Genomic DNA, 144,179 nt, shown 5'->3' with positions numbered 1-144,179 from the left:
TGCTATTGATGGATTTAATGACTCTGTAGGAATGAGTCAATAATGACTCTGAAGGAATGAAGCTGTGTGGCCAGATGGATAAATAATACATCATTTAAAGGTTTTTGAACTTTTACCATGTTTTGGAAGAAGCTATTCTTCAAAGAAATTAGGAAGAAGGATGTATCATGGACATGGAGAAAAATATACAAACAATCAATTATGATTAACCAAGCTAGAGGAAGGGTGATTTATCTCTTATTTCCCTTTATAGGAAATACTACAAAATCATCGTCATGGCAAGATGTGATTAAGCAGATCTTGACTAATAGTGCAGGTCTGGCTTGGCTCAACATAACCTCGGAATCCATTTCTTCTTTTTCAGCAAGGGCATTGCTGCAAATAGGATGGTACGTGGTTTCATGTAGATGATGCAAATAGCATATGGAAGTTATTACAAACACACCCAGGTCTCTGTGCATGCTGAATCTCACTCCCAGCTTTAGCTGTTTATAAGCATTAGGGAGAAATCAGTTCCTATGATGACAGATATGCTCCCTTGCCCTATGCATCCTATTTCCTACACCACTTTGAACAATCTCAGTATTTACAAAGCAGCATTTAAAAACTGTTCATTTAAATTCTCTGCTCCAAGTATTTTTCGTCATACCTTAGATTCATGGGATATTAATAGGTTTACTAAGAAGAAAACTGCAGCCATAAAAGTTTGGTAAACACTGGTTTATACAACATTGAACTGATTTCTTTACTATTTGCAGCAGGACTTCTTGGAGCTTTTAATAATGAATCTCTCAGTGCAGAGTATAGAAGAATGTAGTTTGCAATGCTTCCCAAATTATATGATCACAAAACCTTTTTTTTCTTTTAATGAGGAAAATGAGCTATAACATTGGGAAATGCTGCTTTGGACTAAAATAAAGGGAGATAATGGAAAGTAAATGCTTTATACAACATAAAAGCTAAATAAATTATATGATACTTTTATAATATCTATTATTACTATTATTATTATGACCACTATGCTTAAAGGAATCAATTAATTCTCTCATTTCTTTCTACAGGACCATTTAAGCTATCTATTTAGATGTGAGGAAAAGACAAACTAAGACAAATGTATTTACTTGCATAATCTTCCACTGTGACAGTTTTATTTTACAAAGAGGCTGAGAAAAATTATACAAGCTTCTAGTTATCAAGCTTCTGTCTGCTGCTTCAGTAGCTTTCACTACTTTTTTGAGATTTTCCATTACATTTATTAAAGAACAGTGACTGTCAATGCAATCCCTATCAAAATCCCAATGGCATTTTTCAAGAAATAAATTCATTCTAAAATTCATATGGGATCTAAAAGCACCCTGAATAACCAAAACAATTTTGAAAAATAAGAGCAAAGTTGGAGGTCCACATGTCTTGATTTCAAAATATATTACAAAGCTACAGTATTAAAAGCAGTGTGGTATTGGCATAAAGACAGACAAGTAGACCAATGGAATAGAATAAAGAGCCCAGGAGTAAATCCTCTCTTATATGGCCGAATGATCTTTGACAAAGGTGCCAAGACCAGCCAGTGGGGAAAGGACAGTCTCTTCAATAAATGGTGTTGGGAGAACTGGATATGCACATACAAAAGATAGAAGTTGGACCCTTATCTTGCACCATATACAAAATTAAATCAAAATGGATTAAAGCCCTAAACATAAGACCTAAAACTGTAAAAATCCTAGAAGAAGAAAGGGGAAAGCTTCATGACATTGGATGTAGCAATGATTTCTTGGATATGACACCAAAGCACAGGCAACAAAAGCATAATAGGTAAATGAAACTACATCAAACTTAAACCACGTCAAGCTATTGTGTACCAAATGACACAACCATAGCATGAAAAGGCAACCTATAATGAGAGTAAATACTTGCAAATCATATATCTGAAAAGGGATTAATATCCAGAATATATAAAGAACTTCTACAACTTAACAATAAAAATCAAATAACCCAGTTTAAAAATGGGCAAATGACTTGAATAGACATTTCTGCAAAGATGATATACAAATGGGCAACAAGCATATGAAAAGATGCTTAACATCACTAATTATTAGTGAAATGCAAATCAAAGCCACAATAATATATCACCTCATACCCATTAGAATGGCCACCATAAAAAAAAAAAGCAAAAACAGAAATTTCTACCATTAAAAAAAAGCAATAACAAGTATTGGTTATTATGTGGATGTGGAGAAATTGGAATTTTTTTTTTTTAACTATTTGAAATGCATCCTCTTTATTTATTTATTTATTTATGGCTGTGTTGGGTCTTCGTTTCTGTGCGAGGGCTTTCTCTAGTTGTGGCAAGCAGGGGCCACTCTTCATTGCGGTGCGCGAGCCTCTCACTATCGCGGCCTCTCTTGTTGCAGAGCACAGGCTCCAGACGCGCAGGCTCAGTAATTGTGGCTCACAGGCCCAGTTGCTCCACGGCATGTGGGATCTTCCCAGACCAGGGCTCAAACCCGTGTCCCCTGCATTGGCAGGCAGATTCTCAATCACTGCGCCACCAGGAAAGCCCAGAAATTGGAATTTTTGTGCACTGTTGGTGGGATTGTAAAGTGGAACAACTATGGAACACAAATTGTTTCCTCAAAAAATTAAAAATAAAACTACCATATGAGCCAGCAATCCTACTTCTGGGTATATATCTAAAGAATTGAAAGCAGAATCTTGAAGAGATGTTGCATCCCGATGTTCATAGTAGCACTATTCACAATGGCCAAGATGTAGAAGCAGCCCAAATGTCTACTGACAGATGAATAGACATACAAAATGTGGTTCACACATATAACAGAATATTACACAACCTTAAAAAGGATGGAAATCCTGACACAGGTTACAATATGGATGAACCCTGAGGACATTATGCTAAGTGAAATAGGTCAGTCACAAAAAGACATATACTATATGATTCCACTTGTATGAGGTATCTAAAGTTGTTAAATTCATAGAAATTCAAAGTACAATAGGGACTTCCCTGGTGATCCAATGGTTAAGACTCCATGCTCCCAATGCAGGAGGCCCTGGTTCAATCCCTGGTCAGGGAACTAGATCCCGCATGCCATAACTAAAAGATCCTGCACACCACAGTGAAGATCCTGAGTGCTGCAACTAAGACCCAGTGCAGCAAAATAAATAAATAAATATTTAAAAAAAAGTACAATAGAATGGTGGTTGCAAATGAAAATCAAAAGAAAGCCAGGGTAGCGATACTTATACTAGACAAAATAGACTTTTAAATAAAGACTGTTACAAGAGACAAAGAAGGACACTACATAATGATCAAGGGATCAATCCAAGAAGAAGATATAACAATTATAAATATATATGTACCCAACACAGAAGCACCTAAATACATAAAACAAATATTAACAGACATAAAGGGAGAAATCGACAGTAACACCATAATAGCAGGAGATTTTAACACCTCACTTACATCAATGGACAGATTATACAGACAGAGAAATCAATAAGGAAACACTGACCTTAAATGACACATTAGACCAGGTGAACTTAACTGATATATAGAGAGCATTCCATCCGAAAGCAACAGAATACACATTCTTTTCAAAAGCACATGGAATATTCTCCAGGATACATCACATGCTAGGACACAAAACAAACTCAGTAAATTTAAGATAATTGAAATCATATCAAGCATCTTTTCCAACCACAATGCTGTAAGACTAGAAATCAACTACAAGGTAAAAATGTGCAAAAAACACAAACATGTGGAGGCTAAACAATATGCTACTAAGCAACTGATGGATCACTGAAGAAATCAAAGAGGAAATAAAATACTTAGAGACAAATGAAAATGAAAACACACGACAAGCCAAAACCTATGGGATGCAGCAAAAGCAGTTCTAAGAGGGAAGTTTATAGCGAAACAAGCTTACCTCAGGAAACAAGGAAAGTCTCAAATAAGTGACCTAACCTTACACCTGAAGGAACTAGAGAAAGAGGAACAAACAAAACCCAAAGTTAGTAGAAGGAAAGAAATCATAAAGATCAGAGCAGAAACAAATAAAATAGACTAAAAAAACAAAAAAAAAAAAAAAAAGAAAGAAAAGCTCAATGAAACTAAAAGCTGGTTCCTTGAAAAAATAAATAAAATTGATAAACCTTTAGCCAGACTTACCAAGAAAAATAAGGAGAGGGCCAAAATCAATAAAATCAGAAATGAAAACAGAGAGGTTACAGTCAACACCACAGAAATACAAAAGATCATAAGAAACTACCATGAACAACTATATGCCAATAATATGGACAACCTAGAAGAAGTGGAAAAATTCTTAGAAATGTATAATCTCCTAAAACTGGACTAAATAGAAAATATAAACAAACTACCAGTAATGGAATTGAATCTGTAATTTAAAAACTCCCCTCCCAACATACAAAAGTCCAGGACCAGATGGCTTCACAGGTGAATTCTACCAAACATTTAGAGAAAAGTTAATACCTATCTTTCTCAAACTATTCCAAAAATTGCAGAGGAAGGAATGCTTCTGAACTCATTCTACTCATTCCAGGGTGACACCAGCATCACCCTGATATCCAAACCAGACAAAGATATCACAAGAAAAGAAAATTACAGCCCAATATCACAGATGAATAGAGATGCAAAAATCCTCAACAAAATATTAGCAAACCAAATCCAACAATACATTAAAAGGATCATACATCATGATCAAGTGGAATTTATCCTAGGGATGCAAGGATTTTTCAATATCTGCAAATCAATCAATGTGATACACCATATTAACAAACTGAAGAATAAAAACCATATGATCATCTCAATAGATGCAGAAAAAGCTTTAGACAATATTCAATATCCATTTATGATAAAAACTCTCCAGAAAGTGGGCATAGAGGGAACATGCCACAACATAATATAGGCCATATATATAACAAGCCCACAGCTAACATCATACTCAATGGTGAAAAGCTGAAAGCATATCCTCTAAGATCAGGAACAAGACAATGACACCCACTCTCACCACTTTTATTCAACATAGTGTTGGAAGTCCTAGCCACAGCCATCAGAGAAGAAAAAGAAATAAAAGGAATCCAAATTGGAAAGGAAGAAGTAAAACTGTCACTGTTTGCAGATGACATGATACTTACTACACATAGAAAATCCTAAAGACACCACTGGAAAACTACTAGAGCTCATCAATGAGATCAGTAAAGTTGCAGGACACAAAATTAATATACAGAAATTGGTTGTATTTCTATACACTAAAAATGAACTATCAAAAGAGAAATTAAGGACACAATTCCATTTACTATCACATCAAAAATAATAAGATACCTAGGAATAAACCTACCTAAGGAGGTAAAAGACCTGTATTTGAAAAACCATAAGACACTGATGAAAGAAATTGAAGATGACACAAACAGCTGGAAAGATATACCATGTTCTTGGATTGGAAAAATTATTATTGTTAAAATGGCCATACTACCCAAGGCAATCTACAGATTTAGTGCAATCCCTATCAAGATACCAATGGAGTTTTTCATAGAACTAGAACAAATAATCTTAAAATTTGTATGGAAACACAAAAGACCCCAAATAGACAAAACAACCTTGAGAAAGAAGAAGAGAGCTGGAGGAATCATGCTCTCTGACTTCAGACTATACTACAAAGCTACAGTCATCAAAACAGTATGGTACTGGTACACAAACAGACACATAGATTAATGGAACAAAAGAGAGAGCCCACAAATAAACCCATGCAGTTATGGTCAATTAATCTATAACAAAGGAGGCAAGAATATACAATGGAGAAAAGACAGTCTCTTCAATAAGTGGTGCTGGAAAAAAAAAAAAAAAAACCCAGATAGCTATATGTAAAAGAATGAAATTAGAACATTCTCTAACACCAAATACAAAAATAAACTCAAAATGGATTAAAAATCTAAATGAAAGACTGGAAACCATAAAACTCCTAGAAGAAAACATAGGCAGAACACTCTTTGATATAAATCATAGCAATATTCTTTTGGATCTGTCTCCTAAAGCAGTGAAAATAAAAGTGAAAAGACACAAATGGGATCTAATTAAATTTAAAAACTTTTACACAGCAAAGGAAACCATTGATGAAACAAAAAGGCAACCTATTGAATGGGAGAAAATATTTGCAAATGATATGACCAACAAGGGCTTAATATCCAAAATATGTAAACAGATCATACAACTCAACACAAAAAAAAGAAAAAAAAAACAATTAAAAATGGGCAGAAGACCTGAATAGACATTTCTCCAAACAGGACATGCAGATGTCAACAGGCACATGAAAAGATGCTCAACATTGCTAATCATCAGGGAAATGCAAATCAAAACTGCAAAGAGAAATCACCTCACACCTGTCAGAATGGCTATCATCAACAAGAAGACAAATAAGAAACATTGGCAAGGATGTGGAGAGAAGGGAACCCTTGTACACTGTTGGTGGGAATGTAAACTGGTGCAGTTAATGTGGAAAACAGTATGAAGATTTCTTACAAAACTAAAAATAGGGCTTCCTTGGTGGCGCAGTGGTTGAGAATCTGCCTGCCAATGCGGGGGACACGGGTTTGAGCCCTGGTCTGGGAAGATCCCACATGCCGTGGAGCAACTAGGCCCGTGAGCCACAGCTACTGAGCCTGCGTGTCTGGAGCTTGTGCTCCGCAACAAGAGAGGCCACGACAGTGAGAGGCCCACGCACCGTGATGAAGAGTGGCCCCCACTCACCGCAACTAGAGAAAGCCCTCGCACAGAAACCCGACTCGCACAGAAGACCCAACACAGCCAAAAATAAATAAATAAATATTTAAATATATATATATATATATATATATATAAATCTGTATTTAAAAAAGAAAACTAAAAATAGAACTACCAATACACAATGCACTACTACTCAGCCACAGAAAGAACAAAAATTTGCCATTTGGAACAACATGGATGGACTTGGAGGGTATTATTCTAAGTGAAATAAGTCAGACAGAGAAAGACAAATACTGTATGATATCACTTACACTATGTGGAATCTAAAAAATACAACAAACTAATGAATACTGAAAAAGGAATAGACTTGCAGATATAGAGAACAAACTAGTGGTTACCAGTGGGGAGATGAAAGGGGGGGAGGAGCAATAGTGGTAGAGGATTAAGAGGTACAATGTATAAAACAAACTATAAGGGGGCTTCCCTGGTGGCGCAGTGGTTGAGAATCTGCCTGCCAATGCAGGGGACACAGGTTCTAGCCCTGGTCTGGGAAGATCCCACATGCCGCAGAGCAACTAGGCCCGTGAGCCACAACTACTGAACCTGTGCGTATGGAGCCTGTGCTCCCAGCAAGAGAGACCGCGATAGTGAGAGGCCCGCGCACGGCGATGAAGTGTCCCCCACTTGCCGCAACTAGAGAAAGCCCTCGCACAGAAACGAAGACCCAACACAGCCAAAAATAAATTAATTAATAAATTAATTTTAAAAAAACAACTATAAGGATATATTGTACAAACGGGGAATATAGCCAATGTTTCATAATAACTATTAATGGAGTATACCTTTAAAAATTGTGAATCACTATATTGTGCACCTGTAACTTATATAATTTTGTATGTCAACTATACTTCAAAAAAAAAAAGTAAAATCGTGGTTACCAGGGGCGGGGGGTGTGGGGGTGTGGGGAAGAGTGGTTTATGGGTATAGAGTTTCAGTTTTGCAAGATGAAAAAGTTCTGGAGATCTGTTTCACAGCAATACTTAAAACTACTGAACTATACGCTTAAAAATGGTTAAGATGCTAAATTTTATATTATGTATTTTTTATCATAAATAAAAACAGTGACTGTCCTGGAGCTACTCAAAGATGAGTTGAAGTCATTTACATCTAGACCTTCTAGTACTACTTCTGTTCACCTTTGCTCTGACCAAATGTAGTTCTTTAAAAAAATTCCCCTTGGAGCCAGAATACTTAAGAGATTATAAAACAAGAGAGCTAAAGAGTGAGAATTTCACGATGGGTCTGAAATGTTCTTACTTGAAATTCCTTTCAAATTTCGCAATTGGTGATTAAACACATCAAGGACTTGCTTGGCCCATATAGCTCTGGGAAGCCTTTCATTACAAAGATCTTTGCAAAGTACCCAAAAGAGTTTCAGAGGCTGGGCCATCTCCTCACGCCCCACAATCCATGGGCACCTGTAATACCTCTTCTTTCAGTCAAAGGGTTGGTTATTGTGTGTATAGACTTATACCATCTTTGGCCTTTATTCTCCCTAGAGGTTAAGACAGTCCTGCTGTTAGGTTGGGAACTCAAATGCCTTTAATATTTCACAACATTCAGGCAGTCTTTAGCGTTTTGGGATTCATTGCTGTGTTAGAAGCGTCAGAACAAACCATAGTAAGAAATGCAACATGATTGCAGTTTCATTTACTCCTATTTGTGGCATCCAAGAAGCTGCTTTTCTTTTTATTAAAAATACTGTACCTGGGCTTCCCTGGTGGCGCAGTGGTTGAGAGTCTGCCTGCCAATGCAGGGCACACGGGTTCGAGCCCTGGTCTGGGGAGATCCCACATGCCGCGGAGCGACTAGGCCCGTGAGCCACAATTGCTGAGCCTGTGCGTCTGGAGCCTGTGCTCCGCAACAAGAGAGGCCGCGACAGTGAGAGGCCCGCGCACCGCGATGAAGAGCGGCCCCCGCTTGCCGCAACTGGACAAAGCCCTCGCACAGAAATGAAGACCTAACACAGCCATAAATAAATTAATTAATTTAAAAAAAAACTGTACCTTACTTTTGTTCTTCAAAGAGAAGATTCATAGCTCAAAGAGAAAGAGCTTTTATTTAACACATTTTCTACCTAAGTATTTTTTATAACATCTAATCAAAGGGCAGACTTGTCAGAGGAGAAAATTTTTTTTCTCTATCAACCATACAGACTTGATTAAAAGGGTCCCAGGCTGCAAAGACATTTTGGAGAAAAGTACGTTGCATGCATGTCCAGTTTACCTTGCCTTTGTCATACAAAGGTTGCCAAATGATAGGAGGGGGAAGAAGTTGTTTTAGAAGTGAGCCTGCAGTGGGTTGCTTGGAAGGCACAATCTCTTGAATGGCTTCCACTGGGGGCAATTTTAGCCTCATTGACTTCCCCAGGTGAGGAGAGGCCTCATCTCCAAGACCTGCATCTCTTTGAAAAGATCTGAGTAACAAAAAGCTTCACAGACCATGCATGGAGGAGAAGCAGGTCTTTAAATCCACTGCAAAGGACGCTCCTGTTTTCCCATTTTGCTCATAGAGCATTAATTGATAATCTCCTACCTCTCCTCTTCATCTCTCTTGATCCGCTCATTCTGGGTTTTGGAGCAATGTCTCACAGATGTCTGGAATGATAAGGATAGGACTCTGGGCTCTGACTTCTGAGCAGCGCCTGGAGAGAGAGACAGAAGGACTCCTAGGACTCAAACTGAAATCCTTTTCCTCCTTGTTTCCGAAGGAACCCCCTGGGCTCCCGGCCCACCCTTAGCTGTTCCTTGATTTTTTAAAGAAGTCTGAGAAAAAGAAAAGAGTAAAGAAAAAATAATGAATAAAAGAGCTGCATTCAAGATCATTTTATCCAATCCCTCAAAACTAAAGTGCTTAATGAGACCTTCAAAAATATAACCAGTATTAGTGCTATTTTTATAAGAATGATGCCAATTTGGAGTCTGTCTCTAGATTAACAACTGAAATGAACATTTTCGAAGATCACAGAGGAAAGCAGCATAACAAACAGCTGAATTCCTATCATTGAGCTTCGACAATTTTCATACATGTGACAATCTTATTTCTTCTCTCCCCCACTTTTAAATGTATTTATTTATCTATATATTTATGTTTGCTTGAGTATATTAAAGCAAATTCAATATATCACACTCTTTTCCTATAATACTTCAGGATACATTTATAGCAGATAAGAACATTTTCCCTAACCCCACTGCTATTACTATAACAAACAAAATCAACAATAATTCCTTCATATTGCCTAGTAAGTTCTGGAGCTCCACCTCACCTGCACAGGTTCTTTGGCAGGTGAAGGAACGGAGGAAGCCAGGACACAACACACCTGTGTGACACCCTACTCTTCCATACCCCTCCTCCCTTCAGACCCTTCCCAGGTAGGGCTAGTTTTACCTGCACTCCTCATGAGTCCATCTCTTTTCCAGGGTGGTACTCACCCTCCCACTTCCTTAGAGCCATAAAAGCACAGCAGCTCAGGGGAATGTTTGCACGCACGCACACGAGCACACCTGCACACACACGTGTGAAGATTGGAAAATACACTGGTTTCGATTTAACAGGTGTATGTTACTCCACATTATCCAATGAACCTATTGTTCCCTAGAGCTATATTCATGGCTCCATGTGAATGAATGGTGGACCAGTTAAAACAAATAATGGGAAATGAAATACCTTCTCTAATCGTGGGTGCAATATTTTATGCTCCCGATTTATAAGCATCCTCCTCCTCATTTTTCTTGAATAACAGCAAAAGAACAAACTTAATTTTGCCAACAACTCAGTCACCTCTCTTGCACTTTAAAAATCACCTTTTATGGCGGTAACTGCTCAGTCATGTCGGGATTGTGGTTCTCTTCCTCTTCCGCTTCCTTTCGCCCTGAATGGCATCCGGGTTCAAGGACGGCAGAGGCAGGAGGTGGGGAGGAGCAAGCGGGTCCTTCCTGGCCCCTGCTCAGGTGACTGTCATCCTTCCTTGCTCCCTGGTGCACATAATGCTGTGCTGCTGGGACTTCCGCTCTCAGGTCCACCTGCCCCCTCCCCCTCCCCACCAGGATCTGCCTCTGAACTCTCTCCGACACTTCCGCTCCCCCCTCAGGGCTCTGGAAGTTTCACGTGCTCTCCTGGAGCGCTTTGGAGCAGCAAGGAACTGGGTGGTGGGACGAGCTATGAGAGGCTCTCTGCACCGATCTGCCCTACCACCATCGTTACTCCCTTCTCTGGGCCTTTAGGGTTTGGAATCTCTCCAGGATACGTTCTGAAAATGAGACACAAACCTTCATGCCCTGGAATCCCCTAAAGTATATCTATGAGTTCCTATTACCTCCCCCTCCAGTTTGTACTTCAAGAGGGGTTCAACAAGGAAAGCTTTTGCAAATGTGTCTGAACATTCTTATTCTGCTCTCCCCCCCTTTCAAAGCTTATCCCCACATCTTAACTTGGGTTCCCCCAGAAGCAGACCCTGAGGTAAGAGGTGATCCCAAGGAAACCCCAGTAGGGGAGTAGGAACAGGAAGCAGGGAAGGAAACACACCCACTAAGGGGTGCACCGTCAAGCCAACCATCACTGTGAGTGTCTGGAGCTAAGTTCTGCTGGGGAGACTCTGAGAGCAGAGAGAGAACACATGTCCCAGAATTAACTCACCTGAGGGGAGAGGGAGTTGGGACACACCGACTCCCATTACTCAGTGGTGGAGGGCTGCTCCCCGGGTGGTGGTGGTGGGATGTGTGTGTGTGTGTGTGTGTGTGTGTGTGTGTGTGTGTGAATTCCTCAGCACTCCAGACAGCAAAGGAGACTTTTGGCTGCAGGAGAAAATTGTCAGGAAAATAAATGCAGGTGCTGGCAGTCCCTGTGACAAGAAATCTGCTTATACATTATTTTACATTGTATGGTAAAGTTTCCCAACTGGTGTACTGCAGCCCACTGGAGGACCATAAAGGACTGGGAGATACGGAGCCTCTCAGCCGTCTTGCAGCTAAGTGGGGCCTGGGACAGCTGCAATCTAAGGGCCAGTCACCAACTGCGAGCAGCCTTTTTGGGGCTGCAGAGCTGGTGTGGTCAAGACAATAATGGCCCCTAAAGATGTTCACATCCTCATCCCAGGATTAGTGTCCTTACAAGGGAGACAGGAGGGTCAGAGTCAGAGTGAAAGGGGATGTGATCTCAGAGTGATGTGGCCACAAGCCAAGGAATGCAGGCAGCATCTAGAAGCTGGAAAAGGCAAGGAAACACATTTCCCCCTAGAGGCTTCAGAAGGAACACAGCTTTTGACTTTAGCTAAATTTACCAGATGGCCCTGGGTAAGCAAGTTGGACCTTTGTGTTCTGTATTAGCACCTTCATCATAAAATGGGAGTAGAAAAACAAAGGCATTGCAAAATACTGCTGCAAAGATCTGCAAATTTAAGAGCATAAAAGCCATTTTCAAATTTCTTATATAAAAAATGTTGACACAAGAGTTTGTGAGTTTCTTACCTATCTCCCATCTTGTTTAGACTTGATTCTGTTTAGCTCTGGTATGTAGACACTTGATCAGCCTTAGTGACTGTCAGCTGACACAAAACCCAACCGTAGTACCAGTCAATCTGCCAGCTGGTATAAGCTCTGGGGCATTAAACACTTCACAGGTCCGCATAAGTAATGACAAATACACAGGATTATGAACAACTGGAGCCTCCGGCTTTTCTCTTTTGGTGGTACCTCTAATAATTACACTTACAAAGAGCTGAAATTTTTAAAATGCAACTTCTAATAGTCCCTGGGAGGAGCAACAGACATGTATTTTCTTGCATAAACTACAGTTTAAGCAGCAAAACACAAAGTAGTCACAAAGTATTGAAACATCAAAAGTCCAGTGAAACAAGAAAACCTTTGAGAAAATGCAATGAATTTATTATATGAAGTATAAAATTGACCTAATTATTCTTTTTTTAACTGATATCTCACTGAAACAAAATTAAAACAAGCAATAGGTAGAGGAATGGTTTCAATACTTACAATGACATTCTTGAGGAGAAAAAAATTCTTCTTTTTTAAAAAATTTATTCCTTCATAAACATGAAAGTTAACAGACCAAAAGCACTCTCCTGGGTGATAAAATGTGTTCTTAAATAAAAAACACAAATTGTCAAAGGCTAAGTAGTGCTTAATATGATGTGAAGTCATCAGCTAATAGTATTTTGTAAATTATATTTTTTGAGGACAATGGCCTACAAAAATTCTGAGAGGAGCTGCCCTGGTGGTGCAGTGGTTGAGAATCTGCCTGCCAATGCAGAGGACACGGGTTCGAGCCCTGGTCTGGGAAGATCCCACATGCCACGGAGCAACTGGGCCCGTGAGCCACAACTACTGAGCCTGCGCGTCTGGAGCCTGTGCTCTGCAACAACAGAGGCCTCGATAGTGAGAGGCCTGCACACCGCGATCAAGAGTGGCCCCCGCTCGCCGCAACTAGAGAAAGCCCTCCCACAGAAATGAAGACCCAACACAGCCAAAAGTAAATAAATAAATTAAAAAAAAAAAAATTCTGAGAACTGGCTTTGTGGAATTAATCCAAAATATAGAAAAGGCTATGTGATGAAAATTTTAATTGCCACATGATTTGTAGTAACCAAATATTTTACCCAAATATCCATTGATGGAAGAATGCTTAAGGAAATTATGGTAGGGTAGTTGGATAAAAAGTTAATCAGCCATTAAAAATCATTTATTTATCCAAAAGTATTTATTGAGTGTCTACTATATGCTAGGTACTACTCTAGGTGTTAGGGATATGGAAGGGAAGAAAACACAAAAATCCCTACCTCCATAGGCTTACATGAATATGAGGAGGGATACACAGTAAATAAATCGGTTAATTAAATATATGGCATGCGTATGCAGGGTTGGCTTCATGGGCTTGTGACAGGGCCCTGTTCTTATCAGGGCCTCCCTCTTGTTTTAATGCTCTGCTGGCAACCTTCTTAAAATTCTTAATAATTTTTAAACAAGATTCCCACATTTTCAATTTGCACTGGACCCCACCAATTAAGGATAAGAGAGACATCAGGTGGGGAGGAGATTGAAATTTTTTAGATCAGATGGTCAGAATAAGCATCCCTGATGTGATATTTGAGCAAGAAAATGAAAGATGTCATGGTTATAAAGATTATTATAATTATGGGAAAATGCTTATTATATATTTGTTAAATTAATGATTGCTATTGACTAAAAAATATAAGCTTGGGGTTTTTGGATTCAGGACAAAAGCCTTGGAACATGCTTCCTCTCCCTCTCTCCCCACACCAGCAAATCCTGTCAGCCTCACCCTCACATATAGAATCCAACCAGTCTCATCCAATCCAAGCACCTTTCTCTCTGTGGTTTGTTAACTGGAGCCACCTACCCAGGTTTCCCATTTCTAAACTTGTCCCCTCTAAGCTATTCTTCACACAGCACTAACAGTGATTCTTTTCAGACCTAAATCGATTATGTACCTCTCTGCTCTAAACACTTCAATGGCTTCTCATTTTACTCTAATTAAAAATTTAAAAAAACATTAAAATGATCTTCAAGTCCCTATATGATCATCCCTGACCCGACCCCCTCTGTGGCCCCATCTCCTGTCGTTTCCCCTAGCTCACCCTGCTTCTGCCATTGGCTTCCTTGCTGTTCCTGGAACACATCGACTATGCTCCCACCTCAGGACCTTTGCACAGGTTGTTCACTTTACTTAGGGTATTCTTCCTTGAAGAGCCACATGGCTCTGTCCCTCACTTCCTTAAGGTCTTTGCTCACATGTTACTTTATTAGATGGGCCTTCCTGGCCACCTTATTTAAAAAAGCAAACCATCCGTTCCACACCCCAATACTCCCTGTCTTCCTATCCTACTATATTTTTCTTCGTAGGACTTTAGACTTACTATCATATTATATATTCATTAATTTTTTTTATATCACCCACATACACATACACTTGAATATAAGCTCCATGAGGACAAGCATTTTGTTTTGTCATTGTCTGTTTTATATCACCAACCTCAAAAACACTGTCTGGGGGGCTTCCCTGGTGGCACAGTGGTTGAGAATCTGCCTGCCAATGCAGGGGACATGGGTTCAAGCCCTGGTCTGGGAAGATCCCACATGCCGCGGAGCAACTGGGCCCGTGAGCCACAATTACTGAGCCTGTGCGTCTGGAGCCTGTGCTCCGCAACAAGAGAGGCCGCGATAGTGAGAGGCCTGCGCACCGCGATGAAGAGTGGCCCCCACTCGCCGCAACTAGAGAAAGCCCTTGCACAGAAACGAAGACCCAACACAGCCAAAAATAAATAAATAAATAATTTTTTTAAAAACAAACAAACAAAAAAAACACTGTCTGGCACATGGTAGACACCATAAATAGTAATTTGAATGAATAAATCAAATTAAAGTGAAGCAAATACATGCATTACTATTACAACTATGTAAAAACATTTGCAAATAAGAATAAATTCAGTGATGGTAATAGCTATGTCGAAGTGCTGGGTTATAGGAGATTTAAAAATTCTCTTTTCTGAATTTTCTTTAAAGTAGTTGCACTATTTCTATATACATTTAAAAATCACCATGATCTGCACATTGTAATAAGTATTAATGCAATACCCTAATGCAATAACTACTAAATCACATGTCTCTTTGGAAGGTTTTTTCAACTTTGCTTAATGGATTTTACTTGAAGTGATACAAATGTATAGTGAGCAGATATGTCTTTTTTTAAAAATAAATTTATTTATTTATTTATTTTTGGCTGCATTGGGTCTTCATTGCTGCGCGCAGGCTTTCTCTAGTTGCGGTGAGCAGGGGCTACTGTTCGTTGCGGTGCGCAGGCTTCTCATCGCGGTGGCTTCTCTTGTTGTGGAGCACGGGCTCTAGGTGCGCGGGCTTCAGTAGTTGTGGCTCACGGGCTCTAGAGCACAGGCTCAGTAGTTGTGGTGCACCGGCTTAGTTGCTCTGCGGCATGTGGGATATTCCCGGACCAGGGCTCGAACCCGTGTCCCCTGCATTGGCAGGGGGATTCTTAACCACTGAGCCACCAGGGAAGCCCAGAGCAGATATGTCTTAATCCCAGGGAATTTTAGTGGCTTGTGATTGCAAATCCCCGTAAACTGACCCTATTAAAAAAAATAAACGTTTAATTCTAGAAGAGTTTTAGATTTACAGAAAAATTGCAAAGATAGCACAGAGAATTCCTATCTACTCCACCCTGTTCTGCCTATTAATAACATCTTTCATTAATATGCCACATTTATCGTAACTTATGAACCAACATTGATACATGATTATTCACTCAAGTCCATGCCTTATTCAGATTTCCTCAGTCTTTACCTAATGTCTCTTTTTTGGTTCCAGTCTCCCCTCCAGGATGTCATATAACATTTAGTCATCCTATCTACTTAGGCTGTGACAGTTTCTCAGACTTTCCCTCTTTTTGATGATCTTGACAGTTTTGAGGGGTACTTGTTAGCTATTTTGTAGAATGTCCTTCTATTGGGATTTGCCTTGTGTTTTATCCCATGATTAGATGGCTATGGGTTTCTGAGAGGAATATCACAGAAAGTGTCATTCTCAACACATCATATCAAGGGTATGTATGATCAACTGGAGTTATCACTGTTGATGTTAACTTTGATCATCTGGTCAAGATAGGTTTTGTTCTGAATTATTTTTATTTACCAGTAAAGAAATAACAATCTCCCTAGAATAAGCATCTTTTGAATCACTGCAATTTAGGCCTGTTTGGGTAGCTTCTTTTTTGACATTTTTATGGTACTTACCATGCACTAAGCGCAGTTTGAAGCGTAACATCTATCAACTCATTTTAACTCCACAACAACACTATGAAGTAGATACTACTCTCCCATTTTACAGAGGAGAAAACTGAGGCAACAGAAAAGTTAAGCAACTTGTCCAGGTACGGCACAGCTAGTAAGTGGCACAGGCAGTGTGGCAGCAGACTACTTGTTGTTAACCATTAGACCGCACTGCCTCTACATGAGGAGCCAGAACTTATTGCCATAAACAGAGCACATTAATTCTTTTTTCATTTGCTCTTTATTTATTTTACTGAAGTATATTTGATGTACAGTATTATAAGTCACAGATGTTCAATAGTGATTCACAATTTTTAAAGTTTATACACCTTTTATAATATTTACAGTTTTATTGTAAAATAGTGGCTATATTCTCCATATTATACAATATATCCTTGTAGCTTATTTTATACATAATAGTTTGTACCTCTTAATTCCCTACCCCTACCTTGCCCCTCTCCTCTGCCTTCTCCCCATTGGTAACCACTAGTTCGTTTTCTATATCCGTGAGTCTGTTTCTTTTTTGTTATATTCATTCGTTTGTTGTATTTTTTAGATTCCACATAGTATAAGTGATATCATACAGTATTTGTCTTTCTCTAACTAATTTCACTTAGAATAATACCCTCCAAGTCCATCCATGTTGTTGCAAATGGCAAAATTTCATTCTTTTTATGGCTGAGTAGTATTCCATCATATATATAATCTCACAGCTTCTTTCTCTATTCACCTGTTGATGAACACTTAGGTTGCTCCCATAGCTTGGCAATTGTGAATAATGCTGCTATGAACACTGGGGTACAAGTACCTTTTTGAAACAGTGTTTTTGTTTTTTTGGATATATACCCAGGAGTGGAATTCCTGGGTCATATGGTAGTTCTATTGCATTAATTCTTTTAAAAGTTTTATCTTTGTGGTATATAGCAGTGAGATCCAGCTCCTAAAGTAACCTCTTAATTGCCATGCTTTCTCTTGATGAGGACGATTCCAATCCCAGCCAACCCAGCACTCCCACAGGCCCTCCTGCCACGGCCCTGACGTGGAGCATCCAGTTGTCTACAGAATTAAGTCCAGCCCTGCTACCATGGTTCTGAGCTTTCCTGGATGGCAAGTCACTGCTGAAGCAGGCTACTTACCATGTCCTCCACACACCTGCTTTCCCTGCTGCTGCCCTGAACGTCTTTCTGTCTTCATCTTCCTAAATCCCCAGTTCACTGTCTGTGAATCTGTGCAAACTTCCCACATTTCACGGCAGAAATAACTTCTCTCTCCTCTTTATTCCCACCAGAGCCTTACCCCTGGACCACAGACTTGCTTCCTTCTGCCTCCCAGTTTTGCACACATGATTAATATCCTCTATTAAATTCTTGGTTTCTGGAGGCCAGGTTACCTTATCACACAGCAATAATGCCTTCCAGAATAGGACCTCAATAAATGTCAGATTGAATCAATCCAGCTTCTATTTGAAAATGTCAGCTGTTTGATTGACTCATTTACTACCTGCTTCTAAGTGGCATTATCTGTCTATACATCTATTCTTTCAACATTACCAATGAGATTTCACTTTATCCTCATATTTTATACAGAGCTTTATTACAGCTGACAGATCAATAATGTGTGAGATTTAGAGGTCAGGCCTCCTCCTGGCCTTTCTGGGGAGATGCTACCTGTATCTCTAACTTTGAAATAATGGAAGAGTTTGACCACTCTGTCACTATCAGCTGTGTCACCTTGGGCTGGTTACAATAACCCTCTGGGCCTCTCTCACAGGGCGTTAGAGAGGATTATTGAGATCAGAAATAGAAAATCCTAACATAAACAGTAATGAGTGTTAACAGGGGCTGGGGACTCTTCTGTGTGTGTTATATGTATAGCACGTTCACTCTTCACAACAGACTTACGAGGTAACTATTCTTATCCCCATTTTACAGTTTGGGAAACTGAGGCACAGAGAAGCTAACTAGGAATCCAATGCTACAGAGAGGGTAAGGAGCAGATCTCGAACTCAGGCTCAGGGCAGTCAATCCCCACTCTCTGTGAACATCTGTTCCCCACTAAGTCCTTTGTGAAACAGCTGTCCCCAAAACTTAAACATTCGTTTTATTTAGATGGTAGATGGAGGGAAGGTATACAAGAGACTACCTGAAACCTCTGCTGTCTCCCATTTACTCAGGTCCTCAAAAAGAAAACAATTCAGCAAATATTGAGTGTCTAATATATTCAAGGCATGAGCAGGATTCTTGCAAAGCCAATTCAAATCCTAACGTAAATACTGAGTTCCTTGTTACTGACTTAAGATCTCTTTCAACAGACCCTTCACCACAGTGGAAACCTAATTCCTACTTGAATGACCAAACTTCACTACACACTGCTAAGGGCAACACTATGAGCACCGGGCCTTACAGTCTGTTGAGGTCGATGCCTGTGGCCTGCGTCACGCAAACTCACACTCTTCAAGAACAGCCCCTCCTTCCACTGATGGAAACTCCACGTGACACCCTGTGAGTCCTAAAAGTGAGGGACTGGTCCTAGGATATAAAATAATTGGAGATGCTGGCTAACGTACTAGCCAGACACAGAGTAAATTCCAGCATTGTTAACCAAATTCTGGCAATTGTTTATGACCCCATCAACAGAACGTATTGTATTATCAACAGAAACCAAACCTGGACCTCTCAAAGGGTCCATGGTATCTAAGCGACCGTGAGCCACGGAAGAAATGCCCATAACTACTAAATAATTACTTTGAATGGTAATGCTCACTTTGCGCCGTTAAGAGTTGGGAGATATTTCTGCTGTTGGTTTCATGTTAGCCAAACCAGTGACTTTGGTGTAGATCCTCAACCAGGGGTGACTGTGCCCCGAGGGGACATTTTTGGCTGTCACCGCTAGGGAGGGTTGCTACTAACATCAAGTTCGTGGAGGCAAGCAAGGGATGTTGCAAAACATCTGACAATGCACATGACAGCACCTCCAGCAAAGAATTCTCCAGCTCAAAAGGTCAACAGGGCTGAGGTTTTGAGAAACCCTGGTGTGGCCCGGTGCGCCATCTCTCAATTCTTCCATTCAATGGTGAGAATGCATACTAGAGTGGAATTCCAAAATCTTAAATGTTTTGCCCAAACGCACACCACATGCAAACACTTTCAGTCCTCTTTGGCATGGAGGTTGCACGTGTCCTAGGAACTGGGTGCGTGGGATGGACAAGGACATAAATGCACACCGGCCCTTCCTGTCTCTGAACTTCTCTCCTCTCCATGCCCTGCTTAAAATTTTTTCCTATATCAGCATTATCTCTCTTCTCAGCACAGAGTTACTCAGGACTTCAAGTAGAAGAGCCAGTTTAAAATTTTGCCTAAAATGCAGTTCCAGGCTCTTCACAATCAAACAGCTAAAGGGGGGAAAGAGAAGGGAGGACAGGAAGAGGACAGGAACTTAACTCCCTCCAGGTTAGTTTGGTTTGTGAAACTTTGTGATATTCCAAGGCCAGACTAGGACCTTCTTCTGACGTCCCATCACCCCGCCCTCTGCTCGTCACAGTCTCCGTCACAAAATGATATACTTTTTCAAAAAAAGTATCACCCTAAACCACACTTATAAAATGTGAAACAAGGAAATGGAAAGCTCGTGGTTTTTAATGAGCTTCACCTAAGGTCTCTCAAACTTAAGACATCAATCACATACAGTAAAAAGTACATTTACTTTCCAATGTCATAGAAACCTAATAACTGTTTATGACAATTCCTCCTCTGGTCTGTACATTGGTGGTTTATTGGTATCTTTCTTTCCTTCTTTCTCTTCCTTCAGCTTGATTCCCATTCATTCACCCCTTCCACAAATATCCCCTGGGTTATCTTGCTGTCTTCTGCAGAGAATCCAGATAGAAAGTGGGAACATTCCCACCTCATGGGAACCCAGAGAGCCATCCTCTTTCTCTTCCTTTTTGGGGCTGGGGAGGCTCTCTCTTCATAGGGTGAGGACCAACCTGGAGAAACAGGGGAACAGAACTTTCTTACTAGGAATATCTAAACATCACCTCTCAGTCCCCAAACCCACCACTCCTGTACCCTACTGAGTGTTTCTTCAAGAAGTGCTACTTCTTGCTAACTTGCTCAGATGGGCTTCTCTTGGTTTTAATAAAATCAAGAAGATCTGTCTCATGTTACTCAGGGAGCTTCCAGCTCTCTACATTTGTGTATTAAAAGTTTAAGTAGACCAAGGGGGTGAGTGATGCCAGGGACTAGATTTAAGCTGGACTGAAATTCTGTGAACCTCTTTGACAATAACATTTCCCCTCTCTGGCTCTGGAACCGCATGCGCACCCACGAAGTACTGATAGCTACCACCATCCCCTACAGTCAGCGTCAGGAAATCAGCAAGATCTGGCTATGAGTTTGCGTTTTCATGCCTCCTTCAATCTCAGGAAGCAATATTTCGGGGTGGGGGGGTGGGAAACACACTGTTCAGCTCGAAAATTTCCTCTAGATGGTGAAAGGAAAATGCCATCCCTCGGCTTCCACCCCGAGAAGAACGCGGCAGGCCTGCCTGGGCTTTGCTAATAAAAGCGGAAAGTGTAAATGGCTTGGTGGTGAGTGGCTTTCGCCCTTGGCCGGAGCAATGAGATCACGATTTTCACAAAGGACAAGAACCGCCGCTGCCGCCACTGCTAAGGCTGCTGCTTCCCCTTCCTGCGCGGGTCCCGCATGACATCACCGGTGAGCTCCTGCCGGGGGGGGGGAGAGAAGGCTTTGCCAGGGACTCAGCCCCAGCCCAAGGAGGATAAACACGGAATAACAAGGATACGGGGGTATGGGGGGGTGGGGGGGAGGGAGAGGGAGAAGGAAAAAGCAGGACCAAGTTTCCTACCACCACCCTGAACGTGTGTATGGGGTGGGGTGTTGCACCGAGTCCTTAAGCAGCCGCACCCCAAATTCCGTTCCCGCATCGCACACCCCACCCTCCTTCAACTCCCAATTCCAAGTCCAACAAAAACCGACATCCAAAGCAGCCTGGGAAGTCGCCTTGAGAGGCCCAAGGGGGACGGCAGAGAGGATCCCGGGGACTGGGAGGGACCACGACGCCCGCGCCTCCTTGGGGGAGTGGGGGGAAGGCGGTCGCCGCTGCGCCCCCGCCCGGCCCAGCCAGCGGTGCCTCCCCCGCCAGGCAACAGCGGCCAGAGGGGGGAGGCAGAAGCGCCTCCTCCGTGCCAAGAGCCGAGACGGCGGCGCAGGGGGAGGAAGGCGCCTCACCTTACCCCCGATGAGGGGCGGGTCACGCCATGGCAGCGCCCGCGAGCCATAGCGGCGGCGGCGGCGAGCGGAGCCCAACCAGCAGCCCCCGGAGCTCGACAGTGGCCGGGGACGCCGCGGCGGGAGCCCGGGACGGCCGGGACGTGGGAGCCAGGAGTGCATCGGTGACGGTCCCCGGCCTCCCTCCGCTTGAGGACTACGAGTGCAAAATCTGCTACAACTACTTCGACGCAGACCGGCGCGCGCCCAAGCTGCTGGCGTGCCTGCACACCTTCTGCCAGGAGTGCCTGAGCCGGCTGCAGCTCCGCGCCGCCGCCGCCGCCACCGCCGCGCCCGAGCGCCCGCTGCGCCCGCCGCCCTGGCACGGGCCGCCCAGCGCCATCGCTTGCCCCGTGTGCCGCCACCGCACGCCGCTGCCCGACAGCCGCGTGTACGGCCTTCCCAACAACACCAAGCTCGCCGAGGCCTTCCCGCTGGCCCTACGCGCCGCGCACGACCCGCTGCCCCAGGACCGCCTCCCGCCGCTGCCCGCGCGCCGCCCAGCGCCCGCCGCGGCCCCGTCGCCCGCCCCGGCCCCGCCGCCGCCGCCGGCGTCCGCCGAGGACGCAGCCCGAGGACCAAGCGCCAGCGCCGGCCTGCGCGCCCCGGGCGCCTACGAGAGCTGCCAGAACTGCAAGCGCGCCGCGCTCACCGCCGGCTGCGTGTGCGTCGTCTTCTCCTTCCTCTCCATGGTGGTGCTGCTCTTCACCGGCCTCATCTTCGTCAACCACTACGGCGGCGGCGGGCCCCCCCCGGGGGGCGGGACGTCCCCTGATGCGGCCCCGGCAGCCGGTTTGCCTTTGCCTTCGCCCGTGGGGCCCATCTGCCTGTCGGTGGCCAGCATCCTGGCGCTCTTCTCGGTCGTCGTCACTTGGGTTATCTGCTGGCTCAAGTACCGGCCCGAGGGCGCGGCCACGGGCTCGGCTGCGGGCGGCGGCGGCCCGAGGGCGCGGGCGGCGGCGGAGGCGGGCGGCGCACGGAGGAGCGACACGTAGTGGGGCCGCACGCCTGGCCTCCCTCCCGTACCTCCAGCGCGGTCCGAGAGGAGGGGGCCTCGGGCCCGGTGCGCTCGAGCTTCTCCGCCCTCTGCGGAGGGCGGCCCCCGGCCGCTCACCCCCTCACCGCCCGGTCACGGCAGAGCTTCGGTTTTCCGCGTCTCTGGCCTTTCAGGCCCACGCTTCCGCGCTGGGCCAGAGAGGGAAACCGAGGAGGCTGGGATGCCGGTGGCAGTCCCATCTCCCTGGACTGTGCAAGGTCAACTTCCGCTTCATGCACCACCCTCATCCTCGCCAGAGTGCACAACCATCCCTCCCTGGGGTCCGAGGATTTGCAAAAAGAAGAGGAAGGAGGAGTGGGATGCCCGCTGCCCCGCCTGGAAGCTGGTTTTCTGGCTGCTGTGACTTGAGAGTTTCTTTAAGGGTATAGGTGCGTGCTCACGTCTGCAGCAGTTGTGAATGGACCTGAATTGTCCAGAGGAAGCATGAATGAGATGTAAACGTGAAAGGTTTCCCTGCTTCCTGGAAGCCCTGGAGAGTGAGTGAGCCAGAGTGCAGAGAGCGACGTTCAACCCCCGGGGGCACGGCGCTGGCGTGAGTTGGGAGGCTGCACGGACCAACAGTCCGCATCAGTGCGCGATTGGGCAGGTGCTCAGCGCGCGTGCGCGCTCACATGTGCCGCTGGAGTCTCCGGAGCAGAGCAGGGGTGGCGCGCACAGGGCGGTGGATCCGTCTGCTAGCGGCCCGACGGAGTCCAGAAGTTCCATCTCCTGGAGACTTGTGATTGTTTTATTCACGGTGTTGCTACCAGAAGTCATTTCATCTTCTGTAACTGGGCTCAGGGAGCTTAACGAGCCCGTTCTCTCTTCTCTTCTCAAAACTGACTTACTGTTGCCCCCACCTGGAAGATATTGAAAGCTATTCACGCGGAAAAGAAACTGTAGGCTCCCCCTGCCATTTTTCTTAATTTCATTTTTAAAATAATTTATTTTAGAATATATAAATCTGGAAATTTTGTGCATTAAGATTTCTGGAAAAGTTGTTTGATAAGCAGTAATATTTCTCCCGTACCTCTAGTCCAAATACATTTCAAAAGTCGGGGAGGCAGTAAAGGCGTGTTGGTAATTGATTCAAGATTTTATACTGTGAAACAACTGACTTTCAATTATCTGATCAAATAGAAAATACTGCTCAAAAAACGAAACTGACAAATCAACTGACAGGTCTTTCTTCCTTTGATTACAAATATATATTATACTTATCAGAAAAATATTATTTTGAATTCAGCTGTTTGATATTATTAGAAATCACTGAAATGTTCACATCTGATCACATTAGATGAAAAAGAATACGTACCTACCCGATTTTGTAACTAAAAAGATGAATTGGGAGTATATGTTGCAGGTGGATTGAATGTTTTTTAAAGAAAAATAAAACCTGAATTGTTCCAAATGTATTTTATATGAAAACATTCTTTATTCCATCTTTTGAAATTTGGAATAAGACAAAGTTTTCATGCCTAAAAATCACAGAAGCTACTGAGGGTATGCTATTATTCCTCATGTATTTATGCAAGCTGTCTGCATGATATCTTGACACTATTAACTGAACTTGAATGGAGCATTTGTATCTATCATAGAGTGAAGTAATTTATGGGCCATTGATAAGTGGTATGGCTGCAGTTTAGGAAGTGCAATATGGTATGTTTTGTGTCTGCACTGTCAATAAAAACAAGAAGCATTTATAGAAAAAACCTGTTTTCATGAAACTTATTTCATGGGGAAATTGTTCTGAGTTATTTTGGTGGCACTTCTTTTCCTGAAATACACATCCTCATCCAAATTCTATCAATAATTTCACATTTTGAATAGGGCTGAGAGAGAAATAACTCACATGTGGGAGTACATTGCAAAGGCATTTCATGGAATTACTTCTAGGGTTTAACGGAATTCCTGAAGGCCAAGTGAGATCTGTTGTATTTTAAAGACTTACCCAATCCACTACTATAACATTCCCCTAAAACTTAACTCTGTTGTCAGATTTTGTTCTGTTTCTGCAAAATGTTTTCAGTTTCCTAATACTAAGAGTCACATTTCAGAGATTGGTTTTAATTTACTTTTACCTCCAACAAATAACGTGTTATTTTTATTTCTGTATTCATTTTAATCTTTTATCCTTTGTTTACCTCCAGTGCCAAGATTCTGCTAGTATTCACAACTGTTTAGTTGTACAAGTGCAATTACACATATATATGTGTAGTTACTAGAATGTACATGCTAGTAACAGAACTTGGCTATGTGGATGTAACCCTGTGTACATGTGGGCACACACATGTGTTTGTTATTTCATTCCCTTAAATTGGCAACCTAGAAGTTTGTCTAAAGTTACCTGGGGACCAGCTTGCTTCTTACAGAGTTTGTTTATGTTCCACAGAGGAAGGTACAACAATGACATAAACTGAATTATTCCTCATAAATGAGAAAGATATCTTTGAATTGCCTGAGTCACAACACAAGCCACATTTTGCTTCTTTCATAGGTTGCAGATGTAAATCTCTTGTAATGAGAAATTTGAATAGTTTAAAATCAAATATATATAATTAGTAGCTCAGTACCTGAACATGGAGAGATTATTTTTTCTTGGCTAACTTGGTTTTATTGCTAATTTCTGACTTCTTTATCAGGAATTGAGTGGCAGGATGAGGCGATGGAAAACATTTTTCCAATTTCTAGTGGTTTTCTGGCATGCAGCTGTTCCCCCATTTTGCAGATGTGATTTCACCGTTCCTGCATCACAGGGAAAGTCCTGGTATACCAGCATCTTAGAGCATGAATTTAGCAGAAATTGTTTAAAAGACCAGTGAGTTGTCTGGAGGGCTCCTGTGACAGTGGAGTACTTTTCTCTCTTCTCATGGAAATTCTCATCTTCTCGGAAGAGCGTGACTCAACCCTGGGCACATCTCCAGCTCATGAGTATGAACTACTAGTAAAATCACTGCAAAAAGCCCGACCTTGTCTGGCCTGAATACCTGCTCAAGAACTCGTGGTTTCCATGGCCCAGATTCTGCTTAGGTTCTGAGACGGCTGGTTAGAATTATCTTGAGGCTTTTATAAAATCTAAATTTCAAGTGAAAGAAACTCATCTTGTCGGTGACAGATTAAATACTTGGCCTCTAAATGTAATATGATTTGGTGAACTGTGTCCACATCCATAAAGAGCCTTGGTTTGGGTTCTAAAGACCAGTCATTTTACCCAGCAGATATGAGTCTGAATAATGGCTCTCTCCTTTCTTGGAAGGACCTTGGCAAGTTATTTAACCTCTTTGAGCCTCAGATTCCTCATCTGCAAAACGGGAACAAAAAGAATCAGCCCTGCTTTCCTTCTGGGGTTGGCATAAGGATCTGTATACATAGGAGGGTATATGGGTGAAAATGCTTTGGAAACAAGCCCTATGTGGATCTTTAGTTTTGTTTTCATTCAGGTTTGCGAGGGTCTAATATCACCTCCTCAGAGAGGTTTGTCCTCACCACTCTATCCCCAAGAGAATATCTATTGAAGTTTTATTTTCTTCTTAACACTACTATCTGCAGTGGTCTTATTTATTTGTTATATGCTTTATCTCAATCTCCTGCAACCAGAATGTAAAAACAAGGGCAGAAACCTTGTCTGGTCACCCACTCTATCCACAAAGCCTTAGCCAGTTTTTGGCATATGCTAAGTGGCAGATAACTAGTCTGTTGACTTGGCTTAATGGGAAACCCTGGTCTGAGTGTTAAGTGACTTGGCTCCCTTTTCTCACACTTCCCCTCAATAACTCCTGAGACCCTGGGGCACTTAGGTAAACAATTGCTTTCCCCCGACTTCATAAGGAATTTTGAAAGGTGAAAAAATATACCAAAAAGCACCTTGAGTTATGAGAAAAATCAGTTCAATTACAGCAAAACTCTAACTGCAATATAGTCAGTGAAAGGAGACAGTGGAGAGACTAAAAGACATTTGGCCTCCATTTCCGATCATTTCCTGCATTGTAAGATTTCAAGGTATGAATCCTTTTGGCTACCTTCTTTATAAGCACGTCTGCCCCATCCCCTCCAAAGCTAGCAGCACCTGCGTAGTTGGGATAAGCTTACAATGCAGTGAAATTTCCCCACAACATTGAGAGCAAGATCTATTAAATTTCTCATTATGTGTTACTCCCCGTTTTACTAATTCTTCAATCTTTGCCACTTTAAATAAATTATCCTTCAGAGACTTGCTAAATTTATCATCTCAGTAGCTGAGTAATCCCCTATTAATCTGTGATCCAACTCATCCTCTTTAATCATTTAATTCCCATTAGCTAATATTTGTATTTTAAATTTCTGTTATGATACAAAGGTGATTACCTTCATGCCATGGGCATTGAACTGCATCCCTGTTAAAGGTAAATAGCATACTTCTTCCTTTGAAACAATACGTTTTTATTGTATATGTTATAGCATAAGTTTGTGGAATATCAAGTATTTACTACAGTAAATATTTATGAAATGAGTACTAGAAATGACTGTAGCCGGATCTTGGTTCCAAGTTATGTGAATGAAGAAATTATGAGAGAGATTTTATCTATCTTTTGCTAGATCTCTTTTCATTGTGCATTTAAGAAAAGCTTTGTAATACATACCATTAGCATTGTTTCTATCCATTGATCAAACTCGCAGCTTCCCTTCTCTTACACAAAACTAAAACATGCCAAAGAGAGGCAAGTTTGCTTCTGTGATAAATTCCCCATCATGCTTGGTTATAAAATACATTCAGGGAAGTAAGAGTGTTCAACTTCCAAGAATATTCCTAGGAGCTCAGGAAGAATGTGCACACTTCCTTTAGAAAAAATTGTCTTTGCATGTAAAATTGGATTATCTTTGGCTTAGAAATACCACATCTCCATGGGGTGGAAGAGGGGGTAGTGCTGAAGTAGGAAGAAAGAAGGTAGAGAAGATGTGCAAAAAAGTTCTCCTAACCCCTAGTATTACAAACACACATTCCGAAATAAACGGGAGAGAAAGTGTTTAATCGCTGCAAGAAGAGAACACTTTTATTTCAGCAGTTATTATTTCAAGAACCATGGTAATAATTGAGTGGCTCAGCTATCTCTTACCACAATGACAGTACTCTCTATCATATGGAAATGATACTTTGATAAGATTTATATGTCTACTGTGTGTGCATTTAAAAATAGTTTCTAGTCAAACTTGGGAGGTGGAGAGCACTTGCACCTGACTTGCAGCTTGGGGCGGGGGCGGTGGGTGAGGTGGGGAGGGGAAGGATTAACTTCAAGTTGTCAAGCAGACAGTTTTTGCTTGGAAGAAAATTTGGGACTGAACTCTGCAAGGAAAAGATTTGTCCCTAGAGTCAATTTCTTATTAAATTCACACACAGCAAACTTATTTCCTGATTGGAGCCTTAGCAGAGGTTCTCAACTCTGGCTGCAGTTTAGAATTACCTGGAGCGCTTAAGAAAAAAAAAACAAAAAAAAAACCACCAAAACGCGGAAGCACCCGTCCCGCCCCCGGAGACATTTATTTAATTGGTCTGCGAGTAGGGGTGGGGGTGGGGAGGGGAGGCGCAGCAGTAGTTTTTAAAAGGCGCCCCAGGTGATTGTACTGAGCAGCAAGATTTGAAAGCCATTCTACTTCACAGCGTTTTTTATTGAAATGCGACGTTCTCCCCAATCCCACTTTAATGAACTAAACGCCGCCAGGTTTCTTAGAAAATGGGATTGTGGACTAATGCTTGGATTTTGGAAATGGCCATAATTTGGATAACTATTTGTTGCTCTGACTGTTCCCTCTGACTCTCCACACACACGCACACACTCACACTGTTGACTTTGTGTTCCCAGGAAAGTTAGGTAAATATTTGCCTCCTAATCGCGCGCGCTCGTGATCTTTCCTAATGTGGCGGGGATGACGGCTGCGCCTCCGCACCTTACAGGGCTTTTCCGTGGGCTCCCCTCGGTCCCTCAAAATAGGGGTGTGCTTTCCAAGTCAAAATTCAGTGACAACGTGGGGATTTGAGGGTGGATTATGTGGATAACCAGGAAAGTCTAGAGGTTAAATTAACAAAACCTCGCCAGTTGACAGCTGTGGGTGTCATCGCCCGTGACAGCGGAAGGGGAAGCTGCTGGTCACCAACAGGTGTGGACGTGCGAGCAGATCCAGAGCAGAGAGTAGTGTTTCAAGATATTCGCTACGAGAGTTATTACATTCTTTCCAAAGACCCTTCCGAGTAGCCGTTCAGCGTGCAAATTAATTCCACACTCTTGGATCCAGGTGTAAAGGGATTTGCGCTGAGACCCAGCGGCCAGCGGGCGGTGGGAGGAGGGGGATTACCTCGATTTCTCTGCGTTTGAACGCGGACGCCCGAGGTGGCTCGGAGCTGAGCGCAAGGACTATCCGGAGAGAAGTGCGGGCGCGGGGACCGCCGAGGGCAGCCAGCGCGGCAGGTCCCCGGGGAGGCTCCTGGGCGGGCGGGGTGAAATCCGCATCCTGCGGCTGGCCTGTGCCCGCCCCCGCGCAGCCTCCTGGGCTGGAGGGAACTCGAGGCCGCCCGGGGCGACAGGCTAGTCCCCGCACAACTGGGCCAACGACAACGACTTAAGCGTGTCCCTTTCGCAGCCCCCGACCCCAAACCCCAGCCCAGTAACCCCCAAGCTTGCGATCCCGAAGGGCAGGCCGGGGAGAAGTCGAAGACACAAAGACGCTGTCACCAGCCCATTCGTCGCGCGCGGGGGAACCAGCTGGCACAGCACCTTGCAAACCCAGCCACTCGACATCGCTGCTTAGCTTGTTTATTTGTTTTGTCTTTGTATGGAAACTGGTCTTCAGCCCTAACTCTCTGGATTCTGTGACGTCCCGATTTCAGGGTCTGAAGGTCTATGATCCAGTCGTGTCCTTACCATCTTTGGATGTCCACCGCCCCCCCCCCCCCCCAGCGCCCGCCCCATAGCTCTCGGTTCGCATCTATCTTCCTTCCTCCCTCCCTCCCTTCCTTCTTTCCTTCCCTCCCTCCCTTCTTTCCTTCCTTCCCTCCCTCCCTTCTTTCCTTCCTTCCCTCCCTCCCTCCCTCCCTTCCTCTTGTCCCCGCTGCGGGGCTTGCGCGATCTTAGTTCCCCCACCGGGGACTCAACCCATCCCCGCAGTGAAAGCGCGGAGTCCTAACCACTGGACCGCCAGGGAATTTCCCGCATCTATTCTTAAAAAGAGCAGAGAAGCCCCAAATATGTAGGTTAAGAAGAAAGAGACACCGAGTGCGGTGGCTGCGGGGCGCGGAGTCGCTTGTCTGTCCGTCATTTCTCTGCTGCTTTTTGGTCCACAGCCCGGCTTCTCCCCCAGTCCTAGCCCCGCGGGGCTCCGAAACCCGCTCCCGCCTCCCGCCGCCTTCCGCATTGTCCCCACGGCTTTCAAAGACGCAAAAGGTGTCCTGACAAACCTTCCCATTGTCCGGGGGGCGGGTCAGTGGGACGTGGACGCGAAGGGTTGGGGGCTTGGAAATACCTTAGGCATCTTCGGGTTTCCTCTTGGAAATTCCTCGCAGTTCCCCGCGGGGGCGGCGCTGGCATCCTACCCCAGACCTTCCACCACCACGAGGCGGTCCACAAGACCGAGAGGCTCGCCACACGGCTAGGGGCCTAGGAGAACTTCAAGAAGCCCGGCCCACGCCACGTTCCAAATATAGCGCTGATCCGCAGGGAGCAGGAAGATTTGGATTCTTTCTGCCAATACTCACCAGCTGCCTGCCACTTGTCCGGCCCGAATTAGGAGCGGCTGGATGGTGCTAAGTGTCTCAGGTTCTTCTCCGCATGGAAATATAGGCTAATAAACTCTGGGAGTAAGAAAACGGGTTGTTTAAAATAAGCAAAAATTTTAAAGTGGGATTGTTTCATTGGAAGGTTTTAAAAAGGGAACTGAAAGGGAGTAAATTTCCAAATTATTTTCAATCGAGATAAGATAGATCAGTGCCTCCCAGAGGCATTAAAGGTAACTTTGTTGAAATTTATTTACAACCAGAACAGGGCAAACAATGAGAGGTAAAGTATTTAACCAGCTCCCAGATTCCATCCCTTTGGGGTTCGATGCCAGTGTTAGAAACCTGTAGGGCTTTCTAACTGAACAGGAGTGGCAACACCACATTGTCGGGGGTTTAAATCTTAGTTTTGTTGCTTCCTAGCTGTGTGACCTAGAGCAAGTTAAGTAATGTCTCTGGTCCTTTCTTTTTTCTCATTTTAATTGGATACAATCTAGGTTTTTTTAAGCAGTAAGTAAATTAATCTTCGTAAATGGCTGAGGATAATGCCAATACCTATGAAGTGCTCGATACATATATGCTATTACTCTTATATAATGTTTTATTACTATTATATAATTATACAATGATAATGCGCCAGTATGATTAAGTGCTATTGTTGCCGCACAATTTCCCCAGTTCTCCCAAGATGGGGAGCCCAAGCCTCTAGACCAAGGAGTGCCAGGCTTTCTGAGGACTCATGCTGCCAACTCCAGGACACCGGGCATGTTCTGAGAAGTCTCCTGGAAAGTGTGGTCTGATTCCTGGGAGGGAGCCTGGGACAGGTGATGGAGAGATGGCTTAGCAGCCTGTAGTGGTGGGGAGAGTTTGGTGGCACCAGAAAAGCCTGACCTCCCTACCCTGGTACTTTGATAACTGGTACCTTAAAAGCGTTTGTTCCAAGTGTTGATTTTATCCATCCTTTCTCCCATCACCCTGAACTTCTGTAATGTGTGAGTGGGCAAAGTCCTATCTCTATTTCTTGTTTTTAACATAAATGAATTCTAAAACCTTGGGAGCAAACTAAATGACTTATTCTTAAGTCAACTCTCTGTATCCTGGTAGCCCTTAGTATACAAGTATCTCCCCCATGACCACATATTCTGGAACAGTGAAATTGGAGATTCAGACCACTTTTCCCAGTGCAAATGTGTCCTTCAAATTAGAAACAGTCATTCCTTGTTGTCTACAATGAACCCACCTTGACTAACATCAATTAGGATTTTTTAAATCAGCAATATCTTAGTCATAATGTTTCTTCAGTATTTTGTTATTCTCGCTCCCCCTCCCCTTTTCAGTCTTCAAGCAATCCTCTTTCCTTCCAGGACTTTTCATTTTCTTCTCTTTTGTCTGTCTCTGAAAACTTCTGTTTTTAGGGTACTTTCCTGCTTTTTGAGCTCAGGAATCTTCTTTGATTTCTCCCTCCTGGAGTGACTTGCCAATCTCTCCACAGAGTTCACAATGCTCCAGGATCTAGCTCCTGCCTTCCTGGGTCATCCTGCCCAAATGAAACCACACCATTTGCTCCTTTCTGAAACTGGGGCTTCCTCACCAATCAGAGGAGGAGAGTGCATGCCTCCTCCCCTACCTGGAAATGTGACCTTGTTTTGGGGGACCTTTGATTATCGTTTCTATTACAGGGATGACTCTTATGATCTCATTGTAACAGGACAGCCTGGGCTTTCTGAGAACCTCCTCAGCCTGCTTTGGAGATAGAAAACATAGGTCTGGGCTTCCCTGGTGGCGCAGTGGTTGAGAATGTGCCTGCTAATGCAGGGGACACGGGTTCGAGCCCTGGTCTGGGAAGATCCCACATGCCGCGGAGCAACTAGGCCCGTGAGCCACAACTACTGAGCCTGCACGTCTGGAGCCTGTGCTCCGCAACAAGAGAGGCCGCGATAGTGAGAGGCCTGCGCACCGCGATGAAGAGTGGCCCCCGCTTGCCACAACTAGAGAAAGCCCTCGCACAGAAACGAAGACCCAACACAGGCAAAAATAAATAAATAAATAAAAAGTGCTTAAGTAAAAGACTATGAAAATCATGCATAAAAAATGTTGTTTAAAAAAAAAAAAGAAAACATAGGTCTGAGGTGCTACAGGGATTCCCTTTCCACATGGGCCTTCTTACCTCTGCTGCAGGTACACACTATTTCTCTTTTTCTCCCTTACTAAGGAGCTCCAAAATCTAGTGAGACTTTATCAGTAGTTTTCTGACAAGTAAGAACTGCTCCCTTTTGCTGAGTAGTATTTCTGCTACCATTCTGAGAAAGCCATGGCCTCCTTTCAAGCCCCCACTGCAGGGCTGCATGCTGTTGTCTCTACTTTATCTGCTGGTTCCCTTGATCCCAGACTTTCACAGGGAAAGGTGTTTTCAAAGCCTTCCTATTAATAACGTGTGAAGCCTTGTGAAGACATTCTCTCCTGAATGGTCCTGCTGGTATCTTTCGCGTTTACCTCACAAGGCCATCAGCTGGGGAAGGATGACTGCTTCACTAGGGTCTAGGGATCTTCTGGAGGAGTCCTTCCTTTCCCCTTCCCCTCAGAGTGGTGGCAGCTGCTGGGAACCATTCAGGAGGGACACGCACGTTAGCCCCACCCTGTGGAGCAGGGCATTTCTAGTCTGCCCAACTTTTCTCCTGCCTGGAAGGACTTTTCTCCGGTTTGGGGAATGGGAATGACAGGTCCCGGTGACTGGGGGGTCTGGATACCAAGAAGTTGGGCCTTCATTTTCTTTCAAATAGTAATGCAATTTTCAGACAATGGGCACTGAGAGGAAGACTCCCAAGCTCCTGCTGGATTTTTGAGCCACAGACGTGGGAAGGGAGGCGACAGGGAAATCTCGATCTCCCGACCCTCAACGGTGACGTCTGCCTTACTCCCAGAGATGGGGTGAGGGATGGCTTCAAGGAAGCCTCCGTCTGTTGCTGGGAAGATTCAGTCCCCTGTCACCCCTTTAGTAGCCTGAATGAAGTGTCTTCAGAAAGAGGACAGTGGGAAACATCTGGAGAGACTTCAAGCCGCAAGAGGACCCAACAGCTGCCTCTTTCCAGGCAGAGCACCTCTGCAGGTTTGGCTGCCCAGGCCCGGGCCCCGAGTATGCCAGGACTTCAGGATGCTCCACCCACTGGCAGTAGTAACTCCTTAAGGTGTTTTCCATCTACACGGTTTTTTCACTTTCTCCCTTCACCCTTTTCCTTCCTTCAGCAATCACTCCTTCCTACCTCCCTTCTCTGCAGGAATCTACCTCTTCTGAACCTGCCCAGGCCTTTTCCGCTGAAATAGCAATGCCCCCGCCCCACTCCACCCCACTCCAAGGTTGAACACCCCTTCTCCCCCTAAAGTCCTTCGAGCTTCGCCGAGCTGAGCTGCATTCTTACAGTCAATCTCCTGACAAGTTACATTTATATTCTCTTTGGTTATTTTCTGGCACATCGGCTCTGCCAGGATGAGGATTGTGGTTTGTTTTCATCACAAGGGTAGCCCCAGCCCTCGGAAAAGCACGTAGTAGACGCTCAAGAAGTATATGTGGAATAAATGCGAAGCTCTGAGACGGCTCTGGGAACACAGCCAGAAGACAGGCCGACCATTGGGGGTGGGGGGTGGGGGGAGGGTGGTGGGGAGGCAGGGGGAGAGTAAGGTAATCAAAACTGCCCCAGGGAAAGGCTTCAAAGGCCAGGCTTGCAAGTGTCTCAGGCCCTGGAGATGACCAGTGAGTAAAGGAGCCTGAACATTTAGTGAAAATTTTCGGAGGGGGAATGAATGATTGAGAGAGTGTCGGACACGGAGTATGCCCAGCCCCCGCACGGAGGAAGCCTCAGGAAAGAGGGCGACGCTCCAGGCGCTGCTAAAGCCAGGAGGGTGGTGCTAGCCGGCCACCGCCTCGCTCACCTCTGGGCTCCGCCAGCGCGGCCCGAAGCAGGGCAGCAGGTGCCGCTTCTCCTCAGGCCATCGGGTCCCCAGGGCGTGCGCCAAAGCAGGCTGCTCCTGGCACCGCGCTCATGAGAGAAGCTCAGATTGCGCGTTGAGACCTTCCGCCTCCTGGGAAGGCTACGAAAAGCCCGCCCGCCAAGGACGCGGAAGGAGGCAAGGGCGGGCAGACCAGTCCTTTAGGGTACAGTAGGCTGAAGGCCCAACCTCCGACGCCAGGCTGGAGGTTGCAAAACCAAGAGGGGCACCTAGGAGCGCCCCCTACGTCCTTCGGGGCCGGATCCTCGCTGTCCGATCTCAGAGAGGCCACGAAGAGGGCTTGCGTAGCACCCACCTCTTCCGCTATGGCCTCGGAAATAATTACCCTATTAGGTTTGTGCCCTGAATTGCCCCCCCCCCTTTTTTTAAAATCCGGCAGAATCTCTTTATGGGGCTCCAGCGGAAGCATCTCAGCTCCGATGCTCCAGGTTCAAGGTGCAGAGAGGACGGGACCTGCTAGGATGGCGTAGGAGGGGTGGGGGGAGGGTGAGAAGGAGCTCAGGCCGAGGGAATAATGCTGGCCAGGTTGAGAGGGGTGGTCTCACAGACACCCTACCGCAGGACGCTTTCCGGAGTGAGCTCAAGGGTCCCTGCCCTCAGCGGACACAGTGCAGTGGGGCTGCCTGGGAGGAAGCTGAATTTGGCGGCCCCATCTCCAGCCAGCTTTCCCACACGGGACCTGGAGGCTTGGAGCTTTCCTGGGTTTCTCTGCCAAGAACTAGAGCCCCACCCCTCCCACGCTCTCCTGCCCAGTGCAGGCGTCCTCTTGCACCCTCCAGCGCCTCGGAGGGTTTGGCCTCCTGGACAGCTTCTAAGGTCCTCCCCGCCCCGCCCCCCAGGGCAGCTCTCAGGGGCGTCCTCGGGGCGACAGGACTGGGTTTTCTTCTCTCCACCCCTGTCTCATTCGGGCTCCGCAGAATCGAGTTTTGTCCGGCTCTTTCTGCGAGCCTCCGAGGGAAGAGGAGGGTGGGGCGCTGGGTGGGGAGCAGGGGGCCGAAGAAACTGGCCGTGGGGTGTGTTCGAACGAGTCTGCTTGTGAGTTGCTGTGTGAGTAAACGAGCGAGTGCCCAGATGCGGGAGGGACCTGCGTGGGGGGCACGGGGCTCTGTCGGGGCTCCGGGAACCGTCGGGGGGGCGCGCAGCAGGCTCTGGGCTCGGGGAGAGGCCTGGCGTGGCCCGGAGAGCCCCGTCCCCCCCGGCCGCCACTGCGGCGCCAGCCGGGAAAGGTGGACACGATGCGGACACCGCTGGCTTCTCGGCTCCTTCCCCAAAGGCGCTCCGGGAAGGGATTAGGCGCCCGCTGTACTTTCGCTTTGGGCCTGATTGATGCGCCCCGCGCACTGAGGGCTGCGTAATTAATAAAGATTACGCCCGTTTTGTCGAAACGTCCCTCTTAATGAATGGAGAGGAGGACGCGAAGGGTGATTTATTTGCATTTGGAAAATTCGCTCGGCGGTGCGGGCTTTGCACTGTGGAGGCGGCCGCTGGGACCCAGGCCACCACCGGACTGAGGCGTTCTCGTTCCGGATCGAGGTGTCCCCCATCCTGTTCTCCTCGCCTCGCTGTCTCGGGGACCTACTCCCTGGAACTCAACACCCCCTCCCCCAGTCTGCCATCACTCTAGCTCGGGTGGCCCTCCCTTTCCTCAAAGGACGCTGGGGGACCTGGCGGGCACTCCCGTCTCTCGCGCCTCCCGGCTCGCTCCCCGCTTCACCTCCTTACCGCTCCCCCTCCCGTCCAGAGGGGGCTTTCAGGAGCAGGGATCACTGATCCCTGGGCTCGGCCGGGGCTCCCGTCTGTGCTCTCAGGGAGGGGCCTGCGGGAAGAAAAGAGGCCAGCCCCGCATCCCTAAGGCCAAAGGCGCGCAGGAAAGGCTGGGAAGCCACCCCCGCGTGGGCATGTGCGTGTGTGCGAGTGTGTCCGTGTGTGAACCCATCTCGGGATGGATGTTTGTGTGTCTGTGTGGCTATGTATGCCTGTGCGTGGATTTCTATGTGCCTGTGCGTGTGCGAACACGTGTGTGAACGTGTGTGACTGTGTATGTCCCCGTGTGAGTCTTCTGTGTCTGTTTCTAAGCATCTTAGCGGTGCGTTTTGCTAAAATACCACCCTCTCTCCCGCCTTACTGTCCACCTGCTACAGCCTAGGAAAAAAAGGCCGTCTCTCTTGGGCTTCGCTGCATTAAAACACTCCCGCTTTAGCCGGAAACATTTCCTCCGGGTGTGGGGACCGAGTGCTTCCCACCCAGCAGGGGCTGGGGGCGGGCGGGTGGGGGACGCCGCGAGTGGCCGGCAGCGTGGAGGGCCCAGGAGCCGGGAAGCGGCTTCAAAGGTTTTGGTAACGACTCTTCGGCCTTTATTTATGCCCCTATTAATACAATATCCATCATGTAGATATTGATCTTTATCCTTTAAACTGATACACTGGGAATCAATTAGCCATGCAGATTACATTTCCTACATATCCAAATGTTCATCTTTCAGACTCTGGTCCAGTGACATATATTTTTGCGGCCAGATAGTATTAGATTTCGTTTAGAAATGAAAAGAAGAAGAAAGGCTTTCTGAAGCTCATTCCTCTCGGGGCTACTTGTCTTAACTCTTGGCCGGGGCTGGGCGTTGGGGGTCTGGGGACCAGGATGCCTCTCTCAGGGTCTTCTGGGGGGGAAAAAAAAGAAAGGCCACGAGGGTGACCTGCACGTGGGACCACCGAGGGGACCCGGGACAGCTTTCTGTAACAGGGCCCTGGGCAGCCGGTTAGGGCCGGGTCTGCACTTCTGTCCAACGCTCGCTCCAGCTCAGACTTCTCCTGGCCGCTCCTTCCCATAACTTTGAGTTCGAGATGGTCAGTTTTCATCTCTTCAGGGTTTTCCCTTGGGATTCTCCTTACTCTAAACTTCTAAATCAAAAGTTTTCTTCCACTCCTCGTCCCCAAACCCAAGGTTAAAGGTTCATCCCCCAAAAGAGAAACTTTGTTTAGATGAGGAAATAGGTGTTTTCCTGGGGGAAGGGAGATGGAGAAAAAGTTTAAGAACTAGGAAGGATCCTAGCGTAAGTCCTATCTAGAGACTGGAAGGGCTGAGGCAGCCTATTTTGGTTGTGGTGACCTCTTTTCTTCTTTCCTTTCTTTCTTTCCTTCCTTCCTTCCTTTCTTTCTCCCTCCTCCTTTCCTCCTCCTCTTCCTCCTTCTCCTTCTCTCTTCTTCCTCCCCTCCACCTTTGAAAGGGTGGAGGGCGTCAGGAAATGACGTATCCCAGGGCAAGGGACCCCTCCTCTCCCCCGTACCAGGTGAGCTCCCAGGGGCCGCCCCGAAGTGGGTGGGCGTGGCCGGGAGGCAGACTGCGCACAACACTTCCTAATCATCTTCTTCCGTCCCTGCCAGCCCTCCTCAGGCTTTAGCCAAATCGCGCCCGGACTCCGCTCACGGAAACCTGGTCTCTTCCAGCTCCCCGCACTTGTTGCGTTTACTCCTCCGAGTTGGCTGTGCAGTCCCCGCTCCCGACCCGCTTTTAAAACCTGGGAACCGCAGGTCAGGGACTCACTCACAGCTCTCCTGCCTTAGGCTTCCGGGACCTCAGTGTGGCTCAGCTAGATACCCTGGGTTTGAACAGCCTCCCAGATCTTTCTTGCTCCTTGTGTCACCCGCCTCCCATTCCTCCCTCTAAAATCCACCTGGCAGAGAAACTTGCTTCGGGGGTTGAAGGGATTCCGGCCGAGAGGCGATGGCGGCTCGTGGCGCTGGCTCAGTCACCGGGGCCGCGGCGGAGTCCGAGAGAGACCTGGCCTGATCAAAGCGAAAGGCCTGTCAGTCCACCCCCTTCACTCCTTCCCCTTCCGCCCCCTCCACGTCTCTCCCGCCCCACACCAGCGGAACACACAGTCCGGGCACTTCGTGTCCAGAAGCGCCCCCAGGCACCCTGGGGCAGGAGTTCCTGGCGTGGTCATTTGCTCTTCGTTCTGCTCCAGACGTCAAGGAAACCCAGAAGACCTCCCGCTTCCCCCAGCCCTCACGTCCACGTCCCCAGGTCTGCTCCCACCCCACTTCAGATCTGGCCTGTGCACCGCCTCTCCTCCTCAAGGCCCAGACTGCCCCCAGTGCCAGCCAGTACCCCCTTTCCAAGACCCCTAATCTTTACCTCCCCTCTCTCCCACCCCAGGATCCCTTCAAACGCGGCCCTGTGTGCTGGCATCTCATACACACACCAGCAGAGCAGTTACCGAATTTCTCTTGTAAACTTCAACACACACACACACACACGCACACGCACACGCACACGCACACACACACACACACACACACACATACCCTTTCCGAGTTGGGCAAAACACTTTTTGAAGGTTAGAGGGTATGTATTCTATTTTTTATGAGACACCTCTCCCCCCTCTCCCAGACTCTAGCATCTTGTCTTCCTTATTTGCATAAAAATAATTTTTGCAGAACCAAATGAACATCTGTAGGAGACAAGCTGCTGTGAGATTCATTCTCTCCCTCCCTCACTGCCTTTCAAAAAATATTTTTTTACACCTCACTTCTTCCTCTCCCTTCTTTTTCCTTTCCTCTTTTTCCTTCTTCCTTCTTTTCTCACAAACCATATGTTCTTTATTGAGAACCCGCTCACACGTTCTGGGGCCGCTTCCCTAGCTACAGGGGCACCGCAGGGACAAAACCACTGCGGCTGGCCCACACCACATTTCAGTGCGATGCGCAGATCCCCATCCAGTCCCTAAATCCGACCCCATCCCGACTAATTTTCCACTGGGGGAGAATAGCGGCGCCAAAGCTTTTGACAAACAACAGCTGGGGGCCTGATCACGGTCGCTAAGCCAGGCGCTGCGATGGGCCACGGGTTTTACCCGAGCAATCACCAACCTGGTATCCGGCCAAGAAGCGTGTGGTCAGGATCTGGTGTTTTGATTTCCTCCCCGTGAAAGCGGGAAAGCCTTTCTGTGGAATTGAGGGTTTCCCGTCGCGTTTGCTCAAACCTCGGACTGCATCCTGAGTGATGCCTGCAACCCTGGGATGCGTCCCCGTGAGGCTACACCCTCCAGATAAGGCAAAAAAGGTGTGGGTGGCAGGCACCACCCCCTCCAGTTCAGGGACATTATTTTACACAGCTCATAATTTCCTCCTAAGGCCTGTGTCCGGCTAGAATGAAGTGGTCTCTCTCCTCTCGGAGGCCCAAGAAGTCCGTGGGCCATGAAACGCTTGTGGCCTGGGGTCCACAAGTGCGGGGCTGTGGGCTGAAGGGTGTCACTTGGCCCAAAGCAGATTCCACTCAACCTGACTGGACTGTGGGTCAACGCATCCAAGCTGGCGGGGAGGGAGAGCCTTCTAGTGAACCGGCCATTCTCCCCACAGGCTTGGAGGGGCAGCTGCTGTCTATTTCACCTGAAGTGCCTCTGAAACTGGGGGCAGAGGAAGCAGCTGCAAGTTATTTTCCTTTTGGGGTCGAATTATCCTACTATTGTCCTCAGGGCTCCAGTTTCATTTTGCACGTGCGTGTGCGGGTGGACACCACAGTTCCTTCACAGAACTGTGCTAGAGACTCTCCTGGCTGCTTTCTGGGTAATCTGTCAGTCTGAGGAAATGAAATTGCCTCCCAAACCTGGGCTCAGGGCTGCAGGGCCAGGCGCCCGCCTTCCAAACCCCACTGCAGGGTTACTCCTTTGCCCGTGAGTGGAATGGGGACTCGGTGGCCCACAGGTTCCCGGCAGGGGAGGTGCCCTGGTGGAGACCCCCTTCCTGCTCTGGGGAGTCAGGTGTGGGTGTAGCTTCGGCTTCCAGAGAGACTTTGGAAAGAAGTAAGGGGAGGCCCAAGCTTCCGAGAAGGAGTGGCTGGCGTGTAGAATCGGGTGCTTTCTTTAGAAACCAGTCTGGGAAACTGGGAACCACCCCACCCTCCGGTGACCTATTGGTCACCCCGCCTCCCCCTCCCCACCCCGCCTGGTCTGGCCTGACTGCAAGTGGGCACCACCGGCCAGGGAGTCTCAGCCAACATCGCTGTCCTGGCCCTCCCAAGTCAGACCTCGGGGATACCAACCTCAGGGAATTTGGACTCTGGGGAATTCGGAAATGACCCTGCAGCCCGACCGGCCCAGCTGCCAGGAGCCTGAGGATGCCCTCCCGCCCGTCTCTGGGTCTCCAGGGTCCTCTGGCTGCTGCCAGGGTGAGGAAGAGCCGAGTTAATCTTCTGGCTACATATATACCTCAGAGCGGTCTGGCAGGGGAGAGGCCAGCAAAGAGACTCCTGGGCTGCAGGCCGCCAGCGCCCCCTCCCCGCCACCCACCCCGCCGCGTCTCCATTTGTACATTTTTAAAGCAAGTGGTGGTCGGTTTATGGATGTGCCTACTGGACGGGCACCTATGGGCCCTCGAAAGAAATCTGTTTCAACCTGCAGCACCTCCATTCAAAGGTCCTCCCGACTCTACAATTGGGAGGACACGAAACCCGGGAGAGCGAGTCTGCGGCAAGCGCATCCCTCCACGGATCTGAGGGCTCTCGAGAGAGAGCACGCCCCGCGGGAGAGCACCCGGTCCACCGGGAGGGCTTGAAGACGTAGCCCTCGGCTCCAAAACCAATGAGACTCAGTCCTGGACGTTCTTTAACCCCTCGTTGCCGCGGGTCCCAGGGTTCCTTTTAACTGTGAGTTGAGTCTGCCTTTGCCCTCTTGAAACACACTTTGGGATCTCCCTCCTCCAAGGACGGGTGACCCTAGAACGTGCTCTGGCTGCTCCACTCAAGCTTTGGAGACAGAAAACTTGGAAAAAGTCTAGCTCGAGAAGTAGCTTAGGAAACAGGACACAGGCTTTTGTGGCCCCCAAGTGTGCAAAAAGGAACTGAGAAAGTTGTCCCCTTGACAAATTGAATCATTTTATGTAAAACCAGGTTGAACAGGGCTGCATTCTAAGCAGCGTCCCTCCTGTGTACTATGAACGCACGTGGGGCCCTCCCCACTTGGGTGGGTGAGGGAATGTCCAGACTTTTTCTGGTGTCTCCAGAGGCTGGTCTCCCCTTGCTCAGAGGGTCAACCAAACCTTTTGACTTTGGGCAGAGCGAAAGCTGCCTGCTTTTCCCACTTGCGAGTGGATTTTTGAAGAGCCAACTCGCAGACGGTTGAGCAGCTATACTCCCCCCTCCATCTTGCCTTCTTAGTTTGCCTTAATTAGGGGGTGGGGAGTTGGGTTTGGGGGCCCGAGTTCATGTAAAAACTGTCAAGTGAGTTAAGGGAAAGGGGAAGGAGAGAGAGGGTGGAGAACTCCAGTGCAGAAAAAATTCAAAAATCGTAAAAGGAAAAGGGGGAACTTGAAGCCCAGAAGTCATTGTTTCCTTTATTTCAAAGGGAAAAACCTGCCTGATTCTCATCCTTTTGATTGATTAAGGCCCTGAATACCTCGCAGGCCCGGAGTGACAGTCCTTGAATAGACTCGAGCGAATAAAGCGCAGTGCAGAGCGCGGGGCTGGCACTCGGGGGTGTAAAGGAGGCGAGTTCGCTGGCACTTACCAAGTTATAAATAAAAGGCTATGCACAATAGCACCTTCTCTAAGGACAGACAGTCTTTACAACACTCCTGGCGTCATATCCTGCTGGGGACACTTCAGCTCCTAGCCAAGACTTTGCTCCTTTTATTTTTCCAGCAGTTTAGTCTGAATACCATAATAAATTCCTGAGAACAAATGCTGCAGCCGGGCAAAACTTTAACATATAGATGCATCTCTGCCAAAGCATTGGAGAATCTATACCTCCAGATTTAGAGCTGGGGCTTCCTAGAGAGGGTTTTTTAATCAAGAAGAGGAGACCTTTTTCTTTCTCCTCCCTTCCCCAGCCTTCAACTAACCAGTAGTGGGGCCTCCGGCCACTACCTAAGCTTCACACTATCCCTGCCCCCAGACTGTGAAGACAAAAGAACTTATCAGCACACTCTGGACTCTTCCTGGGAGGAACCCCATAGGGAAGACCCTCATAATAAGCCTATGCCAAGGGGCATGGACCAGAGGAAGGAAGACTACAGATGTCTGGGGGCTCCAATGCCTTCTTATTGTAATTGCACCCCCTTCACTGGCAAGTAAGCCAAGAAAAATGGGCGCGAGGCAGAGCCGCAGGTAGAAGAACAGAGACATAGAGACACACAGAGAGATGGAATGAGAGGAAGAGTCAGAGACAGAGAAAGACACACAGAGATACACACCGAGAGATAAGGAGACGGAGAAATAGAAAGTCAAGGAGAGAGACACACATAGAGTGACAGACAGACAGACGCGGACCCCTCTCCAGTCTCAGCAGCTGCCATCTCCCTCGGACTGTCTCTCCCTGTTTCCGTGGGTGTACCCTTGTCTTCCCCGAGGAAGAGGCGCAGCGCAGGTTCCTCTCCGGGCCTGCCGAGGCTTCGGCGCCGCCGGGGATGGGAAGAGAAAGTGGCCGCTGTCGCCCAATCAGCGCGTGTCTCCGCCACCCGGGACGGTCTCCCCGTCGGCCAATCGCAGCTCAGGGCTCCTGACCAAGCTTTGGGCGAAAGAACTAATAAATGCTCCCGAGCCCGGATCCCCGCACTCGGTGTCACGACGGGAGGAGACTCAGGCCGGCCGCGCACCCGCCCCCGGCCCCCCCCCTCGGCTCGTCGCGGCGCTCCGAGCTCCCTCCCCAGCGCTCCCAGCCGCGGCGCCGCTCGCCCAGCTTCGCACCAAACTTTTCCGCCCTGGGCTCGGGATCCTGGACTCCGGGGCCTCCCTGCCCGCCCCTTTCCCCGGTTCCACCTCGAGCCTCTCTTTGGACTAGGAGCGAGCAGCCCCCTCCCCGTGTCCCTCCTCTCTCTCCAGTCTTTTTGGGGAGGGGCTCTCCACGCTCGGGGGAGTTGCCGAGGGTCACCAGCGCCTCTCTCGTCTTTCTATTTCGCCTTCACCTGGATATAATTTCCAAGCGGCGCTGTCCCCAGGATGACCACACTGGCCGGAGCTGTGCCCAGGATGATGCGGCCGGGCCCGGGGCAGAACTACCCGCGCAGCGGGTTCCCGCTGGAAGGTAAGAAAGGGCCTCAGCGCCGCCCAGACCCCGGGGCCGCGGCGGGGCTGCTCCACTCAGCCCCGGGTCTCCACTGGCTCCTTTGGCGCGTCCAGGATCCCATTCCCGGGGTACCCCCGCCCCAGGAGGGAACAGTCGGGAGAGATCCCGACTCGATTTTCTCTGGGCAAACGAAGCGCCCTTCTCTCCTCAACTCCGCGGAGCTTGGCCGTCAGGCCTGTTCCTGGGCCGTTCCGCTTTGCTCTGTTGTTTTGGAAATGCCGTGGTGGGGAAAGGATCAGCGGCTTCTGAGTACCAGAAAGCAACTTCTCAGCATTTTGTCCACCCGAAGGCATCTCAGAACTGTCCCGGTTGCTCCCATGTTTGCTAAACTTTTGTTAATTCTGGAAGGATTTTCTTGCCGCTACAAAGTTGTGGTGGTGTTTGGAAAATTTAGTATTAATTGATTCATTAATTAGAGTTCCATTCATCTCCAGCGGCATCTCGAAGTTTCCACAACCCGTTTGGGGAACTGCCTTTCAGTTAGCCTGAAGGTTCTGGAATCCCAGGGAGGCAAGAGGATTTGCAAGCCCGAAACTTTCTAGGCAATTTGCGAGGTTGAGGCGCCCGAGCCGGGATGCTGGCAGGGTGGCGCCTAGCCTTGGCCCTCAGTGCAGAATAGGATGTGATATCCAGGGCACCAGCGGAGGCGAGGGGACCTGCGAGCATACCCGACTGGCATCTCTGTCCCGAGGTGTAACAGGTGACACGCACTGACACCTGCGACTTGCTTTCAGGACCCTCTTTGACCTTTGCCTGCGGCCCTCTCAGCCAGAAACCCGAAGGGCTGCCAGCTCCTCCAAGTCCCTTAGAAAGAAAGCTGCCCCAATTAGACAGAGTTTAGTGCGACTTCGAGAAGGCCTGGGTGAACATCTTTCTGCCAGGAGGCTGTTCCAGCCTCAGAGTCTCCCCCCACAAGTTGTCCCCTTTCCTGGGCCCAAAGGGAAGACAGTTTCACTGGAGCGAGTTATTTTGCCCTGGTTGTTCCCTTCACAAAAGATTATGTGCCCCTGAATTGCTTAATAATTTGAACAAGTGTAGTTGAAACAGGGTCTGCGGCTGGGAGCCTGAATGGAGCAGTTTCAGTGTTGAGGCTGTAACATGGCGATTGGCCAGAGGAGTGAGAAATTAGGTGGGTTCACCTTTTGGGCTGCTCTCTGCTCTCCCGAAATGACGTTCTGTGCGTCTCTCTCTTCGCCTTGTGCTCTCAGTGTCCACCCCCCTCGGCCAGGGCCGGGTCAACCAGCTCGGCGGTGTATTTATCAACGGCAGGCCGCTACCCAACCACATCCGTCACAAGATCGTGGAGATGGCCCACCACGGCATCCGGCCCTGTGTCATCTCCCGCCAGCTGCGTGTGTCCCACGGCTGCGTCTCTAAGATCCTGTGCAGATATCAGGAGACGGGCTCCATCCGCCCCGGCGCCATCGGTGGCAGCAAGCCCAAGGTGAGCGCGTGGGCCTGGCCCTGGAGGCCTCCTGCCTGCAGTGTCCCGAGTTAGGGAAGAATGGGCAGGGGGCAAGGACTGACATCTGGGGCTTTCTGAGGAGTTTATCCAAATCTGAGAAGGTGTGTGTGTGTGTGTATTGGGGGTTGAAGGGAAGTGGCTAGAGTGGTGTCTTAGCTGGAGCTCCTTGATAAACGCTAAGGAAAAACTCCAGCCTTTTTGCACAGGTGATAAAGCATTTGTTTTTTATGCCTCAGAGTCCTGGAATCCTCATCAAATTATTTTAATAGGCAAACACCCAAAGTGTGCAAACTGTATGTGCCCACCTGTTGCTGGTTTCTTCCCCAAGTATCATCCCAGCTCCCAGACACTGCACTGCCTTTTCCAAAACTAATCCAAGGAACCACTTTTGGTTTTTAATGGTTTCTCTCCCAACTCCCATCCCCAGTCGCCTCCAGTCCAAATTGTCTTCAAGGAGTCAAAAGCCAGGGTGATTTGTATTCTTTGCAATGAGCCAATGACTTGGCTTTTAAAAGGTAGTTCGGTGCTATCCTCAAATTATTTTGGTTCTCCTTAAAAAAGGAAAGAGAATCACACTGGCTGTGGCTGAGTGGGAGGGGACTGTATACGGTCTGCCTTTTCTTCTGGACGTGGGGAAAATCCAATATAATTTTCTAGTTGCCACAGGGCAAAACCAACAGGAGGGTTCTGGTAAACTGAAGACTTCCAGACAACCGCCTCTCCTCCTGCCATGCCAGCCCCCCTTGCAACCTCTCTAAGAATCTCTGGAAACGCTTTTTATTGGGAAGAAAAGAGCCAGTCTCTAAAATTATCCATATTTGCTATCCTCTCTAATTTTTAAAAAATCTGGACACTCACCTTTTGCATTTCATTTTGGTCTTCACCTTAGCTAAAATCTTGTGCTCCTTTGGAAAGGCCCAAGTTGCAGGTCTAACTTGATTTTTCTGCTCCTCTTTCAAGCATTCCTTTTTTAGTTTCGTTTTCGTGTTGATTCAGTGTAAGGGGCTGCCTTTCTTTATTTCCACGGATCTGAAAGTACACCCCTTCCAATATGTCATACCTCTTCTTATTTTAAGCCGACTGAGGGACTGATCTGGGGAGGAGAGTACCCAGGCTGCTTCCGGGTGGGATGGTTTCCTCTCTGCCCCTTTCTAAAGTACACTGCCTCAGAGAGCAGGGGTCCTTTTGCTAAGCAGAGGGACCTTCCCGGGGGCGCACGAAGGAGCGTCCCTCTAGGCCCGAGGCGGTGCGGCCGCCACATCTGGCCCAGAGGACTGGGTACCAACGCCTGCCTGCCTGTTCTCTTAAAGCAGGTGACAACGCCTGACGTGGAGAAGAAAATTGAGGAATACAAAAGAGAGAACCCAGGCATGTTCAGCTGGGAAATTCGAGACAAATTACTCAAGGACGCGGTCTGTGATCGAAACACCGTACCCTCAGGTACCAGGCTCATTAACGTCTTCCTGGGGCGAGGCGTCAGTCGCTATTACCCGGGCGGGCCATCTGAACCATAATCACCCCAATGATCGATCTGGGCGATCGGACGACGGCCCCTCCCAGGGCTCTGAAATATTTACGAGCTAGACGTTTTTGGCGTTTTATGGAGGGAGTGGTGAGCTGCTTGTCCTGGGGTTGAGAGCCCGCCGCTGAGGGCTCCCCAAAGAGGATTTCTGTCGAAGAGGCAGGGCAGGAAACGCGAGGCGGAGGCCAGGCGTTTATTAATATTGATGTTCCCTTTTAAAGAGAAACAAATGTTTTGGTAATCCTAACCGAAGGGAGATGGGGCCGCGCCAACCGAGACTTCACCGTGCGAGCCAAGGAGGGGAGGCTTCGGCAACGGCCGGGATTTTTTCCCGAGTCCCAGGGCCCATCCGGCGCCCCCGGCGGCCAGGGGGAGGCGGAGGGAGAAGAGGGGCGAGCGCAGGCGAGGGCGAGGGCGCGCGGGTTTGTTTTTAATTAAAAGGAAACTCCCTTTTCCCCCCTGCGAGAACGAGATATTTCGGAGCATGGATTTGTTTACCAGACTGGAATCTGGAAAAAATAAATGGGGGAGAGTGCATTTTCTTTTGACTTTTACAATAGGAAACGATTCTGCAGTTGAAATTTAAACCCTTTATGGCCTCAAAGAAAAAAAAAAAAAGAAGAAAAAAGTTGAATTGCAGGGGACGGGTCCGCTCTGGTTCTTCCTGCTTTACCGCGAACCGCGGGGCGCAATGCCTTCAGGTTGAGGCGGTGCAGTGTGGCTGGCGGGAGAAATCTCTTAGATTGGAGATCTAGAGACCCGTCTGTGGAGTCTAGGAGGGAAACTTCCTACTGGGGAGAGCGGACCGAGACCGCGGTTCCCGGCCCTAACCTGGAGGTGCGAGCTTTCCAGGCTCCCGGCTCGCTGTTTCTAGAGGCCGATTATGGGATGGGGGGTATGAGTGGGAGGGTGAGGCGGGGTGTAGAAGGACGAGGATGCCCAAAGACGCTGGAGGAGACGGAAGCAAGCTGTGCAGGGTAGGCCTTCTAGGCCCCCCACCCGTACCCCGACTGGGGGCCGGGGGGCCCCTTGCAGCGCGGCCCTGCAGGTCTCAGTCGTAAGCGCCCCCTTCCTCCTTCCGCCCCCAGTGAGTTCCATCAGCCGCATCCTGAGGAGTAAATTCGGGAAAGGCGAGGAGGAGGAGGCCGACCTGGAGAGGAAGGAGGCAGAGGAGAGTGAGAAGAAGGCGAAACACAGCATCGACGGCATCCTGAGCGAACGAGGTAAGCGGCGGCGCGCTGGGCGGCGCCTTGGGGGGCCTGCGCCTCCCCGAACTCCGCGCTCTGACGCTGGGGTCCTGAGGGCGGCGCAGCCCCGCTCGTGTCAAGGTCCCTTCTCGCTCATATCCCCTGCACCCGGGTAAGAGCGTTCAAGTGAAAGACCAGAGACGCACTTACAGTGAACACAAAAATCTTTTCTTCTTTTTTTTTTTCTTTCTATTTTTAAACCTTTCCTCCACACCACTCGCAGCCCCACGGAAGGCAGAACTGCAAAGTGCGGTCTGGGTGCGGGGCCACCCTCCTGCCCTCTGGGGTACCGGACTGGGCGTCTCTGAGAGGTTGTGAGGCTGGGGGCAGTCCGTGAGCCTCCGGAGGTTAAAGGAACTTTTTCCGCCCTTAGGAAAGGCCCGGGTCTCCAAAGGGGTTTCCACATCAGAGCAGGGGGGCGCGGAGAGGGAGAGAGGGAGAGGGACGGGAACGAGGACAAGAGAGAGAGAGAGGCTCAAAACTGTTTAAGGCAGTGGGGTCCCAAGGTTGCACCACATTGATTGCCTTATAAAGGTACATCTGTAAGTTGGCTGTTTTTTTGTTTGTTTTAAATTGGTTTTCAAATGCGGTAGGGTTTGAGCTGTGCGTGTCTGGGAAGTAAAACAAGCCTAAGCTCTGGGTTACAAACCGAGGGGGTCTGGGTTCTTGGGCTCGCAGTGCCGGCACCCTTTCTCCGCCCAGGGGTGCGGACCATTGTCTTCTTGTTGGCTGCGATCTGTCAGCCTCAAGAGGGAATCTCCCCCGCGGAGTCATAAGTGCAGCCTGCGGGTTGTCTTCAGACTCTAAAGGTACGCCCACTCCCACAAAAGAAAGTCAACCCTGTGGGAGTTGAACCTGGAAGGGTTCATGGCAGCAGGAGAGTCTCAGCCGTTTTGCATCTCAGCACTTTTGGCCTTGGGGGTGGTTGCACCTCTTCCAAAGCACAAAGGGCCGGGAGTTGCCAGGTGCCCCCCTCCCCCAGGCGTGGCCTTCCCTCGCCGGGGGGCCGGGACTTCGTTGGGCTGAGTTGACTTTTGAGTTGCCCTAGAAGGGTAGGCGGCTCTCCAGGTGGGCTTGGAGCGATCACCCACTTCGACCAGCTGGGTCTGGGCCGTCAGCCGGTGGCATCCAGGGTAGGACTGTGGGTCGGGAAAGTGGTCGCTTCTTTTACCTTCATTGCTCAACTCCGGGGCGGACCGCTGGCCCTCCGGAGCGGCAGCTTTACAAATCAATGCAAACTCTGTACACAACCTCGAAGGGACCCAGATTTCAATGTTGTAAATCCGAGCCACAGATTTCAGCGATAAACAGGTGCCTAGATGCCCTGGCGCACACAGGCAATCAAGAAAAGACACCAAAACCACAGCAGGTTGGGCAGGAGATACACGTGCTGTTGCTTCCCTCCTTCTAAAGCAGGGGCCTCCCATGGACTCAGTTTAAGCCCTTCCTTTTGGAGGGGTGCGCTTCTGCCCTGGTCTCTGAGAACAGACCCCAGCTTTTATTCTAGGTCTAGATGCATCACGGAGATGCTGGGGAGGGGAAAAAGGCAAGAAACCAGCCAACCCCAAACCTAACGGGCCCCTGCAGGCAGCGGGGCAATGAGCCCAGAGGGTAGGAGAGGCTTGGGAAGGGGGGGGGGGTGAAGGGTGGCAAGGCTTTGCTACTTGTTGCTGGAGGCGCCCGCTCAGCAGCTCGACAGCTTCCTCGCAGCACCGGCAACCGAGGCCCAGGAGACAAAACGCCCCAAATGAGCTGGTCAAACATTTGTACAACTTTTCCAGCTTTTACAAAGAAGGCCTTCTCTACACAATCTACACTTGGAGATGAACTTGGGAGACAAAGCCTGGAGAGTCCATTGAAACTCACACTTTAGCTCGGCCCAGACAAAGCTCCGGCTCGCAGCAGCTTGATGTGAACAAAGGAAGGCAACCTTTTTATAATTCAAGGAGAAAAGAAGAGAAAACAGCCCCACAAAGGGCCGAGAATAGACATTATGGGCTTGCAATGAGGGATGAATTATTCAATGAGCCCCAATAGCTGCTGCGCCAGGAAGTTTTATGGACTTTCCAGCGTGGAAAAAGTGGCCATTTCACCTACAAAATGTTTCTAGTCTTTTGGGCCGTCTAGCTGGGCCCGCTGCCATTCAAGGGCAATTGCTACCAGTTTTAAAATCAGAGTATTCTCCCCAGAGGGGGCTGAACCGTTGAAAACACACACGTACACACAACTCGGAGACTGAAGTCTAATTTAATTTGGGGTTGTCAGGGAAGATGCAGCGTCAGTCTCTTCAGTGCCTCTAGCTCCCTTTCCGGATGAGCCCTGGAGGACAAGAGGGGCCCAGAGAAAGGACAGAGTGGAGTGTAGTTTGAAGGGAAGTTTCAAAACCTCAAAAAAACCTCCCAAAATTCCCTCCATCCTTTGGGCCGCAAAAGTCCCAGGCTGCCCCGCTTGGAAAATAGACTGAATGTTGATAAAGGGCTCTGAGCTCCCAGGCGGGGCAGGAGGAGCCGGGCTGAGGAGGGACGTTTGGGTGTCATGATCAGGGCGGCGCGCTCTCTCTGGAGGTTCCAGCTTCCTTTCCGGCCTGCCGGATGTTTCTGAGACTGGCTTTCCCGAGTACCTCTCTCTACTTGTTAGAGACTGGGACACAGGGAGAGAGGTACCCTGAAAGAGGTCAGAACGGCCCTCGTTTTTCTCTCTAGGGTCTTGTCCTTTCTTCTGGATGGCCTCTTTCACCTTCCCAACTTTGCCCTGTCCCTCGCCCAATGCAAGAGCAGCGCTTCGGACCGACGCGGGGCGCTCAGGCCCGTGCGCCCTAGGCGCGCAACAGACGCTGTGCGCCCCTCCTGGATCTTTGCTTCCAGCTCTTTTGCCAGGATGGAAAGAGAGGGTAGGGCAGCCAGGAACACCCCCCCAGCACCCTTCTCATCTCCCCCCACACCCCCCTCCCCACACACCCTTCCCCTCCCCAAGAGCCGAGCAGGCGCAGCGGTAGGAACCTAGCCCCGGTCGCGGCAACTGGGGCTGTGGGCACAGCCCGCGCTGCGGCCACTCAATAGGCGTCTCTGTTCCTCCCCCGGCGCTGCGGAGCTGGCCCGCGGGCGCCGCCACAATGGGCCGGCCCCCACTCCTGCGCCCTGCGCCAAAGCGCCGCGCCGCCCCCTCCCCTGCGCTCCGGCCGGCTCGAAGCTTAGCTCGCCGGGCTGCAGCCGACTCAATTGCCTCCTTTATGTCCTTCTCACTTTCATCTAGACACAGCCCGCCTCCCCCGCCCTCTTCTTCTCCTCTTTTTTCCCCCTTCCTTGCCTGAGGCTCACATTAGTGAAATTTCTGCAACCTCCCCCCATTTTTTTCTTATTTTAAAGAAAGCCCTTAACACAAAAGCAGTGACTAATCAATAGAAACTGCTCCTTCATCAACTCCTCCTCCTCCTCCTTCTCCAGCGGCAGCAGCAGCAGGGTGACGCTTTTCCTGTTTGTGAGTTTTGGGAAACATTTTTGCTTTGTGCCGTAATGGAATTACAGCACAGATGAGGACTGTAAATGGACACGCGACTGCAAGACTCTCGCTTAAATATTTAGATGCAAAGTTACAATTACTGACTTGTTGCTGCGGCTTTGAAGTGGCAGCTCGGGAGTGCAGGGGGAGAGAGGCCAGATTGCCAAATTGATGTTTTGATTGGGGCTGGAGATACACTTTCATAGGACTTTACCCCTTTTAAGAATCACCAGTGAGCGTGGGAGGTTTGCAACAATTTCAAAGATTGAGCCAAGAGACCCCAAGCATAGGTAGGGTGGAGCTTACCCTCCTTTTTTTTAACGCTCCCTTTCAATTTGACGTTTATGAAAAACAGTGCTTTTTTTCTTTTTTTAATTTGAGAAAGTAAAGGTGACAAAAGTTTTGCTTGAGTTTGTAAACTTAGGAGCTTTTCTAAAATTAACGAGGACGACATCAGCTTTTCAGCGGGACATAAGATAAAGCAATTAAAAATGTACAAGTTTTAAAAGTCCTGCAACTATTTCATTTCCAGTGGAATCATGAAAAGAACATTTTATCATTAACGGGAGTGCTACTGACATCGAGGGGAGCGGAAGGCCGTTTCTTCCCTCACCCGCCCCCCCGGACCCCCCCAGCCTTGAAGTTAGCAGGGAAGGACATTTTGGCGCGAGGCAAAGGGCGGGGGGGGGGGGCGGTGCGGGGAACAGGCGGGGGCGGGGGAGGGAGGAACTTTCCCACAGATTAAAATCACGGGCTATAAGATCTTAGGTTTGTGGCATCGGAACCTTTATTAAAGTGGACGGCCCACTCTCCGAGTCCATTTGTCAGAATCACGAATTTGACCCCAATGTCGTCTCAGGTCTTTGGGGTAAATTTCATGTTTTCTGAAGCCCTTACAATACTCAACAAGGAAATATCACCCGTTTAAAAATGTATTGGAAATATCAAAACTTGAATTAAATTAAAACACCTCGCTGTGTTCTTTTCAAGGAGATAACGGTAACGATTTTCCTGTTGGACCGATTTGAAAGGAAACACCCGAGTTCGGATCGTAGTTTTATTTTTTGAGGGTTTGTTTTGTTTGGTTGACTGCTGTAGGCTCACTTTCTAGCCTTATTGAAAACATGCAGATTTTCTAACCAATGCTTGAAATTGTATGTTGATTTTGAAGTTTGATTTGCTTGTTGATAGCACCGGAGCGGGGACGTAGGGGCTTCACGTGGGTAATAATTACTGAAGGGTCATTTAAGAGTCCCCAGGGCTGTGCAGTAAAACTCATCGGCGCGGTGAGGTGGAACCAGCAAGTGCGCCTCGGTTCAGGGAGTGGAATATGCGGAAATTAATCAGGTGAATACAAGCGTTGCCACCGAACTCAGGTTCAACATTCATGAATACATATATTTTTAAGGGAAAAAAAATTCCTTCCTAACTATGAGGTTAAATGCTCACATTGTACGTAAATAAATAGCCAATGAATATTAAAAGCCTCAACAACAGCAATAAACGGTGAGAGAGTTTGGCCAGGGCTGGGGCAGAGAAGGTTGGTTCAGTTCGGTGGAGTCCTTTGGCAGGTAACTTATTTATGTGGGTAAATAAAGATTAAAGAACCATTAAGAATGTACATATATAACTAACAAGACAGTAAAAGGCAATTAAGCAGTCAGTTTAATGCCTTATCTCACTGGCTGCTCTGGGGTTGTTTTACAACTAGGAATTAAAATCTGAAAAGGAAGTTTTCAGCAGCTCTGGCCAAATATTGATTAAGTAGCTGTTTGTTGATACCATTGTTACGCATTAAAAGGCCGGGATCCCGGCCTCTCAGTGGCCATCTTCCATTGTGAGGGAGTCTTAACCACTGAGATCAAAGCAGGATCATTTCAACTTATCTGTCTTGGAAAATCCTCCTTTTCCTCTGAAACCTCTAAGGAGGATTGACTGAATTCTCTTTAAGAAATAGGAACCGAAACCAGTTACGTGTCCTAGGTTTGCAGAGAAGAGATTCATGGGGTGTTTTTAATTATCCTATGGTGATTTCTTGTTTAGAACTTAGGCTAAGATGGTGAATTTATCATCAAATAACTTCTCGTTTGGGGGGAGGTGACGAGAGGCATGGAAACTAAGATCCTGAATGTCACTAAATTTCTAAATATGGAAGTTTTACTGAAGTTACCTGCCAAGCTGGAATGACGTAAAGGCAAGATGTCAGAGTTTTGTGTAAAACTAGCTGGAGAACAATTAAATACACAGGAAACTGGGAATTAGATTGACTGCATTTCTCTACATATGTTTTCACAATTTTTGTGTTTATGGATGGTTAGATGAATCCCATGCATGTTTTTAAACCTCCTACAATGTAGGAGCAGATACGTGTTTGTTTGTGTGTATAGTTTGTGTATTGTTAGAGTTTATTTGTAAGTCGGTCACTATGAGTTATGTTGGCAGTAAACTATACCCAGTTGCGCACACACACAAAAAGATTTATTTCTCCTGTAGGTTACACTTTCTAGAGTCATCGGAATTTGAGGTAACAGCACAGCTTCCCAATTCACATTCAGCACTGCTGTTGAATGCTAGGAAAAATATTTCCTTGAATAATTTTATGACTTTTTTGGCTGTTGATTTTTCGATGAACTGTTAGGCTTTTTTTGTTTTGTTTTGTTTTGTTTAAGAGTTCAATATATTTGGATAGATTTTTCTTTTATTATGAGAGCTAAAATGCATGCAAAGGCTCTTTTGGAAATACCATCTCTGTGCTTAATTTGCAAATTCCGAGTCACTCTAACTGAGGTTGTGAAATTTATGCCAGATTCAGTTTTGAATATTCAACTGAGCATCATAGATCTGCCTGTGTGCGGGATTTTCTGAATCCCTTTCTCTGTGTTCATTTCACTACTAAATAACTGTGCTTAGGGTTTTATTTTTATTTCATTTATTTTATTTTACTCTTATTCACTCTTGAACAAGATGAATCTTGACATACAGAGTCAGAATCATTAGTGGGTATTTTCTAATATTTTGTATTATAATCTCCCAATTAATTAATAATCTATCTGTGCTCAAATGTCCTTTGCAATAGTCCCAATCATTGCAGTGTGAGACAACTGCCTGAAACAGATTAAGCTGGAAGTATGAGTCAGTGCAGATCTATTATGACTACCTTGTCCTGGGTCCAGATGCAGTGCTAGAGAGTTCTTTGCTGCATTTTCCATGTATATGTATATTTCATGTTTCATTTACATGTGGAGTTAAAGTGACTTTCCCCCCTTGGATATCAGGCTATGTATTCATATACTGCCAGGGGGACAGCAGAGTCATACTCTGAGTGGGGCCTGATGTCAGTACCAAGGCAGAATTACTGACTCAGTGACGGGCTATGTCAGTTATATCTCAATAAGGCTGGAAAAAATCAACATTTGATATTATTGTTAAAAAAAAAAAGCACTAGCTGCCTTAGTGGGGAATTGTGATCAGAGAAAGTGAAAGGGAATTTCAGAAGTTGCCATTCTCTTGGAAGATGCACACCAAAGTGGGAACAGAGGACCATCCTCTGCTCTGTTGGGAAAGGTTTTCTCGCCCCGTTCATGCCAGTCTCGGGTAGAGAGTGGCACAGCTCAGCTTTCAGCTCTATCTTGCAGTGTTGGGCCAAACGCTGAGCTCCAACAGTGTTGAACTTTTGCTGGAATCGGAACGTCTCTCCTTTTAGAAAGCTTCCCCCACATTTCTGTGATGGTCTCAAAGGAACAGAATATATGTACTTTCCAGTTTGTAACTGGAAAATGAGCAGTTATCAAAATGGCCATTAACGTTATAAAACATTTATTTAAGAGAGATGAGTTAGAAGCTTCACCATTGTCAAAGGGAGCTATGAAAACCATGGAAAATAGTTGTTGAAGACACTTGAGCAATAAAAGGCCTTATAAATTCATATCTTTAATGTCTGTTTTCCTTCCTTCCTGATAAAAACTGAGAAGAGACTAACAGATAATTTCTGCCATGGAAATGGCCACTTTTCTTCAAAGAAGTAGTTGCATTTTAATAAAGAACAATGGTGTAACATTTCGAATTTGATTTGGTGCACATTTCTCCTGGAAAAAAAAAAAATCCTGAGAAAGAGTTTTACCTTGCCCATTGCATATAACAAAGTTCGTAGCATTTAAATTTTAGCTGCAGGATTTTAAGTTGAAAAAACCCAAAACAACAAAGAACCCCTTCTCTTTGTGGTGAAGCAACTCAATCAAAGTAAGTAGTCTGAGTTTTTATGTCCTCCTTCTTACTGCAGTGATTGGGAAATGAATCTTCCCCAGTAAAACAAACTAGAACTCATGACAGGCAATAGCAAACTAGCCGTATATTTGTCTCCTTAAACCCATTTAGTGATTTGATTCTTATGTACTTTTAGCCCCTTAACCCCTAACTTAGCCCCCAGTAAAGGCCAGCTTTACTGTATCTACAATAGCATATTAATATAAACTCTTGATTCTAGGAGCAATTTCCCATTCATTCTGGATCCGATTCCATTGGATTCTATTTTAAAATAGCTGATCAAAATGCTTTGTGACAAGGATGGGAGACTCTTCTTGGCTGACTAACATAGGATTGAGGGAGAGGAAATACCACTGATTTTTCAGCATTAAAAATTTCCAGGATCATATTGAGAATTCAAATAGTATAGTTTTAAGGAGGCTTAAATGTAAATTTTAAAAAATTTTATAATCAGATGGTAGGCATATTTCTGGAAACAACTACAGAATTAAATGTACTTGGCTTTATGTCATTACATGCAAACAATAAGTAAGTTAGGGTAGAATAGCTAAGAAAGGAAAGTTAATGGCTGTGTGCAATTTATCTTGCAACATGGAATTGGTTTTTGTATACTTTCATAGTCAATGCTTGTATGGTCACATACAAATTTACATTTTTAACAGAAAGCCTACATTTGTAGGCTTGTGATTTTTATAGGTACACAGATAAACTAAGAGCACAGCCACCATACCCCTCATCTTTTATCTTTTTTTTTTTTTTTTTGGCAAACCGTAATATAGGCATTAACTTACTTTGGCATTGTCTGGGGGTATTAACATCATTTTTGTTTCCTTTATAGGGTCTATCTTCTTTTTGAAAAAAATCTTGTTTTTAAACAATTATAGACTCATAGAGTCTATCTTCAAACACATATTTTAAAATTCTTCCAGTATTCAAACATATTATCATGATTAAGAAAATCTTGGCCACAGGGTATGGGGATGTGTGTGTGTGTATGTGTGTGTGTGTGTGTGTGTGTCTCCCAATTACCATGGTTGAGCTTAACCTGAACTAAAGAAAATTAATTGGTCCAATTCATTTTATTATAAGAAAAGCAACAGGTTCCTTCTTTCTGAATCCCCACTTGGCTGGTTTCCTGACTGAGGTTCACAAATACAAATGAATGTTTCTTGTCTGACTTAAACACACCCCAAAGTCCTTTTTCATGTCTTTGCTTGCCTTATAAGAGCGTAGCACCCAAGGTAAAAGTAGTCTGTCTTGCATCACTGATTTTGCTCTAAAATTGAGACCAACACATTTTGGGTGTGAACCCCTTGAGTTCTGATGTCTGGTAAGATGGGGGCACATTATACCAATTTCCCAGGGTGATATGAGAATAAAATGAGAAGATACAAGTTATGTGCAAGTTACACTTATCTCACAGGAAAACTCAAAATCTTGTGGGGAAAAAAGCCCTCTGAACATGCAGAAAGTGACTAGCCTACTGGCAGATGGGCTCTGCCCAAGGGCAAATAAAAGCTTAATTCAGGCTTAGGAGCGACAATGAAGACCAGCACACATACATGCACACAAGCACACACACACTCACCAAAAAATTCACTTTCACTGAGTCCAAAAAATTGAGTTTATAAGAAACTCTTTAATGTAATAGACTATATTGATTTAATAGTTTGAAAAATAATAAAATTTGAAAACCATTTGCTGAGATGTCAAAAGATATTTCTTAATTACTTTTTCTCCTGTTCTGTAGTTTACTTTTCTCTCTTAGACTAACTTGGCTGTTTAAAACTCTTCCAAATCAAACTTTGTTTTGTTTGTGTATTTGCACAAGTTTTTTTTCCTCCACTGGACTGACAAATAAGTTGCTTTTTGAAAATGCATCTCACACACACGTTTTTATTCCTGAAATCCTGGTGCAGTCCTTCATTATGTGGAATCGTGTTTGTATGATTTCTCATTGCGTCCCTTCTTCAGCCTGCTTCCTTGTTCTTAAATGTCTTTATGGCTCCGCACGTGAGATTGTGTGCATTCTTCTTTCTTTCTGCATGATTCTTCTTAATCCCTCTCCTTTAAAATTGGAGTTCAGAAATATTAAGGAAACTTTCCAAAATAGCGTTTGTTAAGCTGGAGGATACATTTCAATGACCTCTCTATTCAGTTTCCCTCTCTATCCAGACCCCAAAGCTTGGGACTTCTGTATGAGTAGGGTGCAATGCGAGGGTAAAAAGAAAGTAGCCTGGCTTGTAAGACTTGTGGGGGGCTGGAGAGCTCCTGCCCTGTGGTTCTCCTGCTGGAGCAGCTTGCCAGTGCAGCCACTGGAGAGAAGGAAGGTTGTTTTCTTATCCCTGCATGCACTGGGCTGACCTGTCTCTGAAATAGGTCAGGCTGGGGCACCGCCAGTTTACGCAGCTGTCACGGCTTAGGCGTCTCAGCGGGCAGCCCGGCTCCTTGGCCGGTCGACCCCCAGTGAATTGATAAAAATTCGCTGGTGAGCCCTGGGCCTTCCTTCTGGACTGTGCTAGCCCCCTGAAGGCTTTTAGAGGCAAGGGGACTCCTGGATTATGGGGGCCAACTCTCAGCCTAAAAAAGGAAAGTGTTCTTTTATTCCGAGGATTGCCCTCTTGTCCATCCACTCAAGTGAAAAATACATGCGTTGTCAGATTGTATTTTTAAATCATATTTATTTTTGACCGGGTAAAACCTACACTCTGTACACAATTCAAAATATAGAAAAGGGCGTACAGTGACAAGTCTTCTTCCCACTCAGGACCCTCAGTATCTTGGCTGTCTTTCTAGAGAGTCTGCATAAACAAGCAATTGTATTTCTCTCCTACAAATATTCTCTCCTCTTTTGTTTGCACAAATGGTAGCCCACTGTAGAAACTGTTCTGCGCTTTGCTTTTTTTTTTTTTTTTTTTCCACCTTAGACTATATCTCTGCAATCACTCCTCATCAGAGGCTGAGGGTCTCCTCAGCCTGTTTGTATAGCTGCATAGTATTCCATCCTATTGACAAGTGATGATTTATTTAACAGCATTTAGAGTGTTTCCAATCCAACAGCACCATTTGGCACATGTGTGACTTTATTTGTAAAATAATTCCTCTGTGGTAGAGACAAAGGGAACGGCATTTGTGATTTTGATAGCTTTGGTGGAATTTGGGTTCTGCATTGAGAACAAATGGTGAAGGAATGCTCACTAAACATGGAGTGTGTGCGTGTTTGCCTGTGGCCACTTGTACAAGAAAAAAGAGACACTTCCTTCTACAACTGTACGTAGGTAGGAGCACAGGTTTTGAAATTTCTGCTTAGGAAATTCCTCCAATATTTTGGTATTTCTCCAAATGTAACATTCTCTAAATCCAAGGAAAGCTTTTTGCTTTGACTTACTGGTTCCCCTTTTTATTCTCTTTTTCTTATCTACTGTTTATTTCACTTCGCCACCATCAAAAATGGTACACTTATGTTAAGCATTCTTATTTTTCTTTCTGCGCTGGAAAAATCATGGATAGTTTTTAGAACAATTCAGAGACAACTTAACTTATTCTGATTGTTTAGTTACAAAAGAGAAATTGTCTTTCAAGGTTACCAGATCAGGTTTGAACTAGTAAGAGAGCAGATTATGTCTAATAAAACATGGTCTTGTATTTCTAATTTTTGAAAAGTGCTGGCCTGATTCTCTAGGGGTTTCTTGAGTTTGGTAAAGGTTAGTTTTTAATTTTATGAACTTTTAAGGGGTATGTATCCATTCCCTTCTAGGCACAGAAGACTTTTTCTGTTTGTGCACATACCTTGCCTCCCTCAAATCATTTCAGCCCATTTTCCCTTAAATCCGATGCTCAGGAATTCAGTTGTTGGTGCTGCTGAGTACCTGGCTTACCTAAGCTGGAAGTTCAAGTCTGCAGGATGAACCAGAAAGAACTGAGCTCCAACTGTATGAGAAAACAACACTCTCCAAAGCCCCCTGAGAAAACTGGAGATGTGAACACCAATACATATTTTAAAGTCAATATTTCAAGTCATTCCTTCTTAGGAGTGGGCCTTTTGGAAACAGGAGAACAAGTTAGGGGCTAAGGATTTATTTTTGAAAATCAAAATCTTGATTCGGTTTTTTTCAAAATAACAGAAAAACAAAAACAAGTCTTCTCTCTTGACTGTTCCTGCAGCCAGCCCCACAGCATGTAGCACTATTCAGCCAGACACGAGGCAGGAAGGTGTGTTTTCCTAATGCTAGAACTTTTGTTTGTGCTTCGATAGAAACAGCCAGCTGGGAACCCTGGTTCTCTTTCTGTTTCCCCTCTGACTGCCTTATGGAACTCCAGAGGAGTCAGTTGGGGATGTAAACAGGCCTGGCATTTAGAGCATCTGCAAAGAGCTGAGAAGAATCAAAAGCAGCTTTTTTTTCCCCCCTCTCCTGGCTCTGTGCATAATTTGGATTGAATCAGGCCCATAATTTGTGACATCTGATTACTACCTGCAAAAGTATGCAGCTCTCCATGTAGGAAGGAGGGTCTTGGGAGGATTAATCCCAACGAGGAAAATTGTGATTTGTTTGTCAGGTTGCTGGGAGGTTCTCAACAGAAATTTAGACCGCATAAAATCAGTGATGTTCAGGTCCACATCAGCAGAATAACCACTCTTTAGATTCTCAGCACACCCTCACAGTGTTCTCATCACACAGGTGAAGGAGGTAGCAGGCTGAGGCGTTCTCTGGGGAACTGGCTCAACATCAGGGAGCAGGGGTTCCGGTGGGAGAGCTGCCCCTTCTCTTCTGAGTTTTAGATTTGTAACTTTTCAAAATAAAAAGAGACCCATGAATTCATCTGGGGAAACACTTCAACTTTCCGTTGCATGATTCCCAAGTGAATGGGATCTCAGTGTCTGGAATTATTGGTTATATTTTGGAATCTTTTTTTTTAAAATAAATTTATTTATTTATTTATTTTGGGCTGTATTGGGTCTTCGTTGCTGCGCGCGGGTTTTCTCTAGTTGCGGCGAGCTGGAGCCACTCTTCGTTGGGGTGCGCGGGCTTCTCATTGCGGTGGCTTCTCTTGTTGCGGAGCACGGGCTCTAGGCACACGGGCTTCAGTAGTTGTGGCACGTGGGCTCAGTAGTTGTGGCTCACGGGCTCTAGAGCGCAGGCTCAGTAGTTGTGGCGCACGGGCATAGTTGCTCCGCGGCATGTGGGATCTTCCCGGACCAGGGCTCAAACCCGTGTCCCCTGCATTGGCAGGCGGATTCTTAACCGCTGCGCCACCAGGGAAGCCCTGGAAATTTTTAAGACATAAAATCCTCTCAGCCCATTTCTAAAGGGGGCTGGGAGTCCATTGCAGGAGGTCGAGCGAATAAACTGGGTCTCCTCCCAGTGCATCCAGGGAACCTGCAATATGCCAGGGCAGAATACGATTTGGGAAGCTGTCCAGGGTGGAAACTTTCCAGGTGGTAGATTTGCTTGACTTTTACGCAGATGGGACACACCCGGGGCTTGTATGCAGGCAACACACATTTATCAGAGGGCAGTAGAAAGGCAACTTCTATAGCTTCTTACCAGAAGCCAATGTCTGCTTGTGGTCACTGGCTCTGCCAAGCTCTGAATACTGCTGAATTTTTGTCTGAAAGAAGAAGGCAAATGGAGCACTGGGAATTTAGCATCAGGTCAGAAACTGCAAAGAGCCTGGCTTAAGAGTGCAGGGGCAAGAGGGGTGCCTGGGTAGTGGAATGTCCCCCATTCTGCAGGGAATCAGCTCCAGGTAAAAGGCCAGGATGGAAACTCAAGGCCTGGCTTATTTTGAATTAGCTTCCAGGCTTTTGTCAGTGAACTTTTTGGGCCTCAACTTCTGTCTGTCTTCTTCCCTCCTGTGGAAAGTGTCAGCTGGGGTTTCTCGGGGCATCCTGAGTACAAAGCCAGTTGGAGGCTGGGAAGGCCACCTCATCTCGTTTTCATCAGAGGCTCAAGAAGTGGGTGTGGAGACAAACAGATCTTGTGTAAGTCAAGTACTCATTCCCTGGCACAGCTTTGTGTCATGTGGTTTGTCCTTTTTAGACAAATTGAAACCAACGGTCACTATACAGGCTTGCATTCCCTGTGGAGTACTAGCACATACCTGGGGCAGATAAGGAGAGGAATACTTTCCTTACTACAAAATACAAATGACATAGAGAGCCGAATTTGGTCTGAATCTTTGCTGGCTGGCGAACTTTCATCGTTTTATTGAATTACTATAATTTAATGTTACTTGTTTAAAGTAATGATTTTTCCCCTGAAATGAATCCTTTTTACTTATTTATTTTTAAAATTGAAAGCTCAAATTAAATTCATTAGGAAAGACAATGACTATCTTTCACATTGACATTTCTGGTACTTGGAAAATCCTTTTGGGAAGACTTTAGGAGACGGTCACTCAGACTGTAGTTTATAGGAAATGATGTTCCCGGAACAAGTTTGGGTTTTGTACAGGGATGTTTGATGATCTCCCTGCCCCCAGTCTTCCATTCCCAAACCCTGTGGAAATGTTTCTCTCACTTTCTTTTCACAAAGGACTCTATGGGCTGACCTTGGGTGAAAAGAGGGCAGTCTCAGCTGCCGTTCCCTCTTCTTTCCTGTCTACCCGACCCCTGTCCTGCTTCTACCTGGCTTACCCTCCCCTTGTGCACTCCAACTCCACACACACATACCATTGCTTCCACCGAGCTCTACCTCATTCACATTGACTCAACCAATTGCCCTTCCTAAGGATGCAGTTTCCAAAAGGCCCCTGGGAGCAGATTGCCTGGCATGGAGGAATGACCCCCAACGGCAGAATTCCAGGTACCCGTGTAGGAAAGCTTTCTGGTTGGGGCAAGGTATAGGTTTCTGTTGCCGCTCAAATCACACTCCAGCAGATCCCAACTTCACTGTGAATGGGCAGGACTAGTTCTGCTATGAGGAAGCTCTTTGTGGGTGAGCACGGCCTTCCAGGGTGTGGTACCCCATTGAGCTATCTGGGGGGAGGCAGAGGCAGGTGGGGACCAAGAGCATTTCTCCTGCAGGTGGATTTTCCACACTTCCTGGATGCCAGGGAAGGGACTTGGCTTGTGTCCTTTGGGATTCTTGGCAAAAAGCAGGGCCAGAGGAAGGACATACAGCGTCTGTTCTGGCTTAGAGCCATAGACAGGGAGGGCACTTTGGGGCCCATCTTGCCTCTGAGCCTAAAACCTTCTAAGGAGCAGATATCTGATCTGAATATTCATGCTTCTAGTGGAGCCTGGACCATTGTCAGAAGTCAGAAGAAGTGAGGTTCTCCTCTTCAGAAGGAGTAGGGCCCAAGGGGCATCCATGATGGATCTACTGGCTAGGAGAGCTTCTGGAAAGTGTTCTGAAGCACTTCCAGGAGTCTTCTGGAAGGCCAGAGGCTCTTGGACTCTCAGTGCTGGGGTCCTGGAGAGCCTCAGAAACACATTGCTTTGGAGGATGTAAGCCACGAGGGTCCCAGAGGGACAGCTGGCATTTATTCCACCTGTGATATATGGGGTTCAGAAACAGCCCGCTGTGTTTGTGGACTCTGATGATCTTGGATTCCTGCTGAGACCCCGTAGTTGGCATTTAGACTTGATCGATGTTTTGTAAGTCTTAGTTAATGACAGTAGATACAAGCATCTAGAAACAGCCCACATCTCCCCCAGGCCCTCTCGAGTGGAGGATGAAAGAGGAGTCCTGGGCAGAGGTGGGTTTACCATAGAGCTGAGGAACCTTCAGTTCCAGGGCCCCTCACCTGTGTGTATCCCTTCCAGGGGACCCCTAAATGATAAAAGCTTTAGGTCCCACAAAAATGCATCTACCCTTGTCCTCATTCAGTTTAAGGTGGGAAAGGTAGAGGCTAAGACACATGGGCTCCTTGTGCATGGAGTATGGGCCTGGCACAGCTATGTGTGAGAGCATAAAGATAATAATAATAATAATAATAAAATAATAATAATACTGATACTCAGTTACCCTCCACTTGTATCTTGGGCTCTAGAGTTCCTAGGATACCTCCTCATTTCTTATGCCTTACCTTGTTTACTTATGGAGCCGAAGTGTGGGTCTGGCAATCCAGAGCTGCTGAGAATTTACCCACGTGGCCCTTAGGCTCCACGGCATCCTCAGTCCTTGCAAGGAGCCCCTTAGAGGGATCGTGGACCAACTCCTCACAGGAAGCTGAGGAACCTCCATCCTCTCACTGGTTACGGGCAGGTGGGTAAGACCCTAATTCTGGGGGGCCTTGGTCCCCTCAGCTGTAAAGGTTGTATTAGGCAATTTTTAGGTGTTTCTTGTAGGTCTCTGAAACTGTCATTGTGACCAGGTTGCTTTCCCTCTCCGGACCTCATTCTCTTCCTTTGAAAAATGGAAGCGTTGGCCAGGTGAAGGCAACAGTCTCTCCCAGCTCTGGCAGGTTGTGGCAGCTGCGGCCATGTCCAGCTCTTGGTAGACATTGGGAAGCCCCAGGCAGCTGTTTGAGGAAACAGTGGGGCCTCCAGGCAGTTGGGGAATCAGAGCAAGAATGGAGAGGCCCCTGGTGGCCCCTCGATGTCTTAGAAGGTGAGCAACTCCTACTTGTCTTATCTCTGGGGGGAAGGATGCCCTTAGGTGCCGGAATAGTGAGGGTGGGGACTTGCTGCGCCATTGAACAGGTAGACACCCTGGCTTTTCCCCATCCACACAGGGAAATGCATGCTTTTTTGTACCTCCTGTCATAGCTGTGGCTTCCAGATGAGGCTGGAAAGGCCTCGGGGTATTGGTTAGAGAACGTCTCCTTAAGTTAGAGTTGCTTAAGCAGGACGGTAACATTCCTTCTTTCAAATCATCTGTGCCTAGACATTTTTTCCTGTGCCCAGAGAGGAATACACGAGATTTCTGGCAACCGATGAAGTCAAAGCTAGGAACTGTCTGGGCTTGAGGAGAGAGAATCAGACAATGGTGCATTCACTTAATCGGATTCTGCTGTCATATCTTAAACTTAAATTAGCTCCCTCACTAGTAGTTCTCAGAAACTCAATTGGATATAAACAAGATTTGCTTTTTTTTTTGCCTCTGAGTTAAAATACATGCAATATACACTTAAAAATAAAAAAAATCATATTTGAATCAATCAAAAATTTCCACTCGAAACAGAGTTTATGAGAAAATGTGTAGATTAAATGGGAGATAATTTCAAATCTGAAAACTTTTATTGTTTTTTCAAGGACTTTGCTATGAAGCATTTTAGAAACTTGAGGAGAATGTAAGAAATATTTTTAGTTACATTGAAAACAATTCAAAGCAAGATGTTGTAGCCTAACAAGGGAAGATTTTAATAAATTTTTCCCCTTGCTTATTTATTTTTGTGGCGGAAAATTATTTCAGAAATCAGCATCTACTATATATCAAGTTTTTAATATATATTTTGAGAATAGAGAATGGTTCAAATGCTACAGTCCTTAATTACAAAGACTAAATGATAAAATTAACAATGTAAAATGTTTTGTGAAAAGTCATTTTTTGTTTGAGGAATTTTTAGAGCATATAAAATATCCAATCTAATATATGCATGCATAATTTTTCTTATGTATCTGATATCTGTGGCTTAAATTTTGTTGTAGTTTTCTTTATCTTAAACAAACAGATTTTGTAAGCAAATACTGCTAAAAAATATCTACCAATCTTTAAAAATAGAAGCAGAACATTATAAAATGAGAACATCAGGAAGAGAAACTATACCCCTTTATACATTCAGAAGAATAAGTATACTACTGTTTACCATATGAAAGAGTTTGTTTCTATATTTTTTAGTGATTATCCTGTACTCAGATCAAATGTATTGCAATTTTGAACTTTGAATCGCAAATTAAAATTTTTATTTGATAAGAGAGAAAGTCACTACTTGACCTATAGATTAAAGAAGAAATCTGATCTCAGCTACTTTTGGTCAACATTAGAATTTTTGTTGAGTAACTCCATACAAATCAAAACAATTTAAGTTATTGACTCCCTTTCCGTATCCATAAGCAGACGTCTGACTTATACTCCACATGAATTGGGTTCCAACAGGTATGAAGAAGTCGAATTTGTGAGAGTTATGGCATTCATTTGTTTAATATAGTTTGAATAGCAAGATAACCGTATAACTTTTAAAATGGCAGGCATTTATAATGCTTTGCCAAGTTTGGGGTGGTGAGCAGTAGTCGATCTGAGTATTTGATTTCCTTTACTTATTTTTTTTTCATGTTTTCTTAGGGAAGTGCTAGTTGAGATTTGAAGAAGAGTTGTTATTCTGTTTAACTATATAAAAACATTAAAATATTTTAGAGAATGCAAAAATACATATGCTTCAGGTTAAAATAGTGAGACATCTTGGATATTTTAATAACGTTTCCACTATAAAGTAGCAAAAGTAGACTTTTTAAAACTTTATTCGTGAGGTTACATTTGCTGATTAAAGTAATTTGAACACTTTGGAAGGACACTAACTTTCTAGTGGTAAGACATTTACTGTTTTCCATGCTACTATTAAAAGAAGTGTTTTTTTATTTATAGGTAGAGTACCATTATGATTATTTTTGTAATTGTTCAATTACAAAACAATTTTGTAATTGTTTTTAAAAATCAACGTTAAAGTAAATTTATACAATTTAAAGAAAATGAAATCAACAAATGCTAAAACTAAGCTGTAGAATGACATTCTATAATATAAAGTAAATATACATTCCACTAAAAGTATTTATATTAATAATACTTAAAGACTTTGTTGTACAATTCAGTTTGGATGTTTGAGATTAAAAATATCCCTTTAGAATCTGGAGAAATTGAAACTGTTGCTATTTGCCAGGAGAGGGACCAGCAGAGCAGAACACGTTCTAGAGAGTACTTATTCCAACCATTCTTCAAACGCTAAGGATTCTGTATATTTTATTTCATAAGTCCTTTGTGACGTCTATTTCTCACATTAAGATTACAAAGGTAATTTCCCTGGAAACCAAACCAAACCAAACCCCACCAAACTCCAAATTCACTTGCAGAGCACATTACAATTTAGACTTGCTTTTATTAGAATGATGGGAATTTTCTAATGAAGGAAGTGAACTGAGGAACAAATTCAAGAAATTACAGCACCTACTTTGTTATACTGTGGTTGAATTTTTATTCTATTATAGTCCCAAGAGCTGTCAAATTACCTAAAGGGAACAATGAGTTTCTCAACAGAAAAAAAAAAAAAAAAAAAAAAGAAGGAAAAAGAAATTACCCAGAGATGCTGCAACTTACAAAACAATCTTTCCTGCTAGGCTTCCTTCAGTTTTAAATACAATTGAATGTTAATTCTATCAGACCTAGTTGATTTAAAAGCTAGGATGGATCAGTACTGATTTTTGGCATTCATTCATTTTTCCACTCTTTTGTTCACTTGACACACAGCTTTTATACACTGGCTTTGCAGGAACCACTGGCGTGATCTCTGAACAATCTGTTGGAGGAGGAAAGGGCTCCTCCAACCAGCAGCCAGGGATTTAATTAAATACTGTGCATCCTGTCTATCTCAAACAGCTGAAGAAATAGCTGTTGGCGTAAAGGTACCAATGAACTTATGTTCTCTGGTGTTAATAGGGCAAGGAACCTTCTTGGTGGTTAAAAAAAAACAAAACAAAAAACTCCAAAATACCCCCAATCACGTGATTATTATTTTTTAAGTTAAGAAGAATCATATCGAAGCAACAGTCCCGTTCTGTGGAGCTAGACTCAGTATCATGTTGAAAGGGACATGCAGGTTGAAGAAATTATTTTGTTTATTAATTCAGGTTACATGTCCTGCCAGGCTGGCTGGAAGAGAAAGGAAAGAGAGGTGTAACTTTTAAGCACACACTGATTTGTTCTTATTACATAACAAAAGTCTATTTCTTTATCATGTTATCATTCAGTTAATAAAAATTAGCTACAATAACAGCATCAACTTAAAAACCCCTCAAAGTCCAGGGGATTTTCTTTCACAATGAACATGAATACTGTTCAGAAATACAAACAGTCAAAGGATAACTTTAGGTCTGAAAGAGAAACCTGGCAAGGGTAATTGAATAAGCCTGGGTCCCTTGACTGTGTCATGGTGAGGGCAGTCAACATGTCATAATTAGGTTTATTGAGGGCCATTCCAACAATCTGCTTCTATTCTTCCTGCCTTATTGTCCACAGCTAGGCAAATAGCCAAGGGACAAAAGGAATCAAGTGCTGACAAAACATGAAAGAGGAAAAAGATTTAGCTGCTTTTATCAAAGAAACTGAGAGGGACTTTGTGTAAATAAAATAAGTGACTGGCCATCCTGCATTTAGGCAATGCCGTTTTCATTAGAATTAATTCTTGACATATTGGAAGAGTTCCAAGGGAAGGATTTCTACTTCTGACAAGTTTAATTTGTAAATTAAAAACAGTTGGTTAAACATGAGCCTCCATCAACAAAACTTAACCAAAGCCATACATGGCAAAGGGCTAAGCAGGTGAAAAATAGAATTACTTTGAAAACAAAGTCTTCCCCAAAATTATGCAAATTCTTATTACTTCATAACAAATGTTTCCCATTGAAGCCTACAGCAGGATGTCTGCTCAGGGAGGTTTGTTTAGATCACATTTTCTTCCCCTTTAAGCCTCTTTAGTTGACATAACACTTACGCCGTGCTTGGGCACCGTGCTGGTTCTTGGGAGAAGTGGCAGCAAGAACAGAAGAGGTAGACTGACATTTTTAAAGAAGTCAAGCTAATACCGCTTTTGTAAGTCTACAAATTTCAGGACGGCTTGTTCTGCTTTTTTCTTCATGGAAGGTGAGAGATCCTTGCAAGTGTGCTTTCGATTCCTAACGGGGATAAACAGTGGAGGCTACTAGGCACTGTTTCCTAAACTAAATAATCATCAGATCCCAGGTCAATGTTATCTGCTTGAAGGGTTGCATGCAACGCCGGCTGCGTTGTTCGTTATGACTTGGTGACACAGAGAAAGTGAAAACCTTCAGGAGAGAGATTTAGCCAGCATCTGGACAAAGCTTTCTTTTAAGTCTAGAAAGCCCCTTAATAAAACAGCTATTTGTAAAGTTGCAATACCTTTCCTGTTGCATTTTTTCAGCTTGCAAAGTAAGTTTCAGATAGGGGTTTTTCACATGGACCTGAATTTCAGAAGCTGCAAGTGAGACGGTATCTAGAAAAGAGAATCCTATCATGAAAGATGTGTCCCTTGGGAATACAAATTTTACTTGGGTATCAAGTGCCCCTTAGTTTCATTGAGAGTTACACAGGCAATAAGAAACCTATTACTTGGGTAGCTTCAGTGACTAGCTGTTTAGATTTTTAAAATTCACATTGCTTTACTTCACCCGGCATCAAGGCATATTAGAGACTTACATTGCTGTATTTCTTGGCACTTGAAATTAAAGTGCAAAAAAATTTTTCTCATCTGAAGGAATCATTTAATTCCATCAGTTAGTGGCTATGAAAAACACTCTGAGAAGAGTGACGCCCTAGAGAAATGCAAGATATAATTGTTAATCATCAGCAGTACCATTATCATCAGCATCAGTACCAACACGATTGCTATGTTTGAATGGAGCTTATCAATGGTTGTATTTATATGACTGTAGCATCCTGGGGAAGCATTGAAATATGTATGGTCCGAACAATTTTCTTGTGGCTCATTAAGCTGGATCTGCGGCATCTTGAAGTTTATTTCACTTGAGTATTTTGGTTAAAAAAACCCCCCAAAACAAAACCAACCCCACAGCACACTGGACTGCTGATCTAGCTCTGCACCAGATGTAACTGTGGACTTATGAAGGGTTTTTTGCTTAAAAGATTTTGCTTTTGGTCCCAGTTCAATGTCTAGCTAGCTGTGTGATGAAGGGAAACTCACTAGCCGTTCTGAGCTGGATTCCTCCAAAGCGGGGGTGACAATAACATGCTCCACTATCTCAAAGGATTGTTGTGATGCGTTAGTGGCCCTGAACACATCTGAAGTTCTGAACAAGTATAAAGTATTATTTACTTATAATCTGCCCATTGCTTTTGTACTCAGTGAAATAAGATTTGGTAGCTGATTTGCCTTAATGCTTTCCTAGAGTACAGTTTAACAAGAATTAAGGGCGTCTTCCTGCGGTCAGTCCAGAATACCCTGAAATAATTCTGTATCCAGGACACATGGGACTTGGTTGCTGGAATAACATTGCTTTATTGCAGAGCAGCACACTGGTGCACATCTAGTGGAAAAGTGGTATGGGAGAAACTGCTTTTAAGGGTTTGGATTTGTGCAAAATAAGTCTTTTGATTTCCACATTGTTCCAATGCCTGTTGGCTCATGTCACAAAATTGGAAGGTCCAGCAGGCCAGGAAGGAGTTTCTCTGGAAGGAGTTGGAGATTTATGCAGATTGGCTGCCTCTCTGACATTTATTTGCTGCCCTTTTCTCACTCTGTTTTGGCAACTCTGAACCAGATGGACAAGCTCATGGAAAATAAGGCCAGTGAAGAGAAGATGCTTTTGATTTCTTCAAAGATAAGGGAGAACGCTTTCTTTCCCTCTTTCTTTTAACACAGCAGTGGCAATTTTTTTGTGCACGAATTCAAAACTGGCAAGTCACTTTTGGCGACTGATTGAAACATTTGAACAAGGACTTTCCTTGTTACGTCACTGAGAGTAACATAAACTCTGTTTACCAAGGCATCCACTGAAGAGAAATGTCCAGGCGCTGGTCCAAATATTATGTCTACCAGAAGCCAACCATCTCATCTACTTTGTAGCTGTGCACCGGGAATGTTGTCTGAGCTTTAGCTAAGATGATAATTCGCCAGGACTGAAATCCTTCCCTAATCACCAACCTCTCGGAAAGGAGAATGATGCAGAGGGGAAGTATGGCTTACTGTTTCACTCTGCAATCATTTATGATTTGAGCTGTATTTTACCTTACAATGACCTCTGGTGCCGTTAGTGTATCATTCTATACTTGCAGCTACCACGAAGACATTGGGCACTAAATGGTGATTTCTCTGGGAGAAATGGAAAATGTGGCTTTGGTGAATAAAAAGATACACAGACATGTTTTACTATTTTTAGATTCAAACGACATTCTCTGTGCTGAAAGAGTTAGTGAAGACAATAATTTAAGCACAAATGTTCATATCAAAAGTAATTATGTCCTGAGCACTGGGACATTTATTTTGAAAGTTCCATTTCTTTCCTGCATTTTAAAGTCATAATATTGTCCCTCTGTGTTACCCACGGTACAAAATTTCAGACTGAAAATACTTCATCTCAGGCATGTTGCTGAACCCCATCCTTGGAATTTCAGTGTTGAAATGTGGGATTAAAAATGGTGAATGAATTTGCTAATTAGGTGCAGCTTTTCTTTCTTTGCTTTTTTTTAAAGGGAAGTATGTGGGGATGGGGATGTACAGCTCCCGATTTTCGTCTTATTATTTATTGTACGTTGTCGCTGTCTGTAGACTTTTTCTTTTATTTGTTTACTCTTGTTTGTTTGAACTAATCACTACTTAAGGAAAAGTCCTCTCCGGGACGGCCCCCTCTTCCCGAAGCCTGTAGCCGTGGTGACCGTTCAGGCATAAAAACGTGCTTATCTGCAAATGAATGGTAGCTCTTTGCTTCATTAAAGCCCCTTTCTCTTTTGGCACTCGCATTGTGACCCTTTGATATTAATTCAAAGGGCAATTAAAGAATGCGGCCCATCTTTGAAGTAAGGCATTCAGGGCAAGGGTAGGGATGAACCTGGGCCTCTGATGGACTGTGTGTATTCAACAGGCCTTTTCAAGACAGTTTGAAGTGAGTCAAAGAAAATGGGCAGGAGAAGGTCAAAGAGAAAAAAAGGGCTAAAGAAACAGTCTGTATTTGTTCGGAGTATTAGCCAAGCAAACTGCAAATAGCAACAAAATGAAACAGTTAATAGAGCCAGCCAGACAGAGCCATGTCAATCACTTAACTTGAACAGCATTAGGCTTGCGAAGCTCTCTCCACTGTGTTACCTAATTATCTTGGGAAAGGCAGTAACTGGAAGTAATGGTATTGTATTTCTTTCTGCTTACTGCCCAGAAAAAGGTGATAAATACTCACTGCTCCATAATTATGCAACATATATACATAAAGGAGTAGGAAGGGGTGGGAGGGAGCTGGATGGGGGCGGAGGCTGATTGAAGTTGCTGTTCCTGGTAAAAGGACCAAATATGGCACAAATACAGCATTTTCAGACATTAGCATGCTGGAGAATCACTTAACACGTTTCATCTGGAGCTGCCTGGAATATGCGTAATTTCTCCTTTAACAACCCTTAAAGACAAACACGTTTAGTCATCCAAGAAAGTTCTTTTTCAGGAAAAAAAAAAAGAAAAATTAACCTGCAAAAGCTGTGCTCAAATAATATGACGGATTGGGCTAAGAGTCCCTGCTGCCTCCGTGGAAACTGAATGAAGCCGGCACTTGGATCCTAGCTTTCCCCATCGTGCCTGACTGTTGACACACCCTTGCGGGGAGGTGGCCAGAAAATCCTCAACAGCGAGGGAAGGAGGAAGGACTGATTGGAGGCAGGATGGGTTTTTATTCTTGCGGTTAGGACGGATATTTTTGGATTCCACTTTTATCGGTCATTATAAAAAACAAAAGAACAGCGTCAACCGCAAGCTTCTTTGAACGCTGAGCAAACTGATTTTAAAAAGATTTCTAACTCTCTCAGGGGTGTATGGGTAAGAGAGGAGGAAACCCCAAGCACCCGTTGGAATGTCTGCAGATAGGTCGAACTTGTCTCTGAATTGCAAAACGTGGCCGCCTTTTAAAGGGCCCCTGAGGACTCTATATAGATCATTTGCAACGTGGGCTGTTGCAGATCGTTGTTTGATGTTGGGTTTGTGCATAATGGGTTTTGTTTGGAGGGACAGTAATAGATGTGAAGGATCTGTTATGCAGCTTTTGGACATACTGTTCCAGAACGTATCTATTAATTTAAAAGTTTTTGCCTTTGTAAAAAGTCCATTATTGAACTAATTAGTTGCTCTGCATTTTAACACACCAATCATGCACTGGCACTTGAAAACTTCCTTCTTTAAAAAAAAAAACAAACCTGATTTGAGGGTCACCCAGGGTGAATTGTATACAAAGCTAGGAAAACAAATTATATGGTTAATTTTTGAACAGATAAATCGCTTCAGCTATTTAGTAGAGCCAACGCATAAATTCTCTCCTGTCCTGTTTAATGCTACATATGACAGAACAATGTTTGAGGGACTAGGAGGCATTTCCACTTGGAAACAAAGTTAGTGGAGAGTAGTAGCTGCTTAAGAAACTGGAATTCAGTGAAATTTACAAATTTCCTTAGGTGTCCTGGGAGAAAAGTACCACAAAATACCCTAAATAATAATAGAAACGTAGTTAAATAGTAATTGTCAAATAAGGGGAAACTCAGGGAATAGAAATAGAATAATCTAGGACATTTTCATCAGTAATAACTATGGAAACTTTTCCACTTTTAGAAAGAGGACTTTTTTTCAGACTAATTTTGAAAACTTGTTTTATTTTAGTTTTAAAATTACAGAGCTCATTTTTATGTTCTTTTTCAGGATGACTAAAAATCATAGTATCTGGAAATATTAGGAAATGACCGTGGTCTTAGAATACTGAAACATTGACATAACTTTCAGATCAAAATCAGCTCGAAGTCGAAAGAAAGACTGGGAACATTTTCATTATTCTTTGTGTTTTTCCTAATCCTGGGTGATTTGCAAATTTCCACCAACTTTTACCTTTTTAGCCTCCTTTTCCCCACACAAACCCCTGATTTTTGTTGCCAGAAATGAAGGCTGTGGAACAGTGGAGGGGAAGAACAATTTGGGTTCCCTTTTGTCTCCAGTGTTAACTTTGCCCCCCTTCCTGAACTCAGAATCGTGTGCAATCTTTAGGTGAGACTGGTTCTGAAGTCAAGATACATTTTATCATTTGCTCTGCCTGTACCTTGGAGAATTTGAATCCAAATGGCTGAATCTAGAGCAGTGTTACAGTTATTACACTTGTAGCTCCTGCTATATTCAGGTTCAATGCCATATCCTTTCATAGGTTTACAATGCAAAGGACCCCATTCTATCATCCCTTCAGCTGCTTCTTAGAGGTACACAAAGAATTCCTGGAATCTGTATGATCTTTGGGATCTAGTGGTTTTCGTGATTCCCCCAAATCAGAATGTATCCTTGGATCAACAATCAGTCCTTCAAGGGCCAGACAGATTACAACAAAGCAACAATATAATGTACTTTCTATTTTCTATCTAAGGACACAGAAGTAACACAGCTTGTAAAGGCAGAACTGGGCTTGGAATCCAGGTTTGTTGGATTCCAGAACATGCACTTGTAACTGCCACACTATGTAACTGGCTTGTAGCTTCTGGGAAGGCAAGTGACATTAAGAAAGTATTGAGAAGGGGGTCTGTTCTCAGGGACTGTGCCAGGCAACTCTGCAGCTAGTAGGTCTATGAAATGGGGCCAATAATAGTATTTGCCTTATAAAATTGTGATAAAAATTATATGAGAGAATACACAGGGGCACAAGTGCCCCTCAATAAACATCAAGTATTGTCTTTGTTAATCTTATTTGCGGGGCGGGGCTCAGAGGTGGATTTCCCAGGAAGGTGATAAAGCTTCAACTTTAGGACTTTTGCATGCGTGAACCCTTGGGAGTTTGCTGGGTGCTGTAGAGTGTTCTGGGTGGGGAGAGGAAATCAGGATGTGTTTCCGTGTACGAATTCCTACTAAATTGCCTTGAGAGATAAACACAAAAGGTAGCTCCAGTAACTTAGTGTACTTTTTTCCCCATTCTAAACAAATATTCACTTTGTACCTGGCTTTTGTAATTGTAAATTTATATTCTTCTTAAGAAGGTCCCCCCAAACCTGGACCAGCTACTGGCTGCTGCCACACTATTGGGTTGGCTGTGCTTTAAAACCCTTGGAGAGATGCCCTCTCCAGACACTGGTGAGCCAGGTTCTGGTGTCAGGTAGGAGATGGTTGCTTTACTGATTGGTTAGTTAAGAGTTCGATTCATTCATAGGCATTAACTGAGAATTCTATCTGTTCCTTCAGATTCTATGTGCATGAACTAGAGAAGTCAAAACCACCGTCCTATGCTGGTATTGTTTGAAATCTGGTTTGCTTAGCGTTGTAATTGCCAGTATCCTGAGAGGGTTGGAGGAAAAATCTTGCTCCAAGTATTAAGAATCCACAGAAGGCTAACTTAGAACAACTGGGAAAGTATACAACGTAGGGAATTATAATTCATTTTAAAACAAGGGTGACAGATCCTGTATGAATAAGGAGAGACCAGCACTTGCTCAGAGACCAATTCAGACTATTTTGTGAGAAACATACAACAACCAGCAAATCAGCTACACTCATCAAATGCCTACTATATGCTAAGTTACTGGAGAGAATAATGATTAATAAGATGCCCCTCGCCTCTCCACGAGCGTATAGCCTGGAAGGGAAGACAGTCGCATGAGCAGATCATGCCAATCTAAGATGTCAAAGTGCTTTTAAAGTCCAGGGCACCGAAAGAATGCAGGGAAATTTGTCTGGCCATCTCCAGGTTCAGAGGTGCTTCCTGGAGGAGAAGATCTCAGAGCTAAGCGTTAGAGGATGACCAGGAGTTGATTAGCACGAGAAGGACGTGAGGAAAGGTGTTACAGGTAGAGGGAACAGCATGGGCAGCAAAGGCATGGAGCAATCAAACACATGTTGTATGTGGGGATTGGCAAGCAGCTGAGGACAACCAGGGGTCCTGTCACCTCAGTCTTAAAAGGAAAAATAAGCACTCCCTTTTCATCTTTCTTCTGTTATAAATGAACAAGCGATATACTCTACAACATAACCATATTTTCAAAAGGCTAGGTAGGCTGCTTTCCCCCGCCCCCAGCTTTATTGAGATATAATTCACATATAACATGATGTGAATTTAAGGTGTTCAATGTGTTGATTTGATACACTTGTATATTGCAAAATGATTACCACCAAAGCGTTAGCTAACACCTGCATCACATCACATAATGAATATTTCTTTTTCTGTGGTGAGAACATTGAAGATCTACTCTCTTAGCAACTTTCAAGTATATAATACAGTATTATTAACTATAATCACTGTGCTATACATTAGATCTCCAGAACTTATTTTTCTTATAAATGGAAGTTTGTACCCTTTAGCCAAGATCTCCCCTTACCGCCCCCCCCCCCCCCCCACTCCACAGCTCCTGGTAACTACCATTTGGGTCTCTGTTTGTATGAGTTTGGCTTTTTTAGATTCCACATATAAGGGAGATCATACAATATTTGCTTTCTCTATCTCACTTATTTCACTCAGCGTAATCCTTTCAAGCCTCCATCCATGTCAAAATAGGTCTCTTTAATATTTGTTATTAAGTAAGTGTTGTTTGAAAAGAAATTGGATTCCATACACTTGAGTTCTTTTTTTTAAATGGGACAAAAATTCTCCCACTATGAGTCAGCACTTTGAGGAGCATTTTTTAAAAATGGGACAAGAAGTTCTCCCACTATGAGTGACCATTTTGCGGGAGCATTTTGGGGAAGAACAGAGCCTGATACACGGAAGTGGGAAGCTCCTGGGAATGTAACAACCTAACTCTAACTCTTCCTGTATGCTGTGTTCGAGGAGGTGATCTGAGCATGGAGTTACAGACTCTTACTATTTTTTTCTAGATTCCTTCGTTTTGTGACTTAAATTTGTATCTTGAAATTATCATATAGTAAAATAGACTTAATTTTTGTTTTTTGTATTGAGGTGAAGTTCATACGAACCACTTTAAAGTGAACAATTCAGTGGCATTTAGTACATTCTCAATGTAATGCAACCACCAACTCTACCTAGTTCTAAGGTATTTAGAACTATTTCATTACCCTGAAAGGAAACCCTGTACCCATTAAGCAACCACCAATCTGTGTTCTGTCTCTATAGATTTAAATATTCTGGTTATTTCATATAAATAGAATCATACAATATGTGACCTTTTCTGTTTGTCTCTGTCACTTAGCATAATGTTTTAGAGGTTCATTCGCGTTGTAACAGGTATCAGAACTTCATTCCTTTTTATGACTGGATAATACTCCATTGTATACCCACCGTTTGTTTATCTGTTCATCCACTGGTGGACCTTTGGGCTGTTTCCACCTTTTGGCTATCACGAATAGTGCTGCTATGAACATGTGTGTACATATATTTGTTCTTTTTTGAAATTTTAACACATGGATGGATTCATGTAATGACCATCACAATCAGGATACAGTATAGTTCCATCACTCCCCAAATCTCTTCATGCTGTCCCTTTGAGCTGACACCCTCCTACCACTCCCAGCTCCTGGCAACCACTGATATGTTCTCCAGTTTTGTTCTCTTAAGAATATCGTATAAATTGAATCATACGGTATGTAACTCTTTGAGACTGGCTTCATTTACTCCGTATAGTTACTCTGAGATTCGTCCAAGCCATTGAATGTGTCAATATTTCATTCCTTTTTAAAAAATGGATGTATTTATTTATTTTAATTTTAATTTTATATTGGAGCATAGTTGATTAACAATGTGTTAGTTTCAGGTGTACAGCAAAGTGATTCAGTTATACCTATGCCTGTATCTATTTTTTTCAAATTCTTTTCCCGTTTAGGTTATTACAGAATACCGAGCACAGTTCCCTGTGCTATACAGTGGGTCCTTATTGGTTATCTATTTTAAATATAGTAGTGTGTACACGTCAATCCCAAATTCCCAATCTATCCCTCCCCTCACCTTCTCCCCTGGTAACTATAAGTTCATCTGTGAGTCTGTTTATGTTTTATAAATAAGTTCATTTGTGTCATTTTTTTATGATTCTGTGTATAAGCAATATCATATGGTATTTGTCTTTCTCTGTGTGGCTTACTTCACTTAGTATGATAATCTCCAGGTTCATCCATGTTGCTGCAAATGGCATTATTTCATTCTTTTTTTATGGCTGAGTAATATTCCACTGTATAGATGTACCACATCTTCTTTATACGTTCATCTGTCAATGGACATTTAGGTTGCTTCCGTGTGTTGGCTATCATAAACAGCGCTGCAGTGAACATTGGGGTGCGTGTATCACTTCAAGCCATATTGACGAATACTATTCTATCGAATGGATGTGCTACAGTTTGTATATTCATTCACCTGCTGAGGAACATTTAGGTGATATCTAGTTTCTGTTCATTATGAATAGAGCTGGCATAGACATTTGTGTAAAATTTTTGTTCGAACACAAAATTTCATTTCTCTAGAGTAAATGCCTGGGAGTGGGATGGCTAGGTCATATGTTAAATGTATGTTTAACTTTATAAGAAACTGCCAAACTATTTTCCATAGTGGCTGTACCATTCTGCACTCCACCAGCAGTGGATGAGGGTTCTGGTTGCTCTGCATTGGTGCCAGCCTTGATTTTGTCAGTATTTTAAATTTTTTCCTATTCTTAATAGATGTGTAGAGATATCTAATCATGGTTTAATTCACATTTCCCTAATGATTAAGGATATTGAACATCTTTTTATGTGTTTATTTATCATCCATATATCCTCTTGGGTGAAATATCTGTTCAGTTGTTTTGCTCATTTTAAAATTATTTATATTGTTTTCTTATTGTTGAATTTTGAGAGTTCTTTTTATGTTCTGGATTCAACTCCTTTGTCAAATATGTGATTTGCAAATATTTGCTCTCAATCATTAGCTTGTCTTTTCATTCTTCTAACAGTGTCTCTTGCAGAACAAAAGATTTTGATTTCAATGAAGTCCAATTTATTGATTTTTTTATTTTATGGTTGTGCTTTTTAGTATCATGTCTAAGAACTTTGTGCATAGCCCCAGTCATGAGGATTTTCTCCTATAAAAGATAGATTTTACATTTAGGTCTGTGGTCCGTTTTCAGTTAATTTTTGTACCTGGTTTTACGTTTAGGGCAAGGTTTATTTATTTTTGTGTATGGGTGTCCAATTGTTTCAACACCATTTGTTGAAAAGGTTATCCTTTCTCTGTTGAATCACATTTGCACTTTTGTCAAAATCAACTGGTGGTGTTTGTGTGGGTCTGTTTCTGAACTCCCTATTCTGTTCCATTGATTTATAAGCCAATTCCTTTGCCAATACCACATCTTCATCACCATAGTTTTGTGGTAATTCTTAAAATCCAGTAATGTGATTCCTCCGAACTTCTTTTTCAAAATTGTTTTTGGCTATTCTAATGGTTTACCACATACATTTTAGAATCAGCCTATATCTACAAAAATTCCTGCTGGGAAGAGTTTATTTTCTGAAAGATGTTTTGTTTTGGTTTTGAAGAGTTTTGGAAATCAGAGAGTGATAATAAAATGAATCTATTTCTATGACATGCAAAATTAATGAAATCATCTACCAAATTGGGGATGTCATTCTATTACGAATTCTTCCTCTATATAAGTGCTCAGTTTTAGTGAAATGGTTGGCTATACTTCAGAGAGATGGAGCAAAGTCATGTCTACACCAGAGATAAATTTTGAATCACCACACACGTTTAACCTGCTTTCTGAATTGGTCACGCAACACTCAAAATCAGTCTCAGAGACCAAGGAAGGCATGCATAAAACATTTAATGTATGTTCATGAAAAACAAGTATCATTTATTTAATTTATACAGATTTAGGCCTTTGGGTCCTTTCAGAAACATTTGCAAATGTGCAGTATTATAGGGTTTCCAGACCAATGTTCTGTCCCATGAATTAAAAACTAGAACATCAGTAACTCAGGGAGGAAAATAGAAAGTAGGAAGTTTTGCTTTCTTTTTCTGCTTTGAGGGAAGAAAGAAATTCATCCCCTGCTCTGCTTCAGAAGGGGATACTTAGAAAGATATTACACTCTTCTTGGTACCTTCTCCTCTGAGCCTAGAATTTCATTGCAAAGTTCCAATGAACTTTGACTGCCATGTTCTAATGTTTTATACAAATTGACATGTATGCCAGGTATTTAGCATGTTTTTCCTACCCATTTTCTAACATTTAGAATAGAATGAACATTTAACACTTACAAAGTCAATGTGAACATTATGAAAATGAGCTTAAACTATAATTAAGTACGCAACAAGTAAATCTTAAATTTGGCAGAGGTTGCCTATGAAACTCTTGGTTTTTTGAAGGATGCTGTTAAAATCGGTCATCTTGGACCTCTTGGCACCTTGTTATGTGCATACCACGTCTGCCAGAATAGTTCAGTTTGTTGATCTAAATTTTGGAAACTTTGGGTTAGATAAAGTCTGCTTATCTCAGGTTACTCCTTAAAAACTGTATATTGAGATGAATATCCAAGGTTAAAGTTTGTCAGTTAAGTAATTTTAGGAATTTTGCATTGAGACTGCACTGCATTGAAGGATGTGATGCTGAACGGTTGTGGCTACTTGAATTTATTTTAATTATACAGAGTCTAGGTGGCTCTAGGTAATTCTTCTATGGTTACAAGGAGAGCATCATTTTTTAAATTTTGTGTTTTCAGAAATACTTTTTTCATTCCTCCACCAAGACCTTATGGTGTTGAAACATAGCCACATGTAAATGAAAGTAAGTTCTTTGATTTCTTAGTTAAAGAACAGATGGAAATATAGTCCAGTAAAACTAACACAATTCAGTAAATGACAATTATAATGCTTTATTTTTCCGTGGTTCTTTTATATGTAGTTTTTATTTGCTACTTCATGTTGTGATGTGCTGCAGATTGGCATGGCTTTCCTCACCTCAGAGATGAAAGCAAGCCTCAGAGAAGTTAAGTGGCTGATCCAAGGTCCCTGAGCTGGTAGTAAATAGCAGAATCAGCGTGAGAACTGCATTCTCCTGAGAGCATTTTACTTTTAGATAAAATAAATTCCTACCATATATCTGTGAAAAAAGGTAAAGGATGACTCCAGAGTACTGAATTTCGGATTCTATGGCAAAAGTTATTTGATATTTTTTGATTTTTTCCATTAAAACAAAAAGAAAAGTAAAGACAAAAATGCTGAATTCTGTAGCACCAGCTCTGGCTTTGAAATATTTCAAAAAACATAGGCATTTGCATTTTTCTTTCTCTAAACACAATCAGTGTTATTTCCCAGAGTAATTTCTCTGTTTGGACTAGTAGTTATAAACCCTTGTATTTTGATATTCTTAATAGATGTTGATTGGTATAATGCTATGCCTGGTCTTTATATTTGATATATCATAGAGTACCTGCAAAGTGCTTATTTGCTTTGTACAATCTTTTGGTCTTACCTTTTGATCTAGATATAAAACAGGCAGAAGCAATGTGATTCCTGCCTTTAATGTAATATGATTCCAGGAATTAGGAATTTCCATTTCAGAATGTATCAGGAAGTGGGGCGTGGGCTTATTCAGCAGTGATGTTCTGTTGGATACATTGTGTTCGGTTGCTTCAGTGTGTGTGTGCACACGTGTGCATGTTCATTGAAGAGCAGTAAGGGTAGGTTTTAACTCTCCCAACAAACCACTCTTGGAAGGTAGATCTCAGCAGCTGTAGATGAGGTAAAAGATAAAATAAATTTGCTTTAGGAAAATTTAAATTTTAAGATGATGATGATGATTTTTTTTTTTAAAAGGAAGCCACAGAGGTGGAAATCTGCAGGAAGAAGTTTTCGTATGCTAGTTCCCTGGTCAAGGCCATTTTAGCGGCTCACTTCACAGTATGCCTCAGGGTTTGAGATTTTTATAGTGTGTATAAAATCAGTGCCATACAGTCAATCCCAGATGTGACCCAAGAGAATGAGACTCAGAGGAAAAGCAATCTCAGCATTACCAATAAGAATTCCTCTCTCTCTCTCTCTTTTTTTTAAGAACTAAATTTCAGATCCACATTTTAGAAAGATATAGTCAGCATCCAATAAAACTCAGATTAAAAAGAACCCTCCATCTGCCCCAAATATTCTCTAATTGCAAACAATATGCAAGGGTTAGGAATCAAGTCCAAAGGTTAAAGGTTCTTGCTGGCAAGTGAAAGAGGGAGGAAAGAGGTATATTGATGCATGTCAGTTTCCAGATTCTGGGGTCAAGCTGTTGTGCCTAAAAGGAACAAGGCATCTTCAGAAAAAGTGTGATTATCAAACAACAGGTCAAAGTTTATCTCTAGGTCAATGAAAAGGGTGGGGGGAGGGTCATCATTCAGGTTCTGAATATAAGCTTTGTATTTAAATAAATTTGTGGCAAGGTATTCAGTTTTTTTAAAAAATTACCCTATTAGGTTTATTAAATATTATTTAATAATGAAATCAGAAAATTGTTCTCACTTATAATTAATAGGAAATAATGATAATAATAATAATAATAAAGCCTCACATACAGTATATAATTTAATCCTTAAAACAATGCTGTGAGGTATATATTATTATTATATTATATATTATTACTCCCACTTTGCAAATGAAATAATTGAAGCTTAGATACACAGACGCCTTTTCTAAGTTCAAAGTAAGGGGCAGATAAATATACTGTTCTTTTCACCACTACAGCTCTCCCCTTGCCCGCCCGCCAACCGGCCTCCCGTCCCCCCGCAAATTGGATGGTGTGATATGAATTAGTCCTAATTTGATTCAGCATGAAATAGAAATGTTCTTGAGAGCACTCCAGAAAATCACGTTGGTTTTAGGATGGAAGGTTGTCTCCCGAATATTCCTCTTCCTTGAAGCGGTTCTTTTTTTCTTCCCTTTTTCCCAGAAGGGTTTGCCGTCCATACCGTTACAAAGCCCCTTCTGTCCCCCGCCTGGACGTTGCCCGGCCGGCCGTGGTGGTGGTGCGGGGACTCCGAGCCAGGACCGGACGGGGACGCGGTCAGCAGCGGCGGTCGGGCGACGCGGGGAGACCCCGTGGACACAAAAGCCCCAGCAGGCCCCGAAGTCTGCGCTGCTCTCAGATGCAAACGGCCCTCCGCTTTTCAGCATCCCTCGCTGTTTGTTTTAGGAAAATATTGCGGGAGGGCATTTGGACCAGTGACTGCAGGCATTCTGATCAGCATTCAAAAAGATGAACCGAGACAGGTAGTTAATATGATTATTTTTTCTACACAGATGGAAGGATGTTTTTGAAACAATGTCTGGAAAATAGGCAGTTTCCCAGGGGAAGTCGTTGAGAAGTCTCTATAATTAGGGTGATAAAACCTCCAATAATAATTAAAAAATATTCACAAGCTATGCTGGTTTTCATTTTTCTGGTATCTGCGGAAAAATAATTGTTCTAGCATATTGCTAATGCTTAAAACATAAAAGTCTATTATTAATCGGCTGTTTAGCTGTATAAGTTAAAAGCAAAGGAAAACAATATACGCCTTGAATTACCATGACGTCATAACTTCAATAGTCAGGCAAAGAGTGTGAGGAATTAGATATTATCTGAAGGCCTAAAAGTGCTGAGCCCTTGAGTCAGCAAATATCTTTTGTGTCCTTGTTAAGGGACGGCACGTGGAGACATTGAAGCAAAATGTAGACAGTTTTTTTTCTTTTTTCCCCCATTTAGTAGTTTTTCCTCACCAAAAAAGAGCCTATGGCATGGTGTGTCTGTGTGTGCCCATTCTGTGAATATTTTCCTGATTTTACCAGCAGGCTCTACAGCATAACTATTAATAGTTATATTTACTGTCTCCAATTTGCCTTATTAAGCAAAACTGTCTCACAATTGCAGGGTCCACTTCCCTGATGCAGGCTGAGCTGAAGTTTACTGTACCTTTAGAGGTAGAGTCGGTCTAGGGACAGCGTACAATTTCAAAATGGAGAGGAGAACCAGTCCATCAAATTCGACGCCTGCTTTCCGAGATGGAGTCAGGTTACGGTTCCCTGAAACAAGTTGCGTAGTTGAAGCCTAACATTAAGGATACCGTATTGGTGTTCACTTTCTGAATTTTTGGAAAAGGAAATTTAAAAGATGATTAGTTTAAACATCGCCGTTACATACAGTATTTAATTTTGTATTCATGAGAAAATGAGACTTCCAGGCTACTAGTAAAGAAAAGCTAATTCCTTGCAGTAGAGAAATCAAAGCGCAGTTTCCGAGTCTCCCGGGCTGAGGGCCTGGAGGAGGTTAGGGGGTCTTTGTACCTGGGGGATTGTCTCGGTGGGAGTGGAGAGGGGGAGGGAAAGATCAGGAAGTGCCTGCCTCGGTGTGAGCCCGAGGGATCAAGGAGGGACCGCAGGGGGCTCTGAGAGGGAGGGATGGTATTAGCGGACGAGAGGAGGTCTTGCTCGGATCAAGGCATCTTCCAGGCGATGGTGGGCACAGTCCTCGGGGCTGGTCGGAGGGAAAGAATGGTTTTCTGTGAGCAGAGAAAGTCCTTCGTGGAAACTCTGAAAACGCTTAAGAGCTCTGTCTCCACTCTCTTTGCCCCCCTGGAATGTGATTGATGACCGCACACTACCGATCCCGGAAGAAAGAAAAGAGTCCAGGGGCTCTGAGGCTTCCAAGGACAGGGTCCGCCACAAGCCACTGGCAAGGAGCTGCTCACTCTCAAGGGAGGATCTCACAACTGCGAGTAAAGAATGCGACCGGGTTTGTCATTAGTGCTCAAGGGTGGACCTTCCCTTAAGGGCCCTTGAGCGCCCCCTGGAAGATACTGCGCCCTGCGTCAGCTCTCGGCGGAGAGTTCTAGCGCTTCTGTTGGGTACTTTATGTGTATAAGAAATGCCATCATCACAACACCATGCAAAAGAGGAATTATTACCCCTGTTTTACACATGAGTTCCCTGGGGTTGGGGGAGGTTTAATAACCTGCCGGCAGCCATACTGCTGGAAAAATGGCAGATCTAGGATTTGACTCCACGTGCATCTTACTCCGAAATCTAGCCCAGTGGTCCAACTTCACAGAACCTAAGAGTCATACATAGAGAACCTGAATTAGTATACAAAAAATTCTCAAAACTTTGACTGATATGGTAAGTGCTAGATATTATTACAATTAATTTCTGGGCTTCTTGCATAAGAGAATATTTCTGGGATCATCTTCAAGTGATTTCGATTTTGCAGATCTGGAGTGGAGCTCAGCAATCATTTTTAACAAACACCTCAGGTGATTCTGATGTGGATGCTGGTAGATGATTTGCATGATATCTCCATGTAATAGTGGTGCTAACTTCACCACCTAACGAGGACTCTCCAGCTAGGAGGCCCTGATACTCCTCCCCCCATCTCCTTGAGACTGTGACCATATTTAGACAGGGCAGACATTTCCTATCACAAAACCTCAAGAGTGGGACTGCCTCACTCATTTTCAGTATTAAAATCAGATCCCATGACTCATGTTTTTGAAGACTACACATTCCCTCTTTCCCCAATGAAATCTGTAAATGAGTTTGGCTACTGAACAAAACAAAATCTCTATTTCTCTTCAGTTGGACGAGTTGCAACTCGTCCAACTGACTGAGTTGAGAATAGAAAGTTTCATAGTAAATCTTAAGTACATGAGGGTTTATGATAAGTGCATGTAGATATTAACTGAGATGTTTGACATGCTTACACTGTAAAGTGATATGAAAATAATATGAAAAAAAATCTCAGAGATCTTCAAGTGGTCTCAGACAGTGATGATACTTTCTTTTTTTAAATAATTAATTAATTAATTAATTAATTTTAAATTTTTGGCTGTGTTGGGTGTTCGTTTCTGTGTGAGGGCTTTCTCCAGTTGCGGCGAGCGGGGGCCACTCTTCATCGCGGTGCGCAGGCCTCTCACTGTCGCGGCCTCTCTTGTTGCGGAGCACAGGCTCCAGACGCGCAGGCTCAGTAGTTGTGGCTCACGGGCCTGGTTGCTCCGCGGCATGTGGGATCTTCCCAGACCAGGGCTCGAACCCGTGTCCCCTGCATTGGCAGGCAGACTCTCAACCACTGCACCACCAGGGAACCCCGACCATACTTTCTTGCATCCTAAATAATCATGGCCTTGATGGAGACATCAGTTTAGGGGCAGACCCTGAGATGGGTCTCGGAGATGACTTTGTGATAAAGTAATATTCAGAGACTCTGGGAAACCCAGATTTCCAAAGGTTTTTCTGGATATCTAAGAGACCCTGACTTTCAGACCTTCAGAGCAACCATATATGTCTGAAGCATTGGACAATGCTTATGGCAGGAGGAAGCATGTCAGAACAGACAAACATATTTCAGTACAACAAAGACAATCTAAATGTAAGGTGAGAAAAGACTGACGACATGTAAAGTGAGAAAAGACTGTGACAGCTTCTCCCCACTACCCGCCCCGCAGGCAAATAATATATCCACTGAACACAAAATGGGATTAGAAGTCCAACTATTATCTGGTAAACCATCTAATATGTCTGACTGAAAACTTAAAGTGAAACTATGCATTAAGAAAAAAAACCTTTGCAACTGGCATTTCCTGGAGATTGGGTGTCAGATGTTTTTTTAATTTGATATTTGCTAAACTGTGAGCTCTGTTCTGTTCACCCTTTTGCGTGTACTGCTTTGCACAGACCTGGATGTAGAGTAGGCACTAAGTAAACATTTGGTGAATAAATAAATGAGGAATTAGAGAAAAATTTTGTGATGAGGTTATTACAAACTTTGATCCCTTTTTTTTTCCTAGAAAAGAAAACGTATGTCTAAACATATGTATGGTGTAGGTTATGTCCTGTTATCTGAACTCTGGTTATATCTTTGACAACTTGTTTTATTGCTATTTCTGGTGGTGCATCATCTAGGATTACTCGTATAAATAGGGTCTTGGCTAGCATGAAGTTTTGGATTCTGAATCACACCCTAGAATGTCTTCAGTGTTTGAGAAAGTTAGCATACTAATGTCAAATGAGGATACATATTTTATCCTTCAAAACTATAACTTACTTTTATTTTACCTTTCTGCAGTTCTCTGCATTTTTCAAAGTCCATTCATGTTCCTGTAAATCTGTTCCTTACAATCACCTATGGATTTTTATTACCCCTTAACAGATGGTGAATCTGAGGGTGATACAATTTAGGCAACTGTTTGCCCAGCTGAAGGGCTGGGTTGAGAATAGGGTCCTGGGAGTAAAACACCAGTTCTTTTTTTTTTTTTTTTTTGGGCTGCCTCTAGCTTCCTTGTTTACCAAATAGGTAAATTTGCTGCCCTGGTGGTGGCCACTTAGATAAAAAGGATGCAAGTTGTGTATGGGGCATCGGGGCATAGGAGTGGGGAGTCAGGTGACAACTATGGCTCTAGCATTTCTGTGGGTGTAGCTAGTGGCTTGTGTCAGAGGTCACTGAGTTCATGTGGAGATCTAAGACAATCCAATAGTCTGAAGTCAAAGCCAAGGTCAACATTAAGCTAAAGTAACCATAGGTGCAAGACTTCACACCATCTGGGAAAGTTGATCAATTAAAAGAGTTTCCTGGTTCTCTATCTGCTTGTGAACTGAGTAATAACTTTGGTTCTTGGGTGTGATTAATTCATGAATTAAGTTTGGCACTTGCTCTGTAAAGCTGAGTAACATTACAGGGACGTGGGTCCTCATGGGAAAAAATCCCCCACAACTCTGGCTTCATTCATCCCTGGAGGTAGGAAAAGGCATCCCTCCATGCATACAGCAGAGGGATTGGGACTTGCATCATGCTAGGGAAAAATGAGAGTTTGTGTTTTATATTTTGCCTACCCCTTGGTGATGCTTGTGGTGGTGGGCTTTGGGGGTGACAGGGAATGTGAGGCTGAAATTTGGCACAGAATTCATAGACACAAGCATCTACCTGAGAAAGTTATTATATCAAATCTACTTCCACTTCATACTAGTTAAGTAACTCTTTCTGTGCCACAGTTTTTTCATCCATAAAATGGGGAATAGTGATAATTTGCAGATTAGATGAACAAAAGCAAGTAAAAATGTTTGACATGGTACCTGGTGCGTAATAAGTACCCATAAGATGTTGGTTATTGTATAGACCAGGTACTATTGTATAGACCTTTTTCTATAAAGGACTGTATAGTGAATATTTTTGGTTTTGTGGACCACTGGTCTCTGTCACAACTACTCCCTTGTAGCATGTGGCCATACATAAATGAATAGGCATGGCTATGTTCCAATAAACTTTATTTATGGACACTAATATTTCATTTAGTTTTCATGCATTGATGTTTTTCTTCTTTTAATTTTTTTCAACTCTTTAAGAATGTAAAAACCATCCTTAGATCACAGGGCATGCAAAGACAGGTAGTAAGTCGTGTTTGGCTGACCCCTGCTATAGACCATTACGTCTCCAATTTGGAAGTATTATTTTATCTCCTATTGCCACATCTATGTTTGTGGAGATTCCCATTATTAGAGTTCTGTTGGCAACATCTGGTTCTGTTGCAAAGCATGTGATGGGGTGTCGACAGTCCTTCCTCATTCATCTGAGACTGGTTATACCCTCAAAGTGGAGCACTTCTAGTAGACAACTGAAGTGATGGGATAGATGGTCCTTTAAATGCAAAGTGCATTTTCAATTTTGTGGAGTCTTGGTAAAATTTCATCTTTAAGAAATCTTTCTCAGATGGTAATGTATTAGAACTACTGAGGTCAGTGAAAATTAGTGCTTGATCTAAAGTGAAGAAATGTAAAGAAATTTAGTCTTGAATGAGTTATTTGGGGTAAAACTGTGTGAGGTCCTATAACATATTCAGAATTCAGAAACCTCAGGTGAGGATGAAGCCATATCTTCAGATGCAATTAAAGGAGAAATGCAAGGTAATATTTAAGTGAAATTATAAGGGACTTGTGCCTGAAACAGCCAACCAGTTTTTTTCCTTGTAACTTTGTAATTGCCCCATTTCTTCCACTTCAATTTCTAGGGTATTATATCTGGCCTAAATCTGGTGCAAGTACCTCTTTCTTTTAAAAAAAATTTTTTTTAATTTTTTCTATTTTTGGACCGCACCGTGCAGCATGTGGGATCTTAGTTCCCCGACCAGGGATCAAACCCACACCTCCTGCAGTGGAAGCGTGGAGTCTTAACCACTGAACCAGCAGGGAAGTCCTCCCTCTTTCTTTTCATAATAATTTTTTCCAGTTTCTGTGGTGCCAACATTTCCCATGCAAGATGTGACAATATTAATTAACATGCATAGAATTTTTAGTTGTGTTTATGATTATTTTTCTGAGTTTTTTCAAGTTTAAGAGGGTGCTAGTAGTGTCATCTTTTAGGTACCAAAAGATTTCACGGGCCGGTTAAAATATTGAATTGACTCAAGATTGTTTGCAAATTCTCATAAAAATACCCAAGTTTTTTTGGGTTACCTCTCAATACTGGAACTATTTCCATTACTATAAAAGTAACACATATTCATTGCAGAAAAAAATATTTAAATAATAATTCACAAGTCATTTGAATTGCATTCCTTTTGAGGCCAGTGAGCGTCAGGAATAGGCACATGGAAGAACCACACTCATGGTGGTGATTTCATGAGGGTATCACCAGCCTCATGAGATCCCTACCCAGGACATGCTCCAGATTCCCAAGACATTTCTTTAAGGTTTGAAAACAAAGCAAAATGGCTTTCTCTACTTATCATGAGGTTCTCTGTATTATCCATGACCATATGACTCTGTTATAGTTTATAGAATGGGCTTTGCTCACAGGCTGATCAAGTGGCTACCCCTGAAGGCTGATTTCACTGGAACTGAGGAAGGAACCCCATGGCCCCATGAAAGAAGTTTACAGTCATGAGTATTGATTGACTTGTCTGTCCCTGCTATTTGGGGGGGGGGGGTAAACTGGGCTTCATTGCTGTTGTTTAGGGATGTTTACACTATGTTCATGGCAAGAAGTGTGGATGTAGAAAAAGCGTCCTTCTCTTGTGCACTGCACTTAGGGACTCTCTGCTTTTACCAGAGGTTCATGAGCAAAAGTGGATTTACAGTGAAGCTAACTTGAGAGCCCTGACTGGCAAGGAGTCCTTCCAGATCCTTGCAAGGGGCCCTCAAAATGTGTCACATGGTCATGTGATTTTGTAAAATAGGCAAAAATAAGCTAGTTTTGTGGGTTATTTTTAAAGAACTCTGTCCCTCCAAATTGTAAAAGCTTCAGACCCCACAAAGCCTGGATCTGTTTCTGGCTCTGTATTTGCAGGCTGGGACTTACTTAAACCTTTTCGGAAGGGGAAAAGAAAAACACCTTTGTTGGGAGATATGTAGAATTCTGGGATTTGAGAGTAAATTTTCCCTAAGGCCTAAGACTGAAGAAGACATTGTGAAAGGAAAGATTTTTCTCAGGGAAAGGGGCATGAAACTGAGACAGGAATGACATTGCTGTTGTCTTCCTGTATTAAAAAAAAAAAAAAATCAGGATATTTGAGAAAAAGAAGGGCAAATATCGTAAGCTATCAGAAAAGAACCTCATACACTCATATTTTTTATTTTCTGTAGAAAGTGAAAGGCTTAATATAATGCCTCTTTAATTTAATATTGGCTAATAAAGTTTGGTGCTGCGTTATCTATTACAATAGTAATGATGATATGGTGGTAATGATGAAGATAAAAATATGCATGTTACATGAATGTTACAGTTTACAAAACACTTTCATATACTTTCTCTCACTGGTAACCACTGAAGCCAAGAAAGAGTCTCTTTATTTCTGGCCTTTGGATGTCTCCAAAATTAACTGGAATTCTGTGAAAAATTGAGATAGAATGGTCTCCATGCTCCTCTTAATTATTCTTTCCTTATTTTGTGATAAAGCCATGACACCATCTGTCAATTTCTCTTCTTTTGTGAATTCCTCAGCATCAGGGCAGTCTAAATAACCATTGAACTTTGACACACAAAGCCGTTTCTCTTCATATGGCCTCTAATTTTTCGCTTGCACAACTACTCTACTGGCAAGCAAAGAACCAAGTTCCCTCAAGCCTGCTCTTAGTAAGGCGGTGTTTGCATTCGTTAGATTTGTCTGTATAAACTTACTAGTTGGTTTGCTGACCTCTGACTGTTTGACCCTTTAAATGAAAAAGCACCACTGGGACATACAACTAAATTTATACACATTCGAGGAAGTGGTCAGAGAAATGTGTGGTTGCAAAAGAGTTGACCTGAAAGTTTAGTCAATAGTTCAATTAGGAAGGAAAAGTGTCGATGGAATGGAAAAGATGACGTGCTCCTGCAGTGCAGAGAAAGGAGGGGTATTTAGGATTGGGAGGTTCAGGGAAGGTTTTGTGGAACTGGGTTTTGAGACCTGACATTGTGTAAAGATGGGCAGAAAGGTGGTAGAACAGACAGTGAGTTAAGGTGGAAAAGTCAAGATATGACCAATCCTTGGTCCATTTTGGTAAGCACAAGGGATTCTGGGAAGTAGATTTGTTTCAGTCCAATGAAAACTTTAAACTCCACTCGGTGAACTCTTTGTAGATATTCGTGTACATGTTCAACTTCATGTTAATTAATAGTTTTCTACATTTTGAAGCTGATTTATTCAGGAATATATTAGTCATTATTTCTTGCAAAAATTGGTTATTAGTGCTTGGTATTGGAATATGCATGTTACTTGAGCAAAGAAATTTGTGAATGATACTAAGAAATAGATGATCTAGAAATCATTCTTATGCATTTTAGAGTGAAGATTGGTGATTATCTCCTTAATTCTGGAACCTTATTGGCTTGCTGAGACTTTGGGCAAGTCCTTTTAAACACTCTGAGTATCAACTTCATTTGAAAAGCAAGGATACTAATTTCTAGCTCACATAATTGTTACAAAGATATAATGAGGTAAAGAACTTTAATAATCAGAAAAAACCAGAATCATATAATGGTTAAATGTACATATAATGGTTGAGATGCTAGATATTTTTTTTTCCATCTGAGCCCAATTTGAGCCCAAAGTGTTTCATTTCATTTCATTAATTTTTGGATTCAATGCATCTGGGAGAAGTTTTCTACCTACTATAGTTGATCAGAAGCTAGAAGTTCCTTCACCCACAGATCCACAGAAAATTATGAGTTGCTAGTGTGACACAGAGAAAAGAACCAGAATTTAGAATTTGAAGACCTAGGTTTGAGATTTAACTCTGTCACTAACAAGCCAGATGATGATAGAGGTACCATTTAATTCATTTGAAACTCAGTTATTATTTTTTTATCAGTAAGGTAAATCGTGATGATTTTTAAAGTGATTTCCAGCTTTTAAAATTCTGTGCTAAGCAGCACCATTTAATACAAAACATGAACATCTCTAGCAAATAGTGGAAAAAATATTTTAAACAATATTCCTAATTTCCCCCCTGCAATTTACATTGTTAGTTACCTGGAACGTCATCTTCCTCTTTCAGTTGGTTTTCTTCTGTTGGTTTTCTTCTCTAGCCACTGTCTCTCCTTATGCCCATCTTATGCTCAGACATTCACGCACTGATCCTGCTCTGGCTTCTTCTACCAGGAAGAAGAAAGCATTTTAAGGGCCCCCTCTTACTTAATTGCATCATGGTTGGAAATGGGGATGAGGATTTGGGAGGAATGGTCTAGTAAGGACAACCACCTCTGATGACTCAGGCCTTTGACAAGCTTTCTTAAAACTGTGGCTTATTTACTGTGAGAGTGGAGAGAGAGATGTATGACAGTGGCTTCAGTGCTTGTTTGAATGAATTGTATAACTGCATTCACATGTGAATGCAATGTGAATACACGTCATTTATCTTGGTCCTCATATGGGCAAATGCTTGTATTTGTACATTCAAATGTATCTACAAGTGTCGATGAGCAAATTGGAAGCACCCTACATAATCGCAGAACTCAAGTGAAATTTTCACATATCAACAATACTACCAACCAAACAATTTTGTTGTTATTCTAAAACAACAATTTCATTTGAATACTTGCTGGAGGAAAGAATTTTATTTACTTTTTAATTGTGTAGCTAATCAAGAGAGGGTTTTTATTAAAAACTTATACTTTGTTAATAATATACATGGAACAAAAGAATGGAAAGAAATACCGTAAAGGAGATTGGCCAATGTATATCTCTCTCTTGATCCATCTATACATCCATGTACCCATCTATCCATCCATCTGTGCATCCGTCCACCCATCCATTTATACAACCTAATCTCTAATTTTAGGCACTGCTCAAATTTTATTTTACAATGTAATTTACTTTTATAATGTAAAGTCAAAAATCCACAACAAAATAAGAAATGTATTTTGTCCAAGAAACTCTTCTTAGGAATAAACTTACAATTGGGTGATGAAGAGTAGGGCTTCAGTTTGAACTAAATTGGCAACATAGTCTTTAAATGCTGGCATTATCCTTACATATTGATGGGGTGATTTCCAGTTAAAATTACTGGCTGGTGTGGGTGGGAAGGATGAGTAGGACTACATTTGGTCAGCATCCAGGAGGGTCCTTAATTTATTCAAAGCTGCCAAAGATCAGGACACATTTTCAGACCCTTACCCTCTGCCCTCCCCATTCTGTCCGAGCAGGCATTCCTAACTCAACAAGACTTGTCATCAGAGCCTTTTGGAGAAAGGAGTGCCTGGGGTCAACCCACTAACTCTGAAATCACTTATTGTGTTATTACTCTTCTTCATGAGGAAGGAAAGTTGACCCTCTTCTCTTCTGTTCTTTCCTCTTCTCTCTTCCCCTCCCTTACTCTCTCCTACCTAAAACTTCCTTATTCATTTCCTTCCAGCTCTGCAGGATAGTTCCTGGAAAGCTAATGTGGAGAGGAAAGGCAATTGCCCAACAATTCACATAGAAGCCTGCTTTTGAAGGAGTTCTTGATTTTTTTTTTTTTGTTTTCTGGAGTTGGGTACCTGACCTATTCACATTGGTTGTGGCCACTAATCAAAATAAGAAGATAGTGAATTGGTCAAAACTATACTTCATTTTGCCTATATAGATTCATATCAGTAGACAAAATTGAAGATGAGAATTTGCCTCCAAGCAAACATACTCAAAGTTCTTCCCCATGGAAATCGAAATGAATGTTGGCATAAAGGAGAGGTCAAGTATACTTAATTTCTTTTAGGCTGTTTGCCTGATTTTTGTTAAGCTCAGCCTTCTCGTTTAAGCCTTGAGGTATTTGGGAGCACAGAATTTATTTACTTTCATAGCTACCTTAATCATTGATCCCACAGCACAGACACGTGTCCTGGGCCAGGAGGAGTAGAGTATCCTGGGCTACGTTTTAGATTTTTAAGGGAATTGGAAATGGAGCAAGAACTGAATATCCTTTTTAAGTGGATATGTATATACTGGCTGATTATGGGCAGGATCTTCAGAAGAGGAAGCAGATGGGAGATAGGATGATACTCTTATTTCACAAAATCCGGAAATTCTACATACATCTTCAAGGTTTTGGTGATTGTTTTTCTCTCTGAGTCTTAGAACTTAGAGAGCATTTTTATCATGGTATTTTTTTTTAAATGCCCGGTGGGGTTGGATAATATGAAGGTGAAGGGATGCAGAGGACTACATTTTCGGAGGGTATATTGTACATCAGGAGCTGTTCTGTGCTTCAAAACTCTTCTTTCCTTAAAACCAGTCTTTGAAGCATATGTTTTAAACCACATTTTACTATTGAAAGAACTGAGTCAGAGTGTTAAGCAGCTTGTCCCAAATCAGAGAGGAAGTGGCCAGGTGGGCATTTGAAGTAGATTGGCTTGTCTCTAGAGCCGGGGGTCTTCTACCATGGCTTACTGCTTTGTTTGCCCAAACCTTTGGTATCATCTCTTCTGAATTCAACGGTGACTGTTGCTTAGATGCAAAGAGAAGAAAACAAAATTTCAAAAATCAGCCATCCCTATCTAACTAAGGACAGTGATATATCATTTACATTATCTGCTTAGTCATCTCCACTGGTTTGCCAGTTCCTCCTGGGGTCCTCTGGAGGGATATGACACTAATTTGGAAGCCAACCTTCCAAGTCTGAGCATCATACCTTTGCAGGATGAAGGAGAGAAATCCCACTCTCTTCTTCATTATCCCTTTCCTCCCAGCCTCTAGCAACGTACTACTTGCACAGTAGGTCCATGAGTGATTTCTGATGATGACCTTGATGTTGCTACTAATGCGTTTGCCAGGGAGAATTAAGCTCAGCCTTCTCTTTTGCCTCCAGGAAAAGTTTCCTCTTTCATTTATGTTCAGTTATTACCTCTTTCTATCTTCCAACAAGCAATAATTGACCCAGATAAGATTTGGATTTTCAAAACAAGCTTCCTGTACTGCCTCTTTTCTTCCTTTTGGAACCCAATAGAAAAGGAAAAGCAAAGAAACAATCTTGAAATACCATATGGGAGGTGTCAGTTGAAGCATTTATGTATTAATTTGATCTCTGTATTAAAGATCACAGGCTCACAGAATCTATGGCTCTGTTATTTAGTAAATAATGTATCTGGGTTTTCAGCCTTGAGAGACCACTTAATCTTCCTGTTGCTGCGGGGCATGGCTGGATTATCTTCCGTATATACTGATACTTTACTTTGATTCACTGGAAAGAGCACTGGAGTGGGAGTTAGGTGATTTGAGTTTTACTTTCTGAGTTTAAGCTCCATACATTATTCATATTTGCATGCCTGGTGCCAAGGACAATATCAGCCAAATCTTAGGCACTCAGTAAATGTTTACTGAAAGATGTGTGATTTGGGGCAACCCTACTTGCTCTTTCTGAGCTTCAACTGCAAAATGAAGGGACTGGCCAAAAGTTGCTTCCTTTGATTCTGAAATTCTGTAAATGTTTTGCTTTGGTATTTCAGGTCTCTTAGTCATTTATCTTGTTAACTCCTTTGGTTGGTTTCTGGCACAAAAAGTGTAGTATTTAACTTTCTTCTTTAATCTGCCTTTCTTCTCCTTTCCAAACATCTCCAAGTCATGCTAATCCTGACAAAGTTTAGTTGTTTAGGTTTTGTGTGTCTTGGGTTATCTTGTCTTCATAAGGGTGGCAAAAGCATTCTTTTGTTTTCTACCTGCTGAAAGGCTCTCTGTGTAACTGGTCACCTCTTTTATATATTCAGCCTTAGTTTATTTGTTGACTTTTAAATGACGATGCACACAATAGCAAAAATATTCGATAGTGGAAAACAAAGGCAGGGTGGTTCTTTGTCAATTGTGTCTTATTTAAAGCTCTGTAAATATAGTTAAGGTTTGGGTTTCATAGCCAGAATTCTTTCTTAGTAACTGTATGTAACATAATTTCACATACACCAACCACCATGGAAAATATCACTCACCTTTTATGGTCATGTTTTCACAACAGATTTATAGGGTTGACTGTGACTTGGAAGAAAAATGTGACGATCCTGGCCATTTTTTTTTCAACCCACATCAATGGTGTAACGGACCTGTTCCTCAAATAACAATGTTAATCATTGATCTTATATTTGGGTAGCCTCTCTTAGTTCTCATTGATCAGGTAGGTTACATTACTCTTGAGACCTCATTTTTTTCTCATCTGTAAAATGGGGATGACAGTACTCCAATAGGGTTTTGGTAACGATGAAAGAAAATGCACATAAAGAACGCTGGAAGCAGTGGTTGGCTATAGTAAGCTGTCAGTAAATCAGTGAAGAGCAGCTTTTCTTATATCATTATTACTATTATGGAGGTGATTTTGCCAGAACGTTGAAGGAACTATCACAAGAAGGGCTTTGAGAGATCCATGTTCTGCCTCTAGTTAACCAGTTTACATAAAAATGATTTCAGAATTAAGTTGTTCTACATGGCAGTGGATGAACAACACTTGGACCAAAAAATATGGTATCAATTCAGACGCAGTAACAAAAACATAAGCTAAATCTCCTCATAAAGTGGGTGTTTTGCAACATGGTTTTTCTTTCCCTATTAGAGAAATATTTTCCCGAAGGAGGAAAAGAAGGTATGTTTGGGAAAGTGAAATGGCTAGCCACAATTATTTCTTAATCTGATATCATTGGTGATATTAATGGTAAGCAGCCCAGAACGAGAGCATTTCTAATATTCTACAGTTGTGCATAAATAAGGTGTAAATGGAAGAAAGATATATAATTACTATATGGAACATGATCTTATGTTCTATTTCATGGATTTATTTTTTTCATTCATAACATCTTAGAAATGCATATTTAATCCTGAGAGATTAAAAATGCCTATTGTTCTTTCAAATTGTTTGCTGCGTCCTGATTTTCTTTCCTAACTCAATTCCATTGAATATCTATGAGTTGTCACACTTTTAGTAAGTAATAACTGTGTCAAGCTGTGCTGACAAAGTATCCCAGCATAACTGTTAATAAGCATTGTCATTTTCATTGTCATGAAACAGTTTAGCTAATGATTTATCTCTTATAATGCAGCACTTGGGGCAGATGTATGACTTGTCTCTTTAGCAAGTCAAGTAATTTCTCTAACAAAATGTTAAGCACAGATGGGCCATAAGCTGTCAGTTAACTATTATTGTGTCTGCATCTGCTTGCTTTCAATGCACTGTTTTATGTATTCAGTCAGTTACTTAGCTGCAGCTCCCTGAAAAGCTGAACCTACTCTGATTGGCAAATAAAATGTTCATTTGTCTCTTCTTCCTATTGTTTTGTTTTGGTAACACATGTCAGCAGCTCAATTACCCAGTTCATTAACAGCTCCCAAAGGACATGATGGCCAGCCCGTGATAAGAGGGCAATTGTGGCACATATGGTCAATAATGGCCTCTCTCTTGGCAATTGTAAATAAAAGTCACTTGGCCCTTTTCCTTTCACAAGAACTACTGTTTTCCTGTTCCCCTTCAGTGTGCAAATTACCTTTCTTTGCTCCCTGCAATCCAATCCCAGTAAACCAAAACCTAGCTTACTGCTTTTAGAGACACGGAGACTTTAGCACAGAGAGAGCTCTGGCTCTTAATTTTAATTATGACTGACTTTTAAGCTCTTGAGGGAGGAAAGTTCTTATCAGGGGAGACTATTCTTAGAAAGCTGTTAGCTGACTAATTAGTTAACTAATCAGTTTTCCTAATTGAATAGCAACACATTTTCTTGGGGCTTTCCTCTCTTTTTCTCTTTGAAATTCGCTGGTGGTGGTTACCACGAAGTTTCAAAAAGCCATTTAAAACAAATATTTGCCAGTAGAAATCATTTGCAGGGATCAGGTAGGGAAGTGTGACTTCATCTTTGCTTGATGAGGGAGATTCATTTCGTTAAAGGGATTCTTGTTACACACACGTAAATCTCAAAATAAAGGGTTTAAGAAGCCACTGGATTAATTTGGGTCACTGTCAGGGTCCCCAAAAGTAGTAATGATTCCTTCTTCACTTTATGCCTTTGGAAGGAGGTGCTGAAACAATAGTTTGGTTGGGATTTTGTGGCTCCTTTAAGCAACATGTTGCTTGTGTCGGGGAAATGAAAGGGCACAAACATGTTTTTACTTAAACACATCAATGAATACAGCTACTAAAAATAATCACTAGCGGGGCTGCAATAAATGAAGGAGAAATAGCCTTTCTTTCTAGCTGTGTTGTTACAAAGGAGGCCTTTTAAGTGACTAATGGTCAGGTAGTGGCTGTTAGGAGAGAACTCCACCGGATTACATTTCCTCAGTGTAATGTGGATAGAGATCCAACACGCACCTGAAATTCAATGTTATTGGAACCTCAGGATCCGGGATCTTTAGGGCCATGCAGCTCAGTGCCTCGGAGGCAGCTTGGCCGTTCAGCCAGCCTCTGCTTGTCAGCCCTTATCTTAAATAAACACCCAATGGTCCATGTTGTGCATTTCAAGTCACTCTCGGGCCCTGGAGCACACGTGGCCCTCCTGGACTGCCCCCGCGGCCGGCCATATTCATAACCAATCTGTACTCTCCTCCCAGGGCAGCAGGGACTCAGGGAGTTGTTGAGTGTCAGGGTTTATTTGCGCTATTTTGATTAGCACCAACCTGGCAGGAGCTTATTTTCCTTCTAATGACCCCGTGCTGAGAGAAGGCGGCTTCCGAGGGAAGGGCTTGGGTCGGAGGGGAGGGGACCGGCGTTACGTTTCTGCAGCCCCCAAATGGGGACTGCTGGGCGGGAACAAGAGTAGGTGAATGGCTGGAGGGTCTTAATTAGATTTAGAGTTCTTAAAAAAACCTTTCCGAGAGCGAGCCCAGAATATCCTTGCCATACACTGTCCTGCTTTTTTTTTTTTTTTTTTTTGCACTTGCTAAAGATTTTTGGGCTGGCAAATTGGAGGAGAAGTTGTAGAGGCAATAAAAGCAAAACAAGTCCCCCTGACCCCACCCCCCCAAGAGGTCACTGATCAGGTTATAAACTCTCTCTCCTAGTTTATCAACGAACATGGTCACAATTACTCAAATCCTAGTTCTGAGTTAGGAATTCTGGAAAGTTCATTAGATAGCGTGAGAGTTCGTTAGGTCACACACGCTTCCTAGATCTACTTTAGGATTTTGTTGTAAATCTTTGGTTTGTTCCTTTCAGCGGGGGTCTCTTCTTTTTTTCCTTCTCTTGACGTATATACAATTTAAAAACATTAAAAAAATAATGTTGCCGATTACTTCTTAGCTTGTGAATTAATGTGGCAGAGAAGCTTCCAGGTGCTGAAGTCTCTCAACTGGCTTGGATTAACCCCTACTGTGCTTCCATTTCAACCTCCCCCTCCTCCCTCCTCTGGAAAAAAAAAAAACACCCAACCTCCCCTTTCTCATCCACTCCGGCTTTCTTTGTGTCTGCTCTCCCTGCCAGGCAGGTGTCAGAGCCCTGAATGAGGGTAAACGCTCCATTGATGGATTCCACAGATGGAGCGTGGAAATCGGTAGAATAGGCCTCGGCCACAGGCCATTTCTTGGGATCCAACAAAAGCCTCCAAATAAGTCAACAAAAATCCCAAAGATCACAAAGGGAAAATGTCATTTGTCATTTACTCTGGGTCTGTGAGGGAATATCAGACTCTTCCTGGTTTTCACCCGAGTAAACACGAGAGAGGTCATTCACATCTCTCTCAGTGTAAAAGGGCTATTTCAGATCAGAAAACAGTTAGTTGTCCCATTGTCCCCTTCGTGTTGAATGGTAAAACTCACAAACACAGGAGACATTCTACAATTAGCCAAGTAAGTACATCCAACTTCAAGTTGACCCGTTAGAGACCTCATGGGATATACTTCTGAAATACCCTCATGCTGTCTGACACAGGGTGAAACCACCTCGTGGGGCTCTTAGGCACGATTTTTATTTTTATCTTGTTCTTTCATTGGTGAAACATAGCTTTGAGTGCCGACGCTGACAGGTTTAGCTCGGAAAGGTTAGTACAGATGGGACGACCATCTGATTTGGTCTGAGGCTGTCTTAGAATAAAGGACAGATGACCAAGGAAGTTCAGCCTCGAAACCTACAGAGAGAGATTCCCCCCACCTCCTCCCGTGTCTGTAAATTGCATTGTGTTATATCTGGGGAAAACATAGAGTTTAAATGGTTGTCATGTTTTGATTCTTTAATTATTCAAACGAAAAGTCTTGCTGAGAAGAAAGACAGTGTGCCAAATGCGTGCTTGTGAATGATTTTGGTTCTCCATTTTTTGCCTGTCTCCCATCTCTGAATTATACTGGTCTGGATACCAATAATTATAGAATTCCACGTGACTAAATCCCTATAAAATTGAGGTAAGATCTCATGTATAATAGCATTAACTAGGATGAAATATTTCCTGAGGCTATAGAAGAGGTCACAAGGGGTTAACGGACAAAGACATACTCTCTAATTCTGTAATTCCTTCTTTAATTAAACTTCATGGTTGGTCCGCTGGTGGTAATACTTCTGCCTTCTCCTCCCAGTTTGATTTGTTTCCGAAGGAAGAATTTGTAATCCTATGGGGTATGATTGTTGCCTATGCTTGATCTTTTTTTTTTCTTTAAGCAGAAAATGTCCATTTTCCCAGGGTTGATTTGGGGAGTTAATGTGAGATGATTGGGATAACTAAAAATTTTGCTCCTAAGACCTAGAATTAGCTTAACATAGAAAACGAAGAAATGAACTTCTTTTAAAATTAAGAATAAAGCACAGAGTTGAAACACTCAGGCACCTGGGTGAGAGGTGACATTTTCCCAGTGATCACGCTGAGGTTTCTGCTGCATAACTTGTGAATATCCCAACAGATTTCAAGTTTTTATTCCTGCACTTTTGCCTAAAAAGAATTTGAGGTTACTTTACAGCTCTTGATATCCTTTCACTAAGGTGCCTTTAATATCAAAAAAGAAGACTTTAATAAAGATATAAGCAGAGTGATCAGTTCAACTGCTTGTGAACAATAGTATTTTCCCTATTGACCCTGGATCTTAGAACTAAGGGTCTGTGATGATTATTAATGGAGACTGCACATAGTCAGACTGACTGCTTTAATTTCTTAAATTTGTTCAATATCTTGGAAAATTGGTCCATTTCTTAGTGCTTTATTGTTGTTAAACAACTATACTTTGAATATATAAAGAATTCACTAAATATTTGTTGAATTAAATTCAACTGGGAAATTGATTTGGCGTATAATATTGATTAAACTGTTGTATTTCTGTCAATTTCATTTGGTTCTAAGAAGTTTTGAAAATTTGGGACAAATAAGAATAGTAGTGGCAATCAGCTAAATGATTTACACTGGGATTCCTGTTTTGGTGTGTTTCCGGTATTCCTCTTCAAAAGGACTGTGTGTGTGCGTGTGTATGTGTGTGTGTGTGATAAAGAAACTCAAGACCTATTTAGAACACTCCAGGCTAGATGAGAGAGAGTTCTCTGAAGTCCCATAAACCTGGGTCAAATCCCACTTTCCCAGTTGTGTGACCTGAATAACCTCTCTGAATCTTTCCTTTTTCTGTACAATGGGGTGAGTATTTACTTCACGGGTTTTTGTGTAGTTATGTAAGGAAAGGAGAGAAATTCTCCACCTCTTGGTAAGGTTTGCTCCAGGTTCATTGGTGACATTGAGTTAAACAATTGTATAAGTCAGAGAATGGATTGTGAAGGGGTTTTGGTAATAGAGTCAAAACTTTCAAATTCTGATAAGAACATGGATTGGGATAAAATCTGAGAATTTTTATGCAATTAAAACAATAAAATCTCCACTTAAAGGACCATGTATTATGTATTGATATGGATTTTCTTATGAGAACTATTCTGGAATTTCACATTAGGGGACAATATCTCTAAAGAACAGTAAAGCAAACTTTGTGAAGGCAGGTGTAGAATGTGACTGAGCAACTTAAATGTATGAAAGTCTCCCTTTAATATTAAGGCCAGACAGTATAAATAGACTGAAGAAATTGTATTTAATCTAGTTGCTATATACTGGCAATTTATTAACATTGAGATAACTGTCTTGCTAACACTTCTTGTAGTTTTCAAGTCATAGCTTAAATATTATTCACAGGAAAAAAATATAATTTCTTTCTGTCAAGCTGTCTGAAAGAAAAGCCTTGTTTTTACTTTGCTGAAATATTTAACAAGATTAGATACTTGGTATCTAGTATCGAATTTGTTCCAGTATCTTGGGTAAAGTTAAATATGTAAAATAGAACTTCAATGGATTGATTTAATTTGTGCTATTAAAATGGGATTTAAGTTTTAGGCTTGTTTTTGGTAAAATCTGAATGATTCAAATTTAGGACATTATTGTGAACTATGTTCTGTGTAAATAATACATTTTAGGGCTTCCCTGGTGGTGCAGTGGTTAAGAATCCGCCTGCCAATGCAGGGCACATGGGTTCGAGCCCTGGTCCAGGAAGATTCCACGTGCCACGGAGCAACTAAGCCCGTGCGCCACAACTACTGAGCCTGCGCGCTAGAGCCCGTGAGCCACAGCTACTGAAGCCCGCCTGCCTAGAGCACGTGCCCCGCAACAAGAGAAGCCACCATAATGAGAAGCACGTGCACTGCAACGAAGAGTAGCCCCGCTCACCGCAACTAGAGAAAGCCTGCCCGCGGCAATGAAGACCCAACGCAGCCAAAAATAAAATAAATTTTTTAAAAAACCCCAAAAATTTTAATTCTATTGAGTAGTATAAGAAATGGTAGTGTTTCCATCTTTAGAAAGAGCTAGTATTTCCTAGCTGGTAGATTAATCTAGGGTTGCTGACTGAACATTTTTTAAAGCCCACATCCTTTTGGAGTTTACAGATGGGGGAAAGTTAGAACTGACTTGTAAGGTTGCAGCTTCATCGTGTCAAAAATGATCAGTTGGTTCAGATAATTTTCTAGCAGAAAAATCAGGCAAATCGTTTCCTCAGTGTCTTTGAAATGATGCTATTTGGAGTTTTTCCTAGTTAGATGGAACCTTTGGATTGCTTTTGAATAAACAGTCTAGAAGTAAAAGTAGTAATTTGCTAGCTTGTTAAAGAAAAATTTATTTTCGGTGGTAAAGGCTGTGCTATTGAACTCAGATATTCTGAGTCTTGTTTATCACTGGTTGTTGGTGGTTCTTCATCTTTTTTTAAAAATCACAATCCTCTTTGAAAAAATTGGCAATTATTCCCTAGAAAAATTCAGGCATGCAAGTACTTGCAAGAATTTCCAAGTAATTTTCAAGGATTCACAACCCCAGCCCCAAAGCTCATCTATAAATGGTAGTTGGGTGACTCATAAGAGCAGAATTTCCATTTTAAAGATGTAAAATGGTGGCAGAGAAGTGAGTTTTGGTTCAAAACTTAATTTTTCTCCTGTACTTCTATTCATTCAGCATGTATTTATTGAGCACCTATTATGTTCCAGCAGTAATTCTAGCAATGAACAAGGCAAAGGAAGGGTCTTGAGCTCATAGAGCTTCTATTCTGGGGGATGTTAATTGTTAAGATGAAACAGTGGTCTTGACCCTCAGAATTAACTCTGGTTGGTACTTGTACATCTAAGCAGCCCCTTTTCTCCAGAAACCAGCGATGATTTTGATTAATTGACCTGACAGTGCATGGCACATCATATTTACTTGGGAGGATTTACTAGCCCCAGAGACTCCCAAAGGAAACATGAAAATTTCCGCATACTATTATCCTAATGGGATCATAGTAAGAGAAAGTGCAAGCAAGCAAAGATTTAAGGTTCTCACAGGCAGAGGAGAGATTTTGGTCAGTTCTTAAATGCTGTTGAGCTTTTCACCTGAATTCACTTTAGACAGAAAAGTCAGGGCAACAGAAACTGGAAGCATGGAAGGAAAACATTTTATAAAAATTTATTTTCTTCTTAGGGGAATGAGTAATCTGTTTCTTGGGGAGTATATTATTTATAACTGAAAAAAATACAGGTGGGAGCAATTTTTTGGATAAATTGTGGCAGAAAATATTTTATATACTTGGGAATTTTGAGGGGGAAGCGAATAATTAATCTGAAATATTCTGTAGAGAGGGTTCTCAAAGTGTCTGCCCAGGATCAGTAAAATCAGCGTCCATCACCAGGGATGTTAAAAATGCGAATTCTCAGAGCCCACCCCAGACGTATGGAATCAGAAGAGGGGACAGTCATCTGGTTTTTAACAGGTTTTTCCAGTGATTCTGATGCTCCAGAGGTTTGAGAACCACTGCCCTACAATTAGGCACAAATTATTGTTCTTTTAATTTGGTTCACGTTTATTAAAGGTATACACATGTAAGTTGTATTGGCTGCTTTTGAAGTTTATAATGCAATGAATGACATATTTCTTAGCATGTTAATACTTCTGTAAAATATTCGCATACTTAAAGTCTCTTTTTCTTTCTTTCAGTTAATACTAAAATTGCCTAAAGTAAGATTTATATTAAATTAGACCATTTTACATTAAATTAGATTACATAATTGAAAAACCAAGCATAATGGCTAACATACAGTAGAGCATTACATATTATAATTCCCTTTTGCTTTTATGTACCAGTATTGGTTTTCGTTGATTTGTCATATATATTATTAATTCACTCTCTTAATTTCACAGTATTTGAATGTGAATAAAATGTAGAAGTACTAAAATATTAGAAAACTTAAAATTATATTTGTGGGTTATTTTGGATGTGTACCTTTTGGGGCAGCTTATAATTTATACTGAAGTAAAATGAAATTTTAAATTTCTATAGGGCAGAATTAAGTTTGAGCTTAAGAGAAAAGAGAATTAGTAGTATAGGAGATACTGCATTTTAGCATTGCTTCTAGCACTTCCTGCATTTCCCCAGGTTCTACCAGCCTGAGGGTGCAGATGAGTTACCTTGACATTGACATTAGTCATCTACAGTTTTCTGGCTTTTTCTCCTCATTTGCTGACAGCACACCTCAGCCTCTTCCCCAGAGGATCCTCCAGTTATTTGGGAAGTTTTGAGAGCATTTGCATGTGTTCAGGGGCAAGGCTGTTCTGGCTCCCACGCTACACTCAGAGTCTGTGGCCTGGTAGCCCTCTGACAACCTCTGCCACTGTCCTGGGGTCCAGGCCTCTGGGAGGGGGCTGCTCTCCTACCGACAGCCCTATGTCTGGGTGCATCCTCAAGCTGAAGAACCTGCTATTGGCCAACAGGTGCTCTCTACTGTCACAACTCACAGACACCAAATTGCATCATTCATGCAAATTTCTACTTAATTTCCCAGCTCCTTCCCCTGTTTCTTGGGCACCTGCATACTAAAACTGGAAGGTCTCCTTCCTTGATGCGTGCTCATACAGGCAAATTCAAGCTTTGGTGAGGAGGGGGCCTGTAGCAAGGCTGGCTTCAGGGACATGTGGCCTATGCAGTCGCTCAGGGCCCCATGTGCAGAAGGCCCTGTGCTTAGTTTTATGCTCTGTAGTTGCCATCTTGAAATTCGTGATAACTTGTGAACACGGGGGTCCTGCATTTTTATTTTGCGTTGCGCTCCTCAAACTAGGCAGCGGTCCTAAGCCACTGCCTATCAGACCCAGACTCTGAACTTCTGTTTAGAAACAGTTTAGTAGACTATGCCTGCTTCTTCCTGAGTCTGTTCTTGAGATTTGCATTAACAATATCTAAACTCTCCTTAAAGCATTTCCTAATATCTGGCAATGAGATAGTAAATTTAACACGGTGCTTCTTATAGGAGTGGTACAGTCTACAAATTTATAGGAATCCTGCACTAGTTTACGATTATTGCCTTTTTAGATACGAAGTCAGTTTTGGAATATTAATTAAAAAAAAATCACTTTTTAACAAATTTTTTCCTGGTCTAAAAGCTGGTGAAGATTGATCAGGAACCAAATTAAATGTGATTCATTTATTAGACAAGAACGGAGTACCCATTAAAGGATAAGGACATGGGCCAGAAAAATGGAGTAAGGCCTGTCTCTGCTTTCTAAGAGCTCATAATGGGCTTAGAATGACAGATGCAGAGAGCAATTATTTCTGCCTGGGGGCCTTGGAGATGGGATAGGGGAAGAGATTAAATACCATTTAATAATGTAATACTGCAAGGAGGGGCTTTGTGTCAGTGGGAGGACATTGGGAATGTACTTTAGACTAGGATTTGAATCATTATAGCTTGGTCAGACTGGTTTTTTTTTTTTTTTCATATTTTGGCTGCTCCAAGAAGCTTGCGGGATCTCAGTTCCTTTGACCAGGTATCGAACCCGGGCCATGGCAGTGACAGTGCTGAGTCCTCAGCACTTGGCCACCAGTGAGCTCCCCAGACTTGTTTTTCGATTCACATTTGATCACTTTTTTTCTCCTGTGCTTTTAGCCTCGGCACCCCAATCAGATGAAGGCTCGGACATCGACTCTGAACCAGATTTACCGCTCAAGAGGAAACAGCGCAGGAGCCGGACCACCTTCACAGCAGAGCAGCTTGAAGAACTGGAACGGGCTTTTGAGAGAACTCACTATCCTGATATTTACACCAGGGAGGAACTGGCCCAGAGGGCAAAGCTCACCGAGGCCCGAGTACAGGTACTGGCGTCCAAACATCCCCGTCCTGCTTAAACCCACACAGGAAACAAGAGTGTCTTCTCCTCTAAAGCATATTTCAGACCAAGAAAGTAAATATATCAGGAATGGTCCTTCATTGTGAATGGCAGCCTCTCACATTATAAAGTTCTTCCTTTCTCTCTCATTTCTTTCCTTCATATTTCGCCTTGTCGTGATAACGACATCATGACCTCCTTTTCCGTTTTATTGCATGTGCTTGGTCCAAGCACCTCCTGCCAACACCCCCCTCGCCCCCTGCCCCGCCATCTCCCCCAAGGTATGTCTGTGGTATACAGCAACATATTACTTTGCTAACCAGTCAGAAAGTTTTCCTTTTCCTGTTAATAGGTTGATAAGTCCAATTAAATTTATTGATGTGATGGCTATATTTGGCTTCTTTTCTATCACATTATTTGATACAAGTATTTTATATGTATAGACTTAAAACTGTGGTCCATTTAATTAGCTTTCTTTGTATTCTTAGTCTTTTTTTTTGTATTTATGAAAGTATACGTTCTTATTTTAGACTTTGGTTGTCATTACGAGGAGAATGTAATTATATCAGATACATCACACAGAAGGGTGTCAATTCACATTATTTATTCATCATTTCAGGAATCCTTGTTATGTACCAAGCACTGTATAGACTTTGGGGGTGGTACATAGATAAAAGCAAAATTTTGAGTGGTTACTCTGTGCCAGGCACTGTTCTAAATGCTTTATAAGAATTAATTCATTTACTCACCATTAAAACCCTAGGTTGGTGCTATTAATATCCCCAATTTATAGATGAGGAAACTGAGACTCAGACTATTTAAGTAGCTACCCAAAGTCATGTAGCTAGTAAGTGATCGAGGTAATTGGATTCCATACACTTCCTCCCTATAGCCTTTCAATTATGAAGATGTGCAAAGTTATATAAGGTAAAATCCCCTCCTTTAAGTCTAGAAGCATTTCAAGTAACTATATTATTTAAAGAACATCTTAAATTATCCTTTCAACTCAGAAGTGTTCTGAACCCTCTGGAAAGGCTACTTTGGTGTAATATGTTTCTATTGAGTGATAGAATAATCTTTCATTATGAATAATGAACTTTCTTCTCAAGGTAGTAAAGCATGGTTGGAAAGATTACAAATGCCTCAGGGTATCCTGGAACCCCTTACTGCCCCAGGAGTGAAGTTACCTTATCTGGAAATGTCATGTTATTACCAGATACTTGACGTTCACAGTTAGAGTGAGGCTGGGGACTCAGCAGTGAACTAGGCAGTTGATGTGGTCTCCAGATTGATCGACACTTTCCCATAAGCATGTAACTACCTCTCCTATCACAGACTATTTTGGAATAGTCTCTTGTAGCCTGCAGAGCCAAGTCAGAGGGATTGTTTTCTTCAACTTGAATTTCTTTCTGATCATCACAATGCTAGGAAAGTCAAGGAACACTAAGATGAATTAAGACCAATTTCTCAAGGAACTAGTGTTTAATGGGTAATAAAGTAAACGCATAAATAATTTAAAAACAAAGCCGAGATGATAAGTGCGTTAGAGCTGAAGTGCAGTGAGAGTCGAGAAGAGGAAAGGGTGAGATCTTACTGGAGTAAACAAGAGGGGCTCATGAAGAAGGGAGGGTTCAGATGGCCTTTTGAGTTTAGATAGATATTCATTGAACAGGGAGTTTGGGAGAGTATTTTAGTAATACAGAGTAATGAGCAAAAGCACAAAGACTCGGAAGCACATGAGTTGCATATCAGATGACCTTTCATTTTTCACTCTAGTCATGTTGAGAACACAGTGAATAGTTCAATTTGGTTAAGGGTAGGGAGTGTTAGGGTGGCAGGAAGGAATATGATTGATTGAAAATCTATTTGCTCTCTTTGTATTCTTAGTGTTTATTTTTTGGTGCTTATGAAAATGTTCATTCTTAACTTTGGCTATCATTATGGGGAGAGTATGATTATATCAGGTATAACATACAGAAGTGTGTCAATTCATGTTACTCACTCATCATTTCAGGAATCCTTGTTATGTACCAGGCACTCTGTGGCATTTAGGGGTGGTACATAGACAACAGCAAACTTTTGAGTGGTTTCTGAAGTAGGTCAGTGGCAGTGGGAATGGAAAGGAGAGAACTGCCTTGAAAGGTGGAATATAGGCAACTGGTTGTGTGAGCTGGAGGTGGGTGCAAAGGGGAGTGTAGGGAAGAGTCACAGATGCACGGGGGTTTGCAACACAAATGTTTTACAGCTGGAGCTATTCAATCCCTCTACCTATTACATTGGGATATAGTGCTGCTTCCCAGAAATGACCACCACTAACCACAAATCATGATGATATTTATATATGTATATATAAATATCACGTTATTTTATAGTGATATATACAGTGTATGTATTATAATATATATAATAATGCTACAAATATTACATATGTCAAATCTATTTGCTTTTATTATAGTTCTGTGATCACCTGGTTTAAATGTAAAGTGCGGTCCATTCATTCTTCCATTCTTCTGGCCAACCTTTATTGAGTGCCCACTCTATTCCAGGATCTGGTCCTTAACCTCTCTGGCTGGCCAAGCCCACATACTGGGTCTGTCCTTAAGATAGATTGAAGATCAGTTCTGAACTCAGAGTCAAAAAATAAACATTGGCTGTAAAGACATCAAACAAAGAGAGTGATGGAAAATTGAAAAGAGTGTCCTGTGTTGCTCTACCTTGTTTGTTGTTGTTTTTGCCAAAGGCAAGGATGGGGGGACAGAGTTAATCTCAACCGCATGCAGCTTGTGCAGTGCCCGGCACTCGCATCTGGCTCAGTGAATGTCAGAGGAGAATAAGAATGGCCCATTAACTTCCAGAGGACATGGGATCAAACCAATAAAGAGTGGTTCATATTTTTCTATACAGTGACCTCCTCTCCAAAGCGGGGCCCTCATTAACCTAACAGCTGTCCTAATGTGGCTTTAACCCGGTGACTCTTTACATTCCTTATGGCTTCATTAGTTCCCTTGAGACACATCACGTCTTGCACCACAGCTATGATCTACAGCCTAACAAATTCCCTACAACACCCGGCATATGGATCTTTTACTTAACCCAGCAGGAAAAAGAAGGGAGTAGTTAATCACTGATTAAAATGCCAGAACAAAATCCTTTAGTTTTTAGAAGGATCTGGGAAAGCAGTAGCAAAGTCAACTCAGTTTGAGTGATAGCCAGAGAGTGTGAGTTATTTTAATTTGGGGCACCTGGGAAAACCCAGCACCAAACCCCCCCACCCCCCAAAAAAACCCCAAATGTGTCTACATTCCTTTTTTTTTTCCTCCCAGAGGGGGGAGAAAAAAACTTCTAAACCCTTCTGGATAAAAATGAGACTAAAGCTTTAATAAATTAGACCTATGTCAGTATTCCATAAAAATTTGTTTAGACGGTAGCTATGTTATATTTATCAGAGCCAAATCTGAGTACACAATCTAAGAATTATTGTACAGCAAAGACTAATTTGCCTAATTCACCTCCTGGATAGCTGTTATTATGCAAATAATGGCAAGCACTAAAGTTTTGTAAGGAAGGATGACTTGCAGACATTTATGATGTGTAAAAGTTTTAGTAAATATTCCACCTGAAACTCCAATAAGTAGGCAAGTATCGTTCTCTTACCACCCAGGTAATGGAAGACAGGAAAGGAAGCTGCTTGTGGAAAAGCATTTAACTAGGAGTCAGAAGATGTGGGTTTTGGTCTCAGCTTTGCCAAAAGTGTTTTGTTGAGCAAGTCACAATTTTGCTGTAATCCTGCTGGACTTCAGGTTTTTAAAAATTTAAATATAAATTTGAAAATATGGGGTTTAGATCAGATGATCTTAGTCTGGGTCCATGGATGACCAGGATAATCATGGATGGACTTCAGGAGATCTGGGAAACTTGAGATTTGTGCGCAAATGTTGTGCCTTTGCCTGTGTGTGTGTGTGTGTGTGTGTGTGTGTGTGTGTGTACACAAGTGTTAAATAGGGAGAGGGCCCCTAGCTCTCATCATATTCCCCAAAATCACCACCCCCTGTTCTTTCTTTCTTTCTTTTTTTTTTTTGGCCATACCACTCAGCTTATGGGATTTTAGTTCCCCGACTAGGGATTGAACCCAGGCCCTCAGCAGTGAGACCGTGGAGTCCTAACCACTGGACTGCCAGGGAAATCCCCCCCCCACCCCGTTCTTTCCTTTAATTAAAAACCCCTAGGATGCACGATCTCTCAGGACCCTTATAGCATCAGTAATTTGTGATCCTCAGGGAAACCCAGTGGTGGTTCAAAGCCATGTAACAGATCTATATAGTTTAAAAGTTAAGATAGGTACGGAATATTGGCTCTGAACTCCATAATGAAGCAAAAATGTGGTCATCCTACAATTCTCTGCAGGAGTTTGCTCTTGGGATGTAAAAAGATGCAGTTAAGTATGCTTTCATGTGTGTCGTGATCCTCTGACATTCACAGGAGCATGGCATTTCTCCTCATCAGTCTTGCTCATCCTTTGCCCAACCTGCTCTCCATACAGCGGTCAAGGCCTGGTAGCAGCAATGGTAAGAGGGCTGGGCGGGTGTGACATGGGAGAGAGGCAGTGGAGTGAGTGAGAAGGTCCAGGGAATAAGCAGCTTGTCCTGAATTTACCTACTTGGAAAGTACTGTAATTGGCACTTTAGTATCAGCTCTAGTATTAATGAAACATTTTATAATCTTGTTGTGAATTCTCTTTCTAAGGATTAATGATTACATTTTCTTCCCATGTTTTAAATGGCATTTGAAATAACCCATCTGGAACAATGTAGGTTAGATTGCCTTTGAGGACCACACCAAAAATGTGAACCAGTAATTTATTGATGGGCAAAATTAGGCTTACACCATGGGACAATTAACACTAATCCATGAACCTTGGAAGCAATTTGGACCTAAGTCTCCATTCAAGCCAAACTGGCTTTCAATTATTTGAGGTGTTATTTGGGTACTTTCCTGTTTGCTCAGGGGCACAAAAGGCTTTGGCCGTAGACCAGAGAGCTTAGAAAAGAAAGCAAGCCTCTAATTCTTGGATTTCTCAGTGTGACGTTTGTATTTAATAACTAACATTTACTGAACACAGTATCTCTCAGGTATTTTGCAAGCTTTGATTGTATTGTCTCATTTAACTGATTATATTGTCTCATTTAATCTTGTGAAGGAGTTTTTTATTTCTCCCATTTAGCAGATGAGAAAACAGAGACCCACAGGTATTATGCAAATTGTTCAAGATCACAGAGGTAGTGAGGGATGGGGAAAGGTGGGATTCAACTATTGCCTGGTCTGCACTGCTCCCATGTGAATGAAAAGTATTACCGTATTTCTTAAAATATTAAGTTTTTTTACAACTTTCATTGTTGAGAACAAATTGGTACTTATTTTACTCGTGAAGAGAAAAATTTATAAAAACCTATTCCTTTGTGATTCATTACCCTTTTTCCCTAGTTATCATGATGTTGTATTTTAAATTTTGCTTCAAAAAAATCATTGGATATTATATTACTCCAGAATGGATCTAAATATCATTTCCAAAAGCGTGAATATGACTTTGTAGAAGGGCTCTGAAGAGAGACGTACAAGTAGGGAAAGATCCAGGGAGCAGGTGAAAATCAACCAGGCTGCAGTTCATCAAATGAAGTAAAACCTTGGTGCGAGGGAAGGTTCTGATGTAGTGTGATATTATACAGGCAATTGTAAGCAATTAACCATGCCTGGTAGTAGTTATTCAGCAATGTATGTCTCCTGCCCCACTTTCTTACCATGCTAAGTGTGATGTGGAAGGCCAGGTAATGCTGCGTGGGGAGAGTGAACTCACATTGAATTAGAGATCGTAGAATGACATTTAATAGGTAGATAGCTTGGTAAAACTTGTTCTTTCTGCCCTTCTGGCTAAGACATTGGTGGAACACTCATATTCCCCTCCAGAACATCAAAGGCCAGTTTGTCTCTGTTGCAATTGCTACTCTTTTCAAAACAGAGTTTCTCGTGATAGTAACAACTGAATCATAGATGCCTTCCACCCATTTTAGATGAACTTCTTCAGTATTCTGCACTTACACATGCCATTCAGTAGATTATTCCTTGATTGTCTGTTAGGAATTAGAGAGACAATATTGGAAGAGTTGGGTAGGACTTCTGAGGGCCAAGGGAATGTCTTTCAGTCAAAGATGGGCTAATAACAGTACCCCAGGATCACTGTGCTTAGCCAGTTTGGGTACTTAAAATGAAGGTGATTTCAAGGGCATTTTTTTTTTCTATGAAAAATAGATGTTTATGAGTTTCAAAGCATAAAGAAGGCAAGGGCCATTTCCCATTTTGCAACTTCAGTATATTTTTCCTTTAGTGCTTCTTTTGACAGTTTCAGCTGGTTCTAGGAGATGCAGAGGCTGGCAGGGGCAAGATGATAGAAAAATCTTGTTAAATGGCCAGAGACAGGCAGCTCCGTCTTCAGTAAGCCCTGCTTCCCTCAGGAATAGCCCTCTGGATTTATTTAGCCTAAATTTAAACAACATTTAAATTCCTTCCTTTAGGAAACTCTTAAACCTCCTATTGAAGGTTTGTTTTTCAGTAAAGATTTGCTTCCCAACGATTTCTCTTCATCTTATATTGTAGTTAAAATATATACTGTATTGTAAACTATAAGAATCTTTATCCAACTCCTGGTAGGTTTATTCTATGTCATCAATATTTACTTGTATTATTTTGGAAAAATGGAAATAAACCCCCAAAACTTTATACCCCTAGCCTTTTGGATTTAATGTTTTGAAGGGATTTGTAGTTATGATGTTTCTTCTAATTTATTACCTGAGCAAAGACATTTTTGATTTAAAGAATTGGGTTATGGAGGAGTTAGCATGAATGTAAGTCAAAAGTAGGTTAAGACTGATGGAGTAACCAGGAAGAGCCCACCCAGTGGATAAATCAAATTTGGTTTACTTATCTAAAAGTTACAGCAGGAAGTTGGCACAGAGAGATTGGCAACATGCTCTGATAATGTCAGAAGTGCAGGCTTCTGAGTTCTTCATAAGGCATCTCATCAGTAGATTTGAAGACAGTAAGTCTGAATGAGTGAAGTCAAATCAGAACTTTTGGAAATTCAACTCTCCTTCCAGCCTAGTCCATAAAGCTGAAGATGCACTGCACATGGGTTGGTCTAGATAAGTGTGGGGAGGAAAAAAAAAAAAAAAAAATCACCTGAGCCAGGTGTGCCTCATTAATCTGGAGGTTTTATACTATAAAATATGACACAGTGTGTGGTATAGTACAGTGCATTCAGGTATGAAAACAACCCTAATTTCTTACCCCCAGCCTCCTCAGGCTAACCAGCTTGTTCCAAGCACTTCCCTGAAAACAGTTTTCTTACCCTGATGCCTTTGGGAGTCCTGGTAACAGACGCTTAGGCTTGCAATGAGAAAGCACAATTGATGCAGACCTGAAATTGAGTGCTGTCAATGGTTCTATTATCCCAGGTGGCAATTTATTAAGTTAAGTAAAACTCTAATTCAATTATGTATCAACATGGGAAAATATTGACTTCCCTTCTTTTCCTGTTGGAAACTTAAGGAGTATTAAATGTTAGTGTTCTGAGGAAGTTCAAACAGCTTTCCTTACAACTGTCTTGCATCATGGTTAGAGATGACCAAACTCTTTTCCAGACAAATGCTTGGGTGACTGGCAAAAGTTTAAGCAGATGCCTTGGCAAAGTATCTGTTAAACTGGGCTTTCTTGCTGCAGAAGGGAGACATTCCTCTCTCCACTCTTTTAAAAATTTTGTGACTTGAAATTTACATTTAAGTTGTATAATTGATAACTTTGTTCTATAAGGAAATCAAGTCTCAACTTTTCTTAGACATGCTGGTCTCTTGTATCTCTTCCAAGTGGCGTGACCACTTTTCGAAATCATATCCAAGCTTTAAAAGGAGTTGAAACTTCGTCTCCACTCTAAACTTCTACTGATTTCTCTGCATTTTCAAACATGGAGTTTCTACCTCCTGTGAGCAGTTATTTTGGTGACCTTGATTACTCTGTGAGTTCCTAGAGGAGGAGACAGTAAGCTACTTGAGCTCAGGGGTCCTATCTTATCCACCCCTTTAGCCCTCTGTTAAAAAGACAGGTGCTTATAGCGGCTGTTGAAAGAAATAATAAATAAACCCACTATTTAAAAGAGCTTCATAGATAAAATGCTTTCCTTTCTTGAAGTACTTACCTCTTCAGCATCTATTTCCATGAAGATCAGCACAATGTCTCACACTTTGGAAGGGATGGTAAAATAGCTCCATTTATCCTTCTGGTTAATTTATATGACTTTCCAGGAATTGTGCACATAATGTCCATAGAAATACAAACACATTGATAAGACTATAAAAAACAAGGGTTCGTGTGATAGGTAAGACCAAATTAGGACACATGTCACGCGGGGGCCAAACAGACTCCTGGATCCTCTCCATTATGCTGCGGTACATGAAGGTGGGAGGGTGCTTATGGTGATGGCAGGGAGTTCCCGTGGTTCCCATCCCTGCTTAGCCATCCCTCCCCATGGTCACCCCCGGGCTCGTGGGGGCTCTGCAGGACCATGGAAGGCCCTCTGCTGACCCCTGACATCTAATTCTCCTTTCTTCCCTGACAATACAACCCAGAAGGTGGAGGGCTCTTGTGTCTATTTGCCCTGTCAGTAAGGGGCCTTTAATCTGTTTTAGCATGAAAAATTCATTAAGACTGTACTATTATTTCATCAGTGAAATCCTCAAATTTTAAATTAAATCCATAGGTCTGGTTTAGCAACCGCCGTGCAAGATGGAGGAAGCAGGCTGGGGCCAATCAACTGATGGCTTTCAACCATCTCATTCCGGGGGGATTCCCTCCCACGGCCATGCCGACTCTGCCAACATACCAGCTGTCCGAGACCTCTTACCAGCCCACAGCTATTCCACAAGGTATGGAGGAATGGAGTCGGGGGTTGAGATGCAACTCCCAATCTTGTTCCTTGCTGCTTAATTTATGCAGTGAAATCTTCTGCCGGTGTCCTTGTGGCTGTTTGTATGTTCATTACATCAGGTTGTCCTGAAAGTATTGATACCTGTCACATTTCAGAAACATAGCTTGTTCTGTGACCTGTCTGAATCTCTTTAGATAAACTGTGTTGTAATATAATACTGTTTCAGTATGTTAAAACAGAACAAAACAGCATCCCTACATAAGCATGCAATTTGCTTTTCATTTGTTAAAACTTCACATTTATACTCCAGTCTGCAATTAACTGAAGTTCTGTGATGGCTCCTAACTGCAGTAGGAATAGAGGGAAGGTAAGCTTTGATAAAAAGTCCCTCTGTCTTAGCGCATAGGGGTGAATGGGATAAATGATAAAACTAAATTAGTTTGCATTATGAAAGATAGCATTGCAGGCATTCGAAACTATACTGTCACACTAATGTTCAGGTGCTTTGGAAGTATATTTGATAAGAAACTTGAGACTTGCAATTCTTACATGGGTTAATCCTCACATTGATTAATAACATTCACTACCAAAACAGGTTTGTTCGCACTGTTGATGTGATTTCTGAATTTCTGTTCTGGGTGAGTGTGCGTTGAAAGTATGTAGATAAATTATGTCCTTGCACATATGTGCGGAGATGTGGCTGTATTTGTTATGAGGGGCTCTAGACCTGCGTGTCAAGAAGGGCAGTTTGAAATGTACATGTGGCTGACCAGGATATAGTGCTGATGGCTTGGTGACTGTGAACTTTTGTACCGAACTTTCTCTGCTGGCCTCCAGCCGAGATTTATGGCTGATGACCTTCTTCCTTGCAGCCGTGTCGGATCCCAGCAGCACGGTCCACAGACCTCAGCCGCTTCCTCCAAGCACTGTACACCAAAGCACTATTCCTTCCACCCCGGACAGCAGCTCTGCCTACTGCCTCTCCAGCACCAGGCATGGATTTTCCAGCTATACAGACAGCTTTGTGCCTCCATCCGGGCCCTCCAACCCCATGAACCCCGCCATTGGCAATGGCCTTTCACCTCAGGTCAGTCCCGTGTTTCCAGACAGACGATTTGCTGTATACCAGAACCAAATAGTCAATTCCCCGAGGCAGTCATATAATGAATTGCCAAATTTAAACCATAATGTATTCTTTATACAAGCCACATGATTTCAGTTTTCTAGTTTCCTTTCTCTCCACCCTTCCTACGGGCTGTATCAAAAGTTGTAGCTTAGACTTAAAATCCTAGTGACTTTTAATGTAATCACGGAGATTTTATGTTATACTTAGTTGTCAAGGCATTCATCTTCTCCACTCCTTGTTCTGGGTTTTGGGTAAGAGGTTCACACACATTATTTTTTAAATGGTATTTGGTCAGCTGATAGGGTTGTGAGCAAGAACACTTAATAAGAAAACACCAAAGCTTTTATACAATATTTGGAGAGGAGGTTAACAAGTTGTGTGGAGAGAGACCCAGCTGATGACTACAGAACTCTAGGATAAATGAGTTATAAATGCACAAATTAGGAGAATTACCGCTCTTTGGGAATATATAGATATTTGAATGTTGTAATTGTTTTTCTAATTTGCATTGGACTCTGAGCTTTTCTTGAGAGATTATATTAATAAATTGCCTTGATAATTGCATGTCAGAGGGTTGGTTAAATTTCCTACATGTGGCATCTGTCTGAGGTTGACATTATTAGCAGTTGTTTAAATACAGATCACTTGATTTTATTAGAGAGCACTTGGCCCAGGTGGTGAGGAGAGCTGCCCGCTGAATTTGGAGAAATGTCACGAAGGGGTTGCAATCTATAATTGCCATCGAGAATCTCTTCAGGGCTGAGAGTGAGAGTTTTAACAGCTTTATCTTTTCTTAACCCCCTTTTTTCCTCTTGGTGGTTAGAAAAACAGAGAGAAGCTCAGAATGACACAAATGAAAAGTGAAAAGACAATTATACTCAATTACACACTAATCACTGACTATCACTGCTGCCTAAACACCAAGAGGGCATTCTAATAGGCAGAAAATGAGATTTTAATGGCACAAAGGGTGGCCAAAATAACGACTCATATATCTTCGCCTTCTTCGTTTTCTTCAACTTGTGGTTTGCGTCTTGGGAGTGGAGTTCCTGGGCTCTGCACAACGTTGATAACTCTGAGCAGCTGAAAAGTTCAAAGCCGTTGGAGTTGAAAAGAATGAATAGCAAAGGCAATGAAATAAACATTTCTGCCTAAAGGCAAAAGTTCATAAATCCTTTTTTGTAACAGTGAATGTAATTAAGTTTCATAGATTCCTATAGCACATCCTGGGATAAAAAATAAGAGGTGGCTTTAAGCCTCAGCTGAAAAATAACAACATGAAAACAATGGACGTGCTTCCTACAGGACTTTAATACATTTAGTTTCCAAGTGCTGGCATCTGTGAATGTGATTTTGCATGAAAATCATGGATTTATATTAATAGATTCAGCTTTAAATGTCTGGATCTATAGCATAGAAGCTTCTTCCACAGTTTAGAAGTAACATCAGAAGTAGTTATCTCTGCAGTTTTATAAGTCATTTGGGGCCATAGAAGAGCTTTTTATGAACATGATTTAGTTGAAAGTTTGCATAAAAGTAAACTTCAGCTCGAACCACTTCTGTAAGGTGAGACCCAGGATTCTTTTGGCATTTCTCAGTGTTCGAGCATAATAAAAATAATGACACGAACCTGTATTCTCTAAGGGAAGCTCCTAGTTTCTTGTATTATAGATGTCTGCACTTGTATGTTATAAGAAGTATAAGTGTATTCTACTGTGTTATATAAGTGGAGGTACTAGCACTTGACCTTGAAACTGTTAATCCTTGATTTCAAGAAGCCTGGCTATGATTCCAGAGTTGGCGGTAGGGTGGGAATCATTCCAATATCAAGCCATGGAAAATTCCACAGGCAACTTCTCCTGTATTTCTTTACTATGCTCTTACACATTATGTTAACTCCTCACTTATTAAATTGCAAATATCCAGGACCTTTTGCGTTTCTACCATATATTTCCTCCTCAGCCCACGACTAGGAACCCATGTTGTGTGAGTTCTTGTAGCATCTCCAGTGAGTTAGAAAAGAAACGAATAATATGAAGCTCCTCCTTATTTCCTTAGGCAAAGTTGGAGAAAAAAAGGCTGACTGAGTCAATATCTTGCCAGACATATTTACAAAAAGATGGAATGGGAACATTAGGAGAATTGGGAATTAAAACTCAGATTTCTATAGCCTTTAAGATTTACCATTTCTCAGGAATGCCTCTATTTAAGCAAGGTGGGGAGGTGTGCACTACCCTGTTTTTGATCGTTTGGCTTTATTAAAAATATTGTAAAGAAAATTTGAAGAAAAGAGTCTAACAGCTGGTTTACCTGTTAACTAAAGAAGAGAGTAAAGAAAGGGTGGTCATGGCTTAGTCTTTTTGCTCGCTATAGAGAAGTGCTTATTAATATACTGGATCATATAATATTAAAAATGGAACTAATCCTGCGACTGCCATTTCTCCTCTTCTCCTCCAACTTTTCCACTTCCTCTGTCTCTATCTGGACATCTAATATTCAGACAAATCAACTGAGGCTCACAGAGCTTGTGGTCACAGCGCTCATAGTGAGAGAGCTGGGACTGGACAGAGGATTCCCAGCTCCTACTCTCGAATCTCATTCATGATAGCACTCAGCTGGGTGAAGAGGAGACAGGTTTCATAAAAAATAGAGCCGGGGGTCTTATTCATATTTTAAAATCATTTTATAGAAACTAGTTTTCTAAACTTTGGATTTGGGTTAATTAACACTCTTTTTGCTAATGCACTCTTTACATGCTTTTTTGCTTTACACATTTTTCTTATCAATCTTTTAACTTCCCCCAATAATAAAAAGTACTTCATGGTTATTGTAGAAAATAGAAAAAATTTTAAAGAGGTATCTCTAGAGTAGGAAAAAAATTCCCCTGGGGAGCCACTGTTAATATTTTTGCATATTGCCTTTCAGCTCTTTTTGGGTCTTATGCTTAAAAAAAAAAAAAAAAAAAAAAAATATATATATATATATATATATATACACACACACACACACACACACACACACACACATATATATAATTGAGATAGTATGCATGTTCCATGTTATATAATATGTAACTTTGCATCTTACCTATCCCCTGCCTTTACCCTTCATCATACGTCTTTACCTATTAATTTAAATTGAATTGGAGCTAAAGTTTTTTGAGTCATTATGATCAATTCATTGTAAATCTCTTTAGTGGATGCTATTTTATTTGTGCATTTTATTTGATTTTTTTCTTAGTGTCATTGAAATTGATATATTGTTTGCCATTCAGACTTGGAAATCATGAGTTAGAATGTATGTGAACTGTTGTAAAATCGGCTTTCTAGTTTCTTGTCAAAGAATTAATAGACACCGTTATGATAAGCAAATTGTTTCTCTGTTTGTGTGAGGGATGTAGTTGATTTTCCTTTGGGGTCTCTAACATATCTGCTCCCTTGAGCAAAGATTCTTTTAAAGCTTGGAAACAGGGACTTCCTTGGTGGTCCAGTGGGTAAGACTCCGTGCTTCACTGCCTGGGCCGCGGGTTTGGGAAACTAAGATCTCTCATGACCTGCGGCCTAAAAAAATAAAATAAAATGCTTGGAATCAGAGCCATTAGTCAAATGGTGTTTCTTAGATTCCCTCAGTGCTTTTCCCAGAGAAATTCTCAGCTTTGGGAGGGATGGGTGTGAAGCAGTGAATCAGGAAAAGGTTACACTGTCCAGCTGGTGGGATTAGAGTAGTAGTAGACTGACAGGTCTCTATGACATTCTAAGTCTCAGAATCCTGATGAAAACTTTTAGAAGCTTTGGCTGTATCCTTCCTCAAGTTGCTGAAAGGGTCTGTGTGTTACTGAATCGTTGGAAAAGTGTATCTTGTTCTGAGGGAATCCATAACTGTATCTGGGGAATATTCCCATTTTATTTATGGAAAAGCTGAGGCCAGTGCAACACAATTAGAGTCACTGGCAGAGTTAAAAGCCAAGTCTACCTCTCTTGCAGTTATTACTAGTTCTTTAATAAACCAAATTACACATTTCACTTGCTGAAGAAGCATAATGTTGTAGAAAGTTTTCCATGGGCTCCGGCACTGATATTCAACTCGATTTTCCTGTAGGAACCGTCAAAAGCCTTCACAGATGGAGGGCTGGACTTCACACTCCCTCAAAAGCTGGATTTGTCAGGGAACTTGAGATTCTCAGGGATGGGTGGGTTGGGAATAGGCTAATTCCCTTGAAATTTTCTACTGTCTCTGAATTTCTAGGATCATTTGAACTATATAACCCTTTCAGGAGATGAGGCTTTTATAATGAATGACAAAACACCATCTGAGAAGAAAACCATTCAACTCCCTCTACCCTGCAGTAGCACCCTCTTTTGAAAAGTTGTGTTTTCTTGGTGTGGGAACACCACAGAAAGAGCACAGGGAAACAGAGACCACGTATTTCCCCTCCAAACCCAGCTGGTGTGTTCCCAGCACCTTCCTGCATGTGCAGGAGAAAAAAAGGAATGCCGACTTGGAATACGGAGTGCCAAGGAAATACTATCATATGCTCAAGACGTGAGACTAATTAACGTTTGGCCCATGTTCTTCTAATTAACTTTCCTTTGCAAGAAACATTACCCTCACTGCTCCCCCCACCTCCAAAACACGCAGAGCCAAACCCCCAAAACAAGGCCAATTAAATGAACAAACTTGTATCATTTCAACACCCCCCTACTCCTACAAACGCCACGGTTTCTGGTGACAGCTTCTAATGATTTCTTGAGTGAAATACAGTATCAGTGGGTTACACTAGGAAGTTATCTAGGAAGCTTTTTTTTATTGTTATGTAGTATACAAAAATGGGCCAACTTGGCTGCATTTAGGGTTCATCAACCATTGCAAATGATTCTTCGAATGTTTTGGGTTTGGTAAAACCTAAAACACATTTTGCCAAGCACTTTTCCTCCTTAATTTTTCAAACTGTGTATTTTAGGGAAAATTTGATCCATATGGCTTTGATTCATTTACTCTTATATCATTGACATTTTTTTTTCCTACGGAGCCATTTGATATCCAAGAAGCTTTCTGAGCCTTTCCTACGTTCATTTTAAGCATTTTCCTCCTTAAAAAGAGGAAGTCCTCTTTGTAACCTCAGAGGCTATAAATTTTGAGTACTCTCTCAATTCAGCAATACTTAAAAATACATTTGGTATAAATCTGGATTATTATGAACACATTTTATGTTTAGAACAGATGGGCAGATTTTCGTTTCTGGTTTATGAGTGAAACCAATGATAAAATAAGAAAATAGGCTTAAATTACAAAAAAAAGTTTTGTTATAGACAACTTTTAACTGTTATTAATAAATCTCCACAGTAAGATCTATGCTCAGAGGCCTCATTTCAAATTTTGGCCAGGTCTTGTGTAAGATGTAATTGAATAACCAGTACACCTGTCCTATTTCATGGATAATCTACTGAGGAAAGAAAAAATTCTCATAAAGATTTGTGTACCAGGCTTAAACATGCTTGAATGTTTGCTCACCACTCAGCACCTCAGGAACAAAGAGTAGGTCTGCAGATCTCATCAAGTTTATCGACCATTCATCTGTTAAGTCTGGTTGAATCATCACAGCTTTGTGGGGATGAGATACTGCCTCTGAAAGAGACCCAAGAAAGAGCAGATATATCTTTACACTAAGGAGATTGTGGTTAATGGTGGAAGACGTCAGGATAAACTTTTGTTCTTATTCACATTTTATAAAAGAAAATTTTTAACTCCACCACCCATCCAGTTACTTTTAAAGAGTAATATTAAAATTGAGATTATCAGTGTGTAATGTATGTAAATTGCATATTTGGTGTCAGCTACGCTTATTAGGCAGCTTCTCCATTTCATGCATATATGTATTAGACTGTCGTGGTTCCATTTCAAATCAGATTTCAATTGCTCAGCACAGCTTCTTTTGACAAACATTTGTTACTCCTGAAACTTACTAGGGAGAAGCATTTAAGCATTAATATGTGTACACAGAACTCAAGACTGCTTTTGATTTTGCTTGTCATTTCCTGGACCACAGTGTTCACAATTATCTCAAATTCCTTCTCTGCAAGGCAAGATGGAGGATCTTTGTCCATCGAAGGTGTGCGGTTTACTACACATCAGTTTGTTATGCGAATGGGGTATAGTCATTAAGAATGGTTGTGATGGGTACTTTTCTGTTTCGTATAGGGAGAATATCCTTTTCACTGTGGTATAGCAATTCCTTGGTCTTCTTTAGTACTGTTGATACATGTAAAAGCAGTAAGATTTACCCTGATGGCAGGGCCAGTTCCTGTTTCAGGAGAGCTATTTTTCTGGACAGTTTGGGCACACATCCAGAAGCTACCTGATGCCAGGCCATTTGTTTTGTCCATTTCACACACAGGTTGCAGATCCCGTGCCCTCAACCTACCTTTATCATCGTGAAGAACCAGACAAACAGGTGGCCTGCCACCAACTCATTTCCAAACAAAGGCACTGCCTTTTTACAATTTCCAGAAATTCATCTGTGGAAGAAAAAGGAGTGCTTTTGATTAAAGAGATTGATTGGGCGTCAAACAAAGCTTGGACAGAGAGACATTCCGTACAAAAGTGGCAGCCTCTCCGAAGCTTCAGCCTCTTTCTGTTTCATTTCTAAAGCAATTCATGAGCTCAAAACCAGGGCTGCAGAAGCCTTTTGCATGTTTATGAAGGCTCAAGGATGTTTATGATCATAAATAAGCCCATTTCAGCTACACCAGCGTAACCACTGGCCATTTGCATGTTTCCATTCCGCCATATTAGGTTTTCAAGATATTCTGCTCGGTGGTAGCGCGGGCTGTAATTGACCTGGTGCCTTTGGTTTTTCTCCGAAGGCTGTGGTTGCTACCCTTAAAGAGTATGAGGAGAGCCCTGGTTTATGTCAGCTCTAGCCACAGCCTCTTGAGTTCGTTGGAGAATTGTGAGAGAAACAAGTACTTGGCCAGAATCTCTTTTTTAAAGAAAGGGAGGGAGCAGCAACCACCAGTGACTGAATCTTACATCATGTCACTGAAATGAGCCACCAGAAAACCTTTCTTGCTGAATTAAATTTTTTGTGTGAATTAAATTGATTTAAGTAGAAATTCCATCAGCTACTTTCTCTTGTACATTGGACGAAAACTGTAACAACCCCAAGGTTTTTAGGTCCATTTGAATTCCTTTAGCCATTGAAGAGAAAAAAATTGAGTGTGATTGCTTGGTCTATAACTAAGCTACTGGAGTAAAAAGTTTTTCTTTTTCGTCAGTAAAACATAGGAAAGCCGTGCTGAATTCTAGTGTGAGGCCAAGGGTCTGAATCAACCCTTTATATGTGGTTGGAATGCAATGTAAAGCTTTTAATTTATTACTGCATTTGCAAAATGGCAATATCTATAGAAATCTCAATACTTGCATATTTATTCAATTAGAGGCTGAATGTGTGCTTTGTACTGCAGACACAGAAGACCGGATTCAGTCATTAGTTGTATACTATTTTTTTTTTTTTTTTTTTAAAGAATCTGTCTCTGCAAAACAGTCTGGGTTTCATCAGAGGTGTATATTTTTCACTGTATAGTGTAATATTTAAAAATTCCTCTTGACATTTAGCTAGAGTTCAGTAAACTGGAGTTTCTGAGATTAGTGATTGCGTTGTCTCCACTGATCAATGGAAAGGATGATAAATTGGGAGACCCTTTGAGATAGTGCATTTTGTAGACTCAAAGGGTTGTGTTTCTACCTTGCAGGGAATATTTCTGAGCTGTGAGATGACTGGGCAGACTGTCTTCAGCACTGAACTAATGAAGGATGCAGGCATTATTTGAAGAAATAACCATCTTTTCCCCCTCCACGAAATACTGATGTCTCATTTTGGGCAGCTTGCCTTACAAAATCTAATTAAACAGCTGCCAATTAAAAAAACCCTCTATATCACTTCTCGGCCTTTTGGCTAAGATCAAGTGTAAAAACCCTCTAAAGAGCTGACCCTCTATATATAAGATTCCAAGGGAAAATTTCTAGTTCAGTATGAACCCTTCTATGACACTTGTAGGCAGAATTTCTTGTTTTAGTCTCTGTTGATGCCACATTAGTGTGTTTATACCTTGTTAAAATTCATATCACACTGTATTATAACATATCGATCCCCCTTTGGACCATGAGCTTCTAGAGGCATGATACTAGGTCATAATCATCTTTGAACACCCAGAAACCAAACAGTGTCTCATAATAAAGGCTTGTTCCCCAAAGTGGGCTCTTTGGAATAGTGGTTTGGGGAAAAAGGATTTTGAGTCAACAATTTGGTAAATATTTCAAATTATATCCCTTTATCTTTCAGAGTCCCAGTGCACATTAGCCTACTAAAGGCTCTGACAAGTCTTGCAGCATAGAAACATGTTTGTTTAACTCAGTGTTCTCTAATTTAACTGTGGATCCCTTTTGTTGAGTATCAGACTACCAAGTTTTGAGGAACATTTCCTAGGAAGTGCTGAATGAAAAAAATGGGTAGAGACCCAGCTCATGATTTGTCCATTTCTAGAATTGTTCTTTAATTTTTTTTCACTAGTGAATGTTTCTTCAATTTAATGTCTGATGTTATCTCCTGCTTCAATACACTGTCACCCTCTGCAAGCGACCTTAGCAGGAAAAAGCGTAATTTTAAAGAAGAAGCTATAAACTGCTTATTAATGTTTAGATAGGCAGAAAAAGGGAGTAAAAACAGAGAGAATTCCTGTTTAGTGAACTGACGGCCGTGTGGGTGTAACTCATTGATCTAAGCAGGAACCCCAAAGTCAAAAGCACTAGATTCCAGCACTTAACAGCCACTCACTAGCTGTGTGTCTTCAGGCAAGTTGCTTAAACTATCTCAGCTTCTGTTTCATCCTCCTGTTAAACTTGGGAGATATTGAAAAAGAATCACCCTATAGAGCTACGCTGAGAAGCACAGCACTTAAAAGGACTAAATACATTTTGATGAAGTGATAAAACTGCTTGTTGCGACAGAGCTCTCATTGTTGTTTGCTGAAAAATATCACGCAGGCCCCTGACAAAAAAGCATACTTTTCTTTGTCCCTGATGAATAAGGCAAATGTGGAAGCTGAATACCATCAAAGGAAAAGCAGTTTCTTGGTGCACTGGAATATTTTAAGGTATTCTACTCAGACATTTTAAAGACCTAAGGACACATATTGGTGTCCGTTCAGAATACAGTCATTGTAATGCTCCCGGGATAATATGCTCCCCAGAAATACAATGTACAAAAATTGGTTTTGTTTGAGTAATTCAGATCACAATAACATGAGAACCCACTACAATGAAAAGAAGAGGCAACTGTCCTTCATTCCATGGGGCTAAGAGTAGGGAGGGGACAGGGTTGTCCTATTGTTTCCTATTCTTGTTTTGATTTATTGAAATGTAATTTTTAAAAATTTATTTATTTATTTATTTATGTATTTATTTATTTATTTATTTATTTTTGGCTGCATTGGGTCTTCGTTGCTGCATGCAGGCTTTCTCTAGTTGTGGTGAGCGGGGGCTACTCTTCGTTGCGGTGCGCGGGCTTCTCACTCCAGTGGCTTCTCTTGTTGCAGAGCACGGGCTCTAGGCGCACAGGCTTCAGTAGTGTGGTGCACAGGCTTCAGTAGTTGTGGTGCATGGGCTTAGTTGCTCCGCGGCATGTGGGATCTTCCCGGACTAGGGCTGGAACCCATGTCCCCTGCATTGGCAGGCGGATTCTTAATCAGTGTACCACGAGGGAAGTCCCTTGAAATATAATATTGACATGAACTCATTTTTAAAAAATCTAGAGTCTAGCTTTGATGATACTAGATACCTCAAAGGCAGGAGAATCTGATGAACGCTATACTTCTCTCTCACCAGCAAAAGAGAAAGGTAGCTAAAACAACAGGTGCAATAGCAAGGTTTTAGAAAGTAAGGGGCAATCTAAGTAATTTTGATTTAATTGATTGGGGAGTATTCCTTTTATCACTAAATTACAAAGACTCTATTTTGTCAAGATCTGTAGGAGCAGATTTAATTTCTGTAGGTCAAAGAACTATGTACATGGCCTCAGTGTGGGCCCTGGATGTTGCCAGCTACTTCAAGTTGCCTGGGAATAGGAGACATAGCCACTGCCCAATTTATGATCAAGAACACAAGTAAGTTTTCACGTGGAAAAGCACTGCAACATCTTTATTGGTCCAGTGTCCCTGGAGTCGGGAAGGTGGGGGAATTAAAGTAGGTAGGACTTTAGCTTACTGGAATAGTAGCTTCTGGTTCTTAGAAGGCTGTATTCTCAGATGTTGTCCCATATGTATAGAGTTGTTACAAATTTCCATGCATCTTAAGGCTTATTCTGCCTTAACACAAAACCTGTGAAACAGGGCAGAAAGCACTTCCTGAAGGGTAAGTTCATTCTCAGACTTTTGCAAGGCTGTGCACTGCTTTCCCATAGTTAATAGAAACAATTTTCCTGATATCTACTCGTTAAATCAGTGTCACTTGATCTTTTCAGTTGGGGCTCTTTTCTCTGTCCTGAGGACTTATCTTCCTTCACGTGAAGAGAAGTGTAGGGAAGTTGCTCTTCTGTAATCTTCAGGCGTTTCGTAGATGGAGTCTTATGACACGGACTTTGGGCAGCCACAGAAATATTTGCCTGCATCACACATGATCTGGAAGAAAGAAGAAATTCCAGTGTTGAGCCAAGCAAATTTTTTTCTCCCTCAGTAGCCTGGAACGTCTGCCCTCCACACAGTTGTAGTATTGGGTGGAAGGGGAAGTTTTGGGGGAATGAAGATACAGTGTAGCCCAGCACCCCTGTGCTTCAGAGGGGCAGTGTGGAGGTCCTTCTTTCTAAAAGGTAACGTGGACACCTAGGTTATTGTAAAGTTCTGCGTGAATCTCAGACAGAACTGGGCAGTTAAGATTCAGCAAGGTATGCATTTACGAATGGTTATTAGGGTGAATCAGCCCTGCATTTTCTTGAACGCAGGCTTAGCTTATGGGCAATTAGAGATAAAGTTTTAAACACCATCTCACTGAAGTACTGTGGGATGCCCAAGCGTAGAGCTTTTCCCTTTCTATATTTGGAATCCTAGGTCTCAAGAGGTCAATTAATATTTAGCAAACGTGTCCAGAAGTAGTCATGAAATTAAACCAAGATATATGCTTAATTTTCTACAGTCATGTTTTTGAAATGGTGATAGGTTTGAGTGGTTACTCTTTAGAGGGCTGCTGTTGTTTCCTGAAATGAGAAGAGTTAACAGCAGGTAATGTCATTCCTCTCAGAAAGAGTTTGAGACTCTCTGTGTTAAGTGATGAATGAGGGTATCTGACCCACATCTGTTTTACATTAGAATGGAACATTGCCCTGACATCGTTAGGAGCATTTGTCAAGATTCCCTGGACAGAGCTTCTGTAAATTACATGCTGCAAATGTGTCAGGGTCAGATAAGAGGATATCATTAACTCCCCCAAGTTTACTCAGGGCTCTGTCAGTCCATCTTAATATGCTAACAGCCAACAATTTTCCCTGAGCCGTTTTGCTATATTTTTCATTCATAGAAGAAAAAAATATGTATGCTACACCCTACCCCCCCAATATCACACATGTTCTTTTCTCATAAATCATATTAATTGTAGACATGGTCACAAAGCATATAAATGCAGGCATGCGTAAATGAATTAAAACATATGAGAATTTTATTACAGCCCATGGTGGGTCTAACATAGTCAAATACCAACTGTATTAACCATGCTTTTTCATTTAGGTGAAATGAGCTTTTTCTTAATGGGCTTTATTTTACTGATAATAGATGGACACAATATGACTGTTCATCATTGTCTAGAAGTAAACTCTGTATGTATGTGTATATGTATATATGTCTCTTGCAAGCCATTTCTATGCTAATTTTTTTGCCTAGATTTATATTTTAGTCATCAGTCTCTAAAGAATATTGCTATCCATTTGACAGCTTAGGTCTATTGAGAAATAGGTATTCTAAAGAATCAATAAAGTAAAAGTCATTCTGTAGCTTGTCACAGAGCTGGAGACTAAAGCACATATAACACTTAGAGTTTAACTGAGAAGGTACTCACTGTGCTCTTTACAAATAAAACTTGGAAATATATGCACCATATGAACCACACTTGTCTGACACGCATACTTTTTCATCATGTGTGAAACGTAGCTACTTTAAAATGTTAGCTAAGGATTAAAATAAAAAATAAGTGTGTATTTAGCTGGACATTTTACATGCACTGGTTTTCTATCTGGTTAGGTAAAGGTCAGCCATGCCCTTCCCGTAACTCTGGGTGGGTGAGAAGGTCACCATCCTTACCTTGCTAGAAACTTCTGCCTTCAGGCAACTTCCCTCTTACAGCTTTCAAACAGACAGGGCCAAAAAATCTAATTATTTAGATGCTAATCAACTGCAGGATAATTCCTAAGGCGTTTGAATCTGAAGACAACATTTTCAGGAAAGTCTCTGCTGTTCAAGTTTAGGGTTAGTTACAGCCTCAAAGATACAGTCGCTGATATCTAAGCATAACATAACTCCAGTAGTACCCGTATCGGAAAAAAACACTTGCATAAACATTTGAATTTTTTGTTTGGTTGTGGAAATAAATTATATCCAAATTTTAAAAGTTTATAATCATTAGACTTTTGAGAAAAGTGTAGAAGCTATAAAAAAACCCCTTTATGTCATACAAAGCTGTAATTCACGATGGTTTTCTAAAATGCAACTGAATGTATTATTACATTGTAACTAAACTAATTATTAAATGTTAAATCAGAAAAGCATCTGATTACTTAAGAGCAAAAAAAGAAAATAAAGACATGAACCAGGGTTCCTGCTAAGGAAAAAAAGAAGCACCTAGACGTACACCATAATTTGCTAAATCATTTTAGATTTCTGATAAGCTCTGAGCACTTTCAACTGATGGCAAAATCATAACACTTAAACCAAGATGGATATTTTCCAGACACATTGTTTTAAATGTAAATCTTAACTTGACTCATAGTGTTTTATCTTTTATATTTAATCTTACAATAGGAAAATTAATTCAAGAGAAATATGGCATGAAGCAATTGTAAAGAGTTAGTTTTTCCTGAACCATATAATCTTCCAATCAAGATATAAACAACTTATTTGGAATTCTGAAACTTGAGAATGAGCTTAAAAAGATCTTCAACAAAGTCTCTAATAAAGGGAATGACTGAGGAACCAGCAGAAGTCCCACTTCATGATTCTAAGGCGGGAATTTGTTTTTAAAGGTTATCCATAGAACAATTTAGAAACGGTGTCTGGGAAATGTTTTGGAGGTAACAATTTACTGATATACTTAATAGATTTTTTTTCCAGATGCCTCACCTAAGAGTTGTACTCAACTAAAAGTTAAAAAAAAAAAAAAAAAAAAAAAAAAAATCCTCTTCCCACCTCCCTTCCCAAGGAGACAGAACAGAGATCTTTATAAAAGGAAAACTTTTCCTGTTCATTTCAGTTCCTGGACTCATCTGACATTTAATAAGAATGTGATTGATGTTCAGTAGGCAGAACTGATTAGCCCTGAGTCTATTTCTTTTCCTGTGAAATTGTTTGTGAAAACCAGGCAATTGTGTTTCTCCTACCTCAAATTAAAAAATAAAATAAAATCAGGCAAAAATGCCAGCCCTGTAATAGAAATAGCTTATTAATGGCTTATGAGGAAAAATCCCCCACTTTGCAACCAATGGAGATTTTATTTTAGGCTTTGAATTACAAATTGCTGTAGGAAAAGCTTATATGAAAGAGATCCTGACAATATTCTTAAAAAGAAAATATGACTGGAAGACATTCCATGACCATATTGGGGGAGTTCTAAGAAGTCTGTTTACCAACTTTGTGCAGCAGAAAGAAATTTCCATAGCTTCCCTTGAACCACATTAAATAGCAAAATTGCTTTTAAAGAAATGTACATAAAAATGTAATGGGACCCTTCCATAGAGATTTGAGGTTTTAAATTATGTTAGGGGAAAGTAATGCATTTTGTATTGATATAGTTATTTTTCTTTTCCAACACATATTTCCTTTTTAATTTTTAAATAAGAAGCTGTTACAACGATGTACATTTCTCAAGTTTTCTCAGTGTGAAATATTGAAATAAGTTGCGTTAGTTGTCATTATTCATTAATTTCCATTTCAGAGCAAATGTCGGGAAGTATTAGTGCCTCTTTTCCCATCCTCATCCAATTCTTGAGAAAGAAGTCATGATTACAATGTGTGACCATCACAGTGGAAAGAAAAACTCGTGGAAGAATATCTGTCTCTAAGCAAGATAATGGGTCTCTGGTCCTCTTTATTTCCTCACATTAGCTTCCGCAGGTATTGGGCTGCTGAGCTAAGGGCAATTGCTAAAGCAGGAGCTGTCACTAGCTTCCGGTGTGTGACAGTCATAATAGTGACAGGAAGATCCATCAAGCATCCCTCTTATTCCATTCACACAGCAGCCGTCCCTCCTGATTGGATCATGAGCTGGGATGTCTTTAGGACACTGTGCCCTGGCACCTTTAAGGAGCTATCTTTCTCTTGCCCTAGAATATAGCCTTGGCAGATGGTACTGTATGTTCTCCATCCTCCAACAAATATATTTCAAGGTCTTCCTGTCCTAAGGTATTTTCTAATTCAACAACTGCAAAAAGTTGCTACGTGAACATCATAAGCTGAATTTTGCTTATAGGAAGGACTCATTTCTTCTCTTTTAGGATCTTCATGTTTTTTTCCTCCCATGGACAGAATTATTGTGGCCTTCAAAGTTATGCAAACAGGAAATATATGGCAGAGGATTAAAAAAAGTTTATCACAAAAATGTACATATAGCTCATGGGAGAGTGTGCATGTTTTGAATAAAATTCTTCTATTACTCTTCAACTGTGACTGTGTATAGAGTATTCCATTTCTTCCTTAAAGAGGTATACCATTAACAGAATTTCAAGTAAGTATCTTCATGAAGGACACTGTTAAAAATATATTTCCTTTTTATCCAGTACCACTGGATATTTTTCTTTGAATTTATACAGTTACAAAGTTGCTTTTTCTAAGTGCTTTTTAAAAAAACTTAGCACAGATTATTTACACAGTAAAATATTTGTGCCCTGTGCCATAATCCCCCTTTCATTAAAAATATCACATTTTTAATATTTTAATTTTCCTTGTCCATTCTTGCCCATTAGACCAGTACACAGAGAGGTACTCCTGATTGGAAAGGAGTGTGTTTGGCCCTGAGCAACCTCTACTTTAAAGACTTCTCTTCTAATAGACGTTCGTAATTTGGGCTGAAAGAAAATATTTAATAAATTAGTATATCAATTGACATTTATGAATTTTCCAAGTATATACTGCAAAATCATCTACATGAACTCAAAGAAAGGCAAAAAAGAAAAAAATACATAGATGGAAGAACATTCAGGAAATAAATGCATTTGGGGCTATGTTCAGGTTTTTTAAATGAGAAAATGAAGTAATTAACTTACTGTAATCAGCAGTGTATGAGAGCCCCATGTTCTGGTGACTTTTCATCCTCCTTTAGCTGTGACTCCTATTCTTACTTTACTCTGTGACTCTCGCTTTCCCCTAATCCCCAATAAAACAAAACTATGCTCTGAAACATACGATTTTTTTTTTTTTTTTTTTTGGAATATAAGTAATTTTTAGAGATTTTGAAAAATCTCAAGCTCAAAATTTTGATCCCTTGGAATGTCTTTAAAAATTTGGGTAAAATAGTGTTGCTTTCCCCACACCAGCCCACCTTCCCATCTGCTCATGCATAGAAGAACTCAAGTGAAAGGGAGACAAGGAAATGAAGAATAGAGACTTGCCGGGGTGGGTTGGTGAGGAGAATCATGGCTTGTTAAAATGGAGGAAGAAAGGGTAATCCATAGAAGGTGGTGAACAGATTTTCTTTTGTTTTCTCTTTTTCTTTTTTTTGGGTCTTTTGGGGCTAATTGAAGATGGATCAGTTTAAAGCTTTATTTCAAGAAGATTTTGTTTAGCTATGAGGATTATGCAAACCCTTCCCAAAGGGGATTGTGGCCTCACTGGTTTTGGAATCTAATTTAGGAAGCTTTCTGGAATGTGAGATCCATCCCTCCCTCCTGCCTTGCTGGTACCCCTCCATCCAGGATTCTGTGGCCTGAATTACCTTGGTGGATAACCCAAGACCTACAATCAGGGTTGAGTTTCATTACTGCCCTCTCATCTTGCTCTTATTTGTACACTTTAATCTCCATATGCTTCAAACGTCTTAAAATACAACAGGACTAGGATGGAAATATTGTGCAGTGGTGGGTCCCCGCATTGAAATACTTTGTAAGCAGGTGATATTTTCTGGAAGCTCTTCACTCAGCAGTCGAGTTCTTCTGCGATTGCTTTTTGAGTCCTGCTGCTGACTTGTATGAAGTTGAGAAAAATCACTTCCTCTCTTGGGTGGCAGTTTTCCAGCTGCAAAATTAATTATCTACTTGCTTCCATCACAAGGTGTTGTAAGGGTCAGCGAGCCTGTGTTTGTGAAACTTGTCACCGTGCTAATCGGAAAGTTGTTCTGTTATCACAGTTTTGTTTTTTTAAAAGTTCGCTTGCTCTCCAGGGTTATTTAAAAAACCGAGCAGACTTTTTATAACATGTTTGCATTTCAGGCTTTTTTTTTTTAACACTTCTTATGAAAATGTTAGTTTAGAGAAGAAATGAAAGGCTTAGGTAATGGGGGCAGTTATTTGGAGAATCATTTACCATTCATTCATTCATTCATTCAGTACCTAATATGTGCCAGCACTCTGTTAGGTGCTGATGATATGAAAATCGGTAGATTACTCCCCTCAGAGCTCTCATAATTCAAAGTAGGTGACCAAGTACTAATTACACAGTAAGAGGGATGAGGAAGACGCAAGGGAATATCAGGGAGGATGTACTAATTTCTAATTACTGAAGGATGGCCAAGATGGGGAGTGGAGTTTTCGTGAGAGGGAACTCTATGAAAAAAGACACAGAGATCTCAAAATACACAAAAAGAATTTGATTTGGATTCAACTTAAAAAAAAAATAAGCAAATGCCTGTTTAAAATGACATGTGAAACTCCCAGTTGTAATACATGGTTAAACGTTATTCAATATGAACAGATATAATTTCTTCCTCCTTCCAACCTTCTGTCCCTGTGTCCCTCCTTCTTTGAATTTCCAGTATGATTTTATCACTAGGGGCACGGTGTCCTCTCTCTCCCACCCTCTCTCCTTTCTTCTTTTTCTTTTCCCTTCTTCCCCCAGCCTCCTTCCCCTTTCCCCCCTCTCCTTCTTTCTGAAACTGCAGTCAGATGTTATCACTGGGCATGATGTAATATCTCTGCCACTTTGAATGGAGGTCACCGTCTTCGGGACAGCTCTTTAACAGTAGATTTCCAAAGAAGTAAAACTTGGCCTTTTGCAGTTATCCTTTCAGCAGCAGGCTAGGGTCTGGTCCTCCCTGCATTCTCACTTCTTCCTAATCTGCCTGTTTATTTTAGGTAATGGGACTCCTGACCAACCACGGTGGGGTACCCCATCAGCCCCAGACCGACTATGCGCTCTCGCCTCTCACTGGGGGCCTGGAACCTACCACGACGGTGTCGGCCAGCTGCAGTCAGAGACTAGACCATATGAAGAGCTTGGACAGTCTGCCAACCTCTCAGTCTTATTGCCCACCCACCTATAGCACCACGGGCTACAGTATGGACCCTGTCACAGGCTACCAATATGGGCAGTATGGACAAAGTAAGCCTTGGACTTTCTAGGGAGTAATTACTCCTGGAAGGGTGAAACACTTTAACTCTTCCTTGAGAAAGCGGAGCTGCCAGCATGATTAAGCCTTCCATCCTGGTATCAATTTTGTGGCAAAGCCAGCTGGTTGTTTCAGCAAGGGCTTCCCAGTATAATTATTTTCTTAACCAATGTCAACAACATCTTGCGGTTATTAATTGCTGAGACGTGAAAGCTGATTGCCACTAGGTAAAACACAAGGGTTGGCCAAAATGAAATAACCTCTGGCATTAGAAACACATGTTCTTAATGAGGTCAGCTCAAGGATCATATGGGGTATAATCCCAAGGACACAGAGTTCTGTCAAACTTGTCTTAGGAATAAAAATATTCGTCTCGATCCTTTGATACCTCGGTATTAAATATGACATTGTCAGCCTGTAGCTGATTTTGCCCCTTGCTGTGAATTGTCCCAGCCTGACCTGAAAAGCTGCGTGTGTTTCCTTACAGGTGCCTTTCATTATCTCAAGCCAGATATCGCATAAGTGAACTGTCCACTTGGAGCTTAAACTGGCCCTGTTTCCGGTCTCCACAGCCTAGACGTGAAGAATCTTCTCAGAAAAAATAAATCACCCTCTTGGGGGGCAGTCTCGACAGGAGACAAAGAAGAATGATTGATTTTCTTTCTCCAGTAGTTGGTTTCAAATTCTTTTGAACGTGTTGGACAAAAGCAGTGGAGAAAAGGAAGATCCGGAACAATAAAAGACAAATGCAACATTTTAAGGCAATGATTTAACATGGCTACATGTCAAATATCCCAGCTCTCTAGTGCTGATGATGAAGGAGCTCAAACATTCCATTTGTGTGTGTGTGTGTGTGTGTGTGTGTGTGTGTGTGTGTGTGTGTGATTTATCTTGACTGGTTTGGGCAAGCAGAATGTTCTGAAAATATAGTCGGAGAATAAAGTATAACAAGTTTGATGTCCAATGCTGACACTTCTACAACCTTAAAACTGCTCACTCCATGAAGCGGGAACGGAGGAATCCTTGACTTTTACACACTGGAAATGGATATAAAAATAAATGCCACCATTTTTAGGAAGTTAGACTAGATGTAAAGGACCTCCCAAATAAATTATTTGTTATCTTATCCTCATCTGTAACTCAGTTGTCAGTACATGTCCTGGATGGACACGTCTTGCTAACAGGATATGGGGGAATCAGAAGAAAAGCTTGTTTTCTTTCTCAGTGTGGGAGAGGTGTGTGACATTTGCCCAATTTAGTTTCATTTGGAAGCCAACCTGGGCGGGGGGAGGGCATGGTGGAGAAGTGATGTGCATTCCCACAGCTGCTTATCAGTGTGCAATACTGTGTACCTCATGGATGCTTTGGCAATGGCCAGGGCCATAGAAACAGAATCAGAACTATATTTTTGCAGGTGCTTTATTTTCGCAGCCCATGATTCATTGTGGTAGAATGCAGTGATGTTTGCCATTTGCTGGACAACCAATACCCAGCTTGCTCCTTTTGATTAGAGACCATGTTTGAGAATAATGCTTTTAAAATGACTTCGTTTACATTCTTCTCTTTTCTATGAAAGGCAGGGCAACACCAGAAATGTCCATGTGGCTGTCATGTACTTTTAAATTATACAATAATACCTGAAATTGAAAGATGATAGGAACTGAGGTTTACATACGTTTGTGTGGTGACATTTTAGAATGTCAATAAATTTGTTTTTTGAGATGTTAAGAGGAACAGGAAGGTGGAATGCAGTGTTATTTATTTCTTTCTATTCTTGGAACCATGAACGAGGTAGGCACAAATACATTCCTTTTAGAGTTAAGAACTATGACGTAGTGAGTTAGTGAGACTAGACATAGTACTGAGTTTAGTTCCTACGTTGGTCTTAGGGGGTGATGGATCAAGAGAAGCGCTATCTTCGTGTTGCAGCCTCAGCCAACAACAATGTGTTGTAAAAATGTCTTTCCTGTAAAAAATGCAGTAAATATTTACTATTTATAATGAATAAACAGTTATGAAAACTTGCCCAACACTGCTTTTTTTGGGGGAACTGGTGAATGCGGTATTAATAAAAACTTGGAAATGGGGAACCAACAAAACATATATACTTCACTTCTAATCTAATGCCTTTTATTTTTTAACTTATTTTTTTAAATATTAAATTTCTTTTATTTCTTTACCTAGAAATAATTCTACATCAAATATTGGTATATACTTTATCATTATCACAAAAAAGTTATTCTGGAATAAGAAGGAAAGGCAATCTCAAAATTCATCCACCAATTATCAGGATGTTCCAATGACCAAATCAACCTCATGTTCACCTTGTTCATCTGCATAACTCATTAATGTAACAAAATTTGCCTCACAACTATATATACATATTTTTAAAATTAATTTTTATTGGCTTTTTAGATTAGACTATCACATGGATGAATAAGGTTACACAACCCACACTTGTGTTCTCATGAAGAAGCTTGATTGAACATACATTTAAGGATTGAAGTTTGTGTTTTCATAGATGTGGAATCTAGCAAAGCCCCTTAAGCCCACCTTCCTCTCTCCCTGGTTCTCTCAGAGCTATCAGCTCTCTTCATTGTCACTTGGAAGCGTGTTTTCCCTCAGAGTACTTAATTCCATCTTCAGCGCAAACAGTCATATCCACTGAGGTTTTTATTGAAAGCTCTCATATTTTGTTATTTATTTTGTTTTAGAAGCTTTCTTTACACTTCATGAAAAGGCATTACTGCTTATTTTATTCATTCTTCTTCTGCCTCTCCCTTCCTCTTTTTCTTCCATCCTCTCTCCTCCCTTTCCTCTTCTTTTCCCTCCCTCTGTTCCTTCAACACTTATTTAATGAGAGTCTAAATGTGCCAGGCATGGTGCTTGGCCCTGGTGTTACAGCGGTGATTATAATGTAGTGGGTAAGACAGAGAAGCAAATACATGGCTACAGTAAAGCATGAGGACACTTTATTGGGGAAATGATCATGATACTCTTTGATGGTCTTACTTGTATTACCTTGTTTATTCCTCCCAACATCTTATATGAGGCAGGTGATGTCATTAGCATACTTCTTTTACGTGAGATCACCCAGCGGCAGAGCTGGGATTTGAACCCAGGAGGTCCAATTTCAGAGCCTATGAACTTAAACTCTCTCTGCTTTCCCAGACTGGTATGGGAGAACCTTATAATAAAGGAGTTCTGTCTAATTTGTAGCAACTAGTCATGTATGGCTACTTAAATAAGTTATTGAAAATAAATAAAATTTAAAAGTCAGATCCTAGTTGCACTAGCCACATCCCCAGTGTGCAAGGGTCACATGTGGCCAGAAGCTACCATATTGGGCAGTGATAAAGAACATTGCCACCATCATGGAAAGTTCTATTGTTCAGCGCTGATCTAAAGCACCTGAGCTCATCTTTTAAAAACCCCAAGGACTCGAAGTGCAGTAGATAAAAATGTCCAAATTCTTTAAATGCCTTAAGGTCTTTTTAGCAATACACTCATCCTTCTAGTCAAATATGTTGCCCCTTTTCTGACAATTATCTATTCCAAAAATAAGAAGAGGAAAGGAAGGTAATCCTTAACTGAATTTTTACTCTTGTTATCTTGCTTAATCTTCACAAAATCCTGTGAGCTGGACATTATTAGCCCCAATTTACAGATAAACAGACTGAGGTCCAGAATTGTTCATTAGTTTGGGCAAGGTCACACCCTGTCAGAAATAGCAGAAGCAGGCTTTGACTTCTGTTCAGCCTGATGGTGGAACTCATTACTTTACCTCTGCAAATCCTGCCTGCGGTACTCACTTCATTATGTCAAACTGTCCTCATGCCAAACTCAAGTTGAAAACAGGCATTTAAAAGAAAAGTCATTCACTCTCAACACATGAGAGAAATGCTACCAGGATGTGGGATTACTCAATAGAAACTGATATTACATATCACTTTCCCTCCCCTCCTGATCTCAGAACTTGCCATGTGTGGCTCATACCTCTTTTTGATATACTTCCTTATACCCTTCTCTTATTTCTACCTGTCTCTGAGATCTGTTGCTCTGCTCATATTTCTTATGTTGAAACTCTCTGTAGATCGTTTTTCCCCCTGACTTTCTTTTGGGTATCTAATCCATCTCCAGGGGAGTGGGGATCTGACTTCCCCAGTCCTAACCCTAGTAGGGGTCCCTACTCTTATCCCCTGGAACAGGCAGCCCTCAGGACTTTGAACTCTTGGCATTCAACTGAGTTCAAACCTGATTGTGTGTGAAGGGCTTCCCTTTTGTTCGTGTACTTATAGAATTTAATTTGAAAATGTTAAACGTAAAAACTGAAAATTAGAGCTTAAAATTATTAAAGAGTGGATGTACGAATGTCAGCTGCTGAGTCATACCTTGACAGCAATTTTCCTAGAAATAGGTATATTTTACATCTGTGATGGAAACAAACCTATTGATTTAGGATTTTAACTAGCCCAGTTTGGAAATGCGTTTTCACACACACTTGGATACTTGGGGGACCATTCCATGTTAGGAGGGATCTTCATTAGCATTGGCATATGGAACCAGTGTAACGGACCAGGTCACTGACTTATGGTTGTGAGTTTAGAAAGAGACTTAAATGGGCGAGGGATGGATTAGTTAATGCCCTCTGTGTGGACATGCCATGGAAGAATCCCTCCTCAAACTACATAATTGCCACATGGAAGCAGAACCGAGATCTCTATAGAAGGAAATCTATTTGGGGGATGAAGACTAGGGCCTCAACCATTCTGAGTAAATGATGTTTTGGTGTGTCATCATTTATGGGTAAGGAGAGCTGGTGTCAAACATCAAGAAGCAGAACAAGTGACAAGTGGCAGTATTTATGCAAAGAGATCTAGAGACGAGCCTCAGCCCTGGACAAGCATGCATGGATTTGGAATCAGTATTAGATGATACATGAGACGATAGGAATAAAGAACTCGATTTAGGGTTGTTGCCAAATGCCGGTGATATAAGTTAGTTCTGCCTTTTTCATAGACCTACTCTTTGGTATTGCTGACCATTGTAACCCAAGTATCTAGTCCCATGTGTGACCCAAAATGAGTACTCAGTGCCTGCCTGTTGAATAAATAAATGAGTGAAGAGCGACTCAGACTGTCCTAACGTGCTCTTCTGAAGAAGGATCTCAACCTGAAGGGTGTGTGAATTGTAGTTGGAAGGGAATAAGATGAAGCATGTATTTGGAGGGACTGGCTTTATCCAGGAAAATGAGCAGCTTTTAAAACATTTTCTACTTAAGTAAGGGAAGTAAGGAAGAACATAGACATATTGGCAGGTGGGTGAGGAGGCCACGAAGTTGCAGGAGTTCACCTCTGCTGCCTCTGTTTTCTCTGAAGCTGAGCGCAACGGGAGGAGACCAGCATTTAAAATGGCCTCACTGGAGCAGTGAGGGATCTGTCTTGGGACACGGAGAGGATGTGGAGCAGGCTTGAGCACCCAGGAGAGGGCAGGATGACCTCTTTTAGCTGTGCTTCATGGCTCACGCAAAGGGATTGAGTGGGCTGGAGACTGGATTGATTCTTTTGGGGGGATTTGCAGCATCGCCAGCTAGGTGTGAATGGTGGAAAGGCTACTGGAGAGGATGGAAGGGGTTGAGTCTTGCAGGGCCTTGAAGGCCATTGTAAGAGTTTCCTCCTAAGTACCTATGAGGCTGCTAGACTCAGGTGTTAAAGGAGGGAGAAACACAACCTGACATACATGGTTGGAAAGATCATTTTGGAGAGCTGCTGTTTGGTGCCGGGGACAAGAACCGAGGTGGGATTCACTGCACACCAGAGAAGAGAGGACATCATCTCTTCCTAGGGATTCCAGAGAGACGTTGAAAATGGACCCCAGTCTCCTGGACTTGACAGGGTTACAAAGTGTAGGGGACATTCTTCTGAGACAACCCTCTTCCCATGCCTTTGCATCGTCACATCCTTAAGAATGACGTATTGCTCTGAAAGTAATTTTCTGAAGGCAGTGTAGCCTAATGCTATAGATTTTAAGGACTCTAGACCTAGGTTTTAAATTCTCCATGGGCAGTTTTAAAATTTGTGCTACCTGATAAGTCATCTAATTTCTCTAAACTAATTTGAAATACTGTAAAGAAAGAAAAATGGTGATGGTTTCCTTATTGGACTCTATTGAGGGTTAAATGTTATCTTGCATATGCCTGGCTAAAGGTGGGCAATCAATAAATTTTAGCTATTAATATTATTATTTAATCACATTGGTCATAATATGCAGACTGTAAAACGTGCTCCTGGGCTTTTAAACTGGCACATTAACCTATCCCAGTTACTGAAATAATGGAGGAATTATTTCTAATGACCATGAATGGAGAAGTCAAAAAATAGCTCCTTTATGTGAATATAATTTATTGAGCAGATGTATTCATAGTTTCTTTTTTTCTTTGCCATATATAGTCATAGGTTTTAAATGATTCTCTCTTACCACGGAGAGTTCCCAAAATAATGGGACTGAAGTCACAAACAAAATAATAACCTGACCTCTGCTCCAAAGAATCCTTACTGATGATGGCTTATTTATCAAGGCAACTTTTGTCATGGAAACAGGTATGTTTCTAAGATGCAAAGGAGGTACAGTGAGGGTCAGTCTGAGGCAGTGGTCTCCAACACCCCACCCCCTGTGCTGACACACAGAGGAATGTCTCACTGCGAGACTGATTCCTAACAGTGTGTGACGGCACTGGGGGAGCAGTTACTGGGGATATCAGGAACTTTTTGGAGAGGACCATTTCTAGTTCTTTTTGGTTTGGATTTTATAGAAATGTGTATTTGTAGGGGGAGAAAGTGTGAGTAGATTTTTGCAGGCACAAATCCGGGGGCTTTTAACCTCATGGTCCAGGGCAGGAGGTGGTCTAGTGTTTGACTACCTAAATGGTGATTCCTATATGTCTTCTTTGCTGAAAGAGCCCCAACTTTGTTCAGTTTTGTTGCAGTCACGTACTCGGATCAGTTGAAACCAATGAAATCCAGGGTGTAGATGGGGAGGGAAGGCAGAACTGTGTTCCAGCACACTCTTGAAGATGAGAGTGAGGCAAATACTCAATATTTTGCTAACAATTAGAATGTGAACTGGGGGTCATTGAGAACTGAGTTCTAACCCTTTTATTCATTTATTTGGTAAACACCTTTTTGAGAATCTTCTGCTAGCCAGAAATTGTTTTAGTGTCTTTGATGTTTTGTTCAACGAATAGACTTGGTTCCTGACTTTGGAAGCTCATGTAGGGAAGATAGATCTACATGAGTAAAGAAGCAAACGTATAATTAGAAATAGTGCTGAATGTTGGGAAGGAACAGAATGAGATGCAAAGAGAGATTAATGGGACCTACCTAGACTGAGTCTTTAGGGAAGGTCTGGCAGGGAATGAGAAAAAATGGGTCTTGGAAAGTGAACAGAGAAGTTTTCTAAACAGAGGGAATAGAATGTGTGATGGCCTGGATTTGAGAAAGAGCTTTGCTTGTTTGAGGTACTGAAATTAGGTCCTTGCATCTGGTTTGCAGAGGCAGACTATGGCATAAGATGAGGCTGGTCTGGGCTGGGTCATGCCCGGCCCCCTGTAGGCCACAGTAAGGAGCTTGGACTTGACTCTCTATGCAAGAGAGAAGTGACTGAGGACTTTCAAGCAGAAAGTCAACCTTCCTCCATGAAGGTTGTGTTGGAGGGAGACAGGACTGGAAATCCTGGGCAGTAACATGATGAGACTTGACCTGCGTGTGTCGTCCTGGAAAGAGGATGGCTGTGGAATCACTCAGATGTGGATTTGGATCCTCATTCAATCTCCTATGATTATTTACTTATGCTCTCCAGGCAGTAGTTTCTCTGAGCTGCCATTTTCAAAATTAAGTGAGTAATAATTCATAGGGTGGTGAGATTAACTGAGTTAATTTTATGTGTCTTAACACAGGTTTGGTGTCTATTGTGAACTTCAGGAAACATTAATTTTTCTTTCCCTCCCCACTGGGAGTAGATAAAGGACCTGATACTCTACTTCTTTTATTTTTTTTTGAAATTAAAAAGAATTTATTTTTTTATTTTTGGCTGTGTTGGGTCTTCATTGTCGCGCGCTGGCTTTGTCTAGTTGCCGCGAGCGGGGGCTACTCTTCGTTGCGGTGCGCGGGCTTCTCATTGCAGTGGCTTCTTTTGTTGTGGAGCACAGGCTCTAGGCGCGCGGGCTTCAGTAGTTGTGGTGCACGGGCTCAGTAGCTGTGGCTTGTGGGCTCTAGAGCACAGGCTCAGTAGCTGTGGCGCATGTAATGGGTTAGTTGCTGCGCGGCATGTGGGATCTTCCCGGACCAGGGCTCGAAGCTGTGTCCCCCTGCTTTGGCAGGTGGATTCTTAACCACTGCGCCACCAGGGAAGCCCTGATACTCTACTTCTTAATGAAGACGTGTGTGCTGCATAGAGGCCGATGGGTTGGTGAAAGTAAGACAGAGAAAAGATGTTAATCCTTGCCCTATGGGGTCTATTATAAGGGTAGTGATGTCTGTTAGTATTTACTTCAGAACATTAAAAATTCTGTTTTCATTGTAAAAATACTAAAGGTCCATTAAAGAAAAATTAGAAACCATAGAAAACTAGAAAGATTAAAACAAACAAACAAAAACTCATCTAAAGAGACACAACCCGAACATAACCACGGGTAATATTTTGGTTTTCTTAGCCTCTTTGCACTGAGGATAACACAGCAGACAATGTCTACTTGTTAGCGGTGCTGAAAGATAGACAAGGTATTTTTGAAAAGTTTAAAAAATTTTGGACAAAAGGTACTATATAAATATAGTGCACTGTTGTTTCATTGTCACTTTCAAAATGATTGTAAAGATTTAAATATTGGGGTCCTCTTTTGGGCTGATCAGCGTTTCAGAGCCTCAAGCTTTTCCCCAGTACTAGGGAAAAGAAGACATCTTGAGGAAGGTAACTTTGGTATTTCATAAATTTTTATCCTAGCAGCTAAATGGATTTTATGCCTTGCAAGTAATTTATTTCATTTCAGAAGAAGTGGCAACCTGAGGATATGATGCCCTATTGCTGAAGAGATGAATTGGAATTAATTCATTATTCTAATGATAAGCAGTTAAATTGTATTTCTGACAGCTGGTAACTGGAAGATTTTCATGCACAAAAAAGGAATTGGCTGAGTTACTACACACACACAGCATCATATAAAACCCCATTGTCTAAGTGACCAATATCACACCACAGGAAATCAGCACTTGGGCATAAATGTCTTTCAGTCTTTGGAAATACAGTGTATATTATCCAGTTACTCAGTCCGTGTCATGAAATATGAAAATAGTTCAGGAAAGACACATCCCACTTGACCTTTGCAGAATGATTTAATAAAGTTAGCTTGATACAAAAATATGAAAGAGTAATTGCTGATAAAAGCGGAATTGTGGCTTCCTTCTTTCAGATCCTCCTTTCTTTGGAAACACTTCACAGGCTTTATTAACTCTTTAATGTTTTTGTAATTGGTAGCATTTGTCCCTGAGGCCATGTTACTAGCCCTGGAGTTGGGTACCATCAGAGCAGCGATTCTGCATCTCCTAGGTTTTCATCCCCTTTCAGCACTCATCTTGATATCTTTGTCTATATAATTAGGCAAATATGTTTTCAATTGTTTTTACGTGTGTACACATTTCATCCCTTTTACTGCTATCTTGATTGATGTTTTATGGGATAAA

The 144,179-nt window shown here is 42.4% G+C and overlaps 2 protein-coding genes across 3 annotated transcripts; both read left to right on the top strand.

Annotated features, from left to right (window-relative positions):
* The first annotated feature begins 21,906 nt into the window (after positions 1 to 21,906).
* Positions 21,907 to 22,911, top strand: LOC132368710 (RING finger protein 223). The gene has a single exon (XM_059927435.1). It carries the CDS (start codon positions 21,907 to 21,909, stop codon positions 22,909 to 22,911), a length of 1,005 nt encoding a protein of 334 aa, XP_059783418.1.
* A 20,500-nt stretch (positions 22,912 to 43,411) lies between these two features.
* Positions 43,412 to 135,323, top strand: PAX3 (paired box 3). 2 transcript variants are annotated; one of them, XM_059927433.1, is made up of 10 exons: positions 43,412 to 43,714; positions 44,965 to 45,200; positions 46,532 to 46,661; positions 47,832 to 47,966; positions 106,339 to 106,544; positions 115,362 to 115,527; positions 116,402 to 116,616; positions 134,192 to 134,438; positions 134,933 to 134,963; positions 135,118 to 135,323. In XM_059927433.1, exons 1-10 carry the CDS (start codon positions 43,630 to 43,632, stop codon positions 135,182 to 135,184), a joined length of 1,518 nt encoding a protein of 505 aa, XP_059783416.1. In that variant the 5' UTR covers positions 43,412 to 43,629; the 3' UTR covers positions 135,185 to 135,323. The 2 variants fall into 2 exon arrangements, with proteins under 2 accessions (XP_059783416.1, XP_059783417.1); XM_059927434.1 differs by lacking the exon at positions 135,118 to 135,323 and having other exon boundaries at positions 46,535 to 46,661; positions 134,933 to 135,031.
* The last annotated feature ends 8,856 nt before the right edge of the window (positions 135,324 to 144,179 follow it).

This window comes from Balaenoptera ricei, chromosome 7 (genome assembly GCF_028023285.1).
Source record: "Balaenoptera ricei isolate mBalRic1 chromosome 7, mBalRic1.hap2, whole genome shotgun sequence".
Taxonomy (NCBI): Eukaryota; Metazoa; Chordata; class Mammalia; order Artiodactyla; family Balaenopteridae; genus Balaenoptera; species Balaenoptera ricei.
This window is presented reverse-complemented; position numbering and strand designations above follow the sequence as displayed.

Excerpts from the sequence above, each read along its gene's own strand:
- LOC132368710 (XM_059927435.1), top strand. The coding sequence starts at position 21,907 with ATGGCAGCGCCCGCGAGCCATAGCGGCGGCGGCGGCGAGCGGAGCCCA.
- PAX3 (XM_059927433.1), top strand. The coding sequence starts at position 43,630 with ATGACCACACTGGCCGGAGCTGTGCCCAGGATGATGCGGCCGGGCCCG. Across the intron at positions 45,201-46,531 it reads TCGGTGGCAGCAAGCCCAAG|CAGGTGACAACGCCTGACGT; the intron begins GTGAGCGCGTGG and ends GTTCTCTTAAAG. Across the intron at positions 116,617-134,191 it reads GCAATGGCCTTTCACCTCAG|GTAATGGGACTCCTGACCAA; the intron begins GTCAGTCCCGTG and ends TGTTTATTTTAG.